The sequence below is a fragment of the Musa acuminata genome, chromosome BXJ1-3, assembly GCF_036884655.1.
Source record: "Musa acuminata AAA Group cultivar baxijiao chromosome BXJ1-3, Cavendish_Baxijiao_AAA, whole genome shotgun sequence".
Taxonomy (NCBI): Eukaryota; Viridiplantae; Streptophyta; class Magnoliopsida; order Zingiberales; family Musaceae; genus Musa; species Musa acuminata.
In genome coordinates, this window is record NC_088329.1 from 27179644 (window position 1) to 27323822 (window position 144179).

General features: G+C 40.0%; 1 protein-coding gene across 1 annotated transcript; it reads left to right on the forward strand.

Moving 5' to 3' along the window:
* The first annotated feature begins 60079 nt into the window (after window positions 1-60079).
* LOC135624253 (FT-interacting protein 3-like) lies at window positions 60080-63328 on the forward strand. The gene has a single exon (XM_065127681.1). The coding sequence runs from the start codon at window positions 60207-60209 to the stop codon at window positions 63147-63149; it is 2943 nt and encodes a 980-aa protein (XP_064983753.1). The 5' UTR covers window positions 60080-60206; the 3' UTR covers window positions 63150-63328.
* Window positions 63329-144179: the final 80851 nt, after the last annotated feature.

Here is a 144179-nt window from a genome sequence, read left to right on the forward strand (position 1 = left end):
CTGCCAGGCGGTTGAACCACCACAGCCAGGCGGTGGCACCACCTAGGCTCAGTCTCCGAGTGAGACTGGGCGGTGCAACCACCCCTGATAGGAGGTGGCACCGCCTGAGCTCGATCTTCGAGCTCTGGCAGGAGGTGCAACCGCCTCAGTCAAGCGGTGGCACCGCCTGAGCTCGATCTTCGAGCTCTGGCAGGAGGTGCAACTGCCCCTGACAGGAGGTGGCACCGCCCAGAGGCTCAGTCTTCGAGCTCTACTAGGCGGTACAACCGCCTCAGTCAGGAGGTGCAACCGCCAGATCCCGGAATTCTGGGAATTGACAGTTTTGAGCTCGAAATTCAAACTGGGTTGGGGCCTATAAATACCCCACCCTTTCAACATTGAAAGAGCACAAAACACACACCGAAATCTTGATCTTATTCTGTGATTTTTAGAGCTCAAAATTGTTGTAAAGGCCAAAAGTTCTTCTCCCTCTTTTCTTCCAAGTTCTGATCTTTAAAGAGAGGAGAGAAAATTCTATAAGGGTTATCTCCTAAGCCCGTCAAAAGGAGTGAAACTGTAAAAGGGTGGTTGGCCTTCGCCTATTGAAGGAAGGCCTCTAGTAGACGTCGGTGACCTCGTCGGTGGAGGAAGCCAAAAGTGGATGTAGGTCAAGATTAACCGAACCACTCTAAATCTCGGTTTGCATTTACTTTGAGCATCTTATCCTTACTGCAAACCTCCTCAATAGCTTACTGCCTTCTGCACATTTACGATCATGTTTGAAAGTTCAGTATTTTCCGAATCAGCGTTTAGACATAAATCAGTTTTATCGTACGAACATCATATTTCAGTTTGCGCTTACATTTTAACTTTCATCATAACTGCAAATTGCCTTCATAGATTTCCTTTAACTACATCTCGCTTGATTATAAGTTAAAGAGATTTACGAATCGGCTTTTCTACCGAAATCACTTTTATCGTACGAACACCTTTTTAATCGTCGAAAGTTTTCCGCTGCACTAATTCACCCCCCCCCCCTCTTAGTGCTCTTGATCCTAACAATTGGTCTCAGAGCAGGGTTAACTCTCAAACATATTAAAACCCAAGAGAGATGGCATACGCCAGAAACTAAGAGGGCCATTCTATTACACGTCCACCCATGTTCAATGGGACGGACTACACCTATTGGAAGACCCGAATGAGGATCTTTCTTATTTCTTTGGATTTTGAACTTTGGAATCTTGTCGAAAATGGATTTTTGAAGTCTTCTCTTCTAATGATCGATTGGAATGAATTGGAGAAGAAGGCTTTCGCTCTTAATGCAAAGGCTATGAATGCCTTATTTTGTGCGCTTGATAAAAACGAGTTCAACCGTGTTTCGGTTTGTGAAACCATATTTGATATTTGGCACACACTCGAAGTGACTCATGAAGGCACAAGTAGAGTGAAAGAGTCAAAAATCAATCTTTTGATACATTCTTTCGAACTTTTCCGGATGAAACCGAGTGAGACTATTGGCGACATGTTTACCCGCTTCACGGATGTCGTCAACGGTCTAAAAGGACTCGAAAAAAGTTTTTCAGATTTTGAGCTCGTAAATAAGATTCTAAGATCCTTTCCTAAGAGTTGGGATCCTAAAGTCACTGCTATTCAAGAGACGAAAGATCTAAACAACTTCCCTCTTGAAGAACTAATCGGGTCATTAATGACCTACGAGATGACTTGCAAAGCTTATGAAGAGCAAGAAGACATCCTTCCAAAGAACAAAAAAGATATGGCACTTAGAACTTCAGAAGACCACTTGAGAGAAAACTTAAGTTATGAGGACTGTGACGATGACTTGGCACTTCTAATAAGAAAAATTTAAAAAATTCATTAAAAGAAACAAGTTTAAGAATGAAACAAAAAATAAATTTGAACCCAAGAAGGACCAAGTTATTTGCTATAAGTGCAAAAAGTCGGGACACTACAAGAGTGATTATCCCCAAGTCAAAAATAGAACATCAAAGAAGAAGGCGCTCAAAGCAACGTGGGATAACTCGAGTGCGTCCAAATAAGAGGAGTCCAACACCGAGCAAGTTACTCATTACGCCTTAATGGCCCTCGGGGAGGAGGTAACGAATTTAATAGATGCAGATTTATCATTTGACGAATTATTAAATGCCTTCCATGACTTATTTGATGAATGCAAGATTATTAGTAGAAAATATAAATTGCTAAAAAAGGAGCATGATAGTCTTACTTGTAATTTTGATAAGTTAAAAACTGAATATCATGATAGTTTAGGTTCATGCATAAAATGCCATGATCTAGAAACTCTCCAAAAGGAAAACTTGCTACTTAAAGACACGTTGAAGAAATTCGAGGTTGGTAGCAAGTCTTTGAACATGATCGTTGCAAACAAGGGTCACGTTCCCAAAAGAAGTGGAATCAGATTTGTGAGAAGTCCTCACCAAAATCCAACCACCTTCATAAAAGGCCCCATCTTACATGTTCGACACCAAAGCAAATGCAACTTTTGTTGCAAACTTAAACATAAAACGCATTATTGTCCATTCAAGAAAATTAGTCCGAACAAATTAATTTGGGTTCCTAAAGGAACCATGATAAAGTCTATGCAACATGATAAATAATGTAGATCTATTTTTGAGGCACCCAAAAGCAAATGGGTACCTAAAAATCACCCTTTCTTGTAAAGACGTAAAACATCATAAGCTGTGAGCAAGAAATAATATCCTGCTCTTTGGATTCTCGATATTCATGACCCGATATCCAAAAAGAACACGTGATGCTCTCTAGCCTAAATAACAAAAAGAGGATTAGAAAATTAAAATTACAAATGCGATATGGATACAATCCCATTTGATCCCTCAGAATTAGAAACCCATGATTCTCCCTTCACATATCCTCTGGATTTTTGAACCCATCGATTTCATCCGTTCATAACTTTCAAATCCAACTATATCATGAACTGACTAAGTTTGTCATGAACTTGCAAGGCTTACCAACTTGAACAATCTGTCACAAACATGTGTACGACATTGAGAGTATGCACGTCAAAAGATCTATCTTGATCGTGCAAAAGTTCTTATCTTAAAATGAAAATTCTTACGTAATTACGTAAGTAAAGTTGATTGATCTACAAATAAAATTTATCTCAAAGTCAAAAACATTCAAATCAGACCACACAGTAGTCAGAACCATGCTCACTGCCTGCAGCGGTTGCACCGCCCCAGTTGGAGGTAGCACCTCCGGCTATCACGTATTGCAAGCGGTTGCACCGCCCCAGCCAGCGGTGCAATCGCCCGCAATCCTACCCCCTTTTAACCCGAGCTAGGGCCGGTGGTGGAACTGACCCCAACTCACTCCCTTCCCCTCTTTACTCTTCCAAAGCTTCTCCACCTTCATTTCTCCCCTCACAGCATCCCAAATACTCCTCATTTCGAAGCAAAAGATCAACAATCTCTCCTTCTCTTGAAGATCTCACTAAGGTATTCTCTAAGAAGCCCTTAAATTATGTTTTTGATTCATTTACTCTTGCTCATTACTATCCTCCTAAACAGTAGTAGTTATGAGGTCTAGAAGATCATCAAGGGACAAAGGGAAAAGGAGATTAGTGGAAGACTTTGATCTTACCCTTTTCGATTCAAAATATCATGCTGAAAAGTTTTCCTCTTTCGAATTTAGAAGTGTCAATAAGGGAAAACATGTAGATTTAGATGAACTAAGAGACTTAGAGACAATCCAATGGTTTGCAAACCTAGATCTACTCCCTATTTTATAAATTAATGAACTCATCTATCCAAGACTTATTAGATTGTTTTACAACAATATACAAGTAGATGAAGAAGAAAGAATGTCTACCTATCTCTTAGGACAACACATCTCCATTACGGATAAACTCATTTGCGACATGATAGACATTCCCATAAAAACTAGAGGACTTTACTTTAGAGGATCATGGGATGATGAAACTATTGGGACAACATATGTTGAAGCCTTAGGAACAATTTTCGCCAATCCCAATTTAGCGATTGTTCTTAAAAGTTGTGAACATCTATTACCACTAAACACTAAGGTACTTCATCATATCCTAACTAGCATCATTCTCCCTAAACAATACCATCATGATGAAGTAAGCCAAATAGAATTAAGAACTATGTATTGGATCATGAAAGGACATGACATCTGTCTTGGTTATCTTATCCAACAAAACATGTTAGAACTATCTAAGAAAGACATGATGCTTCCATATGGTGGTATAATCACTAGAATACTGAAAGCCTACGATATTCCAATACCATCCGACGAAGAAGTAATAAAAGTAGATAGGTTTAGCATAATAAATAAAAATCTAATTCACCGATTGAGATGTGTTTATAGAAACGATAACTGGGTTAGAATGCCTAGAAGAACCGATCCCCCTTAACCTGAACCAGAACCGGAAACACCAGTCTTTAGGGGTACTCAATCTCCTCCGATCTGTCCCTTTGAGGAAACACATTCATTTGAACAAGCTCCTGCATCATCTGTCGAAGATATTGGGATTCGGATGGACCGATTTGAACAAAGACAGGAACGGCTTGAACATCGACAAAATCAAATCCTATCTGAGCTGCAGCAAATTCATCGACAATTTGACTCTTTATTTAGGCATTTTAATTTTCCACCTCTTGAATGAGCTTATATGTGTATTGTAAACTCTTTATGTTACTCACTATAATCACAATGCCCTGTGCCTTGATCTTTGATATGGTTACCTGATGTATTTATTTGTGAGTAGAGTTACAAACATCACTCATTCTTTAATCTCGTTACTCACTATCGGATTTTACATTGAAACTAAATGTTTTTATAACCACCTTGAAAACCTTGTGCCTTGGTTTCCATGATAAATATGATTTGAGAAAATGATACACCAATGCAGTTGATGCATCATGTTATTATATTGCCATAATATTAAACATCAACTAGTTGATATTTTTAAAAAACCTCTACGTAAAGAACAATTTGATTTCATAAGAAGAGAATTAGGAATGTTGATGTGTCTGAATACATAAACTAGTTAAAATTATTTTTCGAACTTTATTGAATGATCAAATCACTTGATTGCCATTACATGCCTAAATAACATGTTGGAAATTATGTGTTGAATACAACAATTTCCATAACAATAAGTATATTTTGTCTTCATGATTGTATTTGAAAATCTATAGCATAGTCTTGTCCGACTACATGAAAGTGTTAATTTCATTTTCAGATTCGCTTAACAATTGGTATCATAACAATCGGATTTTCTAATACACTTATTATATGAAAAATATTTTTCTGAAATGGATTTGATGAAATGATTACTGCTTATAAATTCCATCTTGAAATATGGATGATAGTGTTTTTTATTGCGAAGATTTGTTTCACATACATATCTTGATCCTTGTAAAAATGAAGCATGAAATATGCTATGCCTTGTTTGTATCGTGTCAATATATCAAACAAAAAACTTGCATCGTAATTTTACGTATTGATATCTTACCATGTGATGAAATGCAATAATTGCTAAAACATTTGAAATGTGTGCATCATGTAATGATATCAAAATCTTACTTTGCAGTTTTACATGTTGACATCTTACAATATGATGAATTGCTACTATTACCATCATTCAAACTTGTAATGTAAAATTTGAAAATGAATGTCAAGCCTTGACATCATCTTCAGAGAGAAACATCATGATGGGAATCATGATGGGAGTATTGATAAGTTTAAATGATTTTAACTTATCAATATATCTCTTGAATTCAAAGGTTTTGAATTCAAGAATGACTTATCTCAAGTATGGCATATAGACAGGGGGAGTTAAGGTTAAATCCATTATCAATTGATTGTCATCATAAAAAAGGGGGAGATTGTTGAATCTCGGATTTTGATGATGAAGTTAATTGTCATTTGTTATCTAATCTATATGTTGAGATAAGTGTGTAGGATTAACTACGATGAAAGTAAGATATGTAGCAGGAGTTGCACCGAAATCAAGACAATGATCACGTTGGGAGTTCGAGAGTTCGACGAAAGTTCGGACAGTCGTCGGAGGTTTTGCGGGAACAAATCCGAGAAGTCCATGAGCTTGCCTAAGAAGCTCGTCGGAACTCGCCAAGTGGATCGTCGCAAGTCCAGGAGTTTGCCGGAACTCCGCAGGAGCATCACCGAGGGTTCATCGGATGATCGACGGAAGTTCGCCGGAAGCTCACCGGAAGAAGCGATTGACGCACCGGAGCAAGTTGCAGTAAATGTCTTAGGAAATATCATAGTTAGCACAATGATTAAGTTGAAAATGGGAGGTGATCCCATTAACTTAATCTTGGGGCAATTGGGCCAAATGGATCAACCTATTCGGACCCGGATTTCTGCCAGGCGGTTGAACCGCCCCAGCCAGGCGATGGCACTGCATGGGCTCAGTCTCCGAGCGAGACTGGGCGGTGCAACCGCCCCTGACAAGAGGTGGCACCGCCTAAGCTCGGTCTTCGAGCTCTAGCAGGAGGTGCAACCGCCTCAGTCAGGCGGTGGCACCGCTTGAGCTCGGTCTTCGAGCTCTGGTAGGAGGAGCAACCGCCCCTGACAGGAGGTGGCACCGCCCAGAGGCTCAGTCTTCGAGCTCTGCCAGTCGGTGCAATCGCCTCAGTCAGGAGGTGCAACCGCTAGATCTTAGAACTCCGGGAATTGACGGTTTTGAGCTCGAAATTCAAACTGGGTTGGGGCCTATAAATACCCCACCCTTTCAGCACTGAAAGAGCACCAAAAACACACCGAAATCCTGATCTTATTCTGTGATATTTAGAGCTAAAAATTGTTGTAAAGGCCAAAAGTTCTTCTCCCTCTTTTCTTCCAAGTTCTGATCTTTAAAGAGAGGAGAGAAAATTCTGTAAGGGTTGTCTCCTAAGCCCGTCAAAAGGAGTGAAACTGTAAAAGGGTGGTTGGCCTTCGCCTATTGAAGGAAGGCCTCTAGTAGACGTCGGTGACCTCGTCGGTGGAGGAAGCCAAAAGTGGATGTAGGTCAAGATTGACCGAACCACTCTAAATCTCGGTTTGCATTTACTTTGAGCATCTTATCCTTACTGCAAACCTCCTCAATAGCTTACTGCCTTTTGCACATTTATGATCATGTTTTAAAGTTCAGTATTTTCCGAATCGGCGTTTAGACGTAAATCAGTTTTATCGTACGAACATCATATTTCAGTTTGCGCTTACATTTTAACTTTCATTATAACTGCAAACTGCCTTCATAGATTTCCTTTAACTACATCTCGTTTGATTACAAGTTAAAGAGATTTACGAATCAGCTTTTCTACCGAAATCGCTTTTATCGTACAAACACCTTTTTAATCGTCGAAAGTTTTCCGCTGCACTAATTCACCCCCCCCCCCCCCCCCCCTCTTAGTGCTCTTGATCCTAACAGATACATCATGAGATAATTTATCATATTAATGAAAGATATCAATTGTTAAACATGATATAATAATAGTTTCAAATTTTTCAATTTGCGATACATGTGAGACATTGCGATACACTAAAAAATTTAATGCGATGCTTTTAAGGATATCAACCTATTTTTGATACAAAGCAAGGCAAGAGCAATTATATTGCAAGTTTTCTAAGTTTTGTATTTTTTGCTTCTTTCGAGATAGCAATTCTTTGCTTCTCTACAAGCTAGTAACTTTTACGATATGCAAGTTTTACTATATACAAGTGAGCAAATTTAAAGATGTGCAAGTTAGCATATTTGCTTTTCTTTGCAATGTGCATGATAGTATTTCTTTGTAATGTTCAAGATAGCAAATTGTACATCATGCTAGCTAGCAAATTAAAGATGTTCAAGAAAGCAAGCTCTTTCTTCTCTTTTGAGAAGTGTCATTTTTTCTTCCTTAGCAAAATACTAAACTAGCAAGGGACCATGTTTTACATGAGGCAAGCAAACAATTTGGCAAGTGTTACATTTGTATCTTTTCTTTAGATGTGCAAGAAAGTAAGTAAGTTTTTGCATTTTCTTGACTTGTGCAAGGTAGCTAATTTCTCTTTGAGATGACCCTTTACATCAATTCAAGATAGCACATTAGCAACTCTTTCTCTCCCTTTGTCATTGGCGAAAAGAAAGGAAGATTCAAGTCATGAATATCAAAATAATAATTTTATCATGAATATTTCATCATTGCGTGCATCATTATTGCATGCATAATACTAAATCATCATATATATTTTCAAAACATATAAACTCATCATTATTTGCATGATTCCAAATCATCATTCATATCATTTCAATCATTGTTTCAATCATCACTATAACTCATCATGCACAAAATGTAAAATCATCTAACATGATACAAACATTTATTTTCAAAATATTTATCACTATTTTCATGTATGATAATAAAGTATTCATGATACCGAATATTAAGTCAACAATGATTCATTTTATCAAATCTCTTCTTTTTATAAATAACAAAAATTGTAGGTGTACAAAGAAGAGATTGTGAAAAAAAAAAAATCTCAAATAGAAATCCAAGAAGTCAAGATCATAATTCGAATACAAACTCATTCAAATTCAAATTATCAAATTCATCAAAATCTCAACATTACTTTCAAGAGATTCAAAATGGTATACATAGATTTATCATAAAGCAAATTAATTTTCAATCATCACACAAGGCATTTAAAGAATTTTTGAAACATAGGAGAATGATTAATTTAAGCATGCAATGTTTCAATCAAATTCAAGTCATGAATACCAATACTTTCATATTGTGAGTATAAATTCATGAATACCAAAAGATATTATTTGTGATTCCAATTTTGCAAGATCAAGATTATGATTTAGATAAAACTCATTCAAATCAAATCATTAACTTGAAATTCATAATCAAGTCATCAAAATCAATTTCAAGATTCACAAAATATCATGAAATCATTAATCTCGATCAGATAGGAAAATCATTTTTTAAGGAATTTTTTTTCATCTAAGTATGCCTTAGTCATTATATGCGAAATCAAGATAAGCATGAAAGTTCAAGACGTAAAGACAAAATCTTATAAAACAACTCATTAAGCAAGATTTTAAACATCTATTTTCAAGCCAGAGTGAGTCAAGGATTCAATTATCTCATGTCATGAATTCCAACAAGCATCTCAAATTATCAACATCACATTAAAAAGATATTTCAAAAAGATATATCGATAAGTGATTCATTTGTATCATTTCATTTTCGGAAGATTCTCCTCTTTGGTAAATAAATCTAGGAGAAAAAATGAATTAAGGGAGATATAACATGATTGAAGAATTGAACATGATTCATATTTAAAATGTGTCTCATGTCATAAGTATGAATCAAGCATTTATGAAATCCAAAATCATCCTCAAAGTCACATTCAATAAATTCATACATGACAAGCATAGATTTATTGAAAAATCAATAAGATAGAGGGCATTTCGTTTTTATAAATTTCTATTCATGTGATTTGCTTCTTATAAGCATGCCTTTACCTTTACTAAAACAAGTGTCAACATTTAAGATGGAAAGGTAAATTTCGTAAAACAAATCATCAAGCATGATTCCATGAAAATATCCTTTTAATATCTTGATATTCATCATCAAGTATGATTTCAAAAAGTTTGTTCAAGAGAAATCATTAAGACCAAATGCATGAAACACTCATTTATTTTCAAAATATTCATCATGTTTATTTTCATGAGATTCACAAGATTGGTAAAATAAATTCATTAATCTCAATAGGATAGAAATTTCATTTCCATTTCATACAATTGATTTCATGTGAGGGTATTTAAATCTTTTGTGAAAACATATATCATCATTTAAAATCAAAACATAAGTTTCGTCATGAAGCCGTCAAGACCAAACACATCATGATATCATATCTATCATCAAAAGATTATCAAGAAATTCATACATAGATGTACATGCATTATGTCATCTTAATTCATCATAAAAACGATTAGACCAAAAATATGTTAATCTAAAATGAGAATTTCAAATCAACATTTACTTCAAAAACTCATGCATGACATAAAATCATCAAGATACACATGCATAGATTAATCCTAAGCATTATCACATATCATATAATTATCGTCCCTAATGTTGCATACATCATTCAACATTTCAAAACATAACATGCATGAAACCTTAACAATATACTTTTCATGATCAAATTTTTAATTTTTCAAAGATGCTAAAAAGAAAAACAATTTTTTATTTCCTATTCCTACTATCTAAATTAAGCACTCATGAAAAACTTTAAGTAATTTCAAAATAATTCAAGAGAGTTGAGGTACTTACCTTGTAGTCGAAGCCTGTTAAAGCCCAATTCACCGTTTCACCTTTGGAAGTTCTTGATACTGTCACGCCCCGCTGAATTTTTCTTTTTTTTGTATTATAATTCAACAACAATTCATTCCAGGATCCGTTCACACATTTGAGGATACTGAGAAAACATTCAGGTCATTCATATATATAATTTTCCAATTCAAAAAACCTGTGCAGTTTATAATCATACTATAATATCACTTAATGATTCACAAAATCCAAAGCCAACTCAACTAAACCATAACCACATCATAAATCCATAAGCGTAGCAATCTATACAATCACAAAACCAACATGTATTACATGTTTATATAATATTCCCAAAATCCCAACGCAAGAGGTACTTTCCAAATATTTACAAGATACATCAATTTAGATTTGTCGTTGATACACACAAAAGAACTTATACAATATCAACTTATTAATTACGAAAGATTTACCCCAAAACCTTCTAGCTTTCCACTGCCTCAACTCAATTCTAGCTTTTCAGTGCATAACAAGCTACCCTGAAAAATTTATATAGCAACGGGATGAGCATAAAGAGCTCAGCAAGCGACTAACATATCCATGGCGATAGGAGAAGTTCAAGCAGGCTTAGTATCAAGATAACAAAAGCAGAAATACAAGTGTTCATTTGAAGTCATCTCATTTGATATAAAATCATAAAGGTTTACCTCGTTCAAAAACAGGCATTAGACATAACAATAGGAGAAAGGAAATTGGAGCATATCATTGGCATAAGGAGCATATCGATGACATATGATAATTTCAAGGCATAACAAAGACTTAAGGAGCATTTTGGATATCTATGGCATATGAAACAGTTCGGAACATATCAATGGTGAATGAAATGCTTCAGAACGTATCAATGGCATATGGAAATATTTCGGAAGCATAAGAAGCATTTCAGAACATATTAAAGAATAAATATGAAATAGAAGCTCAAATGTCGTACTCTAGCATAGTGCATGTGAGGATTAACTCAGTGGTGGCTCCACGCCGTGATGAGTTCTCGACTCCATTCACGGGTAGCCCTTTCCTACTCGAGCCCTCTCACCCTACCCAAGTACTAGGTCGGCTCTGAATTTTATATCAAACAGATAGAAGGTGAAGTGGGATCATAACATAATATGGTCCATCCATTTCTGGATGACCACCAAGCATAAGTCTCCCACGTCTAGGAGCTCCATCCACCCACGTCTGAGTGAAGTCAATGGGGCCGGCAAAGCAATCGCGGGCTCTAAGCATAACTCCCTTTACCATTTTTGGCAAAGGTTCACAATATCCCACAAGACACCAGAGTACAAAAAGGGTAGTAAGAACAATAACATTGACATATATCAGAAGCACATGCGGAACAACGAAGATATGCATGTGCCTTTATCAAACTAGGAAATGCAAACAAAGCATTACATAATAAATTTCAGTTATACAATAATTTCAGGATGAACAATACAAGAACTTCAAAGGACTTATATAAAGCTCAATTGAAGAAGAATTTAGTAGAAATCATATTTCCAATAGGATGAAAATTGAATAGGCAAAACCCAACAAAGTTATCAATTCTGATAGAATTTGAATGGTACATTTCCTGAATTGTTTGAGTGACCAAGCATGCTCCAAATCACTAAAAATAGATGTCATTGGAAAGCTGTATCAATCTATTTTCGGATGAACTCAGATTTATAATTTTTTGAGTTCTTAACAGGAAGTTACAACAAATAGAGTAAAGGAAGGTCAGAATTGATCATCTCTGTTTTGCAGAATTGATAGAGTCAATTTAAACAGATGTTTTAGAAGGCAAACGTACTTCAAAATTACTAAATTATATGTCAAAAGAAAGATATCGAATCTAGTTTCAAAGAACCAAGCTTTGTATAATTCAGAATTTTCTCTAGAGAGTTATGAGCAATTTAGTAATAGAAGGTCAGATATTTCAGTCCCTATTTTGCAGAATCTGTAGGGTTAATTGAAACAGAAGTCTTAGTAGGCATTTAAACTCCAAATCATTCAATCTTAGTGTCAAAATAAAGATATTTGAGTCTACTTTCAAATGGATTAGGTTTTGCTTAAATCAGAGTTTAGTGCTAAAAGTTAGATCCAAAACAATGTATAGAAGTCAGATTACCAAAAATTTTCAGATTCATGGCTTTGTATCAAAAGGAAAGAACGGTTTGGTACTAAGCTGAAATCGTTTGCATTATGAAGAATTAAAAGGAAAACAGAGATTAGGAATTCTGTAGGAAGAGGTTAGAACACTTGCCTTAAGCAAATTTGATTCCCAAATGGGGGGAGTTGATGTAAAACCTCAATCAAAGCTTCTTCTTCAATTCCTCTTCTTCTTCTTCTTCTTCCCTTCTCTTCTTAAACTCACGTTGGCTGCAGTATCTGAAGGTTACATTTAGTTTCTCCTTTAATCTCTTATTTAATTACTTTTGGTTAACACAAGGGTTGCAAAGTTGCAAGGTGGCAAGCATGCATGAAAAATGCTAGGTGTCATCCTTAGAGCAAATTTAGGTGGCACCATTAGGTTAGCTAGTGACACATGTCCACTATTTTTTTTTTTTTTAAACTTAAATCTGAATCTTAAAAAAATTATATCAAACTTCTAATATTTACTCTTAGGTCCCTAGCCATAAATATTTAATCATTTAATATAAAATAATTATTAAATAATCCTTATTTTTTATAAACAAACCTTTTACTAAATTTTCAAAAATGGGGGATGTTACAGATACATCCTTGGTTGCCTTCCTCTTCTTTGGTCTCTTCCTCTGTTCAAGTTCATTATTTATTTTAGATTTTTGTTTAATGAACTTATTAAGATTTAGTGTTCGAAGTTCAAGTTCATCGTTGTCCTCATCACTTGAGTCATTGCTCAAGTGGTATTCATTTGTCCAGAGTTCCAAATCCTTCCTGTTCTTTGGAAGGTGATTTTGTTCATCATGTTCATCATGTGCATTGTGCACCATTTCATATGTCATCAATGAACCAATTAGTTCTTCAAGTGGAAAAATATTTAAATCTTTTATTTCTTGTATTTGTTGAATCTCGTATTTTGATGATGAAACTACTTGATATATGTTTATGATTTAATCTGCGTTTTGAGTGACGCAGGGTGCTTCGATCAGGATGAGACAATTAAAGCAGGAACATCATGTTGTGCCGGAGGAACATGTCAGAAAATTGGACGTCGGGCCGGTGGATCGGTCGATGTATCGACAGAAGGCTTCGGGCAGTGGACTCGGGCATCGGGCCAAGAAGAGCGGTTATTGTGCCAAGGATATCGGAGTTGCGGAGTCAACTGGCCGATTGGGCAATAGGCCGCAGGAGAGGACGATGCGCCGAAGAATCAGACGAAGCGTCGAGGGACCAATGACATGCCGGACAACTTGGTTAATTGCTTAGGATTAATTGTCTCGATCGAAGTTTTGCTTTAAGTGTGCAGGATTAACTACGATGAAAGTTAGACAAGCAGCAGGAGTTGCGCCGGAGTCAAGTTCATGATCACGTTGGGAGTTCGAGAGTTCGACGGAAGTTCGGACGGTCGTCGGAGGTTCTGCGAGAACAGATCCGAGAAGTCCAGAAGCTTGCCAAGCGAAGCTCGTCGGAACTCACCAAGTGGATCGTCGCAAAGTCCAGGAGTTTGCCGGAAGTCCACAGGAGCATCACCGAGGGTTCATCGGATGATCGACGGAAGTTCGCCGGAAACTCGCCGGAAGAAGCGATTGACGCACCGAAGCAAAGCTGCAGAAATTGTCTTAGATCTTTTCGTAGTTAGCATGTTGATTAAGTTGGAAAATGGGAGGTGATCCCATTAGCTTAATCTTGGGGCAATTGGGCCCCTGAAAGACTGAAATTGGGCCGAATGGAGCTAACCATTCGGACCCTGATTGCACCAGGAGGTGCAACCGCCTAGGCCAGGAGGTGGCACCGCCTGGGCTAAGCCTCCCAGCGAGACTGGGCGGTGCAACCTCCCCAGCCAGGAGGTGGCACCGCCTGAGCTCAATCTTCGAGCAAGACTGGGCGGTGCAACCTCCATGACAGAGAGGTGGCACCGCCTGAGCTCAGTCTTCGAGCAAGACTGGGCGGTGCAACCTCCCTGATAGAGAGGTGGCACCGCCTGAGCTCGGTCTTCGAGCTCTGGCAGAGAGGTGCAACCGCCTCAGTCAAGAGGTGGCACCGCCTGGGCTCAGTCTTCGAGCTCTGCCAGGCGGTGCAACCTCTCCAGTCAAGAGGTACAACCGCCTGATCCCGGAATTCCGGGATTTGATCGTTTTGAGCTCCAAATTTGAACTGGGTTGGGGCCTATAAATACCCCACCCATTCAGCACTGAAAGCACATAACACACACTCGAAATCTTGCTATCTTTCTGTGTTTCTTAGAGCTCAAAACTGCTAGTTCTCCTCTTTCTATTCTTCAAGTTTGAGTTGTAAAGAGAGGAGAGAAAACTTCTGTAAGGGTTGTCTCCTAAGCCCGTCAAAAGGAGTGAATCTGTAAGAGGGTAGTTGGCCTTCGCCTATTGAAGGAAGGCTTCTAGTTGACGTCGGTGACCTCGTCGGTGGAGGAAGCCAAAAGTGGAGTAGGTCAAGACTGACCGAACCACTCTAAATCTCTGGTTTGCGTTTATTTTGAGCACTTTATCATTACTGCAAACCTCCTACATAGCTACTGCTCTTTGTGCCTTTACGAACAAGTTTCTAAGTGCTGATCTTTCCGAATCTGCATTCAGACGTAAATCGGTGTTTTCATACATTACAGTTTACGTTTACGTTTTGATTCTGCAAAACTATCTTCTGCGCTTTTACGAACGAAGTTTCTAAGTTCAGATCCCTTTAAAACTGCGTTTAGACGTAAAACTATGTTTAGACGTAAAACTGCGTTTAGACGTAAAACTATATTTAGACGTAAAACTGCGTTTAGACGCAAACTGCACTACGCTTAGACGCAATCTGATCTTAGACGCAAACTGCGCTTAGACGCAAACTGCGCTTAGACGCAATCTTCATTTAGATGCAAACTGCGTTTAGACGCAAACTGCGTAAACTGCGCTTAGACGCAAACTGTGCTTAGACATAAACTGCACTTAATCATAAGTATTCTTAGAATCAGCTTTTGCATCAAAATAGTTTTTATCAAACGAACGCAGCTTTCGTTTTTTATCGCTGAAAGATTTCCGCTGCACTAATTCACCCCCCCCGCCCCCCCCCCCTCTTAGTGCTCTCGATCCTAACAATTGGTATCAGAGCGGGGTATTTCTCATTTCGGATTTACACCCGAGAGAAATGGCTCTTCAAGAGGGCTTTTCGGTCTTTCGTCCACCGTTCTTTAACGGATTGGACTACACTTATTGGAAAACTCGAATGAGAGTTTTCTTGATTTCTCTAAATCTGGATTTATGGAATATCGTTGAAAACGATTTTCAACTTCCCTCTAAACCGATGAACGAATGGTCGGATTTAGAGAAGAAGTATTTTTCTTTAAACGCAAAGGCTATGAATGCCTTATTTTGCGCTTTGGACAAAAATGAGTTCAATCGGGTTTCTTTGTGCGAAACGGCTTTCGATATTTGGCGCACTCTTGAAATCACGCACGAGGGAACTAGTAGAGTCAAAGACTCGAAATTTAATATTTTACTGCATGATTTCGAGTTTTTTCATATGAAACCAAGCGAAACCGTTGTTGACATGTACACCCGTTTTACGGATGTCGTCAATGGTTTAAAATCACTTGGTAAAAGCTTTTCGGATTTTGAACTCGTTAACAAAGTTTTGCGCTCACTTTCTAAAACTTGGGATTCAAAAGTAACTGCTATTCAAGAATCAAAAAACTTGAACCAATTTCCACTTGAAGAACTAATTGGTTCATTGATCACATATGAAATGACGTGCAATGCACGTGAAGAACTTGAGAACCACCTTCCAAAGAACAGGAAGGATTTGGGACATAGAACATTTGAAGACCACTCGAGCTTAAGCTCAAGTGATGGTGAACTTAAACTACAAATGAAACAAAAATTAAAAAGTAAAAAGAACGGAACTACTTGCTTTGAACGCAAGAAGAAGAACAAAAACTGGGATGAATCGAGCTCCTCCGAAAACGAGGAGAAAATCAAAGGCGAGGTGGCAAACTACGCCTTTACGCCTTTTGACGCTAAGGTAATCAAAATGCCTTTAATTTACTTCGAAATTACATGATGTTCTTCATTATGCATTTTTCTTTTTCTTTAAATTTTCTTAAAAATTACATTTTTAATAATTTAATAATGTAAATGCAAAAATATGAATTGATATGTTTGCTATCACTAATGGTTGCTATCACTGATGCTGATATGTTTGCTATCACTAATGATGATATGGTTGCTATTACTGATGTTGATATGTTTGCTATCACTGATGTTGATATGGTTGCTATCACTGATGCTGATATGTTTGCTATCACTAATGATGATATGGTTGCTATCACTGATGCTATGATTAGGCCATACTTGCATCACTAAGAAATATATGATTGCTATCATTGCTATGATTAGGCCATACTTGCATCACCATGTAATACATGATTGCTATCATTGCTTTATGCCCTGTATCAAGATATCAAACAAAAATTTGCATCGTACGAGCTGATATCTTACCATGTGATGCAATGCTACACTTAAATATTCGAAATGTGTACATCATGAAATGATATCAAAATCTTGCTTCACAGTTTTACATGTCGATATCATGCCATATGATGAAATACAAGTGATAAATTCATTTATGATATCTTGTAAATCACTTGAATTATGAATGAGTTTTTTTTGATGTGTTAAATGAATCACTTAAAAAGAAAATGCTTTTCCCATCTTATCGAGATTAATGATTTCATGATATTGTGTGAATCTCGAAATTGATTTTGATGAAATAGTAATAACGTTATTCATGTTATGAATCTTAAAAAAGATAATATGCTTCATGTAATAATATGAATACATGAAACACTTATGATATTCCGTGTATTCATAAAATATTTATCTCATCACCCAATTATTTCTTTTCAATATTCCTCAAGTGATGATATGAATGCATGAGATATTCATGAATTTATTTTGATGTATGCAAATGAGAAGTTTCGATCATGCATGGTAGGATGCAATGTGACAAATTAAGACCATGATGATTTGAAATATTGATGATTTGGAATCATGCATATAATAATGAGTTTATATGTTTTGAAAATGTGCATGTTTTAATTTGAAAATATAATGATGCACAAATGAGATTGATACTAACCTTTGTCATGATTTTAAAAAATTGATGTAAAGGGTTTTTCCCTTCATTTTGACAATGACAAAAGGGGAGATAGCTAGCTTGCACAATTCAAGAAGAAAGCAAAAATTGCACTTCTCAAAAAAGAAGAAATTGCTATCTTGAACATCACCAAGAAGTGCTATCTTGCAAATCTCGAGACACACAAATGCAATCATGCAAAATTTGTAATTTTGCACATCATTAAAATTTATGATGCTTTGGTGATTATGCATGTTCTACTAGCTTGCATGATGTAGAACTTAGCTATATTGAACATCACCAAGGAATGCTATCTTGCCTATCTCAAGAAACAAAAAGTTAACTTGCACATCTAGCAAAACTTATATTTCAAGAAGCAAGAGTTGCTTTCTTGAACATCTAACAATTGGATTTTCTTGATACATTATCCTCTTCCGAATTTAACAAGCATATGTCATATCAAGTTTAATTCACATCATTGATTTTTGACATATGGAATCATCTAGCAAATGCACTTATCATGTGAAAAATATTTTTCGAGAAACATATTTGATGATTCCCTCTTATAAAAGGAAGATATTTTTACATACAAGGATTTGACTCACTTACAAATCTTAATCCTTGCAAAAATGAAGTGTGCTTTAATATCTTATCAATTTGAACTTCATATATGGCTTTCCTCCTTCATGTAAAAAGATAACAAATAAAAAGGAAGAAGCAATAAAAGCTATCTCCATGTCATATTTTCCTCGAGAAGTTTGCATAATTGGTATCCTATCACTCACTGTTGGAAAATGACATGAACCAACTTATGGCATCGCACTTATATTTAAAATTTGCTTATATCGTTCTCCTTGTTGTTGATGACAAAGGGGGAGAAATATATAATTGATACTATGAGTGCCATATCATGAATGCCATATTATGATGAGATATCAAAAGCAGCATTCATATGAATAGGTGCTATGAATGTCATATCATGTTAAGATATCAAGAACTTGAATCGCAATTTTACATATTGACATCTTACCATTTAATAATAGCAAACTTGCATGATGATAACAATAGATATTATGTTTTTCATGCAATGAGTTAAACTAATATCACAAACACTTGATTGTGATACTTCTCCTTTTTGTTGATGACAAAGGGGGAGAAGTATGTTGATGAAAGTATGTTGATGACATGACATGTGATGCATAAGTTTATGCATATGTTCATGTTGACATGTTGCAAGTATTCATGATGAATATTGCAATGACTTGAATTCAGTTTGAATTCAAGGTTCTATCAATATGGCATATTGATAGGGGGAGTTTGTTTAAACTCTGGGAGTTAAGGTTAACTCCGTTTATGATGACATGTTGCTTAGATTTTTGAATCTAAGAGTTTCTATCAATATAGCATATTGATAGGGGGAGTTTGTTTAAACTCCGGGAGTTAAGTTTAACTCCGTCATCAAGTAGTTGTCATCATCAAAAAGGGAGAGATTGTTGAATCTCGTATTTTGATGATGAAACTACTTGATATATGTTTATGATTTAATCTGCGTTTTGAGTGACGCAGGGTGATTCGATTAGGATGAGACAATTAAAGCAGGAACATCATGTTGTGCCGGAGGACATGTCAGAAGATTGGACGTCGGGCCGGTGGATCGGTCGATGTATCGATAGAAGGCTTCGGGCAGTGGACTCGGGCATCGGGCCAAGAAGAGCGGTTATTGTGCCAAGGATATCGGAGTTGCGGAGTCAACTGGCCGATTGGGCAAAAGGTCGCAGGAGAGGACGATGCGCCGAAGAATCAGACGAAGCGTCGAGGGACCAATGACATGCCGGACAACTTGGTTAATTGCTTAGGATTAATTGTCTCGATCGAAGTTTTGCTTTAAGTGTGTAGGATTAACTACGATGAAAGTTAGACAAGCAGCAGGAGTTGCGCCGGAGTCAAGTTCATGATCACGTTGGGAGTTCGAGAGTTCGACGGAAGTTCGGACGGTCGTCGGAGGTTCTGCGAGAACAGATCCGAGAAGTCCAGAAGCTTGCCAAGCGAAGCTCGTCGGAACTCGCCAAGTGGATCGTCGCAAATTCCAGGAGTTTGCCGGAAGTCCGCAGGAGCATCACCGAGGGTTCATCGGATGATCGACGGAAGTTCGTCGGAAACTCGCCGGAAGAAGCGATTGACGCACCGAAGCAAAGCTGCAAAATTGTCTTAGATCTAATCGTAGTTAGCACGTTGATTAAGTTGGAAAATGGGAGGTGATCCCATTAGCTCAATCTTGGGGCAATTGGGCCCCTGAAAGACTGAAATTGGGCCGAATGGAGCTAACCATTCGGACCCTGATTGCACCAGGAGGTGCAACCGCCTAGGCCAGGAGGTGGCACCGCCTGGGCTAAGCCTCCCAGCGAGACTGGGCGGTGCAACCTCCCTAGCCAGGAGGTGGCACCGCCTGAGCTCAGTCTTCGAGCAAGACTGGGCGGTGCAACCTCCATGACAGAGAGGTGGCACCGCCTGAGCTCAGTCTTCGAGCAAGACTGGGCGGTGCAACCTCCCTGACAGAGAGGTGGCACCGCCTGAGCTCGGTCTTTGAGCTCTGGCAGAAAGGTGCAACCGCCTCAGTCAAGAGGTGGCACCGCCTGGGCTCTGTCTTCGAGCTCTGCCAGGCGATGCAACCTCTCCAGTCAGGAGGTACAACCGCCCGATTCCGGAATTCCAGGATTTGATCCTTTTGAGCTCCAAATTTGAACTGGGTTGGGGCCTATAAATACCCCACCCATTCAGCACTGAAAGCACATAACACACACTCGAAATCTTGCTATCTTTCTGTGTTTCTTAGAGCTCAAAACTGCTAGTTCTCCTCTTTCTATTCTTCAAGTTTGAGTTGTAAAGAGAGGAGAGAAAACTTCTGTAAGGGTTGTCTCCTAAGCCCGTCAAAAGGAGTGAATCTGTAAGAGGGTAGTTGGCCTTCGCCTATTGAAGGAAGGCTTCTAGTTGACGTCGGTGACCTCGTCGGTGGAGGAAGCCAAAAGTGGAGTAGGTCAAGACTGACCGAACCACTCTAAATCTCTGGTTTGCGTTTATTTTGAGCACTTTATCATTACTGCAAACCTCCTACATAGCTACTGCTCTTTGTGCCTTTACGAACAAGTTTCTAAGTGCTGATCTTTCCGAATCTGCATTCAGACGTAAATCGGTGTTTTCATACATTACAGTTTACGTTTACGTTTTGATTCTGCAAAACTATCTTCTGCGCTTTTACGAACGAAGTTTCTAAGTTCAGATCCCTTTAAAACTGCGTTTAGACGTAAAACTATGTTTAGACGTAAAACTGCGTTTAGACGTAAAACTATATTTAGACGTAAAACTGCGTTTAGACGCAAACTGCACTACGCTTAGACGCAATCTGATCTTAGACGCAAACTGCGCTTAGACGCAAACTGCGCTTAGACGCAATCTTCATTTAGATGCAAACTGCGTTTAGACGCAAACTGCGTAAACTGCGCTTAGACGCAAACTGTGCTTAGACATAAACTGCACTTAATCATAAGTATTCTTAGAATCAGCTTTTGCATCAAAATAGTTTTTATCAAACGAACGCAGCTTTCGTTTTTTATCGCTGAAAGATTTCCGCTGCACTAATTCACCCCCCCCCCCCCCCCCCTCTTAGTGCTCTCGATCCTAACAATTGGTATCAGAGCGGGGTATTTCTCATTTCGGATTTACACCCGAGAGAAATGGCTCTTCAAGAGGGCTTTTCGGTCTTTCGTCCACCGTTCTTTAACGGATTGGACTACACTTATTGGAAAACTCGAATGAGAGTTTTCTTGATTTCTCTAAATCTGGATTTATGGAATATCGTTGAAAACGATTTTCAACTTCCCTCTAAACCGATGAACGAATGGTCGGATTTAGAGAAGAAGTATTTTTCTTTAAACACAAAGGCTATGAATGCCTTATTTTGCGCTTTGGACAAAAATGAGTTCAATCGGGTTTCTTTGTGCGAAACGGCTTTCGATATTTGGCGCACTCTTGAAATCACGCACGAGGGAACTAGTAGAGTCAAAGACTCGAAATTTAATATTTTACTGCATGATTTCGAGTTTTTTCATATGAAACCAAGCGAAACCGTTGTTGACATGTACACCCGTTTTACGGATGTCGTCAATGGTTTAAAATCACTTGGTAAAAGCTTTTCGGATTTTGAACTCGTTAACAAAGTTTTGCGCTCACTTTCTAAAACTTGGGATTCAAAAGTAACTGCTATTCAAGAATCAAAAAACTTGAACCAATTTCCACTTGAAGAACTAATTGGTTCATTGATCACATATGAAATGACGTGCAATGCACGTGAAGAACTTGAGAACCACCTTCCAAAGAACAGGAAGGATTTGGGACATAGAACATTTGAAGACCACTCGAGCTTAAGCTCAAGTGATGGTGAACTTAAACTACAAATGAAACAAAAATTAAAAAGTAAAAAGAACGGAACTACTTGCTTTGAACGCAAGAAGAAGAACAAAAACTGGGATGAATCGAGCTCCTCCGAAAACGAGGAGAAAATCAAAGGCGAGGTGGCAAACTACGCCTTTACGCCTTTTGACGCTAAGGTAATCAAAATGCCTTTAATTTACTTCGAAATTACATGATGTTCTTCATTATGCATTTTTCTTTTTCTTTAAATTTTCTTAAAAATTACATTTTTAATAATTTAATAATGTAAATGCAAAAATATGAATTGATATGTTTGCTATCACTAATGGTTGCTATCACTGATGCTGATATGTTTGCTATCACTAATGATGATATGGTTGCTATTACTGATGTTGATATGTTTGCTATCACTGATGTTGATATGGTTGCTATCACTGATGCTGATATGTTTGCTATCACTAATGATGATATGGTTGCTATCACTGATGCTATGATTAGGCCATACTTGCATCACTAAGAAATATATGATTGCTATCATTGCTATGATTAGGCCATACTTGCATCACCATGTAATACATGATTGCTATCATTGCTTTATGCCCTGTATCAAGATATCAAACAAAAATTTGCATCGTACGAGCTGATATCTTACCATGTGATGCAATGCTACACTTAAATATTCGAAATGTGTACATCATGAAATGATATCAAAATCTTGCTTCACAGTTTTACATGTCGATATCATGCCATATGATGAAATACAAGTGATAAATTCATTTATGATATCTTGTAAATCACTTGAATTATGAATGAGTTTTTTTTGATGTGTTAAATGAATCACTTAAAAAGAAAATGCTTTTCCCATCTTATCGAGATTAATGATTTCATGATATTGTGTGAATCTCGAAATTGATTTTGATGAAATAGTAATAACGTTATTCATGTTATGAATCTTAAAAAAGATAATATGCTTCATGTAATAATATGAATACATGAAACACTTATGATATTCCGTGTATTCATAAAATATTTATCTCATCACCCAATTATTTCTTTTCAATATTCCTCAAGTGATGATATGAATGCATGAGATATTCATGAATTTATTTTGATGTATGCAAATGAGAAGTTTCGATCATGCATGGTAGGATGCAATGTGACAAATTAAGACCATGATGATTTGAAATATTGATGATTTGGAATCATGCATATAATAATGAGTTTATATGTTTTGAAAATGTGCATGTTTTAATTTGAAAATATAATGATGCACAAATGAGATTGATACTAACCTTTGTCATGATTTTAAAAAATTGATGTAAAGGGTTTTTCCCTTCATTTTGACAATGACAAAAGGGGAGATAGCTAGCTTGCACAATTCAAGAAGAAAGCAAAAATTGCACTTCTCAAAAAAGAAGAAATTGCTATCTTGAACATCACCAAGAAGTGCTATCTTGCAAATCTCGAGACACACAAATGCAATCATGCAAAATTTGTAATTTTGCACATCATTAAAATTTATGATGCTTTGGTGATTATGCATGTTCTACTAGCTTGCATGATGTAGAACTTAGCTATATTGAACATCACCAAGGAATGCTATCTTGCCTATCTCAAGAAACAAAAAGTTAACTTGCACATCTAGCAAAACTTATATTTCAAGAAGCAAGAGTTGCTTTCTTGAACATCTAACAATTGGATTTTCTTGATACATTATCCTCTTCCGAATTTAACAAGCATATGTCATATCAAGTTTAATTCACATCATTGATTTTTGACATATGGAATCATCTAGCAAATGCACTTATCATGTGAAAAATATTTTTCGAGAAACATATTTGATGATTCCCTCTTATAAAAGGAAGATATTTTTACATACAAGGATTTGACTCACTTACAAATCTTAATCCTTGCAAAAATGAAGTGTGCTTTAATATCTTATCAATTTGAACTTCATATATGGCTTTCCTCCTTCATGTAAAAAGATAACAAATAAAAAGGAAGAAGCAATAAAAGCTATCTCCATGTCATATTTTCCTCGAGAAGTTTGCATAATTGGTATCCTATCACTCACTGTTGGAAAATGACATGAACCAACTTATGGCATCGCACTTATATTTAAAATTTGCTTATATCGTTCTCCTTGTTGTTGATGACAAAGGGGGAGAAATATATAATTGATACTATGAGTGCCATATCATGAATGCCATATTATGATGAGATATCAAAAGCAGCATTCATATGAATAGGTGCTATGAATGTCATATCATGTTAAGATATCAAGAACTTGAATCGCAATTTTACATATTGACATCTTACCATTTAATAATAGCAAACTTGCATGATGATAACAATAGATATTATGTTTTTCATGCAACGAGTTAAACTAATATCACAAACACTTGATTGTGATACTTCTCCTTTTTGTTGATGACAAAGGGGGAGAAGTATGTTGATGAAAGTATGTTGATGACATGACATGTGATGCATAAGTTTATGCATATGTTCATGTTGACATGTTGCAAGTATTCATGATGAATATTGCAATGACTTGAATTCAGTTTGAATTCAAGGTTCTATCAATATGGCATATTGATAGGGGGAGTTTGTTTAAACTCTGGGAGTTAAGGTTAACTCCGTTTATGATGACATGTTGCTTAGATTTTTGAATCTAAGAGTTTCTATCAATATAGCATATTGATAGGGGGAGTTTGTTTAAACTCCGGGAGTTAAGTTTAACTCCGTCATCAAGTAGTTGTCATCATCAAAAAGGGAGAGATTGTTGAATCTCGTATTTTGATGATGAAACTACTTGATATATGTTTATGATTTAATCTGCGTTTTGAGTGACGCAGGGTGATTCGATTAGGATGAGACAATTAAAGCAGGAACATCATGTTGTGCCGGAGGACATGTCAGAAGATTGGACGTCGGGCCGGTGGATCGGTCGATGTATCGATAGAAGGCTTCGGGCAGTGGACTCGGGCATCGGGCCAAGAAGAGCGGTTATTGTGCCAAGGATATCGGAGTTGCGGAGTCAACTGGCCGATTGGGCAAAAGGTCGCAGGAGAGGACGATGCGCCGAAGAATCAGACGAAGCGTCGAGGGACCAATGACATGCCGGACAACTTGGTTAATTGCTTAGGATTAATTGTCTCGATCGAAGTTTTGCTTTAAGTGTGTAGGATTAACTACGATGAAAGTTAGACAAGCAGCAGGAGTTGCGCCGGAGTCAAGTTCATGATCACGTTGGGAGTTCGAGAGTTCGACGGAAGTTCGGACGGTCGTCGGAGGTTCTGCGAGAACAGATCCGAGAAGTCCAGAAGCTTGCCAAGCGAAGCTCGTCGGAACTCGCCAAGTGGATCGTCGCAAATTCCAGGAGTTTGCCGGAAGTCCGCAGGAGCATCACCGAGGGTTCATCGGATGATCGACGGAAGTTCGTCGGAAACTCGCCGGAAGAAGCGATTGACGCACCGAAGCAAAGCTGCAAAATTGTCTTAGATCTAATCGTAGTTAGCACGTTGATTAAGTTGGAAAATGGGAGGTGATCCCATTAGCTCAATCTTGGGGCAATTGGGCCCCTGAAAGACTGAAATTGGGCCGAATGGAGCTAACCATTCGGACCCTGATTGCACCAGGAGGTGCAACCGCCTAGGCCAGGAGGTGGCACCGCCTGGGCTAAGCCTCCCAGCGAGACTGGGCGGTGCAACCTCCCTAGCCAGGAGGTGGCACCGCCTGAGCTCAGTCTTCGAGCAAGACTGGGCGGTGCAACCTCCATGACAGAGAGGTGGCACCGCCTGAGCTCAGTCTTCGAGCAAGACTGGGCGGTGCAACCTCCCTGACAGAGAGGTGGCACCGCCTGAGCTCAGTCTTTGAGCTCTGGCAGAAAGGTGCAACCGCCTCAGTCAAGAGGTGGCACCGCCTGGGCTCTGTCTTCGAGCTCTGCCAGGCGATGCAACCTCTCCAGTCAGGAGGTACAACCGCCCGATTCCGGAATTCCAGGATTTGATCCTTTTGAGCTCCAAATTTGAACTGGGTTGGGGCCTATAAATACCCCACCCATTCAGCACTGAAAGCACATAACACACACTCGAAATCTTGCTATCTTTCTGTGTTTCTTAGAGCTCAAAACTGCTAGTTCTCCTCTTTCTATTCTTCAAGTTTGAGTTGTAAAGAGAGGAGAGAAAACTTCTGTAAGGGTTGTCTCCTAAGCCCGTCAAAAGGAGTGAATCTGTAAGAGGGTAGTTGGCCTTCGCCTATTGAAGGAAGGCTTCTAGTTGACGTCGGTGACCTCGTCGGTGGAGGAAGCCAAAAGTGGAGTAGGTCAAGACTGACCGAACCACTCTAAATCTCTGGTTTGCGTTTATTTTGAGCACTTTATCATTACTGCAAACCTCCTACATAGCTACTGCTCTTTGTGCCTTTACGAACAAGTTTCTAAGTGCTGATCTTTCCGAATCTGCATTCAGACGTAAATCGGTGTTTTCATACATTACAGTTTACGTTTACGTTTTGATTCTGCAAAACTATCTTCTGCGCTTTTACGAACGAAGTTTCTAAGTTCAGATCCCTTTAAAACTGCGTTTAGACGTAAAACTATGTTTAGACGTAAAACTGCGTTTAGACGTAAAACTATATTTAGACGTAAAACTGCGTTTAGACGCAAACTGCACTACGCTTAGACGCAATCTGATCTTAGACGCAAACTGCGCTTAGACGCAAACTGCGCTTAGACGCAATCTTCATTTAGATGCAAACTGCGTTTAGACGCAAACTGCGTAAACTGCGCTTAGACGCAAACTGTGCTTAGACATAAACTGCACTTAATCATAAGTATTCTTAGAATCAGCTTTTGCATCAAAATAGTTTTTATCAAACGAACGCAGCTTTCGTTTTTTATCGCTGAAAGATTTCCGCTGCACTAATTCACCCCCCCCCCCCCCCCCCTCTTAGTGCTCTCGATCCTAACAATTGGTATCAGAGCGGGGTATTTCTCATTTCGGATTTACACCCGAGAGAAATGGCTCTTCAAGAGGGCTTTTCGGTCTTTCGTCCACCGTTCTTTAACGGATTGGACTACACTTATTGGAAAACTCGAATGAGAGTTTTCTTGATTTCTCTAAATCTGGATTTATGGAATATCGTTGAAAACGATTTTCAACTTCCCTCTAAACCGATGAACGAATGGTCGGATTTAGAGAAGAAGTATTTTTCTTTAAACACAAAGGCTATGAATGCCTTATTTTGCGCTTTGGACAAAAATGAGTTCAATCGGGTTTCTTTGTGCGAAACGGCTTTCGATATTTGGCGCACTCTTGAAATCACGCACGAGGGAACTAGTAGAGTCAAAGACTCGAAATTTAATATTTTACTGCATGATTTCGAGTTTTTTCATATGAAACCAAGCGAAACCGTTGTTGACATGTACACCCGTTTTACGGATGTCGTCAATGGTTTAAAATCACTTGGTAAAAGCTTTTCGGATTTTGAACTCGTTAACAAAGTTTTGCGCTCACTTTCTAAAACTTGGGATTCAAAAGTAACTGCTATTCAAGAATCAAAAAACTTGAACCAATTTCCACTTGAAGAACTAATTGGTTCATTGATCACATATGAAATGACGTGCAATGCACGTGAAGAACTTGAGAACCACCTTCCAAAGAACAGGAAGGATTTGGGACATAGAACATTTGAAGACCACTCGAGCTTAAGCTCAAGTGATGGTGAACTTAAACTACAAATGAAACAAAAATTAAAAAGTAAAAAGAACGGAACTACTTGCTTTGAACGCAAGAAGAAGAACAAAAACTGGGATGAATCGAGCTCCTCCGAAAACGAGGAGAAAATCAAAGGCGAGGTGGCAAACTACGCCTTTACGCCTTTTGACGCTAAGGTAATCAAAATGCCTTTAATTTACTTCGAAATTACATGATGTTCTTCATTATGCATTTTTCTTTTTCTTTAAATTTTCTTAAAAATTACATTTTTAATAATTTAATAATGTAAATGCAAAAATATGAATTGATATGTTTGCTATCACTAATGGTTGCTATCACTGATGCTGATATGTTTGCTATCACTAATGATGATATGGTTGCTATTACTGATGTTGATATGTTTGCTATCACTGATGTTGATATGGTTGCTATCACTGATGCTGATATGTTTGCTATCACTAATGATGATATGGTTGCTATCACTGATGCTATGATTAGGCCATACTTGCATCACTAAGAAATATATGATTGCTATCATTGCTATGATTAGGCCATACTTGCATCACCATGTAATACATGATTGCTATCATTGCTTTATGCCCTGTATCAAGATATCAAACAAAAATTTGCATCGTACGAGCTGATATCTTACCATGTGATGCAATGCTACACTTAAATATTCGAAATGTGTACATCATGAAATGATATCAAAATCTTGCTTCACAGTTTTACATGTCGATATCATGCCATATGATGAAATACAAGTGATAAATTCATTTATGATATCTTGTAAATCACTTGAATTATGAATGAGTTTTTTTTGATGTGTTAAATGAATCACTTAAAAAGAAAATGCTTTTCCCATCTTATCGAGATTAATGATTTCATGATATTGTGTGAATCTCGAAATTGATTTTGATGAAATAGTAATAACGTTATTCATGTTATGAATCTTAAAAAAGATAATATGCTTCATGTAATAATATGAATACATGAAACACTTATGATATTCCGTGTATTCATAAAATATTTATCTCATCACCCAATTATTTCTTTTCAATATTCCTCAAGTGATGATATGAATGCATGAGATATTCATGAATTTATTTTGATGTATGCAAATGAGAAGTTTCGATCATGCATGGTAGGATGCAATGTGACAAATTAAGACCATGATGATTTGAAATATTGATGATTTGGAATCATGCATATAATAATGAGTTTATATGTTTTGAAAATGTGCATGTTTTAATTTGAAAATATAATGATGCACAAATGAGATTGATACTAACCTTTGTCATGATTTTAAAAAATTGATGTAAAGGGTTTTTCCCTTCATTTTGACAATGACAAAAGGGGAGATAGCTAGCTTGCACAATTCAAGAAGAAAGCAAAAATTGCACTTCTCAAAAAAGAAGAAATTGCTATCTTGAACATCACCAAGAAGTGCTATCTTGCAAATCTCGAGACACACAAATGCAATCATGCAAAATTTGTAATTTTGCACATCATTAAAATTTATGATGCTTTGGTGATTATGCATGTTCTACTAGCTTGCATGATGTAGAACTTAGCTATATTGAACATCACCAAGGAATGCTATCTTGCCTATCTCAAGAAACAAAAAGTTAACTTGCACATCTAGCAAAACTTATATTTCAAGAAGCAAGAGTTGCTTTCTTGAACATCTAACAATTGGATTTTCTTGATACATTATCCTCTTCCGAATTTAACAAGCATATGTCATATCAAGTTTAATTCACATCATTGATTTTTGACATATGGAATCATCTAGCAAATGCACTTATCATGTGAAAAATATTTTTCGAGAAACATATTTGATGATTCCCTCTTATAAAAGGAAGATATTTTTACATACAAGGATTTGACTCACTTACAAATCTTAATCCTTGCAAAAATGAAGTGTGCTTTAATATCTTATCAATTTGAACTTCATATATGGCTTTCCTCCTTCATGTAAAAAGATAACAAATAAAAAGGAAGAAGCAATAAAAGCTATCTCCATGTCATATTTTCCTCGAGAAGTTTGCATAATTGGTATCCTATCACTCACTGTTGGAAAATGACATGAACCAACTTATGGCATCGCACTTATATTTAAAATTTGCTTATATCGTTCTCCTTGTTGTTGATGACAAAGGGGGAGAAATATATAATTGATACTATGAGTGCCATATCATGAATGCCATATTATGATGAGATATCAAAAGCAGCATTCATATGAATAGGTGCTATGAATGTCATATCATGTTAAGATATCAAGAACTTGAATCGCAATTTTACATATTGACATCTTACCATTTAATAATAGCAAACTTGCATGATGATAACAATAGATATTATGTTTTTCATGCAACGAGTTAAACTAATATCACAAACACTTGATTGTGATACTTCTCCTTTTTGTTGATGACAAAGGGGGAGAAGTATGTTGATGAAAGTATGTTGATGACATGACATGTGATGCATAAGTTTATGCATATGTTCATGTTGACATGTTGCAAGTATTCATGATGAATATTGCAATGACTTGAATTCAGTTTGAATTCAAGGTTCTATCAATATGGCATATTGATAGGGGGAGTTTGTTTAAACTCTGGGAGTTAAGGTTAACTCCGTTTATGATGACATGTTGCTTAGATTTTTGAATCTAAGAGTTTCTATCAATATAGCATATTGATAGGGGGAGTTTGTTTAAACTCCGGGAGTTAAGTTTAACTCCGTCATCAAGTAGTTGTCATCATCAAAAAGGGAGAGATTGTTGAATCTCGTATTTTGATGATGAAACTACTTGATATATGTTTATGATTTAATCTGCGTTTTGAGTGACGCAGGGTGATTCGATTAGGATGAGACAATTAAAGCAGGAACATCATGTTGTGCCGGAGGACATGTCAGAAGATTGGACGTCGGGCCGGTGGATCGGTCGATGTATCGATAGAAGGCTTCGGGCAGTGGACTCGGGCATCGGGCCAAGAAGAGCGGTTATTGTGCCAAGGATATCGGAGTTGCGGAGTCAACTGGCCGATTGGGCAAAAGGTCGCAGGAGAGGACGATGCGCCGAAGAATCAGACGAAGCGTCGAGGGACCAATGACATGCCGGACAACTTGGTTAATTGCTTAGGATTAATTGTCTCGATCGAAGTTTTGCTTTAAGTGTGTAGGATTAACTACGATGAAAGTTAGACAAGCAGCAGGAGTTGCGCCGGAGTCAAGTTCATGATCACGTTGGGAGTTCGAGAGTTCGACGGAAGTTCGGACGGTCGTCGGAGGTTCTGCGAGAACAGATCCGAGAAGTCCAGAAGCTTGCCAAGCGAAGCTCGTCGGAACTCGCCAAGTGGATCGTCGCAAATTCCAGGAGTTTGCCGGAAGTCCGCAGGAGCATCACCGAGGGTTCATCGGATGATCGACGGAAGTTCGTCGGAAACTCGCCGGAAGAAGCGATTGACGCACCGAAGCAAAGCTGCAAAATTGTCTTAGATCTAATCGTAGTTAGCACGTTGATTAAGTTGGAAAATGGGAGGTGATCCCATTAGCTCAATCTTGGGGCAATTGGGCCCCTAAAAGACTGAAATTGGGCCGAATGGAGCTAACCATTCGGACCCTGATTGCACCAGGAGGTGCAACCGCCTAGGCCAGGAGGTGGCACCGCCTGGGCTAAGCCTCCCAGCGAGACTGGGCGGTGCAACCTCCCTAGCCAGGAGGTGGCACCGCCTGAGCTCAGTCTTCGAGCAAGACTGGGCGGTGCAACCTCCATGACAGAGAGGTGGCACCGCCTGAGCTCAGTCTTCGAGCAAGACTGGGCGGTGCAACCTCCCTGACAGAGAGGTGGCACCGCCTGAGCTCGGTCTTTGAGCTCTGGCAGAAAGGTGCAACCGCCTCAGTCAAGAGGTGGCACCGCCTGGGCTCTGTCTTCGAGCTCTGCCAGGCGATGCAACCTCTCCAGTCAGGAGGTACAACCGCCCGATTCCGGAATTCCAGGATTTGATCCTTTTGAGCTCCAAATTTGAACTGGGTTGGGGCCTATAAATACCCCACCCATTCAGCACTGAAAGCACATAACACACACTCGAAATCTTGCTATCTTTCTGTGTTTCTTAGAGCTCAAAACTGCTAGTTCTCCTCTTTCTATTCTTCAAGTTTGAGTTGTAAAGAGAGGAGAGAAAACTTCTGTAAGGGTTGTCTCCTAAGCCCGTCAAAAGGAGTGAATCTGTAAGAGGGTAGTTGGCCTTCGCCTATTGAAGGAAGGCTTCTAGTTGACGTCGGTGACCTCGTCGGTGGAGGAAGCCAAAAGTGGAGTAGGTCAAGACTGACCGAACCACTCTTAATCTCTGGTTTGCGTTTATTTTGAGCACTTTATCATTACTGCAAACCTCCTACATAGCTACTGCTCTCTGCGCTTTTACGAACGAGTTTTGCGCAGTTTACGTTCACGTCTTAATTCCATTTACAAACTGCAAACTGCTCTCTACGCTTTTACGAACGAATTCTGTGCAGTTTACGTTTACGTCTTGATTTCACTTACAACTGCAAACTGTCTTCTGCGCTTTTTTACGAACAAGGTTCTGTGCAAACTATCATTACTGCAAACCTCCTACATAGCTACTGCTCTTTGTGCCTTTACGAACAAGTTTCTAAGTGCTGATCTTTCCGAATCTGCATTCAGACGTAAATCGGTGTTTTCATACATTACAGTTTACGTTTACGTTTTGATTATGCAAAACTATCTTCTGCGCTTTTACGAACGAAGTTTCTAAGTTCAGATCCCTTTAAAACTGTGTTTAGACGTAAAACTACGTTTAGACGTAAAACTGCGTTTAGACGTAAAACTATGTTTAGACGTAAAACTGCGTTTAGACGCAAACTGCACTACGCTTAGACGCAATCTGATCTTAGACGCAAACTGCGCTTAGATGCAAACTGCGCTTAGATGCAATCTGCATTTACACGCAAACTGCATTTAGACACAAACTGCGTAAACTGCGCTTAGACGCAAACTGTGTTTAGACATAAACTGCACTTAATCATAAGTATTCTTAGAATCAGCTTTTGCATCAAAATAGTTTTTATCAAACGAACGCAGCTTTCGTTTTTAATCGCTGAAAGATTTCCGCTGCACTAATTCACCCCCCCCCCCCCCCCCCTCTTAGTGCTCTCAATCCTAACAGTATTGCGGTTATTTTAGGATCCCACCTTTTTGGAAGGGATCTTAAGATCTTGTTTATGAGATCAAAATTCGAAAAAGATTTACCAAGAACTCTTAGATTATTGACGACATCCGTTTAACGGGTGTACATGTCGCCTATAGTCTCGCTTGGTTGCATTCGAAAAGGCTCAAAATCATACAATAAAATGTTAACTTTCGAGTCTTTGACTCTACTAGTTCCCTCATGCGTGATTTCAAGTGTTCGCCAAATATCAAAAGTCGTTTCACACGTAGAAATCCGATTGAACTCATTTTTGTCCAAAGCGCAAAATAAGACATTCATAGCCTTTGCGTTTCAAGAAAAATACTTCTTCTCCAAATCCGACCATTCATTCATCGGTTTAGAGGGAAGTTGAAAAGTGTTTTCAACGATATTCCATAAATCCAAATTCATAGAAATCAAGAAAACTCTCATTCGAGTTTTCTAATAAGTGTAGTCCAATCCGTTAAACAACGGTGGATGAACAACCGATAAGCCCTCTTGAAAGCCATGAAGAGCCATTTCTCTCAGGTGTAAATCTGAAATGAGAAATACCGGGCTCTAATACCAATTGTTAGGATCGGAGCGGCACTAAGAGGGGGGGGTGAATTAGTGCAGCGGATTAAAACTCGTAAGTTTGAAAACAGATTCGTAAATACAAGGAGATTTCATTTTGATAGTAACTTGAGTAAAATGAGAAAATGAAATCCGAAAGCTAGTAGTAGTGTAGATGACAATTTTAGGAAGGTAAATACTCACACATTCAAGGAACGCACCAATTTAAAATGGTTCGGTCAAAATGACCTACATCCACTTGCGAAGCCTTCTTCAATGAGGCTCCCAAATTCCACTAGTAAATCACTTTGAAAGGGAAGGACAAATACCCTTCTTACAACCTTTTTACAAATGGTTCACACTCTTACAAATCTTCAATGAAAATGAAGGAGGTGAACACTCAAGAAATTGAAAACAAGGCTTGCCAAAAACATTACAAAGGCTTTTGTCTTAATCTAATGCTTCTCAAAGGTTGTAATCTCAACTGAGAATTGAGGGGTATTTATAGGCTCCAAGAGGATTCAAATTTGGGCTCCAAATTTTGAATTCTCTTAGGTTCCCGAGGCTGGCGGTGCCACCGCCCGACCTCTCGGGTGCTGGGCGGTGCCACCGCTCAGTCCAGCGGTGCCACCACTCAGTTCTCGGGTTCTAGGTGGTGCCACCACCTAATCTGGCGGTGCCACTGCTTACACTATTTCAACTCACTAGTTGGGCTCTAAACTTGGCCCAAACCAGTCCAAACTTGGGCCCAATTGGCCCCTACTTGGGTTATAGGTTTAACACCTAATCCTAACCCTAATTAACGTGCTCACTATGAATTTAAAGACATTTCCTAAGCTATTACAAAGTCCGCAAGTCAAGACTTCTTCCGGCGAGCTTCCGGCGAACTTTCGGTGGTCTTCCGATAAACTCTCGGAAACCATTCTGCGGACTCCCGGCAAGCTCCTAAACTTCACAATTTGATCTTAGCGAGTTCTAACGAGCTTCTTTGGCAAGCTCCGATCTTTCTCGGCGATCTCTACGAACTTCCAACGAACCTTCCAACGAGCTTCCGAAAAACCCTTCGGCAAGCTCCCTACTCATTCTCGGCTAGTTCCGGCAGCATTCCCGATGAACCTTCGGACTTCCGTCGAACTCGCAACAAATTCTTCGCGCTTGACTCCAACATTTTGTTTCGCTTTATGTCTTCGTCGTTATCGTAGTTAATCCTGCACACACAAGCCAAAACTCTACTCCTATCTAGACAATTATTACAATGCGAATTGACATTCTATTGCTCGGCATGTCATTGGTTGGCGCTTCGTCCGATTCTTCAGCGCTTCGTCCTCTCTTGCGGCTTGTTGCCCAATCGGCGGTTGACCTCGGCAATCCCGATATCCTTGGCGTAATTCCGCTCTTCGCCCGATGCCCGACGTCCGAAGCCTTCTGCCATCAAATATCCTAACGTGATCTCCTCCGATGCAATGTCAATTCCTCCTGCGTTAACTGTCTAATCCTGATCGAGTAGACCTGCATCACTCAAAATGCAGTTAAACATATAAATACAATCAATTAGTTTCATCATCAAAATCCAAGATTCAACAGTATATACATATATATATATGTATATGTATATATATGTATATGTATATATATATATGTATATGTATATATATATGTATATACATATGTATATACATATGTATATATATACATATATATATATGTATATAAATATATATATACATATATGTATATACATATATATATATATATATATAAATATATATATATACATATAAATAAACATATATATATATACATATATACATATATATGTATATATGTATATATATGTATGTATATGTATATATGTATATATGTATATATGTATATATATGTATGTATATGTATATATATATATATACATATATATATATGCAACAAGTTATATAAAGTGATAAATGTCAAAATATAATAAGCAAAAAGATTACGTGTCAAGTCAAACGTGTCATCACTCAAAATATATATATGTATATATATATATATACATATACATATATATACATATGTATACATATATATATACATATATATATATATATATGTAACAAGTTATATAAAGTGATAAATGTCAAAATATAATAAGCAAAAAGACTACGTGTCAAGTCAAACGTGCCATCACTCACGCGATTGGTTTACAGGGCACATATTATTAGCAATCTCCCACTTGACCTAAAGTCAATCACCTATGTGTCTGATCCTCATCAGACCCTTGTGACGCTCAAAGATACTTTGAGATAATGACTTTATTAGTGGATTAGCATTGTTATCTTCGAATTGAACTCTTTCTACTGCTATATCTCCTCAGGTCACGATCTCTCTAACAAGTTGGAACCTCCTCAGAACACTTCTGATGAGACCCAGGTTCCCTCATTTGAGCAATCGCCCTGTAGTTATCGCAATATAAGGAAATCAACTGCTCGATTTCTGGCATAACTCCCAGATCTATAATGAACTTATTCGTAAAGACTCCCTATTTTATTGTCTCTACTCTAGTAATGTACTCTGCCTTTGTGATCTAGTCAGCATTAGTATCTTGCTTAGAACTCTTCCAGTATATTGCTCCTCTATTTAGGATGTACACATACCCCGAATTCGACTTCTTATCATCAACATCGGACTGAAAACTCGAGTTCATATAGCCTTCAACCTTGAGGCTACTACCTCTATATACTTGTAAAAGATCCTTAGTCTTTCTCAAGTACTTAAGGATACACTTTTATTGCTTTCTAGTACTCCAAGCCAAGATCCGCTTGATACATGCTCGTGACACTCAAAGCATGCACTATATTAGGCCTGGTACATAGCATGGCATACATGATAGACCCTATTACTAAGGCATAGGATATCCTATCCATGTTCACCATTTTTTCAAGAGTCTTTGGGGACATACTCCTAGAAAGTGATATCCCATGTCTCATCGGTATAAGATCTCTCTTGGATTTTTCATGTCAAACCTTTTGACAATGATGTCTATGTGTTAGGATCAAGAGCGGCACTAAGAGGGGGGGTGAATTAGTGCAGCGGAAAACTTTCGCAATTTCAGAAAAATATTCATTTCATTTAAAACTGATTCTGACAAAAATGGTTTCGATTCAATTTATTTTGGAGAGAAGTTGAACTTGAAAGCTTTCGTATTCCTCCTCCGATGAGGTCACCGACGTCCACCAAAGGTCTTCCTTCAATAGGTGAAGACCGAACACCTCTTTACAGTACTTTCTCCTTTTCTCGAGTTTAGGAGACAACCCTTACAAGTCTCACTCCTCTTTCTTCGATGGTTACAAGGCTAAGAGATGAAAGAGGCGAACTCTAACTTTTACAACACTTTTATGACTCAAGACTTCAAGATTAAGCCAATACTTTTGTGTCCTTTCATGCAGAAAAGGGTAGGGTTTTTATAGGCCCCAATGGCTTCAAAATTGGAGCCAAATGTTCGGATCAAGAGCACTAAGAGGGGGGGGGGGGGTGAATTATTGCAACGGAAAACTTTCAACGATTAAAACTGCGTTCGTTCGATAAGAGTGATTTCGGTAGAAATGTCAATTCGTAAATCACTTTAACTTGTGATCAAGCAAGATGCAGTTAAAGCGACTCTATAAAGGCAGTTTGCAGTTATGATGGAAATCAGAATGTAAGCACAAACTGAAATATGATGTTCGTATGATAAAACTGATTTACGTCTAAACACCGATTTAGAAAATACTGAACTTTGAAACACGATAGTAAAAGCGCAGAAGGCAGTAAGCTATTGAGGAGGTTAGCAGTAAAGATAATATGCTCAAAGTAAATGCAAACCAGAGAGCACTGCGATTTTAAAGTGGTTCGGTCAATCTTGACCTACATCCACTTCTGGCTTCCTCCACCAACGAGGTCACCGACGTCCACTAGAGGCCTTCCTTCAATAGGCGAAGGCCAACCACCCTTTTATAGTTTCACTCCTTTTGATGGGCTTAGGAGACAACCCTAACAGAATTTTCTCTCCTCTCTTGAAAGATCAGAACTTAGAAAAAAAGAGGAGGAGAACTTCTAACTCATACAACACTTTTGAGCTCTAAAAATCACAAAGTAAGATCAGGGTTTCGGTGGTTTTTGGTTCCTCTATCATTGTTGAAAGGGTGGGGTATTTATAGGCCCTAACCCAGTTTGAATTCCAAGCTCAAAACTATCAATTCCCAAAATTTCGGGGTCTGACGGTTGCACCGCCTGGCAGAGCTCGAAGACTAAGCCTCTAGGCGGTGCCACCTCCTGTCAGGGGCGGTTGCACCTCCTGCCAGAGCTTGAAGACCGAGCTCAGGCGGTGCCACTGCCTGACTGGGGCAGTTGCACCGCCCAGCCAAAGCTCGGAGACCGAGCTCAAGCGGTTGCACCTCTGTTAGAGGCGGTTGCACTACCCAGCCAGAGCTCGGAGACTAAGCCCTGGGCGGTGCCACCACCGACCCAGGCGGTGCCACCACCGACCCAGGCGGTGCCACCTTTGGCCAAGAAATCTGGGTCCGAATGGGCTGATCCATTCGGCCCAATTTGGGTCTGTCAAGGGCCCAATTGCCCCAAGATTAAGTTAATGGGATCACCTCCCATTTCTAACTTAATCATCGTGCCAACTACGAATTTCTTAAGACATTTACTATAGCTTGCTTCCGGTGCGTCAATCGCTTCTTCCAGCGAGCTTCCGGCGAACTTCCATCGATCATCCAATGAACCCTCGGTGATGCTCCTGCGGACTTCCGGCAAACTCCTGGACTTACGACGATCCACTTGGTGAGTTCCGATGAGCTTCTTTTGGCAAACTCCTGGACTTCTCAGATTTGTTCCCGTAAAACCTCCGACGACCGTCCGGACTTCCGTCGAACTGTCGAACTCCCAACGTGATCATAGTCTTGACTCCGACACAACTCCTGCTGCATGTCTTACTTCCATTGTAGTTAATCCTACACATGTAAAACAAAACTTCGATCGAGACAATTAATCCTAAGCAATTAACCAAGTTGTCCGGCATGTCATTGGTCCCTCGACGCTTCGTCTGATTCTTCGGCGCATCGTCCTCTCCTGCGGCCTATTGCCCAATCGGCCAGTTGACTCCACAACTCCGATATCCTTGGCACAATACCTACTCTTCTTGGCCCGATGCCCGAGTCCATGACCCGAAGCCTTCTGTCGATACGTCGACCAATCCACTGGCCCGACGTCCAATCTTCTGACATGTTCCTCCAGCACAACATGATTTTTCCTGCTTTAATTATCTCATCCTAATCGGAGCATCTTGCGTCACTCAAAACGCAGATTAAAACATAAACACATATCAAGTGGTTTCATCATCAAAATACGAGATTCAACACCAAAAAGTGTCACATCCCTAGAATCCGAGGTACTAGCGATACCATCGTCATTACTGGGCAGTACTACCATCGTTGATCTAACACAAGGAGGTATCATTGCTGAACAGGGGTGGTACCACCGCTCAGAAATCCAAGGGCACCGCCTTCCCGGCGATGCCATCACCGGCCATGTTTTCAGGGGCTGAATTGGGTGCTCAATTCGGCCCAATTCAACCCTATTAAGGGCCTAGTTGGCCCCTAATTAAGTTAGTGGGATCACCTCTCAATCCTAACTTAATTTACACTCTAATTATGATAATTAAGACATATTTTACAGTGCTTCTTGTTCTGGTGCGTCAATTGCTCTTCGGCGAGCTTCCGGTGTACTTCCGGTGAACATCCGACGAACTCTTGGCAATGTTCCGGCGGACTCCCGGCAAGCTCCTAGACTTTATAATGATCTTCTTGGCATCTTCCGACGAGCTTCTTTGGCAAGCTCCTGGACTTCTCGGTTGGTTCCGGCAAAACTTCCGATGAACATCGGAACTTCCGTCGAACTCTAGAACTCCTAATGAGACCTCGATCTTGACTCTGGCACAATACCTGCTTTATGTCTTACTGCTATCGTAGTTAATCCTACACACTTTTCTCAATGTATAGATTAGATCAAACAAATTATAATTGACTTCATCATCAAAATCCGAGATTCAACACTATGTACCTGGACTCGGACAGGCCAAGCATCCTCTTGGATCTATCTCTGTAGATCTGAATCCCCAATATATAGGATACTTCCCCTAAGTCTTTCATGGAGATGTGTCTAGATAATCAAGACTTTACTATAGATAGCATTCCTACATCATTCTCAATCATCAGGATGCCATCCACATATAACACCAAGAAGGTGATAGCACTCCCACTTACCTTCCTGTACACGCAAGGCGCATCTTCATTCTTAACGAAGTCATAAGATCTAATTGCCTCATCAAATCTTATGTTCTAACTTCGAGAAGCTTACTTTAGTCCATAAATGGATCTAAGCAACCTACACATCTTATCTAGGCAGTTCTTGGATATGAATCCCTCGGGCTGTATCATATACACCTCCTCCTCAAGGTTACCATTGAGGAATGTGGTTTTCATGTCCATCTATCAGATCTCATAATCATAGCGTGCTACAATAGCCAATAGAATTTATATGGATTTTAGCATGGCTACGGGTGAGAAGGTTTCGTCATAGTCAACACCTTGCCTTTAATGAAAATCCTTAGCCATTAGCCTTGCTTTATAGGTCTCTACCGTTCCATATACTCCGATCTTTTTTTTAAAGATCCACTTGCAACCGATGGGTACAATACCATCAGGCGCATCAACTAAGTTTCAAACCCTATTGGAGTACATGGAATCCATCTCAGAATTTATGACTTCTTACCACTTCCCGGAGTCGATACTCATAATAGCCTCCTTGTAGGTCTGAGGATCAATATCCTTAACATTCTCTTCTCCAATATGTCTCACATATCTCTTAGAAGGATGGAATACTCTACTGGACCTACATAAATTTAGAACTTATGTGTTAGGTATCTGAACAGACTCGGGCTGTAGAGTGGTGCTTAAGCTAGATTCTCCAACCTCGCTCAACTCTATCGTACTCCTACTATCTCCACCAAGAATGTGTTCCTTCTCAAAGACCTTTTTATCCTTGAGATGATAGAAATAATACCCACAAGTTTCCTTGGGGTATCCCATAAACTTATACTGCTGTGTCCTTGATTCTAACTTATCGAGGTTATGTCTTTTAACGTGGTCAAGGCAACCCCAAATCATAACAACCTTAAGATCGGGCTTCTTTGCTTTTCATATCTCATATGGTGTAGATACTACCGACTTAGTTGGAACTATGTTCAGAAGGTAAGCTGTGGTCTCTATGGTATATCCCCAGAATGAGATGGGTAGGTCAGCGAAACTCATCATGGATCATATCATGTCTAACAGCATATGATTCCTCCTTTCAGATAAACCATTGAGTTGAGATGTATAAGGAAGTGTCAATTATAATAGAATCTCATGGTCCTTGAGGAATTGGGTAAACTCTGTACTTAAGTACTCATCTCCTCGATTTGATCGAAGAGTCTTGATACTCTTTCCAATCTGGTTCTCCACTTCATTTTTATACTCTCTAAATTTCTCAAAGGCCTCGGACTTGTACTTTATTAAGTACACATTTCCATATCTTGAGAAATCATCAGAAAAGGTAATGAAGTAGGAGTAACCACCAATGGTATGAGTTGACATAGGTCCACATATATCACTATGTATGAGTTACAATAGTTCAGTGGCTCTTTCTCCAGTTCCACTAAATGGAGAGTTAGTCAGTTTTCCATAAAGGTAAGTCTCGCAGGTGGCATATGACTCATAGTCGAATGGATCTAGATATCCATCTTTTAGCAACTTATGAATCCTTCTCTCATGGATGTGACATAGCCTACAATGCCACAAGTATGCACTGTTCACTTTATCTCGTTTCATCTTAGACACACTTACATTCATGATATATGGAGTGGTGTATAGCATAAATAAATCATTATGCAATGTTCCTCTCATGATGATCTTATCATCTAATAATATTAAATAATCATTATTCTCAAAAACTAATTTATATCCACTAACTGTCAAACATGAAATTGAAATAATATTTTTGATAATAGAAGGAACAAAATAATATGTATTCAATGCAATAACAGCTCCACCAGGTAGATGTAGGGTGATCTCGCTAACAGCTACTATAGTAACTTTTGCTCCATTGCCCATCTTGAGGTTCATCTCGCCTCTCTCCAGTCTCCTAGGCTTTGCCCGAACCTGTAATGAATTGTAAATATGATAAGCACTATCAGTATCCAATACCTATGTATTATCATAAGAGTCTAACAAATGGAGACTGATCATGAATGTACCTAAAGCTTCTCCTAGCTTCTGTTTCACCCTCTCTGCAAGGTATTCTTTATAGTTCCTCTTCCAATACCCATCTTTTCCACAGTGGAAGCACTAGCCTTTATCCTTTGCCGAGTCTTTCTTAGCAATCTTTGCTTTACCTGGTCTGCCCTTGCCTTTGCCCTTCTTAAGGGATTTTTCTACTTTCCTTTTCTTTCTGATCTCACTAGTGTAGAGAACTGGCTTCTCTTTCTTGATAGTGCTTTCTATCTCCCTCAACATATTGATGAGCTCTAGGAGAGTCACCTCAAGCTTGTTCATATTAAAATTCATTATGAACTATGAAAAGGAATTTGGTATGGACTGAAGCATAAGATCCACACACAAGTTATCCTCTAAGACCATTCCTAGAAATGTGAGTTTCTCTATCCACTTAATCATCTTTAGGACATGGTTCTGAACCAGTGTCCCCTCAGTCATCTTAGCATGGAAGAGGCTCTTGGATATCTCATATCACTAAGTCCTTCCCTGTTCTTCAAACAGTTTGTGGATATGTAGGAGAATGAATCTAGCATCCATCTTTTTATGCTGTCTCTACATCTTAGGAGTTATGAAGCCCAATATGTAACACTGAGCAAGAGTGGAGTCATCAATGTACTTCATGTAAAGAGTGATCTCATCCTCGCTTGCCCCTTCCTCGGGCGTAGGCGTCATTGTATCAAGGACGTACACGATTTTCTCCACCATGAGAACAATTCTCAAGTTGCGGAGCCAATCCGTACAATTTGGACTAGTGAGGCAGTTGACATCAACTATGCCACGTAAGGGATTTGAAAGCAACATTTTCTAAAAATAAAGATGCAACAGAAATAAATAACATGCAGATTTTACAAAAATAAACAATCAAGATATGGATTCTATCTTAATATGCTCCCATTATTTTACTGGCAAGTCACGTGACACCCTCAGCACATGAAATGGAAGTCTCCGGCAGACTTCTAGTAATGATCGAGATCCAATCAGCGTCTTAGTGTAACCTTGAGGGACTTGACTAATCACACTAAGCCCGAAAGGTAGGTAACTCTTGCCGATCACAACTCCTTATGATTTCGGTCATGTTCGGCCTCCAAATCATCATGGTTTCGATGGACTCGACCAACCATGATATTTAATTAAGTTAACATCATCGTTACAAGATGAGTTTGATTCGATGATATACCCTCGAGAGACTTGACCCAGCATACCCTGTCCTTAGGTCATTGGTGACATCTCTATGTCATAGGCAAGATAGCGAATCACGATATAGGTAAGCCTCGAAGGACTCAACCAACTCAACCTACATCGAGAATCGGTCCCTACCTATAATGATGGAAGGCCATGTGGGTCAATCTTGTTAGGATCGAGTCGACACTAAGAGGGGGGGGGAGGGAAGAATTAGTGCAGTGGATAAAAATATCGGTTTTGAAAATCTTTCATTCGATTAAAATTGATTTCAACGAAAACCATTTCAGAGAGATGTTAACTTGAAAGCATTTTCGTAAGGTAGTGAGAGTAGTAAGCAAGTAAGGTAGTTTGCAGTAAGGGAAAATAGCAAGAACATAAATGCAAATAAAGTTTTATAATGGCTCGGTCGTTGTGACCTACATTCACTCCCAATTCCTCTTTCGTCGAGGCCATTGGCATCCATAAACAATCTTCCTTCAATGGGCAAAGATCAACTACCCTTACAACTCAATTCTCCTTTTGACAAGTTCAGGAGAGAACCTTTACAACCCCTTTTTACAAAGCTTCCCTCACACTCTCCCTTAGAATGGTCTCTAAACTTTAGGAGGGGAGACTCTACACTTTACAAGGGTTTTCAACCTTAGAAACATAGAGTTTTTTATCACCTTTCTTACTACTCCATGCAGGAATAGCTAGGGTATTTATAGACTCCAAATGGCTTCAAAACTTGGAGCCAAAATTCAAATCCTCGAAATTTCGGGGTACGGGTGGTACCACCGCCTGCAGCCTGATACTAGGTGGTACCACCACCCAAACTGACGGTACCACTGCTTGACACAGTCTCGGAGACTATGCCATGTCAGTTCCACCTATTGGGTCACTATTTGGGCCTTTTCACTTAGCCTAAAACTACCCAAACTTGGACCAATTGGCCCCTAATTGAGTTGGCCCAATTCTAACTCAATTATGTGCCAACTATGAATTTTAAAACATTTACTAAGCTAAATAAGTCCGTGAGTCTAGGTTTCTTTCGGCGAGCTTCCGACGATCTTCCGATGAACTTCTAATGATTTCTCGACAATGTTCTAGTGGACTCCCAGCAAGCTCTTGGACTTCATGATGATCTTCTTAGTGAGTTTTGACGAGCTTCTCTAGCAAGCTCTTGGAGTTCTCGGTCAATTCGAACAGAACTTCCGATGAATGTCTGAACTTCCAACGAACTCTTGAACTCCCAACGAAGTCTCATTCTTGAATCCGGGACTTCATTTTGCTTTATGCCTTACAATCTTAGTTAATCTTGCACGCTTAAAACCTACAACGATTTAGACAATTATTATAAGGCTTAAATCAAATATTGTCCGGCATGTCATTGATTCATTGACGCTTTATCCGATTCTTCGGCGTATCATCCTATCTTGCGGCCTATTGCCCAATCGCCTAGTTGACCTCCGCAACTCTGATTTCCTTAGTGCAATTTCCACTCTTCTTGGTCCGATGCCCGAACCCATGGCCTGAGGCCTTCTATTGATATATCGATCGATCCTTTGGCTCGACATCCAATCTTCTGACATGTTTCTCTCCGACCCAACATGATTCTTCCTGCTTTAATTGTCTCTCCCTGATCGAAACTTCTTGCGTCACTCAAAACGCAAATCAAATCATAAATACTATTAATTAGTTTTATCATCAAAATATGAGATTCAACAATCTCCCCTTCTTTTATGATGACAACCAATTGATGACGGAGTTAACCTTAATCCCCCTATTAATATGCCATATTGATAGAACCTTGAATTCAAATTGAATTCAAGTCAAAGCAATATTTCATCATGAATATTTGCAGCATACGATCACAAAATCATGCATAATCAAATTTTTAATACATCATTCCATGCATGATCATTAACATAACTTCTCCCCCTTTGTCATCAATGAAAAGAAGTGTAACTAGCAAGTTTTAGAGATATACAAGTTTTGTAACATACAAGCTAGCAAATTGTTTATCACTTTACAACATCCCTAATCACCAAATCATCATTAATTTTAAAGATGTTCAAGATTGTAAAGTTTGTACTTTTGCTTCTTAATATAGGCAAGTTAACAATTTTTGGTGATGTTCAAAATAGCAAGCTCTTTCCTCTCTTTTGAGAAGTGCAAGCTAGCAATTTTGCTTTTACTTGGGATGTGCAAGCTAGTAATTCTTGCTTCTCTTTTGAGTTGGGCAAGCTAACAAGTTTTAGATATGTAAGCTAGTAAGATAGCAAGTTTTACATCAAGCAAGCTAAGAAATTTTGCACCATGCAAGCTAGCAAATTTTACATCATTTTAGAATATGCAAGCTAGTTCTTTCTCCCCCTTTGTCATTGTCAAAAAGAAGGGAAGTAAATAATTTTGTAATTATTTTTTTCTTTATAATAATTTTTAAATTATGACAAAGGTAAAGTATCAATCTTATTAAGGTAAATTTATGCATCATTATAGTTTCAAATTAAAATATGCACAATTTCAAAACCATACATTTCATCCTTACTTCATGCATGATACCAAATTTAAATCATCACTACGGGCATATCATACATGATACTCAAGCATTCATGATGCATCATTTTAGCAACAAATCATAGTATTGCATGTATCATTCCAAATCATAAATAATTCAAATCATGATGGTATCAAAATGTCAAATTATATTACATCCTACCATGCATGATCATAATTTCTCATTTGTATGCAACAACATAAATTCATGAGTATTTCATACATAATTTCATATCATCAAATAAAGAATATCAAGAGAATTTTAGTGTTGAGATATACTTCATGAATATAAGGAATTATAAAAATCGTATCATGAAAGATAAGATCATGTGAATACCAAAAGATATGATTCATATAGAAAATTTTCTCTTAAAAAAAATGTAAATATCATATGAAAATAAAGAGTAAGAAGTCTTGATTCATAAAAGAAAATCTCAAGTTAAGAAATCAATAGGAGGTTCATGATTTGATTGGAAAAATCTTATTTAGATTCAAATCATCAAATCATCAAAATTATAAGAGATTCAAAATGACATTAATTGATTTATCAATCTCTTGAGATGCTAGCGAGTTTCTTTCCCCCTTTCATCATTGTAAACAAGAATGAAGAAGGAAATAAATGCATAACAAAACTCAAGTCATAAATTCTCAAGATGTCAAGTAGCATATCATGGTTTGTTAGGATAAGTCTCTCTTTTTTTTTTGTGAATAGCAAAAAGAAACAAGAAGAAATGATCTTAATTCACAGAAAAATTTTTAGTATCAAATATCAAGAAATCAAGATCATGAATTGGATTATTTTCCTCTTTAGTAAATAGCAAAGAGAAACATAAGAGATCAAATAAGATATCTTGATTCATAAAAGATTTCATGTTATAAATCTCAAGAAATTATGATTTTGATAAAACTCATTCAAATTCATTTTCATAGTCCAAGAGATTCACAAAAGCATAATATACATAGATTCATAAATCTTTTATCGAAAAATCAATAAGATAGAGATGTTTCATTTTAAGTGATTTGATTTTATATAAGCATGCCTTTGTCTTTTTTTGCCAAACAAAAATATGTATCATTGTTTAAAAGCAAAGTTCATCATGACAAGATCAATAAGCCATACATCATAAAAATCATCATGCATAATTTTGAAATATAAACTCATTAAGCATGACTTCAAATCATTATTACTTTAAATCATCATGCATAATTAAATCATTAAATCATCAAGCATGATTTCATTAATCATAAAGTATTTTTTATCAAAATTATTTTAAAAATCATTTTTGACATAAAGTAAAATGATTTATAAATTCAAATCATACAAATTGATCATTTTCAATTAAGTGAATTGAACTCGTCATGCAATTGTCATGCTTTAATTTTTTTTAACTGTAAATAAGCATGATATTTTTTACATTTATTTATTTATTTCTAAATTTAAAAATAACTAATGAAATGCATCATGTAATTTCAAAATAAAATAGAGGGATTTTGGTTACCTCGTCGTCGAAAGTCGTTAAGGCATAGTTTGCCATCTCGCCTTTATTGGTTTTTTCTTTATCTTCGGATAAACTCGATTCGTCCCAAGCCACCTTGAGTGTTTTCTTCTTCTTTTGTAGCTTCTTCTTTTTAAGTTTATTTTTCTTCTTTGATTCTTGTTTTAAGAAGTTTTTAAGCTTTATAGTTAAGAGTTCAAAGTCCTCATCACTTGAGCTTTCACTCGAGTGGTCTTCATTTATTCTGAGTGTCAAATCCTTCTTGTTCTTTGGAAGGTTGTGTTAAATCTCGGATTTTGATGATAAAACTAATTAATAGTGTTTATGATTTGATTTACATTTTTAGTGACGCAGGATGCTTCGATCAGGGAGAGATAATTAAAGTAGGAAGAATCATGTTGGGCTAAAGAAAAACATGTTAGAAGATTGGACGTTGAGCCGAAGGATCGGTCGACGTATCGACAGAAGGCTTCGGACCATGAGTTCAGGCATCGAGCCACGAAGAGTGGATATTGCACTAAGAAAATCGGAGTTGCGGAAGTCAACTGGCCGATTGGGAAATAGGCCGCAAGAGAGGACGATGCGCCAATTAATCGGACGAAGCGTCGATGAACCAATGACATGCCGGACAATATTTGATTAGCTTAGTATTAATTCTCTAGATCGAAGTAGATTTTATGTGTAGGAATAACTATGATAGCGATCAAGGCATAAAGCAAAATGAAGTCCCGGAGTCAAGAACATAATTTCATTGGGAGTTCGAGAGTTCGTCGGAAGTCCAAACATTCATCGGAAGTTCTGTCAGAAGTTTTGTCGGAATTGACCAAGAATACTAGGAGGTTGCTGAAGAAGCCCCTTGGAACTCGCCAAGAAGATCGTCGTGAAGTCTAGGAGCTTACCGAGAGTCTATTGGAACATTGCCGAGAGATCGTCGGAAGATCGCTGGAAGAAACCTAGACTTACGAACTTGTTTAGCTTAGTAAATATCTTAAATTTCATAGTTAGCATATAATTGGGATTGAAATTGGGCCAACCCAATTAGGAGCCAATTGGGCCCATGTATGGACTATGTTAGGCCCAATGAAAGGCCCAAACAGTGACCCATTAAGTAGCACCGTCGTGGCACAGTCTTTGAGACTGTGTCGGGCAGTGGTACCACCAGTTTGGGTGGTCGTACCACCTAGTGGTAGTGTTAAGCGATGGTACCGTCCAGTGATAGTGCTGCAGGCGGTGGTATTGCCCAGCACAGGCAGTGATACCGTCAGGATCCGGGAAACCCAGGATGAGACAATTTTAGGCTCCAAGTTTGAATCAACTTGAGGTCTATAAATACTCTCTCATCCCTAGTTAACACACATAAGCACAGAGAGCTTAAAAGTGGGAAAATGTTGTTGCAATCACTTAAGAGATCCCCTCCTCTAGTTTAAGTTTAGAATTCTATTAAGGTGGAGTGAGTGCTTGTAAAGGTTATCTCCTAAACCTGTGAAAAGGAGAAGAGGGGTGTAAAAGGTGGTTGGTCTTTGCCTATTGAAGGAAGACCGACAGTGGATGCCCGTGGCCTCAACGAACGAGGAATCAGAGTGGATGTAGGTCACGACGACCGAACCACCATAAATCAGTTTGCATTCTTGTTCTGCTTTTAATTCTCATATTGCAAACTAATTTACTTACTTTGCTCATTACATTCTTGCAAATGTTTTAAAGTTAAACACCTTCTGAGATCGATTTTAATCATATGAAGATTTTATGAAACCGATGTTTTTACCGCTGCACTAATTCACCCACCCCCCCCCCCCGAACTCGTTCCTAACAGTTGGTATCAGAGCCACGTTTTTCTCGTTTGGTTTAATACTTATAGAGAAATGACTCTTTTTAGCTTTCAAGAGGGTCACTCTCTCATTCATCCTCCCATGTTCAATAGGATGGACTACACATATTAGAAAACTCGAATGAGAGTTTTCTTACTTTCGTTGAATCTCGATTTATGAAATTTAGTCGAATTTGATTTTTAAAAGTCTTCTCTTCCAATGAACGATTGGAATGAGTTGGAGAAGAAGACTTTCTCTTTAAATGCCAAGGTTATGAATGCCTTATTTTGTGCCTTAGACAAAAATGAATTCAATCGAATTTCTATGTGCGAAATGACTTTCAATATTTGGCACACTCTTGAAATTACACACGAAGGCACGAATAGAGTTAAAGAGTCTAAAGTCAATCTTTTAATGCATAATTTTAAACTTTTTTGAATAAAGCTAAGCGAAACCGTTATTGACATGTATACCCATTTTACGGATGTCGTCAATGGTTTAAAAGCTCTTGGTAAAAGTTTTTTGAACCTTAAACTTGTGAACAAAATTTTACGATCTCTTTTTAAAAATTAGGATTCTAAAGTAACGGTCATTCAAGAGGCCAAGGATTAAAACAACTTTCCTCTTGAAGAACTTATCGATTCATTATTAACAAATGAAATGACTTGTAATGCTCATGAAAAGCTTGAGAACAACCTTCCAAAAAATAAAAAGGATTTGGTACTTCGAACAATAGAATACCACTTGAGTGATGACTCAAGTGATGATGATGATGACCTTGAACTCTTAAAGTTCTAAAAGTTCATGAAACAAGAATTAAAGAACAAAAATAAACTTAAAAAGAATGCACCTACTTACTATGAACGCAAGAAGAAGGAAGTACCTTAGGATGAATCGAGCTCATCCAATGACAAGGAGCAGACCGATGAAAATGAAACGACGAACTTCGCTTTGATAACTCTCGACAATAAGGTAAACAACTCAAACGAAACTCCTTTGCTTTATTTCGAAATTACATGATGCATTTCATGAGTTGTTCTTAAATTAGTTTAGAAAAATTATTTATAATTTTTTTTTAGTTGCATGATAAAAATAAAAATAAAAAGGAATCATGCTTATCCTTCTAGTAATTTTGAAAATGTTAATTCTACGTATGTTTTAAGAAGCAATAATGTATATCTTAATGATTTTTATATTACCTTCCGATTATAAATAATGATGCATAGCTTTTGTTTGAAAAACTAAGCATAAAAGGTTAGATTCACCTAAAAAGAAAAATGCATAACTACAACAAACAAAATGATTTTGATGAAAAATGCTTTATGTTTGATGAAATTAATTTTGATGATTTAATGATGCATAATGATGTAATTATGTAATTAAAATATTAAAAGTTTTTGCTTGGTGATTTTATACTATGCATGAGATTTAGAAATGATGTATGATGATTTTTATGATTTATGCCTTATTGATCTTTGTCGTAACAAATCTTGCACTTTCGGTTTTAAACGTTGATGCATGTTTTTATTGGGCATGCTTGTAAGAAATCAAATTACTTAAATTGAAACAACTAAAAATAGAAAAAAATATTTTTCTTAAAAATTCTTTTTCTCTATTGTTTTTGATGAATCTATTTGATCATTTTTATGAATCTCTTAAAATTGACTTTGGTGATTTGACAAGTTGAATAAGTTGAAAATAAATGATGATTTTTCTCTTAATTATAACTTGTGATTTTTTTTTTATATAAATCATCATCTTGATTTTGAACTCCTATGTTTCGTCTTACCATTTATCTAAAAAGGAGAGATTAATGAATCTATCTATGTCCTTTCCTTTATGAATCTCTTGAAAATAATTTTGATTTGATGATTTAAATTTGAATGAGGTTTATCTTGATTTTTTGAAATTTATAACTTGAGATTTTTTTGCATGAATCAAGATATTATATCATGAATGCTTTAAATGATGAATGTTTGGTATCATGATCAAAATATTGATCAATGCTTAAAAATTTTAATGTCTTGAGTATCATATATGATATGCCCATAGTGATGATTTATTTTTTGTATCATGCATAAAGTAAGGATGAAATGTAAGATTTTCAAATTGTGCATGTTTTAATTTGAAACTATAAGGATGCACAAATATATTGAAATAAGATTGATACTTTATCTTTGTTATAAATTAAAAATTATTGTAAAAAAAAGAATTATAAAATTGTATTATTCTCTTCATCTTGACAATGACAAAGGGGGAGAAAATTTGATAGCTTGCACTTCTCAAAAGAGATAAAGAATATGCTATCTTGAACATCACCAAAAATTGCTAGTTTGCCTATCTTAAGAAGCAAAAATGTAAACTTATAAAATTTATAAATTTGCACATCTTTAAAATTAATGATGATTTGGTGATTATGCATGTTGTAGGTTAGTGAACAAATTTGCTAGCTTGCATGATGATAAAACTGGAGATTATATTTATTTTGTAATGATTTGAACTTGTATGTCTAAAAACTTAATAGTTGCACTTCTCTTTGTTGTTGATGACAAAGGGGGAGAAGTATAATGATGTTATGCATAAGTTTATAATAACATATTACTTAGATTTTTTAATCCAAGAATTCTATTAATATGGTATATTGATAGGGGGAGTTAAAGTTAACTCCGTCATCAATTGGTTATCATCATCAAAAATAGGGAGATTGTTGAATCTCAAATTTTGATGATGAAACCAATTAATAGTGTTTATGATTTGATTTGTATTTTGAGTGACGCAGGATGCTTCTATTAGAGAGAGACAATTAAAGTAAAAAGAATCTATATCGCATGTAAATATATATATACATATCTAGTAGGTGTATAAACAATCACACATCACATGAGCAATTATATCAAATGATCATGGACCACAGTCTAATGTGATTAGGCTCGAGCCAGTAGGCCTAATCAGTCATATCAAGATCTATGTGTGCAACGGTGTATCTCCAAGCCCTGTGATCATCCATCTCATCATCGTCAGTTCCGTCGGCATATCGACTCATCTCCATTCATCGCGATCGTCCGTCTTGTGGGTCCTACTATCGCTGCCATGCTCCCGCTATACCTCCTCGTGTGATTGCAACTTAATCATAGGTATGCAGGCCCGACAATAAACGAGAAATAAAATGGAGGCTTGTATACCCTAATAATAATAATCATAAGTACACACATCACACGGTCCATGATAATTCGTCCACATATCATACATCACATATATAAATCATCATCATGTAGAACTACTAGATAATAATAATAAATAATAATCAATTAAACCTTTTAATTAATTAGTATTTTTCTGAAATCAGGGACATAGAGGAATTTTTTTGAATTCTAAGGGGTATTTTTATAATTTGGGTAAAAGATAAAATCTGGAATTTCTGAAATTACGAGGGGCAAAACTATCGTTTGCCTAGAAAACTCTAAGCCCCTTTCTCCCTCTTGCATACTGCAGCCACCACCACCTTGTTGGCGGCAGCCTATGCTGTGTGGGGGCACGGGGGCGCCGACCCTGCTCATGGGCGGGCACCCCTACGGGCGTCGTCGCCTCCGCGGGGCACCACCCGCAAGTGGTGCTGCCCCGCTGTGTCATGGACAAAATTGTAAATGGGGTGTTCGACATAATGCTGATGTATGTCCATGTCTTTTGGTTTGTTCATGTTTTGCACAATATGTAGAGGGACGGTCGAAGGCTTAACAACCCTAATTTAATTGGGTCTGGTGGTCATTTTAGGCTTTTAAATAAAGGAGGGTGTCATGTGGACACTTGTGGGAGATTTCGGTCTGTAGTGGACCATTTTGGATCCTTTATTGTGCGATCATTTAGAGCTTGTGAAGTTTATTTGTAATTTGCATTGGTTATGAAGTATTTTATGAAATATTTGCTTATAGATCTTGAGTGAAGTGCTTTCTCTAACCTATTTTCTCTTTTGTAGGTCCTAAGGAACCCTAGGAGGTTTCAGGGAGGCTGACCTTTGCGGACGGACAGCAAGGGTGTCGCACGACTTAAGCACCAACTAAGTCCATGATAGCCGGGTGATTCTATTTATGGGCACAGCGCCTGCAAGTGCCGCTGCCCTGCGGCGCCTAACACCACGGGCGTAACGGCCTAAGCGCCGCTGTCCCGCGATGCTGCTGCACCCGGGCTCAATGGCCATTAGCATCGCTGCCCAGCAACGCCTCTGCACACTGGCTGCCAATGGCAGCGCCAACAGGCCACCGACAGGGGCCGGCAGCAAGCTTGCTACACGCAGATGGCAGCGAGGGTAGCAATAGTTGCTACCCTTTCTCGCTTTTGTGTCAACGATTTTGACATCAAAAGCTTCTCTAAAACACAACACACATAATTCAAAACTAATTTTTCCACAAATAACCTAGCTTTGATGCCACTGTTGGATAATCTTGGGGGCGATATTACTGACGCAGCGGAAGAATAGAAAACAAAATCTCCAATTTCCAAAGTTATGTTCATAGCCGTGCGAAGATTGGTGCACAAAATCCGCGAAATAAAAAACCATGTGTGAGATAGATTGTGTTACCTAGGAAGATCGTATATCCCTGAATCCATGCAAATCACTAGGAGAGGGTTTAAGAGGTTAAGCGCCCACCTTTTTAGCGGTGATTCACACAGCAGGGCTGCGATGACACTCCTCAAAACTCTAGGCCTACTCTGAGGTGGAGAGGGGGAGGAGAATAGGAGAGGAAGCAAAAAACTCTAGCCTATAAACTATTAAAACCCTCCTATTTATAGAGGTTCTTTGTTAACTTAACCCTAATAGATCCTCCCCTATTGGGTATTAGATCTTCATTCAACTATACAAGCCTCTTAGATTAGTGGATCTCTATCCAATAATCTCTCACGGGCTCTTATTGCATCTCATCCAGAGGATCCAATAATTCAAGGGCTTAATAGATATCCAATAAGATATGGGCTCCGACGGATATCTCATATCCGAACCTATACTCATCGAAATGCCTATCATATGTGTGTGATCCTCTAGGCCCAATATCGAGCTGACTGTGAGTCATACCTGTCAGAACTCCTTCTAACTTAGTGAATTATTATCTCCATAATAATTCACTCGACTCATCAATTGCGGACGTACTAGGCCACTACGCCACAATCCCCAAACGATATAGGGGAATCCAATCCATTAGACATGTCTATCCTCAGTTACCATGTACCTATAGTCCCTTATCCATTTAATGCCCCATAGACCGTATATCGGGTATGGTGTTGTCAGACCTAAACAGTTTCTAATCGAGTCTCGCTATAATCAGATTCTTCCGGAGAACTCTTTCTCTCTCAATCAGAGTGACCCTAGCCAGGGATTTGTTTGAGCAAGAACACATGGGACATTCCTCTCATGATATCGAGAGTGGATGATCCTCTATTGAAAACTCAATAACCCTCGTAAAGTTGACTACCACTCCTGATGACCGGTTGTGTTATATCTGGGACATCCAAACATATAAGTCTGGTATCAAAGAGTGCAGCACTCATATAGGACATCCTTGGTGTCTCAAGTCTAAGGATCAGATAGACCACTAGGACTACGAAATTTTTGTCTAACAATAAGGCATCATCAGCCATTCAGCATTCCGTAAGTGGATCAATCAGTGAACTCATTTCCCCAATGAGCACTTGTATTGTATCTCTAGTGTCCTCACACGAGTAGCTATAAGACCAGCTGCATCCATCGTATGGAAGGGTATACAACACACCAGTCTGTCCGGTTATCTCGATGTCCCTCTCGAGTAACATATGACCAGGATTATTTAGGATTTGTGTTTAAAAGCGAATCGGTCTCATTATCATGATCTCATCATGATTGATTCTCATTGCACAAATCCAAGGATATCATAATATATATATATATATATATATATATATATATATATATATATATAAAGTGATAAATGTCAAAATATAATAAGTAAAAAAACTGCATGTCAAGTCACACGTGCCATCACTCACGTGATTGGCTTGCATGACACGTATGACTAGCAGTGTCAGGCGGGGTACCGTCAGACTATGTGGTGGTCTCGCCTAGTGTCAAGCGATGGTACCGCTAGTCTAGGAGGTGGTATCACCCAGACACAATCTCTCAAACGATGATACCGCCCAGTGTTAGTGTTGTAGGCATTAATATCGCCTAGTGTTAGTGTTGCAGGCGATAATATCATCCAATACAGGCAGTGGTACCACTAGGACCCAGGATGAGACCTTTTTTTGCTCCAATTTTGAAGTCATTTGGGGTCTATAAATACCTCAGCTGTTCCTACATGGAAAGCAAGAATTGAACACAAAATTGAGTCGAAAAAAGGGGAAAGAATACTTTAAAAAATTGGGAAACTCTCCTAGGATTTAGGATCACTTCTTCCTAGTATTTAGAAGTTTGTCTAAAGGAAGAAATGAGGTCTAAGAGAGAGAGGCTTGTAAGGGTTGTCTCCTAAACCCGTGAAAAGGAGAAAGAGTGTAAAAGGGTAGTTGATCTTCACCCATCGAGGGAAGATCGTTAGTGGATGTTGGTGGCCCCGATAGAAGAGGAATCAGGAGTAGATATAGGTCATGACGATCGAACCACTATAAAAATCTGGTTTGCATTTACTTCTTGTAATTTAGCTTTATTGCAAACTGAATTCTTACTTTCACTACACTTCTGTACGCTTTCAAGTTAAACTCACATTTCTGATATGAGTTTCTATTGAACGAAAGATTTTCGAACCGATGTCGCTTTTATCCACTACACTAATTCACCCCTCCCCCCTCCCCCCTCTCTTAGTGTCGACTTGATCATAACATAGTCTGTCCCATTGAACATAGGAGGAGGAATGATATAATGACCCTCTTGAAATATGAAAATGACTATTTCTCTTGGGTGTTAAACTAAATAAAAAAAAAAACGTGGCTTTGATACCAAATGTTAGGATCGAGTTGGCACTAAGAGGGGGGTGCAATTAGTGGTTACGATAAAAACATCGATTTTGAAACTTCGTACGTTCGATGAAAATCGTTATCGAAAAGATGTCAACTTGACACACATTCGTAAGCATACTGATAGTAAGAAATCAGTTTGAAATTAAAATAAAAAGCTTAAAGTAAATGCAAACCAGATTTTTATAGTGATTCGGTCGTCGTGACCTACATCCACTCTCGATTCCTCTTCACTCGAGGCCACCGGCTTCTACTACCGGTCTTCCTTCAATGATCGAAGACCAACTACCCTCTTACAACCCTTTCTCCTTTTTACGGGTTTAGGAGACAACCCTTACAAGCCTCACACCTCTCTTAGACTAAGCCTGAAACTTAAAGAGGAGGACACTTAGCACTATTTCAACTTAGTATAGCAACCCCTCTCTGCTCAAATTCTTGTTGTGCCATGCAAGAATAGCTAGGGTATTTATAGACCCCAAATGACTTCAAAATTCGAGAAAAAAAAAGTCTCATCTTGGGTTTCTCGGGTCCTGGCGGTACCACCGCTTGCAGCACTAACACTAGGCGGTACCACCACCCAGTTCGACGGTACCATCGCTTGACATAATTTGGGAGACTATGTCTCGGTGGTACTTGCCTAGTCTAGTGGTACCATTGCCTAACACTAGGCAGTACCACCACCCAGTCTGGTGGTACTACCGCCTGACACGGTCTTGGAGATTGTGTCACGGAGACTAAGCCACTAGCGGTGCCACTGTTTGACGTGGCTTCGAGTCATTGAATAGGCCTTTCTCTTGGCCTAAAACAACCCCACTTTGGGCCTAGTTGGCCCATAATTGAGTCGGCTTAATTACATTCTAAACCAACCCAATTACAACTAAAACTACTTCGATCTAGATAATTATTACAAAGTCTTAATCATATGTTGTCCAGCATGTCATTGGTTCATCGACGCTTCATCCAATCCTTCGACGCATCATCCTCTTTTGCGACCTTTTGCCCAATCGGCATGTTGACCTTCGTAACTTTGATCTCCTTCGTGCAATGTATGCTCTTCTAGGCCAGATGCCCAAACTCATGGCATGAAGCCTTCTGCTGACACATTAACTGATCCTCCGGCTCAACGTCCAATCTTTTGACATGTTCTACTCCGACCCAACATTGATTCTTCCTGCTTTAATTATCTATCCATGATCGAAGCTAGTCCTGCATCACTTAAACACAAATTAGATCATTAACGCTATCAATTGGTTTCATCACAAAAATCTAAGATTTAACACCTAGGTCTTATCAGAAGTCTAAGCACATTTTGAGAAGGTTCCACCTGATTAAAGATATCATGGCCCGAAGAAATGTAGCCGTGGAAAGAGTTCTATCCGAAGATAAAATCACAGATCCACTAACAAAGCCTTTATCTCATATTATCTTTGAGCATCATAGGGATCTGATGAGGATCAAACACATAGGTGATTAACTTTACGTTAAGCAGGAGATTACTAGTCATATGTGCCCTATAAGCCAATCACGTGAGTGATGACACGTGTGACATGATACACACTCTTTTTGCTTATTATTTATTTGGCATTTTTTTCACTTTATATTACCTATTACATATATTGTGATGTCAATGGATCTGTATAATCGGCATTGAATCATGATAGAATCACGATAATAAGACCAATTCGCCTTTAAACACACCCTAAATAATATTGGTCATAAGTCACTCGAAAGGGACATCGAGATGATCAGATAGACTGGTGTGTTATATACTCATCTATATGATGGAGGCGGCTGGTCTCATAGCTACTCGTATGGGGACACTATGGATACCACACAAGTGCTCATTGGAGAATGAGTTTATTGATTAATCCACTCATGGAATGTTGGATGGTTGATGATACCTCATTGTTAGATAATGATTCCATCATCCTAGTGATATATCTAGTCCTTAGACTTGAAATACCAAAGATGTCCTATATGAGTACTCCACTCTTTGATACCGAACTTATAGACTTAGAAGTTCCAAATCTAGCACAATAGATCATCAAGAGTGGTAGCCAATTTACGAGGGCTATTGAGTGTCGATGAGTCAAGTGAATTATTATGGAGATAATAATTCACTGAGTCAGAATGAGTTCTGACATGTATGACTCATGACTAGCTCGATATTGGGCCTAGAGGATCACACACATATGGTAGGTGTTGCGATAAGTAGATGTTCAGATTTGAGATATCTGTTAGAGTCCCTATCTTATTGGATATCCAATAAGCCCCTGAATTATTGGATCATATGGATGAGATCCAATAAGAGCCAATGAGATATTATTGGGTAGACACCCACTAATCTAGAAGGCTTAAGTAGTTGGATGGAGATGTAGTACCCAATAAGGTAAGATTTATTAGGGTTAAGATGATAGGGGGCCTCGATAATAACTCTATAATAAGAGGGAACTAAAGAGTCATAGGCTAGACCCCTTTTGGTTGCTATCTCCTATTCTCCTCTCCCCCTCTCCTCTTCAGTCAACAGCCCCTATTTAGAGTGTGTGGACAACAAGAAGGGTCGACCCCTTCTTGATTATGTGGTGCGCGTAGCGAGAAAATTTGAGTAGCGATTTGAGAAGCATCTTTGTAGCCCCTACTGTGTGGATCACCACTAGAGAAGAGGATAGTTGACCTCCTTCATTCTCTCACACAGATTTGTAAGTTTCAGGGATATATAATCTCCGTAAGTAACACACATCCCTTCACACACGTAGTTTTTTAATTTTACGATTTTTTATGTACTAATCTTTGCATGACGATGAAACCTTTTTTTCTGCAGGAAATTCTGCGAATTTTATTTTCTATTCTTCCGCTGTGCATGTGATGTCACCCTAGATTTTTCATAGTTAATAATGTAAATGAGAGAGTGAAGAGCTCTTGCCCGCTTGCCTCAGCTTGGTCCGAGGCTTGGCTTTTATACTTAGGCATTGAGTGGTCTGGATGTTTGTTCGCTAAGGCCCCCCTTATCTTGTACGACGGAGGCATTAGTGAGGGTGGCTTACTGACGTATGTCCCCTAGTGCTTACGGTAGATTGTTGGGGGTACGCTTTTGGGTTGACTTCGTTGTCACTTTGGGTTAGGCAAGGAGTGATCTTTTGTTGGTCAAGGAAAAAGGAAAATCAATGAAATTAGATCATATAGTCACATATTAATTTAGAGGTATGACTTCTACTTATATATCACTCGGGAGTGGATGATATAGGCCCATTCCTAAAAGTCTACAGATAACATGATCACTACAGATAACATGACCACTTGTGGGCGATCAAAAGATTTTTAAACTTTTACTTATATATTACGTTAAAAGAATTGAGTCATCAGATTATTCCTATCATTTAAAGATATATATTTTAATCATATCAGACATCTTCCATGATTGTCGTCAACCCGACAGCCACAATGCCGGATTGCATTTCCTCCGTGGGGTTTTTTTTTTTTAATTCTCGGTTTTTTTTTTAATTTTCGTTCGTCTTTGCTTGCGTGTCTCGCAAAATGCAACCTCAATATCGCTCTCGTAATTGATTAACCATTAAATATCTTCACATACATTCCGCCCGAGGCGACGCGCGCACACCCGAAAACGACTTCGGACCATTCTTTGGTTTCTCTTAATTCTTTCCGCAATCGTCTCCGTTTGCTTCCACGGAACACGGTCAAATCCGTGTCGCGGCCCCGACAAAGGACGCCTGTCCCCGTACGCAGCCATCTCCGTTCCCATAGCCATCCGCCACCCTTCTAAGAACGCATGATCGGAGAGAACATCACCCGAAGTAACGCATTCTTCCAACCAATCACAAAGAAGACGCGGCACGCCTCCATATTTCCGGCGGCACAACAGAAGATGAACCATATTCTATTGGCTCATCGAATTCGTGGAACGTGTGCAGGTTCGGCACGCGCGCGACCACTTTTAATGCTGAACACAGGAATGGCACAGACATCGGGTTGACACGTGTTCCTGCACTCGGCTTTTTTCCCGGTTTTAGCACTTCGGCACTTGCCCCTGCGCCCCGCGACCGTCCTGTCGCCTCTTCGCGGCCCCCGAGACGAAGTCTTACCCCGCCATTTACCCGTCTTCTCCTCGTATCCCCTCTCCCTCTCTCTCTCTCTCTCTCTCTCTCTCTCTCTTATTTCCGCTTTACACCCTTGCCTTAAAAGACTTCCCAATTCTAATCTCTCGTTCCTCTTATACCCCTCTCCCGCTCGCTCTCCTCGCAGTCAATTTCGAAGGCAAAGACATCCGTAGCAGCGATGCGCCCGTGAGCAGCCTCCGCTAAGCACCGACAAAAGTTACGAGTAGTCTTATGGGAAAGGAGAAGCTGGTGGTGGAGGTGGTGGCAGCCCGCAATCTGATGCCCAAGGACGGGCAGGGCTCGTCGTCGCCGTACGTGGAGGTCGAGTTCGAGCATCAGCGACGGCGGACACGCCCCAAGCACAAGAACCTCAACCCCGTCTGGAACGAGCACCTCCTATTTGATGTCTCCGACCCTGACGACCTTCCCTACCGTGCCATCGACGTCGGCGTGTACAACGACCGCGGCGCCGAAGGACGCGGCGTAGGCGGCCGGAACTTCCTCGGTAAGGTCCGCATCCCTGCTTCTGGAGTCCCCGCCCCTGGCGAGGAAGCTGTTCCCCAGCTCTTCCCCCTCGAGAGGCGCAGCCTCTTCTCCCACATCCGCGGCGAGGTCAGCCTGAAGATCTACCGGACCGCCATCGACTCTGAACGAGCACTTACCAAGGCTGACGGCGGTGGGGGCAACAAGCAGCAGCATGCTGTTGCTCCTCCGACAACCAAGCAGATCCCCTCGGCGGTGGTCACGCCTCCGCCTCCAGGGAAGCAGACGCTGCTGCCAGCCCGGCTGCAGGATCCCGCCCCGACCGACGTTAAGTCGGTAGTCCTCGCGGCCCCTGAGGAGGCGTACCCGATGCCTGCCTCATTTGGCTGCGGCAGAGGCGGTAGAACCCAGGACTTCACTCTGAAGGAGACCCGCCCCCTGCTGGGAGGCGACGGCGCCGACCGCGACAAGGCAAGCTCCACCTACGACCTGGTGGAGCATATGCAATACCTGTACGTGCGCGTGGTCCGCGCGCGGGACCTCCAGACCGGCGGCTGCGAGGCGCATGCGGAGGTCAAGCTGGGCAACTACCGAGGGGTGACTCGATCCTCCACAGCCGCCGGGGCGCCGCTCTGGCACTGGGACCAGGTGTTCGCCTTCTCCAAAGACAGCATTCATTCGTCGGTGGTGGAGGTGCTCGTGAGGGACGGCGGCGGGCCCACCACCAAGGACGACTTCATCGGACGGCTGTCGTTCGACCTCGGCGAGCTACCGCGGCGAGTCCCGCCCGACAGCACGCTGGCCCCGCAGTGGTACCGGATGGAGGGCAAGGCCGGGGAGCGAGCCAAGGGGGAGTTGATGGTCTCGGTTTGGTTCGGGACCCAGGCGGACGAGGCCTTCGCGGAGGCTTGGCACTCGCGGGCTGCCGGTGTCCACGGGGACGGCCTGGGCTCTATCAAGTCCAAGGTATACGTGGCACCGAAGTTATGGTACCTCCGCGTGTCCGTCGTTGAGGCACAGGACCTTGTCGTCCCCTGCGCCGTGCCCGGCCGCTTTCCGGAGATCTTCGCCAAAGGCCAGGTGGGTAGGCAGGTGGTCCGAACCCGGTTTGCTGCCTTACTGCCGAACCGAGCCCCCTCCAACCCAACTTGGAACGAAGACCTCATGTTCGTGATGGCTGAGCCGTTTGACGACCTGGTGTTGGTGTCCGTGGAGGACCGGGTGAGTCCCGGCCGCGACGAGGTGCTCGGCCGGGTGGCCGTCCCTCTCTCGGCCATCGAGCGACGGCTCGATGACAAGCCGGTGGCCTCTCGGTGGATCGCGCTCGACCGAGGCCAGGGGTCGAGCCGGTTCGGCAGCCGGGTTCACCTGCGGCTCAGCCTGGACGGCGGGTACCATGTTCTGGACGAGGCGGCAGCGCACAGCAGCGACCTCCGGTCCACGGCGAGGCAGCTTTGGATTCCCCGCGTGGGTATCCTGGAACTGGGCATCCTTGGCGCGTCCGGCCTGGCGCTGTCAAAGGCCAGCGGTACCGCCGACGCCTTCTGCGTTGCCAAATACGGTCCCAAGTGGGTCCGGACCCGCACGGTGGTCGATTCGGTTTGCCCGCAGTGGAACGAACAGTACACCTGGGAGGTGTTCGACCCCTGCACCACCATCACCATCGGCGTCTTCGACAATGGCCGCCTAGGCTGCGGGACTCCCCGCGTGGATGCTTGCATCGGGAAAGTCCGGATCCGCCTCTCAACCCTGGAGACGGATCGGGTGTACACGCACGCGCACCCCTTGCTGGTGCTGCACCTTTCGGGGGCGCGGAAGGCCGGGGAGCTCCACCTTGCCGTCCGCTTCTCGTGTGCCGATGCGGCGAGCATGCTCCACGCCTATGCCCGTCCGTTGCTTCCCAAAATGCACTACGTAGATCCGCTGCTCGTCGGCCAGGTGGAGCGGCTCCGTTTCCAGGCGGTGGAAACGGTGGCGGCTCGGCTGTGCCGGGCAGAGCCGCCGCTGGGCCGGGAGGTCGTGGAGTACATGCTGGATCACGGGTCCCACCTCTGGAGCATGCGGCGGAGCAAGGCCAACTTCTTCCGGCTTGTCTCGCTGCTATCTGGACTTGTCGCCGTTGGGCGATCGATCGAGCTCCTCCGCAGCTGGCGCCGCCCTGTGCACTCCGTCATCTTCATCATCGCCTATTTGTTGTTCATCTTGCTGCCTGAGCTGATCCTGCCCACCAGTTTCTTGACAATGGCAGTAATTGGGTTGTGGCGTTACCGCCTTCGGCCGCGTCACCCACCGCACATGGACACTCGTCTGTCTTACGCTGATGCGGCGTTTGTTGATGAATTGGATGAAGAATTCGATACGTTCCCCACAAGCAGGGGCCCGGAAGTGGTGAGGATGCGGTATGACAGGCTGAGGAGCGTAGGCGGGAGAGTGCAGACGGTGGTGGGGGACATGGCGACGCAGGGGGAGCGGGTGCAGGCGCTGTTGAGCTGGAGGGATCCGCGGGCGACGTTCTTGTTCCTGATGTTTTGCTTGATGGCTGCGGTGCTGTTCTACGCGGTGCCTATGAAGGTGCTTGCGGGGGCATGGGGGTTGTATGTGCTGCGGCCGCCAAGTTTCAAGAATCGACTACCCTCGCCACTGATGTCCTTCTTCAGGAGGTTACCCACCAAAGCTGATAGTTTGCTCTGAAGAGACAATTGAAGGAGAAGATTGACCTTGTTTTTTCTCTTTTTCCCATTTTGTGATGGTCGTCGGATAGAATCTGAGCTGGGTCTTAGTGTCAGCAGTCTGAGGTCATGTCTTGACTTTTGGATGCGAGCTTTGCACCTGTTACGTGGAACGACGCTGTACTGATTGCTACCGTGCTATTTTGGGATACGGCGTTGTATCGACTCGTTTTATTATATATATATATATGGATATATATATAAAATTTTGCATGCATACAAGATTCTAGGAGGTGCTTAGGAGGTTCCTGTGTATTATACTTAATCATACAAGATTCTCTCAGCATCAGCTCGGCTTTTTCTGTTCTTTTCTGAGGCATATTCCTCGAATTTTTCGTTCTTTTCTGAGGCTTAGAAAGTAGTTCAATATCAAAACTTAATATCAGGGATTGGATAGTAAATTATGATATAGGATAATACGAAGAGATATGATTGGGTGGATAATTGATACCGGGGTAACATAGTATGAATTTTGAAAGAAAACTAAAAGTATAGTTGTAATTACTAGAATAAGTTATTCAGATTGAATAAGAATAAATTTATGATAATATTTAAATAAAATTAAAAAATAATTTATCATCGAGATTAAAATCATAAAAGGATATAGAAAGATCATCATTCTAAGGATAATAAATAAGGATTTAAAACTGAAAACAAAAGATTTATCACTTAATGAAGTATTCAGGAGATATAGAGTTAGAGAACTCTAAGAGAATTTCTATTAATATTATTTTTAAATTTTTTTTAACCCTAAAACATCAAAATAAGTACTAGTGCATAAGGAATTACGAAATTAAGTGCTTTACAGTTGGTAATTAACATCTTTAATGCATTTCTTGGTCATGAAAAAAATCATCTTGAAACAATTTTAACTTTGTCTAAAGAATATGCTAATGAGTTGTCATGTTTGAGTAGGCTAAGCTAAAGGCTATGAGATAACATTGTGGATTGTAGAGAATACCATAAGACATGTTCTCAAGTTAGGCAATTTAGGCATCCCTATGTCAATCTCTCATAGTTGAAAAAGATTTATCCTTAAGTCTTTATTTGTTCCATCAACATGATTATGATAAAGACTTAAATCAACTGTTGAATCTCATATTTTGATGATGAAACTACTTGATATATGTTTATGATTTAATCTGCGTTTTGAGTGACGCAGGATGCTTCGATCAGGATGAGACAATTAAAGCAGGAAAATCATGTTGTGCCGGAGGAACATGTTAGGAGATTGGACGTCGGGCCGGTGGATCGGTCGATGTATCGACAGAAGGCTTCGGGCCGTGGACTCGGGCATCGGGCCAAGAAGAGCGGGTATTGTGCAAGGATATCGGAGTTGCGGAGTCAACTGGCCGATTGGGCAATAGGTTGTAGGAGAGGACGATGCGCCGAAGAATCGGACGAAGCGTCGAGGGACCAATGACATGCCGGACAACTTGGTTAATTGCTTAGGATTAATTGTCTCGATCGAAGTTTTATTTTAAGAGTGCAAGATTAACTACGATGAAAGTAAGACATGCAGCAGGAGTTGCGTCGGAGTCAGAACAATGATCATGTTGGGAGTTCGAGAGTTCGACGGAAGTTCGGACAATCGTCGGAAGTTCTGCGGGAACAAATCCGAGAAGTCCATGAGCTTACCAAAGAAGCTCATTGGAACTCGCCAAGTGGATCGTCGCAAGTTCAGGAGTTTGCCGGAAGTCCGCAGGAGCATCACCGAGGGTTCATCGGATGATCGACGGAAGTTCGCTGGAAGCTCGCCGGAAGAAGCGATTGACGCACCGGAGCAAGTTGCAGTAAATGTCTTAGGGAATATCATAGTTAGCACAATGATTAAGTTGGAAATGGGAGGTGATCCCATTAACTTAATCTTGGGGCAATTGGACCTCTGAAAAACCCAAATTGGGCCGAATGGATCAACCCATTCGGGCCCTGATTTCTGCCAAGCGGTTGAACCGCCCAAGCCAGGAGGTGGCACCGCCTGGGCTGAGTCTCCGAGGGAGACTGGGCGGTGCAACCGCCCCAGCCAGGAGGTGGCACCGCCTGGGCTCAGTCTCCGAGCGAGACTAGGCGGTGCAACCTCCCTTGACAAGAGGTGGCACCGCTTGGGCTCGGTCTCCGAGCTCTGGCTGAGCGGTGCAACCGCCTCAGTCAGGAGGTGGCACCGCCTGAGCTCAGTCTTCGAGCTCTGGCAAGAGGTGCAACCGCCCCTGACAGGAGGTGGCACCGCCCAGAGGCTCAGTCTTCGAGCTCTGCCAGGCGGTGCAACCGCTCCAGTCAGGAGGTGCAACCGCCTGATCCCGGAATTCCGGGAATTGACAGTTTTGAGCTCCAAATTTGAACTGGGTTGGGGCCTATAAATACCCCACCCATTCAGCACTGAAAGAGCAATGAACATACATCGAAATCTTGATCTTGTTCTGTGATTTTTAGAGCTCAAAATTGTTGTAAAGGCCAAAAGTTCTTCTCCCTCTTTTCTTCCAAGTTCTGAGCTTTAAAGAGAGGAGAGAAAATTCTGTAAGGGTTGTCTCCTAAGCCCGTCAAAAGGAGTGAAACTGTAAAAGGGTGGTTGGCCTTCGCCTATTGAAGGAAGGCCTCTAGTTGACGTCGGTGACCTCGTCGGTGGAGGAAGCCAAAAGTGGAGTAGGTCAAGATTGACCGAACCACTCTAAATCTCGGTTTGCATTTACTTTGAGAATTTTATCTTTACTGCAAACCTCCTCAATAGCTTACTGCCTTCTGTGTTTTTACGAACGTGTTTCAAAGTTCAGTGCTTTCCGAATCGGCGTTTAGACGCAAATCAGTTTTATCGTACGAACATCATATTTCAGTTTGCGCTTACGTTCTGATTTCCATCATAACTGCAAACTGCCTTTATATCTTTGCTTTAACTGCATCTCACTTCATCTCAAGTTAAAGTGGTTTACGAATCGGCTTTTATACTGAAATCGCTTTTGTCGTTCGAACGTTTTTTATCGTGAAAGATTTCCGCTGCACTAATTCACCCCTCCCCCCTCTTAGTGCTCTTGATCCTAACATCAACCACATTGAATGTTTGGGATACTCCATAATCTTCAGATAGCTCGATCTCATAAGTATTTTTACTAATTCTTTTAAGCACCTTGAATGAACCATCAGCATTTGGTTTCAATTTTTCAAATTTACTTGGTGGAAACCTCTCATCCCTTAGTTGAATCTAGACCAAATCACCTATATTAAACTCTATGTATTTTCTATGTTTGTTGCAGCTTGTATATACCTCTTATTTTGCTTCTCGGTTGCTTTAACACTCTTATGCAGCTTCTTTATCTGTTTAGTTGTAGAATGTGGGATAGTCCAAAGGACCAGTAGGATTAGCACATTAAACAACCTCAAAAGGATTCTTACCAATGTTATGATGCATGGAATGATTATAGGCAAACTCAATTTATGGAAGAATGAGATTCCATTGCTTAATGTTCTTGCCAACAAAGCTTCTAAGTAAGTTTCCCAAGCTTTTGTTCGTTACCTTAGTTTGCCCATCGGTTTGTGGATGATATGAGTTGTTAAAATTCAAAGAATTATCTAGCTTCCTTCAAAAAATTCTTCAAAAATAACTACGAAATTTTGAATGTCGATCAGACATCATAGTTCTTGGAATACTATGCAATCTGACAATCTCAATGAAATACAAATCAGCAATATAAGATGCATCATTTGATTTGTCGTAGGGAACAAAGTGAGATATTTTTGAAAATCTGTCAATAAAAATCATGATAGAATCCTTATTCCTTTGAGTTCTTAGTAGTCTTAAAACGAAATCAAGACTTACTTCCTCCCATGGAGCATTAGGCACTGATAATGGAGTGTACAAACCAGAGTTTTGACTTCTTATTTTTACCAAATAATACAGTCGGTATTGTTTAGCAAGTCTCTCCATATCTTTGAACATCTTAGGCCAATAAAAATTTAATTGAACAAGAGCTAGAGTTTTGTCCCTACCAAAATTCCTCCTAAAACACTACCATGAGCTTTAGCTAGAATTACTTGTCTCAAAGAACAAGATAGAAAATTACTGAAAAGAATCTAATTTATAATTTTGCCATATTGAGCTGAAATCTACATCATTCTCGTATAGATCTTTGAATGTTCCAAATCCAACCACTTTGACTTTCATAGTTGATAATAAAGAACGATTTCTACTTAATAATACGTTAGCAACTACGTTTTGAACACCAGATTTATGCTTGATAGTAAAGTTATAAGATTGCAAGAACTCTACCCAAGTTACATGCCTCTAATTTAGCTTATATTGGAGATTAATGAACCTCAATGCCTCATGATCAGAATATATGACAAATGGTTTAGCAAGAAGATATGGACTCCAACGAGATAATGCTTTATAAATGGTATATAATTCTTTGTCAAAGTAGAATATCTTTTTCTTATATCATTTAACTTCTCACTAAAAAAGGTAATGTGCTTTCTTCTGGGCTCAAAACAACACCAATACCCACATTAGAGACATCACATTTAACCTCAAATGCCATAACAAAATTAAGCAAAACTAAGATAAGAGCTTCTATCACTTTTCTTTTTAATAGTTCAAAAGCATAATTAGCGTCACTAGTTGATAGAACCCTTGCAGATTCTAAGCTTGGGGTTGATCTCTTTAGGGGATCGGCCTCATTGGAACTCTATAGGAGTTCCTTCCTCCAAATTACTGCTCAAAGATTGCAGAAAAGATTCATCTATTGCTTATTAAAAGATGATGAATACAAGGCTATTTATAGGGCTTCTAAACCCTAACTCTTAATAGGACTCATACTTAAGACTCTTATTCCTTTACAACTCCTAATGCTTCTCTAAGAAATAACATCCTAACCTTAGCCGACCTCTTCACATCTTTAATAGGGTCGACTAAGTAGGTTAACATGAATGCCCTTCTAACTTAGGACTCTCGTAGCTAGAGCCCTAATAGACCTGTCCTCTTCAAATCAGCCTTGTCCTCGAGGCTGGGATTCTATGAATTCAGGGAATCGGGTCTTTAGCTCCTCATATGATTCCCATGTGGCGTCTTCAGGTGGTAAATTATTTTAATGCACTAGTACTTCAGTAGAGGGACGTCGGCGACGCATCACGATCCTACGGTAGAGGATGGCTTGTGGTTGGGCTTGAATAACTCCATCCTCAGTGGTGTTTGGCAGTTGGATCTAGGGTGACTCGTGTTCTCCCAACATGGGCTTCAAGCATGACACATGGAGGACAAGGTGAATTTTGGCATCCTCAAGCAATTTAAGTCTGTACGCCATGGCTCCAATATACTCTGTGATCTGATAAGGCCCAGAAAAACATGAGGATAACTTCATGGAGGCTCGAGTGTTGATGGAGAGTTGCTTATATGGCTGTAGGCGAAGATAAACCTAATCTCCCATTGAAAATTCTTTTTCGCTTTGTCGTGTGTCGGCTTGCTGCTTCATTCTAGCTTGAGTGGTAGAGAGATTATACTTTAACAGTTGTAGGAGTTTGTCCCTATCAATCAATTCTTGGTCAACTTAATCTACCTTGGCCGAGCCAATTACATACTTTAGAATCACAGGGGCCGGCCGACTATACAGTGCTTCATAAGGGGCACATTTGGTAGATGAATGATATATAGTATTATTTCACCATTCGGCCTAAGGAAGCCATTTTGCCCACTCATTTGGTCGGTCGCTGGCGAAACACCGAAGGTACGTCTCTAAACACCTGTTTACCACATCTGTTTGGCCGTCAGTTTGTGGATGATACATTGTGCTCATCTTGAGTTTGGTGCCTTGTAACTGAAATAACTCGGTTCAACATTTACTAGTGAAGATCCTGTCATGATTACTTACAATGGACCTTGGCATCCCATGCAGTTTAACAATATTTTCTATAAAAATCTAGGCAAGACTAGTAGTAGTGTAGGGATTTCGTACAGCACAAAAATGAGTATATTTCGTAAGTCGATCAACCACCACGAGAATTGTGCTTTTACCTTTAGAAGGTGGCAGCCCTTTGATGAAGTCCATGGAGATATCAGTCTACACCGAGTTCGATATGGGTAGTGATTATAGCTTCCCTGGACTTGCCACTGTTTCACCCTTGTACTGTTGACATACATCACATTGTGCCACATATTCAACAATAATTTTTTTCATCCCTATCCAATAAAAATTTTGCTTCACTGTTTTGTAGGTTCTCAAGAATCCAGAGTGCCCTACTGAAGGTGTGGAGTGCATTTCATGTAGGATAATTTTGATGCAAGGGGAGACAGGTATAAGCACAATGTGACCTTGTGACCTTTGTAGCGTAGATCCCTCGAATCCCAAGTGTAGTGGGCTATTGCACTTGGATCCTCCTCCAATTTTTTTATGATGTTGCTGATTTTTGGATCATTCTTCCATTCTTCCCTAATGTCCTCGAGGAAGCTGGTGGTAGGAAGGGAGATGGCTGAAAACTTAGCTTGCTCAGGAAGTCGTGAGAGTGCATCTGCAACAATGTTTTCTTTCCCCTTTTTGTAAATAATTTCATAACCAAATCCAAGAAGTTTGGTTACCCATTTTTGCTGCTCAGGGGATGATATCTTTTGCTTCAAAAAGTACTTGAGGCTTCTATGGTCGGTTTTAATTTGAAATCGTCGATCGATCAAGTAGGGTCTTCACCTCGTTACTGCGTGCACAATGATGAGCCAACTCCTTATCACAATGAGTGATCGACCATCTTGCATGAGAATGGCTCCAATTTCGACTCCAGATGCGTTGGCCTCAATGATGAAGGGTCGGTTGAAATTTGGTAGCGCTAGCACTAGCGTCGTCGTCATGGCTGCCTTAAGTTTGTCGAAAGTAGTAGAGGCTTTCTTTGACTATTGGAAGACATCTTTTTTCAGTAAAGAAGTGGGGTGCATTGATCTTGCCATAGTCCTTAACAAATTTTTGGTAGTAGCCCATTAGTCCAAGGAACCCGCGCAGTAATTTCATGTTTGTAGGTTTCAGCTAGCCTTACATTGCTTCAATTTTTGTTGGGTCTACTTGTTGAATCTCATATTTTGATGATGAAATCAATTGATAGTATTTATGATTTGATTTGCGTTTTGAGTAACGTAAGATGCTTTGATCAGGGAGAGACAATTAAAGCAGAAAGAATCATATTGGGCCGAAGGAAAACATGTCAGAAGATTGGATGTTGGGTCAGAGGATCGGTCAACGTATTGACAAAAGACTTCGGGCCATGGATTTAGGCATCGAGCCCAGAAGAGCGGATATTGCACCAAGGAAATCGGAGTTGTGGAGGTCAACTGGCCGATTGGGTAATAGGTCGTAAGTTCGGACGATGCGCCGAAGAATCGGACGAAGCGTCGATGGACCAATGACATGCCGGACAACATGATTCATGCTTAGTAATAATTGTCTAGATCGAAGTGTGTTTCTGTGTGTGCAGGATTAACTACGATAGCAAGGCATAAAGTAAAATGAAGTTCCGGAGTCAAGAATGTAATTTTGTTGGGAGTTCGAGAGTTCGTCGGAAGTCCGAACGTTCGTCGGAAGTTCTGCCGGAACCAACCGAGAAGTCCAGGAGCTTGTTAAAGAAGCTCGTCGGAACTCGCCAAGATGATCATCGTGAAGTCTAGGAGCTTGCTAGGAGACCGTCAGAACATTGTCGAGAGATCGTCGGAAGTTCGTCAGAAGATCGCTGGAAGAAACCGGACTTATCTTGCTTAGACTATGTCTTAGGAATCGTAGTTAACACATAATTAAAGTTAATATTGGGAGGTAATCCCATCAACTTTGTTAGGGGCCAACTGGGCCCGAAGTTGGATTGGTTTGGGCCGGATTCAAGGCCAAACCAGGGTGCTGAAACCTTGGCCGATGGTGGCACCGCTTGGGGAACAGCACCCCAGGAAACTTGGGCGGTGGTACCGCCGGCAGTAATGCTGCCAGCGGTGGTACCATCGGTAGTAATGCTGCCAACGATGGTACCGCCCCTGTTCGATGGTGGTACCGCCTAGAGTCAGATCCTGCAGTGGTAGTACCACCCAGGAACAGCGGTGGTACCACCACTACCCAGGAAACTTGGGATGAGACCTTTTTAGGCTTCGAGTTTGAATCAACTTGAAGCCTATAAATACCCCTCTCATCCCTGGTTAATACACACAAGCACAGAGAGTTTTAAAGTGAGAAAACGCTGTAGAAATCATTTGAGAAATCCCTCCTCTAGATCTAACTTTAGAATTCTATTTAGAGAGGAGTATGTGTGCTTGTAAAGATTGATTCCTAAACCTGTGAAAAGGAGAAGAGGGGTGTAAGAAGGAGGTTGATATTCGCCTATTAAAGGAAGATCGATAGTGGATGCCGGTGGCCTCGACGGAAGAGGAATCGACGAAGTGGATGTAGGTCATGACGACCGAACCACTCTAAAATCTAGTTTGCATTTCATCTTGAGCAATTTACTTACTACAAACCATTTTACCTACTTACTACCTTCAATATATTTACAAATATGCTTTCAAGTTGAGCGAGTTTCCGAAATCGATTTTATCGAAACGAAAGAAATTTTCAGAACCGATGTGATTTTACCGCTGCACTAATTCACCCCCCCCCCTCTTAGTGTCAACTCGTTCCTAACAGTTGGTATCAGAGCCTCGTATTTCTCATTTGATTTAACACCCTAGAGAAATGGCTCTTTTCGGCTTTCAAGAGTGTCACTCTCTCATTTGTCCTCCCTTTTTCAATGGGATGGACTGCATATATTGAAAAACTCGAATGAGAGTTTTATTGTTTTCTTTGGATTTGAACTTATGGAATATAGTTGAAAATAGTTTTCGAAGGTCTTATCTTTCAATGAACCATTGGAATGATTTAGAGAAGAAGACATTTTTTTTAAATGCTAGAGCTATGAACGCCCTATTTTGTGCTTTAGATAAAAATGAGTTTAATTGGATTTCTACTTGTGAAACAGCTTTCGATATATGGCATACTCTCGAAATCACACATGAAGGCACTAATAGAGTAAAAGACTCTAAAATAAATCTTTTAATGCATGGTTTTGAACTATTTCGAATAAAGCCAAGTAAAAGCATTGGAGACATGTACATCCATTTTTCGAACGTTGTCAATGGTTTAAAAGCTCTTGGCAAATGCTTTTCTAATTTTGAACTCGTTAACAAGATTTTACGATCACTTTCTAAGAATTGGGATTCAAAAATAACAGCTATTTAAGAATTAAAAAATTTGAATACTTTTTTGATCGAAGAACTTATCGGGTCTCTAATGACCTATGAAATGACATGCAATGCATGTGAAGAACTTGAGAACCACCTTCCAAAGAACAGGAAAGATTTCAGACTAAGAACATTTGAAGACCACTCGAGTATAAGCTCAAGTGATGGTGAACTTGAACTCATCACTATGAAATTTAAAAAGTTCATGAAATAAAAATTAAAGAACAAAAAGAATGCAACTACTTGCTATGAACGCAAGAAGAGGGAAGAACTTTGGGATGAATCGAGCTCCTTCGAAGATGAGGAGAAAATCAACAAAAGCGAGGTGGCAAACTACGCCTTAACGACTTTTGATGACGAGGTAAATGAAACTCCCTTAATTTATTTCGAAATTACATGATGCTTTTAATGAGTTATTTTTAATTTAGTTTAATTATTTTTCTTGAAAATTGTATGGTTAATAATATAATGAAAATGCTAAAAAAATTAGGATCATGCTTATCATTCTAGTAATTTTAAAAATGATCATGAAAATTACATGTTTTATGATAAATGAACAAAAATGTTAGACTTAAATCTAATACTTAAGATAAATCCTATGTAGGTTTTAAAAAGTAATAATGTATATCTTGATGATTTTTAATTTTGTTTGAAAATCCTATGTAGGTTTTAAAAAGTAATAATGTATATCTTGATGATTTTTAATTTTGTTTGAAAATACCTTATGCTCAGTGAAACCATAATTGATGAATATGCTTTATGTTTAATAATTTCTTTGGCCTATATGCCTTATAATGATGAATATTTTGAAAATAAATATTTGTATCATACTTGATGATTTTTATGCATAAGGACTTGAAGTAATGATTTGAAATCATATGTTTTGAAATTATGTGTTACACATTTTGATCTTGATGATTTTTTGATTTTTCTGTTTTAAACGTTGATGCATGGTTTGTGACATAAGAACAAATATTTGGGCATTCTAATATAGTGTCAATCACACAAATTGAAACTAAAAAGGTTTAGATATCTTTAAAAATCATTCAACATTATGTTTAACGAAACCATGCTTGATGTCTTAATAAAAATGCAATGATGATTTGAAAGTATGTTTAACGAGTTTATATTTTGAACTTATGTATGATAATTTTGACGATCTTTTGAAAGTTCTTTTTTGGTGTTAATGAATGATGCATGAATTTAGCATAAAAGAAAAGAACATACATATATGAAATCAATCAATAAGTTAAAACAAAAAGAGGAAAGTATTTTTTTTGAAAACTTCTTAATCCCTACCTTATCGATTTTTCAATAAGAGATCAATAAAATTATTTATGCCATTTTGAATCTCTTGAAAGAAATGTTGAGATTTTGATGATTTTGACGATCTGAGTTTGAAAAAGTTTTATTAAAATCATGATCTTGGTTTATTGGAATTACTTGGGATATTTTTTTTAATCAATATGTCTTCTCTATACTCCTACGATTTTTCTTGGTATTTTACTAAAGAAGAGATCTTCTGTGTGAATCATAATATTTTATATGCATGAATTGAGGTCTTGTTCTCCTATAAGATTAAATAAATTTTATCTATATCATGATCTCCTAAGAGTTCTTTCATTAATTATTTAAGAGGAGATTTGTTAAAATGGATCATGGTTTCTCTTGATTTCTTGAATTTTAGATTTGATCTTTCATTTTTGATGATTGAAATAATGATTGAAACATTGATGTTATGAATGCATGAAATACTCATAATATTATTTTGATGCTCTAAAATGATATAAATTTGCTAGCTTATGAGTATCATGTATGATATGATAATTGATTTATTTTTAGTATCATGCATAGAGTAAGGATGATATGTAATGTTTTAAAATTATGTATGCCGTAAATTGAAACTGTAATGATGCACAAACATATTAAAATAATGATTGAAATATTGATGTAATTATAAATGATGTTTTGGTATTATGCATGTAATACTTTAACTTATGATAATGATACATGCAATGATGAAATAATGTAAAATTTTGCTAGCTTGCACTTTGCAAAGAAAGCAAAAATGACACTTCTCAAAAGAGAAGAAAGAGCTTGCTATCTTGAACATCACTATCTTGCCAATCTCAAGAAGCAAAACTTGCAACTTGCACATTGCAATAGGAAGCAAGAATCGCTAACTTACACACTTCAACAAGAAAGCTATCTTGCATTTGCTTTCGAAATTTTTGCTAGCTTGTATGTTGTAAACCTGCTATCTTACTACCTTGCATATCTAAAACTTGATAGCTTGTAAGATGTAACATTTGCTATATTTTCTAGCTTACAAATTACATGATAATAAAACTTGATATTATATTTTTCATGCAATGATTTGAACTTATATCTCAAACACTTGATAGTTGGAACTTCTCCTTTTTGTTGATGACAAAGGGGGAGAAGTATGATCATGTTATGATGTGTTGCAAATATTCATGATAAAATTTGTAATGACTTGAATTCAATTTGAATTCAAGGTTCTATCAATATGACATTGATAGGGGGAGTTTGTTTAAACTCCGGGAGTTAAGATTAACTCTGTCATCAATTGGTTGTCATCATAAAAAAGGGGGAGATTGTTGAATCTCAGATTTTGATGATGAAACCAATTGATAGTATTTATGATTTGATCTGCATTTTGAGTGATGTAGGATGCTTCGATCAGGGAGAGACAATTAAAGCAAGAAGAATAATGTTGGGCCGAAGGAAAACGTGTCAGAAGATTGGACATCGAGCCGGAGGATTGGTCGACGTATCGACAGAAGGCTTCGAGCCATGGATTCGGGCATCGGGCCAAGAAGAGTGGATATTGCACCAAGGATATCGGAGTTGCGGAGGTCAACTAGCCGATTGGGCAATAGGCCGTAAGATCGGACGATGCGTCGAAGAATCAGACGAAGCGTCGATGGACCAATAATATGCCAGACAACATGATTTATGCTTAGTAATAATTGTCTAGATCAAAGTGTGTTTTTATGCATGCAGGATTAACTATGATAGCAAGACATAAAGCAAAATGAAATCCGGGAGTCAAGAACGCGATTTCATTGGGAGTTCGAGAGTTCATTAGAAGTCCGGACGTTCGTCAGAAGTTCTGCCGGAACCAACCGAGAAGTCCAGGAGCTTGCCAAAGAAGCTCATCGAAACTCGGCAAGAAGATCATCGTGAAGTCCAGGAGCTTATCGGGAGACCGTCGGAACATTGTCGAGAGATCGTTGGAAGTTCGTCGAAAGATTATCGGAAGCTCGCCGGAAGAAACCAGACTTATCTTGCTTAGATTATGTCTTAGGAATCGTAGTTAGCACATAATTGGAGTTGGGATTGGAAGGTAATCCCATCAACTCTGTTAGGGGCCAACTAGGCTCGAAGTTGGACTGGTTTGGGTCGGATTTAAGGCCCAACCAGGGTGTTGAAACCCAGGCCGGTGGTGGCATCGCCTGGGGAAGAGCACCCCAGGAAACCTGGGCAGTGGTATCACCAACAGTAATGCTGCCAACGGTGGTACCACCCCTTTTCGGCGGTGGTGCCGCCCAGAGTCAGATCCTGTGGCGGTAGTGTAACATCCCGTTAGTCCCACATCGGAAGTGGGCAATGTGTATGATTAGCTTATAAGGGCCTGATGAGTGTACTACGTTAACTCTCGCTTAAGCATTTTGGTCCACGGTCGAAGGACCAAAATGAAGTTATTGGCCAGTTGGCTCATCAGACTTGGGTCGTGACATTTGGTATTAGAGCCGACCTAGCATTTGGGCAGGGTGAGAGGGCTCGAGTAGGAAAGGGCTACCCGTGGATGGAGTCGAGAACTCATCACGGCGTGGAGCCACCATTGAGTTAAACCTCACATGCACTATGCTAGGGTTCGATCTGGGTTATGTTGGGCCTTGACGAGGATGTCAAGCTAATTGAGTTGGGGATAATGTAACATCCCATTAGTCCCACATCGAAAGTGGGCAATGTGTATGATTAGCTTATAAGGGCCTGATGAGTGTACTATGTTAACTCCCGCTTAAGCATTTTGGTCCGCGGTTGAAGGACCAAAATGGAGTTATTGGCCTCATCAGACTCGGGTCGTGACAAGTAGTACCGCCCAGGAATAACGGTGGTACCGCCAGTACCCAGGAAACCTAGGATGAGACCTTTTTAGGCCTACAAATACCCCTCTTATCCCTGGTTAATACACACAAGCACAGAGAGTTTTAAAGTGAGAAAACGCTGTAAAAATCACTTGAGAAATCCCTCATATTTAGCGAAGTGGATGTAGGTCATGATGACCGAACCACTCTAAAATTTGGTTTGAATTTCATCTTGAGCAATTTACTTTACTACAAACCATTTTACTTGCTTACTGCCTTCAATACATTTACAAACACGCTTTTAAGTTGAGCAAGTTTCCAAATCGGTTTTATCGAAACGAAAGAAATTTTCAGAATCGACGTGATTTTACCATTGCACTAATTCACCCCCCTAGTGCCGAATCGTTCCTAACACTACTGCCACTCCTTCTTCTGATATTATGTGCCCAAGGTACTCTACTTTTTGCTGGAGAAAACTGTACTTTGGTTGCTTAACAAAAAGAGTATTCTCCCGAAGGATCGTAAAATAACCTATAAATACTAAAAGTGAGTCTCAAGAGAAGGACTGTAAATGAGAATATCATCAAAAAATACCAGCACAAATTTACGAAGAAAACTCTAAAAAATATTGTTCATGAGACTTTGGCAGGTTGAAGGAGCATTAGTGAGTCCAAAAAGCATTACCATGAATTCATAATGGTCATTATGTGTGCGGAATACAGTTTTTGGAATGTCGTCATCACATACCCGAATTTGGTGGTAACCGGATTGGAGGTCCAACTTCGTGAAGACTCGAGCTCCTTTTAACTCATAAAGAAGTTCATCCACCACTGGTATTGGGTACTTGTCCTTGACGACGATGTCATTTAAAGCTCGGTAGTCGATGTATATCCGCCAAGTTCCATCCTTATTGCGTACAAGTAGCACTGGTGAGGAATAGGGGCTACAACTTGGCCGAATCACTCTTGTTTCAAGCATCTTCTATACGATATTTTCAATTTCATCCTTCTAGAGGTGAGGATATCGGTACGGCCAAGTGTTCGCTGGTGGCGTGCCCAGAAGGATTGGAATCCGATGGTCATGTTGCCGAGTAGGAGGAAGATTGCGTGGCTCAGCAAAAATGTTGGCAAATTCAGCAAGCAATTGGATGAGATTTTGATCTTCAATTTCTATTTTAGTCCCCTCTGGTTGCTGCTAGAGATGCATCAAAAAGCCACCATTTACCTTGTGCAAAACTTTCTCCATTCGTTGAGTCGAAATGATGGTTACGTTATTTTCGCGCTTCCCGCATAGGATGATTTAGTTGCCTTTGTAGTAGAATTTCATAATTAATTTGGAGAAGTTCCAAAAGACATCACCTAGTGTCGTCAGCCATTGCATACTAAGCACGACCTCATAGTCATCAATTGGTAGGTGGAAGAAGTCAGTGATAATTTCTTAGTCTTGCAGTAATAGTTTCACCTGCAGACATCTTTGGTCGCACTTTAGGATTCTTCCGTCGACGACCTTTACGTCGAACTTGCTCCAACCTTTGATATGGAGCATCATCCAAGCAGCATCCTTACTATTTAGGAAGTTATTAGTGCTGCCCGTGTCGGTGAGAACAGTGATTGGTTGTTGTTTGAGAAGGCCTCCAACTTTCATCGTTTGTAGGTTTGAGTAGCTGGCTAGTGCATGTACCGTAAAGTCGGTCGGTTGTGGCTCTTCTTCGGCATCTTCTTCTTTATGTTCAAGGCTCTCTTCTGGATGTTCATTGACCTCTTCTTCTAGTGGTTCAATCACAAGAAGTCTCACTTTTTTACAGTGATACTCGTGGCTCCATGGATCGTCGCAGTGCCAACATAACCCCTTTATAGATCACTCTCGAAGCTATTCTCTTGTGACCAAAAAGCTCGGTTGATAGTAGGGGGGGCTGAGGGCTTCAATATTGCTGGTCGGGGAGTGACTCTAGTCCTCTGGGCTTCATGGTTCAATCGCTTCTCTTAAAGTCATGCGAAAGGGATGGCTGCCATAAGCGTGTACAGTTGTCGTGCTTTAACTTCTCCCCGGATCAATGGCTTCAAGCCCTCAATGAAGGTCCCTAATAGTTATTTTTCAGACCAATCACAAGTTTGATTAGATATCTTTTCAAACATAGTTTGATACTCCTGAATGGTGGAGGTTTGTCAGATATTTGCTAGTTGTCCATCAATGTTCTCGTAATCGGTTGGTCCGAAGCATATCAGCAGTCCTTATTTGAATTGTCGCTATGAGAGGACTCCATGAGTGTGTTCAAACTAGTCAAACTACTGTATGGCATCCCCTTCAAGATGTATAGCCGTAATTTCCACCATAGATGCATCCGCGATTTTGTGGTACCGAAAATATCGCTCCGTGCGTGAGATCCAACCAATCAGGTCTCCTTCTTCCCATCTAGGGAAGTCCACCCTCATGCGTGGATAGTTGGGATCGGTCATAGAGCCTCCCCTCTCTTGGCAGTCATCTCTTCGGGCTTGGTGTGATTGGTCAGAGCTCTCTCCTTGATGTGATTTCTTCGAGCTCGGTGGTCGACCCAAATTGAGTTCGGTAAAGAGAGTCTGAATCTTATCCTCCATTCGCACCTTGAAAGCTTCGAATTTAGCATTGATTGCCTCCTCAGATACCATAGTATATTCCTCCAAATCTGTAATGTTAAGATCTCTCTTTTGTTGTCGGGTTAAAGGCATGTATAGGTTGAGAGATGTGGTGGTCGAAAGGGTTGGTGGATTGATGGATGTAGGCTGCGGTTTAGGCTTGTTTTGTGGCTGTTTTGGATACAGTTTGAGGGTGTGGTTTGGTAGAGTTTTAAGGCTGTGATGGTAGTGGCTGAAGGGTAGGAAAAAGTTTTAAATCTGTGATAGATGATAGCAAAGGTTTGATAGAAATCAGTGGAAGTTGCTGTAGATATGTTTTGTCTTGTAAGAGCAGAATTATTGTCGAAGAAACAATGGTTTCTCGACGAAATTTCTAAAAAAAACTGAGAGATTTGAGGAGAAAATTTGTTAGCAAAATCTCAGTTTATATAATAGCAAAGATGACTAATTTAATTAAGAAAATTTCGGTAGTATAACATTAAGGAAATTGGTGCAAGTTGCGATAGCAAAATTCTCGTCGAAAAATTTTAGCGGTTTGTGACAAAAATTTGCAGTAACACAAGAACATTTTTAGAGACAAATTCCTTAATAAATCAATCTTAGATGGAAGCCAAGATGATCTATGAAGTGTATAAGAAATTTCGTTCAAAAAGGATTGCAAATAGATCGGTTAAGGCAATAATATGCGGTTGAAATTTTCTGCTGCAATCCTTCGTTCGCAAAGATGATAACTTTTACGACGAAAGAAATTCACAAGAATATAGGAACAATTTTTTTTGGATTTTTGAATAAGGATAACTAAATTGCAGCAGCAGTAATGTAGAAAACTAGAACATGTTACAATTCACAAGGAGATCAAAGGATGATCCACGGTGGTGGAGATGACGGTAGAATTCGGCGATGATCTTTTAACCAATTGTGGGAATTGCTTTGGGCAACTATGGAGGACTGATGGGATGGCTATGGAAGGGTAGCGAGATGCCAAGAATGCTACTTTGATACTAGATGATAGAACCCTTGCCGATTCTAAGCTTGGGGTTGATCTCTTTAGGGGATCGGTCTCCTTGGAACTCTATAGGGGTTCCTTCCTTCAAATTGCTACTCAAAGGCTGCAGAAAAGATTCATCTATTGCTTGTTTAAAGAGGATGAATATATGACTATTTATAGGACTTCTAAAGCCTAAATCCTAATAGGACTCCTACTTAAGACTCCTATTCCTTTACAACTCCTAATGCTTCTCTAAGAAATAACCTCCTAACCCTAGCTGACCTCTTCACCTCTTTAATAGGGGTCGGCTAGGTAGGTTAACATGAATACCCTTCTTAATTAGGACTCTCCTAGCTAGAGTCCTAACACTAGTCCACTTGAATTTATCATCTTTTAGGCATTCGTTGATTAGAGCAACAATATAGTTGAAACCCTTAATGAATCTTCTATAAGAGGAAGTTAACCATAGAAACTCCTCACATCATGCAATGAAGCAGGTATTGACTAATTAAGAATAACGTCTACCTTATTTTGATCCATCATGGTCTCATCTTTTGAAATAACATACCTCAAAAATACCATACTAAGAGTAAAGAAATCACACTTCCTTAGATTAGTATAAAGCTTTTGCTGTCTCAAAATAAGAAAGATCTATTTAAGATCATTCATATGCTCCTCCTTACTCTTGTTGTACACCAATATGTCATCAAAGTAAACCACAATAAAAGTCCTAATGCATGTCTTAAGTATATTATTTATATATCTCATGAAAGTGCTAGGAGTATTAGATAACCCAAATGGTATAACCAACCATTCATATAAGACACCCCTAGTTTTAAATGTTGTTTTCCACTCATCTCCAAGCCTCATTCTAATTTGGTGATAGCCACTCCTCAAATCAATTTTAAAGAAAATAGAAGCACCACATAATTGATCAAGTAAATCATCTAATCTTGGAATGAAAAAATGATAATCAATTATGATTTTGTTGATGGCACGATTGTCCACACATATTATCCAAAAACCATCCTTCTTAGGCACCAACAAAGTTGAAACTACACAAGGACTCATGATCTCTCGAATCAACCTCTTTTCCACAAACTCATTCACTTACCTTTGAAGTTCTTTATGCTTCTTGGGACATTTTGTAGGCTACCTTGTTATGCAAGACAATCCCCGAAATAAGATCAACGTGATGTTGGATATATCTCAAAGGTGGAAGTGTTGAATCTCAAATTTTGATGATGAAATCAATTGATGAAGTTATGATCTAATCAGCGTTTAAGTGACGCATGACTAACTTTGATCATAGAAAGACAATTCGATTGAAACAAGAAGAATCAAACATTGGGCCGGAGTGGATCATGTCAGAAGATTGGATGTTGGGCAGGAGGACTAGTCGACGTGCTGGAAGGACTTCATGCCATGAGTTCGAGCATCGGGCCAGAAGGATCAGACATTACGCCAAGAAGATCAGATATTGTAGGAGGTCAACATGCTGATAGATCAAGTAATACGCCGAAGGAGAGGATGATGCGTCGAAGGATCAGACGAAGCACCGGATAAACTAATGACATGCTGGACAACATAGGATTCATGTTTTTAATTGATTATATTTAGATCGAAGTAGTTTGGGTCTAATTAAGTTAGTTTCAGATATAACCATGCTAACTCAATTAGGGGCCCATTGGGCTTGATCTGGGGCTGAGTTGGGCTATTGGGAGGCCTATTTAGTGACCCAAAGTTGGGTCAGGCGGTAGCACCCACCGCTTGTGAGCTGGAAAGTAAGAAACATACTTCTTCCGAAAGGCCTGACGATGGTACTGCCAATGTCAAGCGGTGCTACTGCCCATACATAGTCTCCCAAACTATGTCAAGTGATGGTACTACCCAATATTAGTGCTACAAGCAATGGTACCGCCCAGCACATGTGATGGTACAATCAGTACCCCGAAAACTCAAGAATTTAAATTTTGGCTCCAATTTTTGAAATCATTTGGGGTCTATAAATATCCCACTAATTCCTACTTGGGTAAGTAAGAATAAGAGTAGAAAGGGGAAATAATACTTGAGAAAAAAGAGTTATAATCTCTCTTGAGTTAGCGAGTCTTATCCTCCTAGAGTTAGAAATTTTCTAAGGGAGGAGTGAGGTCTATTATAAAAGAGAGGTGTGAAGGTTCTCTCCTAAACTTATAAAAAGGAGAAAGAGTTGTAAAGAGGGTAGTTGATCTTCGCCTATTGAAAGAAGATCGGTAGTGAAAGCCGATGACCTTGAGTGAAGAGAAATCGGGAGTGGATATAGGTCAGGACGACCGAACCACTATAAAATCGATTTAAATTTCATTATAAACTGATTTACTTACTCACTACACTTACAAACATTTTTAAGTTAAACATCTTTCCTATACGGGTTTGATTGAATGAAAATTTTGAATCGTCGTAATTTTTACGAAAGCACTAATCCACCCCTCCCTCTTTGTGCCATTTTCGGTCCTAACAGTTGGTATCAGAGCCAAGATTTTCTCAATTGGTTTAACTCCCAAGAGAGTTTAAATAGTTTTTTTCAGTAATATAGAGGGATACTCTATCACTCATCCTCCTATATTCAATGAGACGGACTATACGTATTGAAAAAAATGAATGAGAGTTTTATTGCTTTCTATAGATTTCTACTTATGGAATGTCATTGAACTTGGTTTTCAAACACCTTCTAAACCTATAAATGAATAGAATGATTTTGAAAACAAATCGTTTTCATTAAATGCTAAAGCTATGAATGCTTTATTTTGTGCTTTGGATAAAAATGAGTTTAATGGTATTTCGACTTGTGAAACTGCACACGATATTTGGCACACACTTGAAATTACTAAAGATGGCACAAGTAGAGCAAAAGAATCTAAGATAAATCTCTTGATGCACAGTTTTGAATTGTTTCGAATGAAACCAAGCGAAACTATTAGTAACACTTGAAATTACTCAAGATGACACAAGTAGAGCAAAAGAATCTAAGATAAATCTCTTGATGCACAGTTTTGAATTATTTCGAAGGAAACCAAGTGATACTATTGGTGACATGTACACCCGTTTCATAGATGCTGCTAAAGGTTTGAAAGCACTTGGTAGAAGTTTTTTTAACCTTGAAGTTATTAGTAAAATTTTATGATCTCTTCCTAAAAATTAGGATCCAAAAGTAACTACTACTGAAAAAGCAAAGGACTTAAACTGTTTTCATCTTGAAGAACTTATAGAGTCATCAATGACCTATAAAATGATTTGTATGACACATGACAAACATGAGAATAATCTTCTAAAGAACAAGAAGAATTTGATACTTAGAATAAAAGAAGACCACTCGAGCGAATGCTCAAGTGATGATGATAACTTTGAACTTCTCATAAGAAAACTTAAAAAATTCATAAAACAAGAAACTAAGAACAAAAACAAACTTAGAAAGGACATAATAACGTGCTATGAATGCAAAAGGCCAGGGTACTTCAAAGGCGAATGTCCACAATTGAAGAAAAAGATGCTCGCACAAAAGAAGAAGAAGACACTCAAGGTGACTTGGGTCGAATCAAGTGCCTCGAAAGATGAAGAACAAACCAATGAAGGCGAAGTGACAAACTACGCTTTGGTGGCTTTCAACGATAGGACATGTGACTCACCCGAAATGTCATTACCTTACAATGAATTACTTGATGCATTCAATGATTTTTATGATAAATTTAAGTTAGTTGGTTAAAAAATATAAATTACTAAAAATGGATTATACTTCTCTCTCTAATGAATTTAAAAATTAAAAAATAAGCATGATAATTGTATGTTAACCTCTTGTACTTAATGTGAAGAGTTAGACATAGTCAAAAAGGAAAATGTGGTTCTACAACAAACATTAGAAAATTTTAAAATTAGTAGCCAATTATTAAGCATAATTCTTGCTAATAAATATCATGTATGTAGAAAGAAAGGAATCGAACTTACCAAAAAAAAGAAAAAAAGAAAAAAAAGAAAGGAATCGACTTTGCGAGTATTATAGAGAGGGGGGATTTTGATTTGATCTCCTAATATGACATGTCACACACATACATATTTAATATATATTTACATCGCATTCAAATATATATATATATATATATATATATAAATAAATAAAAAATTAAATAAATAAAAAAATAAAAAAATAAATAAATAAATAAATAAATAAATAAATAAATAAATAAATAAATATATATATATATATATATATATATATATATATATATATATATATATATATATATATATATATATATATATATATATATATATATATATATATATATAGTAGGTGCATAAGCAATCACACATCACATGAGCAATCACACTAGATGATCAGGCCCAAGCCAGTAGCCTAATTACTCACATCAAGATCTATGTGTGCAATGACACATCTCTATGCCCTATGATCGTCCATCTCGTCCTCATCGATTCCGTCGATGTCTTAACGTATCTCCATGTATCATGATCATCCATCTCGGTCTCATGGGTCCCGCTATCGCTTTCACGCTCCCGCTGCGCCTCATCGTGTGATTACAACTTAATCATGGGTGCGCAGGCCCGATAATAAACAAGAAATAAAGTGGTGGCTTGCAGGCCCCAATAATAATAATAATCACATCACATGTACACACATCACATGGTCAATGATCATCCGTCCACATCATACATCACATGTATATATCATCATCATGTAGGACTACTAGATAATAATAATAGTTAATTAAACTATTTAATTAACTAATATTAGTTTTGAAATTAGGGACATATAGGGGATTTTTTAAATTAAGAGGGAAATTTTTATAATTTGGACAAAAGGATAGAACATAGAATTTTTTAAATTTCGGGGGGCAAAATTATCCTTTTCCTAAAATGCCCTAACCCATCCCTGCTGTTGCGTTGTGGCCATCGCCGACAAGCTGTCACGGACAAACTATGAAACAGGGTGTTTGATGTAATGCTTATGTATGTCCGTGTCTTTTGGCATGTTCATGCCTTGTACAGAATGTAAAGGAGCGGCCGAAGGCTTAATAGTCCAATTTTAGTTGGGTTGGTGGCCTCTTTAGGCTTGTAAATAAAGGTTGTGTCATGTGGACACGTGCGAGAGCTTTTCGGTCTGTAATGGACCATTTTACCCTTTGTTGTGCCACTGTTTAGAGCTTGTAAAGTCTGTTTGTATTTTGCATTGTCTATGAAGTGTTTTTCGGACATGTTTGCTTGTGGATCCCGATTGAGGCGTTTTCTTTAACCCGTTCTCTCTTTTGTTGGTCCTAAGGGACAATGGGAGGCTTCGGGGAGGCTGACCTTTGCGGACGGACGCACGAGGGTGCCGCACGCCTTAGGCAATTCCAGCTAAAGTCCGTGTCATATGGTATCAGAGCGGGACAAGCACTCATAGAAACACTTAGCATGCAAACGTGGGGGACCTAGCGGGGCTGCGTTGAGGGCAGTCAGCACACGCGCGACCGTTTGGGGGAAAACGGGCATGGAGATGTAGGGAAAAGGAGTCGCTCAGAGGAGCGGGCATCTGAGTTTGGCATTCAGAGGAATGGCCAACCCTTCGCGCAAGATGCACCACGAGAACATGCAAGCTTGGAAGAATTTGGAGCGCATAAAGGTTGGGATGGCTGAGTTTGAGCTACGGCTTAACATTGACAACTTTACTTGATGGTGCTCAAGGCAAGCGAGGCGCTTGGCAAAGGTCGAGACCATGCAAAGTGGAATGAGTTGCTCAGCGACCGAAAGAGTTGTGCAAAGCTCACAGAGGTGAGGGGAATTGCTAACTCGAAGAATTCGGTACTCATGCATGGGCTTGTATGCGGACGATGGAATGTTCGTGGTCATCCCAAGGCGGTCGAGACTCGGCGCCATGGAGCATTGAAACTTTCTCTTTGGCATGCGAAGGATACGTCCGGAGGAGGCTGAAGTGTGCAACGAGTTCAGCATGTTGCTAGGCCTTGAGGGGTGCAGCGGTGGCTGTATTGACGTGGAGGCGCAATCTAGCAAGTGCGTTTGCAAGAGGCAGAACAATGCACAGTTGTTCAGCAGATCGGAGTAGTCCAAGGGGATGGTGATCTCCGAAACGAAGAGAGATGTTGCTCCAACGGGACAGTTATCCAGGAGGGATAAGTCTCAGCTCTCCAGAGGGAGAATCATGTGAGATGGACTTCACATGTTGAGGAGGAGTACCTCACAAACAACAACTCCACGAAGCTCGATGTACTGAGCAAGCGGCGAGGAGTTGTCGCATGATCTCGCTCGAGAGAATGCATTGGTGGATGCATTGCGAGATCAAGTGGTGGAGCGACCTAAAGCAACTTAAATGGAGGCACACTTGGAGTCGATGTGGAGATCGGACTCAAGGGAGGGCTGACCCATGGAATGGTGGGCACGAGGGCCACCATCGACTCAATGCAAAAACGAGGAGCGGAGCAACTTGGGCGCAACTTGGCGAAGTACCCAAGCCGCATGAAGGGAGCCAGCATAGAAGTTGGAACATGGAGCAGAGGCACAGTGCTTCCCTAGACAGAGGTCAAGGACATGAACTCTTGCAGAGGCAGGAGTAGGATCATGTTGTTCCATGGGTCCTTCATTCTGATGGAGCGGACTCATCTTGCATGGTGCCAAAGACGAAGGGAGCTTCGAGGCACATGCACCTTATCTCGGAGAAGCATTTGAAGGAGGAACTAAGGTGACTCAATTTGCGGAGGCGAAGTTGGGTACAGAAGGCCTTAGCACGGGGCAAGAGGACGCAGAGGCGGGTACTCTTGAAGAATATGCCATAGTGTCGCCATTCGAGTTGCTATGAAGGAAGCGGTGCGCAGCGGAGATTGTGCTGGTAGGGGCAGAGGCCCAGGATCCAGATAATGGTGCACAAATTACAGTGAAGTCGGTGGACTTTGGGAGCTACTAGGCGACGGACTGTCCTAGAGCGGTGCTTCATCTAGGTGTGACCCAAGAGTGGGTGGATGAAGGTCGATTGCCAAAGGAGCGAACAAAATCGAAGGTGGAAGAGACCCTGCGATGTATTGGCAGAGGCCACACATGGAGGGTTCACAATTCGAGTTTATTCCACAAGGATCAGAATGCAATGGAGATGTCACCAGGAGGCGACATGGTGCAGCGGATCGTGGTGGGACAGTTCGTGGCAATGCGATACACACGACAGAGTCTTGGGAGGGACTGGATCATATGGAGGTATGATCGGGAGCTACTGGAAGCTCCACTTCGGTGAACAACACGACGGCAAGAAGGGCTATGGATTCAAGGAGTGAAGGCCATGGTACCGCAGAGGCGGGTCTTCCGGGCGTGCATCGAATTTTGCATCGGATGGAAACCTTGGTCATCAGCATATGGGGGCTGTGTTCCACTAAGGGAAAAGTTCGAATGTAAGTACCAGTGAGTCCCATGGGAGGGACTTGATCATGCAGAGGTATGATCGAAGCAGCTGGAGAGTTGGACTGCTCCAGAGCTCATATTCGCTTAATGGAGCCCGGCAAGTCAGAGGACAAGGCCGCGTAAGCGAACGTTGCTACCAAGGAAGCTAAGGAGAACAGAATTGGTGCAAACCCTGCAATGTGATGGCAGAGGCCATGCATGGGAGTTGCAGTCTGTCTTTCCATCGACCAAACGGACTGCTTGGAAAACACAGAGGTGTTGAAGCAGGGGGTCGAAAGGGGCGAGGAAGCGACGACGAGTCCAGAGGGACTTAGCTACCCAAAATCAAGGATCAGTTAGAATGGAGATGGACTCAGAGGAGTGCCACGGAGACATATCTACTGATCATGAAGAGAAGGGATGCAGATGCAAGGCAACGGATAGTAGGGCCATGGGCATGGCAGCGCCATGGTACCGCAGAGGCGGGACTTCCGTGAAAGTCATTGATCCCTTACTCTCATGGAGGGAGAGCGCTTGGTCGTGAAAGGGGCCGAGGAGGTGGAGCATGCAGAGGCAATCTCCAAGTACCGAGACAAGGCTGAAGGGTAGAGGCCAAGAAACTTCGTAAGACCGGTGTCAACAAGTTTCTTATCAAGATAGCCGTAAGTGAAGGACTTCGGGTCATGCAAGAGTGCACGACCAAGGAACGAAGCAGGCAGTACATGGTGCTGTATCTTTGCTACTCAGTGGAGTAGGCGGTAGGGTCGATGGAGAAGATGGTACAATCCCAGAGGCGACCTCATCTATCAGAGAATTACTCCAAGTTGGGGTGAAAACTTCCTGCATTCCAGAAGTTCAATGGCATTGAGAAGGTGAATCACAGTAGCTAACTCAACGCAAGGAGTGCAAACACTTCAAGTGCTTCAGAAGTGTGAGCAAAGAGCAGGCGAAGGCCAGTAACCAGCTCGATGCATGAAGTACAACCTCGAGGAGGCGGGCGAAGTCAAGTAACTTTTGCCTTCTCAACTCTTAAGAGAATGGGCGAAACCGAGTACCCTAGTTCTCTTATCTATCCAGCAGAGGAGCTCTGCACAAGTTCAAAGACCCTTCGAAGATAATGGAAGACAATAGTTGTCAAATCCTCACCAACGGTGATCAGTGCTACTGAGAGTAGATTGTCTGCTTCATTTCCCAACGAAATGCCAATCGAAAGCGGAAGTGATGCGAACCTACTTGGATGTGACAACTAACTGAAAGAAGAGTCAATGAGCAGATTTTGTGGAGGAAGGACCCAAAACTTCAGAAGTTTGCGAGGCGATGCTCGTTAAAGCTCCAACAAGCATCCACCCAGTTCAAGCAGCATGTGGAAATTTTGAGAAACTGGCGCAGTAAGAATGGTCTTTTCCTTCATTTGGTGGATCCGCAGGAATCAACGAGGATCAACACAACTCAACCAACCCCACACCAGAGTCAGAGTCATTGGCGAGTTGAAGCAGCATAGCGGATTAAAGGTTCGACTACTCAAAAACAACAGCGGAGAGCAGCTGGGAGCTAGGAGGCGCATTGCAGCTGGAGCAGAAGATTGAAGACTCAGCAAAGGCGAAGAGTTGCAGTGTTCACAAAGGCTTCGACGAGGACGTCGAAGGGATAAGTGGGGGAGAATGTTACGGACAAACTTTGAAACAGGGTGTTTGATGTAATGCTTATGTATGTCCGTGTCTTTTGGCATGTTCATGCCTTGTACAGAATGTAAAGGGGCGGCCGAAGGCTTAATAGTCCCATTTTAGTTGGGTTGGTGGCCTCTTTAGGCTTGTAAATAAAGGTTGTGTCATGTGGACACGTGCGAGAGCTTTTCGATCTATAATGGACCATTTTACCCTTTGTTGTGCCACTGTTCAGAGCTTGTAAAGTCTGTTTGTATTTTGCATTGTCTATGAAGTGTTTTTCGGACATGTTTGCTTGTGGATCCCGATTGAGGCGTTTTCTTTAACCCGTTCTCTCTTTTGTTGGTCCTAAAGGACAATGGGAGGCTTCGGGGAGGCTGACCTTTGCGGACGGACACGCGAGGGTGCCGCACGCCTTAGGCAATTCCAGCTAAGGTCGTGACAAAGCGGCCACGGCACTAAGGGGAGGGGACGTCGCCCCTACCCGCGGGCAGCTTGTTCGCGAGTAGTGTGCCCATGGGCGACGCCACTTGTGGGCACTACCGCACCCGCGGGCAGCTTTGCTCGTGGGCGTAGTGCCCATAGGCGCTGCTGCCCCGTGGGCACCTCTACCCGTGGGCACAGCACCCGCAGGCATCGTTGCCCCTGCGGCTGCTTGTGCTTGCGGGCGTAGCACTCGCAAGCAATGCTACCCCTACGATTTCCTATGCTCGCGATCGAAGTGCTCACAGGCACCGCTGCCCCTACGGTTGCCTTTGCTCGCGGCCATAGTTCCCATAGGCGCCTTTGCCCCCGTGGTTGCTTGCTTGCGGCACGCATGCGGCTGGCCGCAGGCCGCCGATTGTTGCCCGTCGGCACCTACACGCAGGTGGCCAGGCCTCAGCCAACGCTGCAAGCAACCATTGGCCAACCTCCCTCTCTCACCTTTTGCATCCCTCTCTCACCTTTTGCGTCAATGATTTTGACGAGAAAAGTCTTTCTAAAACACAACACACGCAGTTCAAAACTAATCTTTCGCACGAACAACCTGACTCTAATACCACTAAACTGATAAAATGCCAAATAATATAATAAGAAAAAAGAATGTGTATCATGTCATACATGTCATCACTCATGTGATTGGCTTGCAGAGCACCTTTGACTAGCAACATCGGCCCATCACAACACCAAGGCCACGAGGGATTGCTATAGTCAAGGGAGCCCTAAATGCCAAGAGGCTAGGAGGTAGTGGTGGAGGCATGACTGGGAGCAACGTCAATAAGGGCATGATCTACTTGCCCTTTCTCTATCGCTATGTGGAGGGATTACTACTGTCGAGGGCTGGGAGGCAGCGATGGTGGGTGTGAGGCTAGCATCCTAGTCGGGGGTGACGAGGGGGTGGTCAACGACTATGGCCCTTTCTCACTCGGCCACCAACGAGCAGGATGGGGGCACTTGACACCGGCTGCTACTTCGAGGATGAGCTCTATGATGGGTTCTTGGAGGAGGCAGTATAAGAGATTGGGTGCGAATTTGGGGTGGGCTTTAGGTCCGACTCTGCCGGGGGGATCGAGAACACTATGCAAGTGTTGTTGCAAGGCCTTGGGGAGGACCATGAGTGGGAGGGGCTCCATAAGCTATCGTCACTATTCGAGGTGCTCAGGAGGGTGACGCGAATGGGGCCGACGTGAAGCAATGGCGATTTGGAAGTTGATCCTGATTGGGCAAGCGACGTGGATGGGGAGCCATGATAGTGCCCGAGATTCATGTTCGGGAAGTCGATCTTGATTGGGTGCAAGGATCTGGGGCCGCGTAGTCATGAACGGTCGTGCATGCACCCACAATAACTTCCTTTGATGAACCGTTCATCACTTTTGCATACTTGTATAGATGCTTGATAGTATGTTTTGCCTTGGTTTTGTGTGCTTTTGCTTATAAAAATGTAAGCTCGAACAACTTGCAATGCTGTAGTGTGACCGCTCACCACATCGGGCAAAATTTTCCAAAATGGCTCCATTTTGGCATGCCATGGCCTATTTTTTGCAGACCACAGCTGCACATGAAACATCAGCCATCTCAACACCCTGGAATCCCTCAGGTGGCACTAGGGGGAATGGGGCTTTGGGGTAGTATCGAGCATTGAACAATCTTCATAAGTTTGCACGTTAACTTGACAGGAACTTACCTTCGTGCCTGATACCCGGTGAGCAGTTGTTTGTGGACTTGCAACTATTAATTCAACCTTCTAAAGTCCTTGTTTTGCTTCTTCCTCTCTTTTCTCTCTTGCACTCAAGGTGCTCATTGAATTGCTTGTAAAGCTTTCCCCTTCGTGAGACATCGGGACTTGTCTGTCGCTCGCTTTCAAACTAATCAACTAGCTATTTTATAGGTCCTTCGGGACCTGTATGAGGGTGCAACTAGGTAACCCTTTACAGACGTATATATCACAAGGACGTCTTATGGCTTAGACAATCTCAACTAAGTCCAAGAAGTTGGCATAAGGGTGCTTCATGACTTAGGCAACTCTAGCTAAGTCCGTGACAATTGCCGCAAGGGTGCCTCACAGCTTAGGCAATTCTAGATAAATCCATGACATTGTGGTATTAGAGCGGGCAAGAAATTTGAGTGAGCTGTGAAGAAACTTCGTAATCTTACTATGGCAAAGCATTGTAGCGAATCGAGCAAGATGGGGCAAGTCGAACCATTGCCCCAAGCAGTTGCAGTTGGGCTGCAAGTGCAAACTTGCTCTCTTACTGTTGGAGCCTCTCAAGAGAAGCATGACAATGAACATGATGAGCGAGAAGTTGGCTTCTCTCCATGAGCAGAGGAGGCACATTCTGGAGCGCTAGTCGGGAAAAAGAGCCATAAGGAGAGACTCACAACGGTGGAAACCTGCCTAGATATTCTTGAAGTGAGCTTGGAGGAACTCGACCAAGGCCAACGAAGGCTTCTTGGGGTAGGGAGCTTGCAAGAAGAAGCTAAATCTTGAATTAATAAGGTTGAGTCCCTAGTCGATCAATTGACGGAAGACACCAAAGACTCTATGCAACATCTGCATGAAGTCATGGTGGAACTCACTTCTAGAGTAACATTGATCACATGAACACTAAATGCAGGAGGGAGCAACACCCATGTTATGCCGCTACAAAAAATGAGAGCACTTGAGCCTCATTGCTACGAGAGTGCCAGGGACGCAAAGGAGCTTGAGAATTTCTTGTTTGACATGGAGCAGTATTTTTGAGCTGCAAGGCCCAATTCTAAAGATATCAAAGTTTCGATAGCAATCATGTATCTGAATGGGGATGCAAAACTTTGATAATGAACCCGTTGGGAGGAGATCTAATAAGGTTGGTGTCAAGTGGACACATGGGAGGACTTGAAGTAGGAGTTGAAAACTTAGTTCCTATCTGAGAATACAGAGTTTGTTGCAAGAAGGAAGTTGAGACAACTCTGCCAAAGCAATTCCATTTAGGACTATGTGAAGTAATTTTTCACACTGATGCTGGACATATAGGACATGTTTGAAAAGGTGTTTAGCTTTCTCGATGGCTTGAAGCCGTAAGCACAATAGGAATTGCATTGAAGGAATGTCGCCGATGTGATCGGGGCAATTACAGCTATAGAAAGGCTCACTGACTTTGTTTCCTCAGAGGACTCAAGGAAAAAGAAATAACCTTCAGGAAATTACCCATTGAAATATTTTCGAGGGAAGGAGTTCAGGGGAGAACATAGGAAAAAGAGTTTCCACAAAGGGCCAAGCTCAAATGGCAAGGCTCCAAAACCCGACGAATGCTTCTTGTGTGGAGGACTGCACATGGTGAGGGAGTGCCCACAAAAACAAGCACTCAACTTTATCATTGTCAACTTGGGCCATATCATCATCTAAAACCAAATGCTGGAGGAATATGTCGATCACCTTCGGACAATTTTCAAGTTCTTAGGCAGAACACTTTGTTTTTGAAAATGGAGAAGTGCTACTTTGCTCAAACGAAGATCTTATTCTCAGGGCATCGAATTGGTGATGGTTCTATTTGGATGGACAAATCAAAGGTGCAAGCTATTGTGGAATGACAAACTCCAAAGACGATATCAGAGCTGAGATCCTTCCTTGGTTTTCTCAACTACTATCAGCGCTTCATAGTTGGGTATTTAAAGCGCACAACTCCACTAATGGAGTTGCTGAGGAAGGAGTAGCCTTGGAGATGTTGAATCTCGAATTTTGATGATGAAGTCAATTGTAAATTGTTTGATCCAATCTATATGTTGAGAAAAGTGTGCAGGATTAACTACGATAATAATAAGAAATAAAGCAGGGTTTGTGCCGGAGTCAAGATCGAGGTCTTATTGGGAGTTCGAGAGTTCGATGGAAGTTCGAACGTTCGTCGGAAGTTCTGTCGGAACCAACCGAGAAGTCTAGGAGCTTGCCAAAGAAGCACATCGGAACTCGCCAAGAAGATTGTCGTAAAGTCCAGGAGCTTGCCAGGAGTCCACTAGAACATTGTTGAATGTTCGCCCGAAGTACGCCGGAAGCTCACTGGAAGAGCAATTGACGCACCGGAAGAAGCAGCACTATAATCATGTCTTAGTTATCGTAGTTAGAGCGTAAATTAAGTTAGGATTAGGAGGTGATCCCACTAACTTAGTTAGGGGCCAACTAGGCCCTTAATAGGGCTGAATTGGGCCGAATTGAGCACCCAATTCAGCCCCTGAATTCCTAGCCTACGGTGGCACTGCTTGGAAAGCTATGCCCCCTAGGATTTCTGGGCAGTCGTACCACCCAGACTGGGCGATGGTACTACTGGCAGTTATTGCTACCAACGGTGGTACTGCCCCTATTAGGTGGTGGTACTGCCAGAGCTCGGTCTCCGAGCTCTGTTAGGCGGTGGTACCGCCCAGTGTTAGGTGTCAAGTGGTGGTACTACCAGGACCCCGAAAATTCAGGATTAGACACTTTTTGGCTCCATTTTGAAGCCATTGAGGCTTATAAAAACCCCACTCTTTTCTGTATGAATGAGCATGAAAAGCATTGAGATAATCTTGAGTTGTTGGGGTATAAAAGTGTTGTAAACAAGTGCTAGAGTTCTCCTCCTCCCTTTCTAAGTTTTGAGATCATTCAAGAGAGGTGTGAGACTTGTAAGGGTTCTCTCCTAAACTCATGAAAAGAAGAAAGTGCTGTAAGAGGTGGTTGGTCTTTGCCTATTGAAGGAAGGCCTTTAGTGGACACCGGTAACCTCGACAAAGAAGGAATCCGAAAGTGGATGTAGGTCATAAAGACTGAACCATTCTAAATTCTTGTTTTCTTTTCAATTTGTGTAAGTTTCATTACTGCAAGCTACATTACCTTCTTACTGCCTTCTCTATACTCACATATGCTTTCAAGTTAAACTCCTTACGAAACGATTTTCGTCGGAATCAATTTTAATCGAAACGTAGACTTTTGAAATCGTGAAAGTTTTCTGCTACATTAATTCACCCCCCCCCCCCCTCTTAGTGCCGCTCTTGATCCTAACAATTGGTATCAGAGCAAGGTTCACTCTCGTTTGGTTTAAAACATAATAGAGATGACATTTACCAACAACCAAGAGGGTCATTCAATTACACGTCCGCCCATATTCAATAGGACATATTACATATATTGGAAGACTAGAATAAGGATCTTCCTAATTTCAATAGATTTTGAGCTTTGGAACGTTATGGAAAACGGTTTTCAAAAGTCTTTTCTTCCAATGAACGATTGGAATGAGTTGGAGAAGAAGACTTTCACTTTAAATACCAAGGCTATGAATGCCTTGTTTTGTGCATTAGATAAAAATGAGTTTAATCGAGTATCGATTTGTGAAATGACTTTTGATATTTGACACACACTCAAAGTGACTCATGAAGGTACTAGTAGAGTGAAGGAGTCTTGAATTTGAAATGAGTTTGATAGTGTTGATGATTTTATTTTCGGTTCTACGAATGAATTTGATATGTTGATGATTTTATTTTCGGTTCTACGAATGAATCTCTTTGTGAATCATTTGCTAAAAGTATGAGTCTTGAATTTGAAATGAGTTTGATGGGGGAATTAACTTTCTTTTTAGGCTTACAAATCAAACAACTAAGTAGTGGCATTTTTCTTAGTCAAACAAAATATGCTTTAGATTTGCTAAACAGGTTTAGTATGGATAGCTCAAAGGCGATCAATACTCCAATGAGTACCTCCACTAAGTTAGACATTGATGAAAGTGGAGAAAGCTTTGATCATAAAACTTATAGGGGTATGATAGGAAGTTTACTATATCTCACCATAACTAGACCGGATATCATGTTTAGTATAGGCCTTTGTGCTAGGTTTCAATCTAATCCTAAGATATCTCATCTTAAAGCAGTTAAGAGAATTCTTAGATATCTTAAATGTACCACTAATATAGGATTATGGTATCCAAAATCCAAGAACTTTGAACTAATTGCATATGCTGATGCGGAATTTGCTGGATGTAGATTTGATAGAAAGAGCATATCCGGAACATGTCAATTTTTAGGACACGCACTGGTTTCTTGGTCTTCCAAGAAATAAAACTCGGTTGCACTATCTATAACCAAAGCTGAGTACATTGCAGCTAGTGCATGTTGTGCACAAGTTGTGTGGATGAAAAACACTTTAGAGGATTATAAGATTTATCTTAAAAATATTTTCATAAAATGTGATAACACAAGTGCAATATGTTTAACAAAAAATCTCATTCAACACTCTAGAACTAAACATATTGATATTAGGCATCACTTTATACGAGATCATGTTAATAATCATGATGTTATCTTAGAGTTTATTGATACGAAACATCAATTAGCCGATATCTTTACAAAACCTTTAAGTGAAGAACAATATGATTTTATTAGAAGAGAGTTAGGAATGTTAATTTGTCCAAATGTATGAATTTGATGTATATCTTTTCCGGACTATCTTTTTGTATCTCATAAATGGAGCTTTCATAAACTTATTTCGTTTTTATCTTCCTTGGTATCAAGTTAACTTCATACCCTTGCTGTATCACTTAATGATTTTTGATACATTTAATTACTCCATGGATTTCATTGACAAATGTATCTCTCACGAATTTATCTCTTGTGAATTTTTAATAAGAAATGGATTTGATGTGATACTCCTCTCATTATGAAGGTTTATTCATGGAATTTCTTTTATCCTTAATATGATGATTCTTTCACACGAATTCTTTCTTAATGAAGGAAGAATTTTTATTTTTTTTATGAGATGAACACTTGCAAGAGTGAGGAGTTGATTTCATATGAATATCTTGATCCTTTTGAAAATTGAAGCATGATTTAATGAAACTATGTTATCGTTTTTGACTTGATTCAAATCATTTCACAAAATTGGTTCTTAATAGATTTCCTCCTTACTTTCCTTCTTCATGTAAAGTTTTGATGAAAAAAAAAGGGAGAAGTTGATGGAAGCTATCTCTTTAAATGTTTATAACTTTTAATGTGAGAACTTTTGAATGATAACATGTTATGAAAGCTTGAATATGATTGGTATAGTGATAAGACCCTAAAGTCTTATCGTAAAAGAAATGAAAGAAATGATAAGGCTCTGATACCAATTGAGAAGACCCTAAGGTCAAATGATAAAACCCTAAGGTCTTATCATGGAAGAAAGGGAAGAAAAGAGAATGATAATGATCGCTTCGAGGGGATCGGCCTCCTTGATCACTTCGAGGAGATCGGCCTCTTAGGGTTTGTCCACAGAGTGGAATAACATTTCATTGATTGCTTGATTGATTTAAAGAAAGGGTTACATCCTATTTATAGAGTTCTACTTTGAGTCCACCAAGACTTGGACTCTTAATAATAAATAAATATTAAATAAACCTCTACCCGAGTCTAACTGAACTAAATAGACTCAATAAACAACTAGAGTAAATAGACTCAATAAACATTATTCAAAAGCTGAGACAAAGGGTCCTAATATTTCCTCCCTGTTCAAATCAGCCTTGTCCTCAAGGCTGAGCAACATCAATCTCGGGGAGCTTCTCTTTCAGCACTTTAGTCATAGACTATCTGCAACGCATCACAACCCGTTGATCAAGTAAGTATAGTCTCCACTTTTTGATAGTATAAGCAACAGGTCAGTCTTTCAGTGTAGTAATCATTGCAAGAAACTTTTGGCCCTGTATAATCAATTTTATCTTTAAACCTTTGCTATCACAAGTGAAAATCCGTCCATCAATGATCTTTACTTCGAATCTGTCATAGTCTTCAATATGGTGGGCCAATCGGTCAACAGTCTCACTGTCCATAAAATTGTTAGTGCTACTAGTATCAATCAAAACTATAATAGGTTGATGCTCTAGAGTTCCGCCAACTTCCATATTTTGCAAGTTAGAGTAGTCGGCTAATGTATGCATTGTATGTATGGTAGGTTCAACATCTTCATTAGAATTTATACCTTCATGATCGGAGTCCACATTCTTAGCTTTCGGCTCCTCTCCAATTGGTTCAATCATTAGAAGTTGCCCTTATTTATATCAGTGCTCCATACTCTATTTTTCATCATAGTACAAATCCCTTGCTGATATTTTCTTGCTAATTTTTTTCTCATGTAGATGTGCAAATGAGATCGCAGCTATCATAGTGCGGGGTTGATGAGCCTTAACTTCACACCGGATCTTTGGAATAAGCCCTTCAATAAATGTATCTAGAAGTTGTCAGTCCGACCAATCTCTAGCTTGATTTGATAATCTTTCAAACCTACTCTGATATTCTAACACTGTAGAAGTCCAATGAATTTTGGTGAGCTAAGAATCAATATTCTCATATTTGGATGGGCCAAAGCGAACAAGAAGCCCTCTTTTGAACTGCTCCCACGAAGGAACTCTGTGGAAAGTTTTAGACTAATCGTACCACTGGATTGCATCTCCATCAAGCTAGATTGAGGCCACTTCTACCTTAGATTCTTCCGGGGTTCTGTGAAAATGAAAAAATTTTTCCGCCTTAGAGATCCAACTAGTCGGATCCCCATCTTCCTATCGTGAAAATTCTACCCTAATGCGTGAGTAGTGTGTGTCACCATCCGGGGCCCTTTTCCTGTACCTCTCAATCTGTTCAACGTAGAACTTAAGCTCCCATCTTGTTGAAATTTGTTGAGGCTCTCTAGTAGGCTCTTTTTGAAATCATTAAGTGTTTCTTGCGACCGGTTCTTAATTACGATTTCCCATGCTTCCATTTGTGCTTTCACTGAGTTAACGGTGGCTATTGCGCAAGACTGCAAATCTGGGTTCTCAACACCTGTTTTTGATGTCTGTCAAGGGCATCAGCACTGTCAATGCAAAGTTGCCGAGGAGGTGGATGTCGAGGGCAGTGCTGCTATTGCTGCGTTGGAGGAAGAGTTGCTGCCCTATTTTCGTCGCTACGTGGGGTGAGAGCGTTGGGGCTAGAAGGCGACTGCGTCGATGTGGCTGTAGCTGCTGCGACCCAAGGGGCGATCACCAAGCAGCGGGGTTGAGGCTATGGTGATGACAACCTGCGGTGATGGTGTGGCTAGGGTAGTGCTGCCAAGGGCTCACCACTGTGGTGGCTGCGACAACGCGGATGGAAGGCAGCATTGCTTTGTCTCTGTCGCATTACGGAAGGAGGTGCTGGTGATGCCGAGGGATCACGTTTGGTTGAGGAAACGGCGGTGGCTGCGACGGTCGTGGTTGCCTTGGTTTGATCGCCGCGAGTAGGGATGGTCGAGCAGCTAGAGCTACGACGCAAGGGAAGGCAACGATGGTGGCGCGGTTGGGGTAGCATCACCGATAGTAGAAGGGGTTGGCCCGCTAGCCGGGAAACAGCGGCCGCAGCCCTTCTCGCTCAAGCAGGGTGGAGCAGCAAGGAGGGATGGCTGCTGGTTGGGGAGCAGCGGCGATGATGGTCGCTGGCCAGAATGCAGCGGCTGCGGTGGGGCTGGTTGAAAGCGGGGGAGGCAAGGCCCCTTTCGACTAGATGGGCTTCAAAGGGGAGAGGATGTGGTTGTGGCGGGTACGGCACAACGAGGAGGGGAGGTTGCTGGCTGGGGAGCGGCGACAGCAGTGGAGAAGGAGGAGTCGGTGGTGTCACGGTTGGGAACAAGGGCAACCGGTGAGTTGCCTTATTTCTGTCACTATGGATGCAGAGCAAAGAGGATCGACAGCTGGGAGGCGTACGACAATTGTCGCACGGTGGCTGGCAGTGGTGGTGGCTCGGCAATGAAGGAGAGGGGTGGCGTTGAAGTGGCCGAGAAGCAGCGACAGCGGTAGAGGCAACCGGCACTTGCAGTAGTAGAGGGACCGATGGCTGCTCTGTTTCTATCGCACCACGGAAATAGCAATGTCGACAGATTATGTGGCCAAAGCTGCAATCGAGGGAAGGCAGTGATGGCAATGCGGCTAGGGCAGCGTCGCCGACGGTAGAACTGGCGATGGGTGATCCGTTGGCTGGGAAATGGCGATCGCGGCCCTTCTCGCTTGAGCGAGATGCGGGCAGCAAGGAGGCAAGGTCGCTGGCCGGGGGGGGGTGTGCAGCGGCGGTGGTGGTCCATCGGCCGGGAAGCAACGGCGGCGGGTGGGTTGGCCGGAAGCAGGGGTCCGGCAGGGGAAGCAGGGGTGGCTGCGACTTCTTCTTCCTCCCCACTCTTTTTTTTTTTTCCGAAGATGAAGATAGCTGCAGCAAGGGGTCAGCAGCGGTGGTGGCGGTGGTGGCTACTGGCTGGGCAACAGCAGTGGTAGTGGTGGTCCCTCAGTCGGGAAGCAACGACGGTGGGTGGGCTAGCCGAAAGCATGGGTCCGACAAGGGAAGTAGGGATGTAGCTGTGTTCGCTGCATAGGAGGCAACGATGCTTGCTATGGTCGTTATGTAGAGGGATCGCTACTGCTGAGGCCTGGGAGGCAGCGATGGTGGTGCGGCTGGGGGCAGCATCGCCAAGGGCCTGTCATTGCGAAAATACAAGAAAAGGGGAGAAAAGGGAAATGAAAGTCTTATCGTCGCTTTGATACCAAATGATAAGACCCTAAAGTCTTATCGTCGCTCTGATACCAAATAATAAGACCCTAAAGTCTTATCGTAAAAGAAATAAAAGAAATGATAAGGCTTTGATACCAATTGATAAGACCCTAAGGTCAAATGATAAAACCCTAAGGTCTTATCGTGGAAGAAAGGGGAGAAAAGGGAATGATAATGATCGCTTCGAGGGGATCGGCCTCCTTGATCACTTCGAGGGGATCAGCCTCCTAGGGTTTGTCCACAGAGTGGAATAACATTTCATTGATTGCTTGATTGATTTAAAGAAAGGGTTACATCACTATTTATAGAGTTCCACTTAGAGTCCACCAAGACTTGGACTCTTAATAATAAATAAATATTAAAGAAACCTCTACCTAACTCTAACTGAACTAAACAGACTCAATAAACAATTGAACTAAACATACTCAATAAATATTATTCAAAAGCTTAGAAAAAGGGTCATAACATATAGTCAAATACAAATTAAAATGTGGCATGAATTTTTACTATACTTCCATTGTTGAATCATTCTCCTTTTTGTTGATGACAAAGGGGGAGAAATAATACCAAAATGTGGTAAATTGACGACAAATGCATGAAATGTATTTCATCATATATATTTGAAATGTTTGCTTGATAAATTTCCTTTATTATGATAAGATATCTAGAGCTTCACTTGCTATTTTATAATTAATATCTTGCCATAGAATGATGAATTGCTATCTTTGTCATCTTTCATATTTGAAATATCATACTTGAAAATGGATGTCATGCCTTGACATCATTTTTGAGAATATTAGGTCATGATAGGAATCATGATGTGCATGTTGATAAGTTTAATGAACTTATCTTACTAGTTTGTTTCTTGAATTCAAAGGCCTTGAATTCAAGAACAACTTTCTCTAGTATGGCATATAGATAGGGGGAGTTAAGGTTAACTCCGTCATCAATTGATTGTTATCATAAAAAAAGGGGAGATTATTGAATCTCAGATTTTGATGATGAAGTCAATTGTAAATTGTTTGATCTAATCTATATGTTGAGAAAAGTGTGCAGGGTTAACTACGTTAGTAGTAAGACATTAAGCAGGATTTGTGCCGGAGTCAAGATCGAGGTCTTATTGGGAGTTCGAGAGTTTGACGGAAGTCCGGACGTTCGTTAGAAGTTCTATTGGAACCAACTGGGAAGTCCAAGAGCTTGCCAAAGAAGCTCGTCGGAACTCACCAAGAAGATCATCGTAAAGTCCAGTAGCTTGCCGGTAGTCCATCGGAATATTGCTGAATGTTCGTTGGAAGTACGTCGGAAGAGCAATTGACGCACCAGAAGAAGCAGCACTGTAATCATGTCTTATTTATTGTAGTTAGAGCGTAAATTAAGTTAGGATTGGGAGGTGATCCCACTAACTTAATTAGGGACCAACTGGGCCCTTAACAGGGCTGAATTGGGCTGAATTGAGCACCCAATTCAGCCCCTAAATTCCTGGCCGGCGGTGGCACCGTTAGGGCTAGCGGTGGCACCGCTTGGAAAGCGGTGCCCCCCAGGATTTTTGGGCAGTGGTACCTACCCAGACTGAGTGGTGGTACCATTGGCAGTTATTGTTGCCAACGGTGGTACCGCCCAGTGTCAGGTGTCAAGCGGTGGTAACTTCCAATAATGGTGGTGGTATTGCCAGGACCCCGAAAATCCGGGATTAGATACTTTTTGGCTCTATTTTTGAATCCATCAGGGTCTATAAAAACCTCACCCTTTTCTGCATGAAAGGGCACAAAAAGAATTGAGATAATATTAGGTTGTTGGGGTGTTAAAGTGTTGTAAATAAGTGTTAGAGTTCTCCTCCTCCCTTTCAAAGTTTTGAGATCATTCAAGAGAGGTGTGAGACTTGTAAGAGTTCTCTCCTAAACCCGTGAAAAGGAGAAAGCACTGTAAGAGGTGGTTGGTCTTTGCCTATTGAAGGAAGGCCTTTAGTGGACACTAGTGACCTCAACGGAGGAGGAATCCGAAAGTGGATGTAGGTCACAAAGACCAAACCACTCTAAATTCTGGTTTGCTTTTCAATTTGTGCAAGTTTCATTACTACAAGCTACATTACCTTCTTTCTGCCTTCTCTATACTCACATACGCTTTCAAGTTAAACTCCTTACGAAACAATTTTCATCAGAATCAATTTTAATCGAAACGTAGACTTTTGAAATCGTGAAAGTTTTTTGCTGCACTAATTCACCCCCCCCACTTAGTGCCGCTCTTGATCCTAACAGGAGATGGTTCGACAAATGTGAAGTGATATTCCAAGATCTAAAGGCTATTGTGTTGGAAGAACCAATAATTAAATTGCCAGACTATGGGAAGCCCTTCAAAGTCCATACAAATGCTTCATACTTTGCTATTGGGGGAGTACTCATGCAAGAGGGTCACCTAGTGGCCTACGAGAGCCACAAATTCAGTGAGATCTAGCGATGGTATCTGATGCACGAGAAGGAGATGATAGTAGTGGTCCACTATCTATGAGTTTGGCTGCACTACCTTCTTAGATCACAATTTATGTTGATGATGAACAATATCGCTTTGAGTTACTTCCAAACTTAAAAGAAACTCTCCCCAAGGCAAGCACGTTGGTAGAACTTCCTGGCTGAGTTTGATATGGTAATAGAATACAAGCCTAAAAGAGTAAATGTCATGACCGATGCATTGAGCTAAAAAGTGAAGTGGGTGAAGAATGCCAAGCAATTGGAGGGCAGGGGCCAAGTAAGTCAGTTGCACTCCAACTTCCTTTCCAAGATTAGGGATGGACTGTACAGTGATCCTCAAGTAGTAACCCAGATGCAACTAATTAAAGAAGGCAAGATACGATGATTTTGGGTATAGGAGGGACTTGTCTACATAAAAGGGAATAGGTTTTATGTTATTTGAGTGGACAATTTGAGGCGTGAACTCTTGAGAGAGTGTCATGATTTCCTTTAGGTTAGACATCTAGGCATTCATTGAATATTGGCTCTTATGGAGAGGGCTTTCTACTAGTCGAAGATGGGGAATGATGTGGAGGAATATGTTCGAACATGCCTTACTTGCCAATAAGATAAGGTGGAGCAGTGAAAGCCGGTAGGACTTTTGGAGCCATTGCTCATACCAAAAAGGTCATGGCAGAGCATTTCCTTAGACTTCATATTAAGGTTGCTCGTTGTAGGGGGACTCGGATTGATACTCGTAGTAGTCAATTGGTTTTCGAAGTATACAACATTCATTGCTGAACCCCTACACTATTCAGTAGAGGAGGCGGCCAAGTTGATGATGAAGAATATGATGAAGTATAAGGGAGTCCCGCACAATATCATTAATGATCGAGATGCTCGATTCTTGGGATGATTCTAGACTAAGCTATTTAAATTGCTAGGATCTAAGTTATACTTCTCCACAAGCCTCCACCCCTAGACGGATGACTAAATTAAAAATATAAACTTGCGCCTTGAGCAATATCTTCAGCACTACATGAGTGTTAACCAATGAGATTAAGTGAAGCTGTTGGACATAGCCCAATTCTCTTACAATTTGTAGTGGAGCTCTGCGTCCAACAAGAGCCCCTTCGAGATCATTACAAGACAACAGCCGTCGACTCTTCACACCTTGGCTATTGGTTATACTGGGAGTAGTTTGTTAGTATATCACTTTGTAAAATAGTGACATCGAAATGCAGATATTATGTGGGCAGACTTGGGAAGGCGACCGAAGGAGTTCAAAGTCGATGATTTGGTGTTGGTAGAGCTCTAACTAGCACTACTATAATTCTTTAGACACAAAGTGTACAAAGGATTGGTGCACAAGTATGAGGGCCCTTCTCAATTATCAGTAGGTTGGGCAATATCTTCTGCAAGTTGCAGCGGCCGGTGTGGCTCAAAATTCATAATATTTTTTACACCAGTAACTTAAAAGCCTACCACTTAGATATGTAAGATGCTTCCCGAAGTATTCCAACTTAGCTACCTCAAACCAGAGCCTCCTACGAGAAGCAAGTTGAAACCATTTTAGCGGATCGCAAGATAAAGCTACCCAACAGAGCTGAGCATATCGAGTACTTGGTGAAGTGGTGAAAGCTTCCCTGAACCGAAGCCAGTTGAGAGTCTGAAGATGCCGTACGACATAAAGAAGTAGCCATTAAAGCCTACCAGCAAGCATCAATGAGGGCATCAATAGTTTAAGTGAGAGAGAATGTGATAGAACTCTTATGAATTCTAAGCTTGGGGTTGATCTCTTTAGGGGATCGGCCTCCTTGGAACTCTACAGGGGTTCCTTCCTCTAGGTTGTTGCTCAAAAGCTGCTAAAAAGATTTATCTATTCAATGAGAAAAGAGGATGAATACATGACTATTTATAGGGCTTCCAAACCCCAACTCATAATAGGACTCATACTCAAGACTCCTACTTCTAACCAACTCATAATGCTTCTCTAAGAAGCAATCTCCAAACTAATCCTAACCCTAGCCGACCTCTTTACCTCTTTAATAGGGGTCGACTAGGTAGGTTTTATATGAATGCCCCTTTCAATGAAACTCAATTAGGACTCTCCTAACTAGAGTCCTAATAGAATGTCATAAATAGTTGTTGCACACCCGCAACAACTTCGTTTAAGGAACTATTCATCACTTTTACATCTTTGTATAGATGTTTGATAGCATGTTTTGTCTTGGTTTTGTGTGTTTTTGCTTGTAAAAATATAAGCTCGAATTGTTTGTAGTGCTGTAGTGCGACTGCTCGTCGCGTCGGGCAAAACTACCCCAAAATGGCCCCTTTTTTGTGTGCAATGATTTGGTTTTTGTACACCGTAGCTGCACCAAATGTTATCCATCTTAGCATAGCCAACTGGGGGGATAGGGCTTCAGGGTAGTGTCAGGCATTGAACAATCTTCATAAGTTCGCATATTAACTTAATGGGAACTTTCCTTCGCACCCGACACCCAATGAGCAGTTGTTTATAGACTTGCAACTATTTGGTCAACCTTCTAAAGTCCTTGTTTTCCTCTTTTCTCACTTTTCTCTCTTTCACTTAAGGTGCTCGTTGAATTACTTGTAGAGCTTCCCTCTTCGCGAGACGTTAGGACTTGTCCATCGCTCATTTTTAAACTAATCAATTTGCTATATGACAGTTCCTTCGGGACCTACACGAGGTTGCAATTAGACTAACCTTTTGCAGATGCATATATTGTAAGGGTGCCTTATGGCTTAGGCAATCCCAACTAAGTCCAAGAAGTTGGCATAAGGGTGCTTCATGACTTAGGAAACTCCAGCTAAGTTTGTGACAATTGCTATAAGGGTGCCTCAGGACTTAGGAAATTCCAATTAAGTTTCTGACAATGCGAGGTGGCTGGCGGCCCCATCTCCAGTGGAGGTACAGTTGAGGGCTATTGCGACAGGAGATGGGATGTGAGGAATTGCAGCAGGAACGCCGAGGATCGTTGCTCTAATACTAGATGGTAAGACCCCTAGGATTTTATCTTAGAAGAAGGGAAAGAAATGGATAAGGTCACTTCAAGGGGATTAGCCTCTTAGGGCTTGTCAAAGGCTGAAAAGTATTTCCTTGATAGCGAAAAGAATCAGATACATCCCTATTTATAGAGTTCCATCTCTTAGTCCACTAGGACTTGGACTCCTAATCCAAATAACAAATCTCAACTAGACCCTGTTAGGACTCTAGCTAGGAGAGTCCTAATTGAGAGGGACATTCATGTAAAACCTACTTAAGCTGACCCCTCTTAAAGAGGTGAAAAGGCCGGCTAGGTTTAGAAGGTTGTTTCCTAGAGAAGAATTAGGAGTTGAAAAGGAATAGGAGTCTTGAGTAGGAGTCCTATTAGGAGTTGGTTAGAAGTACGAGTCTTGAGTAGGAGTCCTATTAGGAGTTAGGGTTTAGAAGCCCTATAAATAGCCATGTATTCCTCCTCTTTTCATAAGCAATAGATAAATCTTTTTTGCAGCCTTTGAGCAGCAACTTGGAGGGAGGAACCCCTATAGAGTTCCAAGGAGGCCGATCCCCTAAAGAGATCAACCCCAAATTTAAAATCTGCAAGGGTTCTAACACCTGGTATTAGAGCAACGTTATTGGCATCTTTCTGCCCTTCCATAGCCATCCATCGACTCTCCATAGTCGCCCATGGCAATTCCCACAATTGCTTAAAAGATCATCGCCAAATTCCACCGTCATCTCCACCACCGCAGATCATCCTTTGATCTTCCTGTGAATTGCAACAGGTTCTGGTTTTATACCTTATTGCTGCTGCATTTTAGTTATCCTTATTTAAAAATCCCCAAAAAATTATTCCTATATTGCTGCATAAACTTTTCGTCATAAAGTTTTCATCTCTACGACGAAAGATATATTGCAGAATTCCAACCGTATAGCACCGTCTGTTTGATCTTGCTACTATTTTTTTTCTATCCAAATCTCTATAAAATTTTTATGACATCTTTGACACTTCCTAACAGCAGATTTTCTTTTAGTTTGATCAAAAAAGTCTTAATATAAACCATTGATATCTTACGTCTAATCTGCTATACTTGAAAATCTGCACTGTAAAATTTCAGCCTCATAGCACTATTTGTTTAATCTTGAAACTATGTTGTTTCTATCCAAATCTCTATGAAATTTTTATGATAGTTTTAAAACTTTCTAACAGTGGGTTTCCCTTTAGTTTCATCAAAAAATTCTCAATATAAACCATTGATCTTTTACGTTCAATCTGCTATACTTAAAAATCTGTGCTGCAGAAAATTTCAGCCGCATATTGTTGCCTTAACCCATCTATTTACAATCTTTTTTTAATGAAATTTCTTATACACTTCATAGATCATCTTGGCTTCCATCTAAGATTGATCTATTGAGGAATTCATCTCTAAAAACGATTTTGTGTTGCTGCAAATTTTCATCGTAGACCGCTGAAATTTTTCGACGAGAATTCTGCTATCACAACTTGCACCAATTTTGTTGCTATTATACTGCCAAAATTTTTTTGATTAAATTGAACATCCTTGCTGTCATATAAACTGAGATTTTATTATCAATTCCCTCCTCAAATTTTCAAGTTTTTGGTGGAAATTTTGTTGAGAAACCGCTGTTTCTTTGATGATAATTCTGCTCTTACAAGACAGCACATACTTGCAGCAACTTCTACTGATTTCTATCAAATCTTTGCTGCCATCTACCACAGATCCAAAACTTTCATCCATAGCCCTAAAACTCCATTAAACCACACTCTCAAACTACACCCAAAACAGCCACAAAACAAGCCCAAACTGCAACCTACATCCACCAATCCACCAACCCTTTTGACAATCACTTCTCTCAACCTATACATGCCTTTAACCCAACAAAAAAAGAGAGATCTTAACATCATAGATTTGGAGACATATACTATAGCATCTAAGGAGGCAATCTATGCTAAATTCGAAGCCTTAGAGGTGCGAATGGAGGATAAGATACCGATGCTCTTTAGCAAACTCAGATTAGGCCGACCACAAAGCCCGAAGAAATTATATCAAGGAGAGAGCTTTGCCCAATTGAACCAAGCCCGAAGAGATGACTTCCAAGGGAGGGGAGGCTCTATGACTGATCCCAACTATCCATGTATGAGGGTAAACTTCCCTAGATGGGAAGAAGGAGACCCGATTGGTTGGATCTCGCGCGCGGAGCGATATTTTCGGTACCACAAAACCGCGGACCCATCTATGGTGAAAATTACAGCTATGCATCTTGAAGGGGATGCCATACAGTGGTTTGACTGGTTTGAACACACTTATAGAGTCCTTTCATAGTAACAATTCAAAGAAAGACTACTGATCCGCTTCGGACCAACCGATTACGAGAACATTGATGGACAACTAGCAAAGATCCGATAAACCTCCACCATTCAAGTGTACCAAACCAGGTTTGAAAGGTTAGCTAATCAAACTCATGACTGGTCTAAAAAATCGCTATTGGGGACCTTCATTGAGGGCTTGAAGTCGGAGATCCGGGGAGAAGTTAAAGTACGATAACCGTACACCCCCATGGCAGCCATCTCTTTCGCACGACATCAAGAGGAGTGATTGAACCATGAAGCTCGGAGGACTAGGGTCACTCCTCAACCAGCAATATTGAAGCCTTCAGCCCCCCCTACTATTGACCGAGTCCCTACACCAAAGAGGTTAACAAGAGAAGAGCTTCGGGAACGATATGCGAAAGGGTTATGTTGGTATTGCGATGAGCCGTGGAGCCGTGAGCATCGCTGTAGTAAAAGGAGACTTCTTATGATTGAACCAATAGAAGAAGAGGTCATTGAACATCCAAAAGAGAGTTTTGAACATGAAGAAGAAGATGCAGAAGAAGAGCCTCAGCCGACCGAAGTTACAGTACATGTACTAGCCGGCTACTCAAACCCGCAAACGATGAAAGTTGGAGGCCTTATTAAACAAGAACCGATCACTATTTTCATCGACATTGGCAGTACTAATAACTTTCTAAACAGTAAGGTTACTGTTCAGATGGCCTTACCTATTGAGAATTGCTACAGGTTTGACGTTAAGGTCGCCGATGAATGGATTTTGAAGTATGATCGTAGGCGCCCGCAAGTGAAACTATTGCTGATCATGAGACCTTACCAAGAGATAATTGCATATTTCTTCCTTCTCCCTCTTGATGATCATGAGGCCATGCTTAGAATTAAATGGTTGATGACATTAGGTGATATTTCTTGAAATTTTATGCAACTAATTATGAAATTTTACAGTAAAGAGAAACATGTGATACTGAACGGGAAACGTGGGGGCGACGTAACGATGATTTGCACACAACAAATGAAGAAGGTTTTTCATAAAGCATGCAGCACCTTTTTGGTACAACTTGAGCAGCAAACTAAAGGAGAGCCAAAAGAATTTGAAGATCTAAACATACTTCCTTTGCTTGCTGAATTTTCAGATATATTTGATGAACCACACAACCTACCTCTTACCCATCGGTATGATCATTATATAACGATTCTTTCAGGCAAATCTCCAGCAAATACTCAGCCATATCAGCATCTATATCTCCAAAAGGATGAAATAGAAAGGATTGTAAAAGAGATACTCGAAACAGGAGTTATTTGGCCAAGTTGTAACCTCTACTCTTCACCGGTGTTACTTGTACACAAGGACGGAACATGGCGAATATGCATTGATTACCGAGCTCTTAATGGCATAATCATTAATGATAAATATCCTATTCTAGTAGTAGATGAATTGCTAGATGAAAGGGAGCATAAATCTTCATAAAGTTGGACCTTCGATCCGGGTATCATCAAATATGAGTGTACGAAGAAGTCATACCGAAAATCACCTTTCGAACACATAATGGCTACTACGAATTTTTGCTTTCTTTAACAAAAGGTAGAATATCTTGGGCATATCATATTAGAGGAAGGTGTGATGGTGGACCCCTTCAAAATTGGAGCAATGCAAAACTGGCCTACCCCGAGGAACATAAAATTGCTACATGGCTTTCTGGGTTTAACAAGCTACTATTGTAAGTTCGTGAAAAACTATGGAAAGATCAGTGCACCACTCACTTCTCTATTGAAAAATGATACCTTCCAATAGTCAGACAAAGCCTCTGTTGCCTTCGACAAACTTAAGGCAGCCATGACGACGATGCCGGTGCTAGCGCTACCAGATTTCAATCGACCCTTCATCATTGAGGTTGATGCATCTGGAGACAAAATGGGAGATGTTCTCATGCAAGATGATCGACCACTCACATACATTAGTAAGGCATTGTCTCCCCCCTATCAAAATATGTTAATATATGATAAGGAGATGCTCGCCATTGTGCATGTAGCAACGAGGTGGAGATCGTACTTGATCAGGCGATGCTTTCAAATCAAGACCGACCATAAAAGCCTAAAATATCTCTTGGAGCAGAAGATATCTTCCCTCGAGCAGCAAAAATGGGTAACAAAGGTTCTTGGATGTGATTATGAAATAACTTACAAAAAGAGGAAAGAGAATGTTGTTGCAGATGCGCTTTTATGGCTACTTAAGCAAGTTGAATTTTTGGCCATTTCACTTTCGACTAGTGACTTCCTTTAGGATATTAAGATGGAATGACAAGAAGATTCGGAGACCAGTAATATCATAAAAAAATTGGAGGAAGCACCAAGCTCTATGGCTCATTACAGTTGGGACTCAAAAGAATTACACTATACGGGACGTATTTTGCTTATGACAAATTCTACTTGCATCTTCATGAACAGATTTTGGACAAAGTTATTCTATATGTAAGGTACTAAATTAAAAAAGAATACGACATAGCACTCACAAACCGATGGCCAGACGAAAGTTATAAATAGGTGCTTGGAGATAGCCCAAAGCCACCCACCAAATATGACTACCCAAGGAGAACTCCAAACCCAGCCAAGTGCCATTATTGATCGACGGATCGTGACTCGATGATGACGACCCACTGCTGAAGTACTAATATAGTGGGCGAACCTATCAACAGAAGATGCCACTTGGGAGAACTATGACAACTTGAAGATCAAATTCCCAGAATTTATGAATCGTCAGCCTCGAGGACAAGGATGATTTGAAGAGGGCGGGTCTGTTAGGACTCTAGCTAGGAGAGTCCTAATTGAGAGGGACATTCATGTAAAACCTACTTAAGCTGACCCCTATTAAAGAGGTGAAAAGGCTGGCTTGGGTTAGGAGGTTGTTTCCTACAGAAGAATTAGGAGTTGTAAAGGAATAGGAGTCTTGAGTAGGAGTCTGTTAGGACTCTAGCTTGGAGAGTCCTAATTGAGAGGGACATTCATGTAAAACCTACCTAAGCCGACCCCTATTAAAGAGGTGAAGAGGCCGGCTAGGGTTAGGAGGTTATTTCTTAGAGAAGAATAAGGAGTTGTAAAGGAATAGAAGTCTTGAGTAGGAGTCATATTAGGAGTTGGTTAGAAGTAGGAGTCTTGAGTAGGAGTCCTATTAGGAGTTAGGGTTTAGAAACCCTATAAATAGTCATGTATTCCTCCTCTTTTCATAAGCAATAGATGAATCTTTTCTGCAGCCTTTGAGCAGCAATTTGGAGGGAGGAACCCCTATAGAGTTCCAAGGAGGTCGATCTCCTAAAGAGATCAACCCCAAGTTTAGAATCTATAAGGGTTCTAACACTTGGTATCAGAGCAGCATTCTTGGCATCTCTTTGCCCTTCCACAGCCATCCATCAACCCTCCACAACAACCCAAAGCAATTCCCACAATTGCTTAAAAGATCATCGCCAAATTCCGCCGTCATCTCCACCACCACGGATCATCCTTTGATCTCCCCGTGAATTGCAACAGGTTATGGTTTTCTACCTTACTACTGCTATAATTTAGTTATCCTTAATTGAAAATCCCAAAAAAATTATTCCTATATTGCTGCATAAAATTTTCGTTATAAAGTTTTCATCTCTACGACGAAAGATACTTTGCAGAATTCCAACCGTATAGCACCGTCTGTTTGATCTTGCTACTGTGTTTTTTCTATCCAAATCTCTACGAAATTTTTATGACATCTTTGACATTTCCTAACAGTAGATTTCCTTTTGTTTTATCAAAAAATTCTCAATATAAACCATTAATATTTTACATCTAATCTGCTATACTTGAAAATCTACACTATAAAATTTCAGCCGTATAGCACTGTTTATTTGATCTTGATACTATGTTGTTTCTATTCAAATCTCTACAAAATTTTTATGATAGCTTTGACACTTCCTAGCAGTTGATTTCCCTTTGGTTTCATCAAAAAATTCTCAATTGAAACTACTGATCTTTTACGTCCAATCTCCTATACTTAAAAATCTATGCTGCAGAAAATTTCAACCGCATATTGTTGCCTTAACGCATCTATTTGTAATCTTTTTGAATGAAATTTCTTATACACTTCATAGATCATCTTGGCTTCCATCTAAGATTGATCTATTAAGGAATTCATCTCTAAAAATGATTTTGTATTGCTGCAAATTTTCGTTGCAAACCGCTGAAATTTTTCGATGAGAATTCTGCAATTGCAACTTGCACCAATTTCCTTGTTGTTATACTGCCGAAATTTTCGTGATTAAATGAGACATCCTTGCTGTCATATAAACTGTGATTTTGGTATCAATTCCCTCCTCAATTCTCTCAATTTTTTGGTGGAAATTATGTTGAGAAACCGTTGTTTCTTTGACGACAATTCTACTCTTACAAGACAACACATACTTGCTGCAACTTCCACCGATTTCTATCAAACCTTTGCTGCCATCTACCACAGATCCAAAACCTTCATCCACAGCCCTAAAACTCCACCAAACCACACCCTCAAACTGCACCCAAAATAGTCACAAAATAAGCCTAAACCGTAGCCTACATCCACCAATCCACCAACCCTTTCGACCATCACCTCTCTCAACCAATACATGCCTTTAACCCGACAACAAAAGATAGATCTTAACATCACAGATTTGGCAGCATATACTAAAGCATATGAGGAGCTAATCAATGCTAAATTCAAAGCCTTCGAGGCGCGAATGGAGGATAAGATTCAGACGCTCTTTACCGATCTTAGATTGGGCCGACCACTAAGCCCGAAGAAATCACATCAAGGAGAGAGCTTTGCCCAATCGTACCAAGCCCGAAGATATGACTTCCAAGAGAGGGGAAGCTCTATGACCGACCCAACTATCCATGCATGAGAGTGGACTTCTCTAGATGGGAAGAAGGAGACCCGATTGATTGGATCTCACGCGCGGAGCGATATTTTCAGTACCACAAAACCGCGGATGCATCTATGGTGAAAATTGCAGCTATAAATCTTGTAGGGGATGCTATACAGTGGTTTGACTAGTTTAAACATACTTATGGAGTCCTTTCATGGCGACAATTCAAAGAAGGACTGTTGATCCGCTTTAGACCAACCGATTTCGAGAATATTGACGGACAACTAGCAAAGATCCGATAAACCTCCACCATTCAGGTGTACCAAACCAGGTTTGAAAGGTTATCTAATCAAACTCATGATTGGTCTCAAAAATAGCTATTGAGGACCTTCATTGAGGGCTTGAAGCCGGAGATCCAAGGAGAAGTTAAAGCGTGACAACCATATACGCTTATGGCAGCCATCTCTTTTGCACGACATCAAGAGGAGCAATTGAACCATGAAGCTCGGAGGACTAGGGTCGCTCCTTAAACAGTAATATTGAAGCCCTCAGCCCCCCTACAGTCGACCAAGTCCCTACACCAAAGAGGTTAACAAAAGAAGAGCTTTGGTAGAGATATGCGAAGGGGTTATGTTGGCATTGTGATGAGCCGTGGAGCCGTGAGCATCGCTGTAGTAAAGGGAGACTTCTTATGATTGAACCAATAGAAGAAGAGGTCATTGAACATCCAGGAGAGAGCCTTGAACATGAAGAAGAAGATGTAGAAGAAGAGCCACAACTGACCAAAGTTACGATACATGCACTAGCCGGCTACTCAAACCCACAAACGATGAAAGTTGGAGGCCTTCTTAAACAACAACCGATCATTGTTCTCATCGTCACGGGCAGTACTAATAACTTTCTAAATAGTAAGGTTACTCTCCAGATGGCCTTACCTATCGAGAATTGCAGCAGGTTTGACGTTAAGATCGCCGATGGATGGATTTTGAAGTATGATCGTAGGCGCCTGCAAGTGAAACTGTTGCTGATCATGAGGCCTTACCAAGAGATAATTGCATATTTCTTCCTTCTCCCTCTTGATGATCATGAGGCCATGCTCAGAATTAAATGGTTGACGACATTAGGTGATATTTCTTGGAATTTTATGCAACTAATTATGAAATTTTACAGTAAGGAGAAACAGGTGATACTGAACGGGAAACGTGGGGGCGACGTAACAATGATTTGCACACAACAAATGGAGAAGGTTTTGCATAAAGCATACAGCGGTTTTTTGGTACAACTTGAGCAGCAAACTAAGGGAGAGCCAATAGAATTTGAAGATCTAAACCTACTTCCTTTGCTTGCTGAATTTTCAGATATATTTGACGAACCGTACCACCTACCTCTTACTCGTCGGCATGATCATTATATAATGATTCTTTCAGGCAAACCTCCAGCAAATACTCAGCCATATCAATATCTACATCTCCAGAAGGATGAAATAGAAAGGATTGTAAAAGAGATGCTCGAAACGGGAGTTATTCGGCCAAGTTGCAACCTCTACTCTTCACCGGTGCTACTTGTACGCAAGAAGGATGAAACATGGCGAATATGCGTTGATTACCGAGCTCTCAATGGCATAACCATCAAGGATAAATACCCTATTCCAGTAGTAGATGAATTGCTAGATGAAAGGGAGCATAAATCTTTATAAAGCTGGACCTTCGATCTAGGTATTATCAAAATTGAGTGTACGAAGAAGTCATACTGAAAACCGCCTTTCGAACACACAACGACCACTACGAATTTTTACTTTCTTCAACAAAAGGTGGAATATCTTGGGCATATCATATCAGAGGAAGGTGTGACGGTGGACCCCTTCAAAATAGAAGCAATGCAAAACTGGCCTACCACGAGGAACATAAAATTGCTACATGGCTTTCTGGGTTTAACAGGCTACTACCGTAAGTTCGTGAAAAACTATGGAAAGATCAGTGCAACATTTACTTTCTTACTGGAAAAAGTTGTCTTCCAATGGTCGGATAGAGCCTCCACTGCCTTCGACAAATTTAAGGCAAACATAACGACGACGCCGGTGCTAGCGCTACCAGATTTCAACCGACCCTTAATCATTGAGGCCGATGCATCTAGAGACAGAATGGGAGACGTTCTCATGCAAGATGGTCGACCACTCACATACATTAGCAAGGCATTGTCTCCCCCCATCAAAACATGTTAACATATGATAAGGAGATGCTTGCCATTGTGCATGCAGCAACGAGGTAGAGATCGTACTTGATCAGGCGATGCTTTCAAATCAAGACCGACCATAAAAGTCTAAAATATCTTTTGGAGCAGAAGATATCTTCCCCCGAGCAGCAAAAATGGGTAACAAATTGTTAGGACTCTAGCTTGGAGAGTCCAAATTGAGAGGAACATTCATATAAAACCTACTTAAACTGACCCCTATTAAAGAGATGAAGAGGCCGGCTAGGGTTAGGAGATTGTTTCTTAGAGAAGAATTAGGAGTTGTAAAGGAATAGGAGTCTTGAGTAGGAGTCCTATTAGGAGTTGGTTAGAAGTAGGAGTCTTGAGTAGGAGTCCTATTAGGAGTTAGGGTTTAGAAGCCCTATAAATAGTCATGTATTTCTCCTCTTTTCATAAGCAATAGATGAATCTTTTTTGCAGCCTTTGAGCAACAACTTGGAGGGAAGAACCCCTATAGAGTTCCAAGGAGGCCGATCCCCTAAAGAGATCAACCCCAAGTTTAGAATCTACAAGGGTTCTAACACCTGATATCAGAGCAGCGTTCTTGGCGTCTCGCTGCCCTTCGACAGCCATCCATCAACCCTCCACAACTGTCCAAAGCAATTCCCACAATTGCTTAAAAGATCGTTGCCGAATTCCGCAATCATCTCCACCACCGCGGATCATCCTTTGATCTCCCCGTGAATTGCGACAGGTTCTGGTTTCCTACCTTACTGCTGCTGCAATTTAGTTATCCTTATTCGAAAATCTAAAAAGTAAAAATTGTTCCTATATTGCTGCATAAACTTTTCGTCACAAAGTTTTCACCTCTACGACGAAAGATACATTGCAGAATTCCAACCGCATAGCACTACCTTTTTGATCTTGCTACTATACTTTTTCTATCCAAATTTCTACGAAATTTTTATGACATCTTTGACACTTCCTATCAATGGATTTCCCTTTGGTTTCATCGAAAAATTCTCAATATAAACTACTGATCTTTTATGTCCAACCTGCTACACTTGAAAATCTATGCTGCAGAAAATTTCAGCCGCATATTGTTGCCTTAACCCATCTATTTGCAATCTTTTTTGAATAAAATTTCTTATACACTTTATAGATCATCTTGGCTTCTATTTAAGATTGATCTATTGAGAAATTCATCTCTAAAAACGATTTTGTGTTGCTGCAAATTTTCGTCGTAAACCGCTGAAATTTTTCGACGAGAATTCTGCTATCGCAACTTGCACCAATTTCCTTGCTGTTATACTGCCGAAATTCTCTTGATTAAATTAGATATTCTTGCTGTCATATAAACTATGATTTTGCTATCAATTCCCTCCTCAATTCTCTCAAGTTTTTGGAAGAAATTACATCTTGAAACCATTATTTCTTCGACGACAATTCTACTCTTCCAAGACAGCACATACTTGCTGTAACTTCCACTGATTTCTATCAAACCTTTGCTGCCATCTACCATAGATCCAAAACATTCATCTGTAGCCCTAAAACTCCACTAAACCACACCCTCAAACTGCACCCAAAATAGCCACAAAACAAGCCTAAATCGTAGCCTACATCCACCGATCCACCAACCGTTTCGACCATCACTTCTCTCAACCTATATATGCCTTTAACCTGACAACAAAAGAGAGATCTTAACATCATATATTTGGAGGCATATACTATGGCATCTAAGGAGGCAATCAATGCTAAATTCGAAGCCTTGGAGGAGCGAATGGAGGATAAGATTCAGACGCTCTTTGCCGAACTCAGATTGGGCCGACCACTAAGCCTGAAAAAATCATATCACGGAGAGAGCTTTGCCCAATCGCACCAGGCCCGAAGAGATGAGTTCCAAGGGAGGGAAGGCTCTATGACTGACCCCAACTATCCATGCATGAGAGTAGACTTTCCTAGATGGGAAGAAGGAGACCCGATTGGTTGGATCTCGCGCGCGGAGCGATATTTTCAGTACCATAAAACCGCGGATGCATCTATGGTGAAAATTGCAGCTATACATCTTAAAGGGGATGCTATACAGTGGTTTGACTGGTTTGAACATACTTATGGAGTCCTTTCATGGCAACAATTGAAAGAAGGACTGCTGATCTGCTTCAGACCAACCGATTACGAGAATATTGACAGACAACTAGCAAAGATCTGACAAACCTCCACCATTCAGGAGTACCAATCCAAGTTTGAAAGGTTATCTAATCAAACTCATGATTGGTCTCAAAAACAGCTATTGAGGACCTTCATCGAGGGCTTGAAGCCGGAGATCCGAGGAGAAGTTAAAGCGCGACAACCGTATACGCTTATGGCAGCCATCTCTTTTGCATGACATCAAGAGGAGCAATTGAACCATGAAGCTCGGAGGACTAGGGTCGCTCCTTAACCAGTAATATTGAAGCACTCAGCCCCCCCTACTATCAACCAAGTCCCTACACCAAAGAGGTTAACAAGAGAAGAGCTTCGGGAGCGATATGCGAAGGGGTTATGTTGGAATTGCGACGAGCCATGGAGCCGTGAGTATCGCTGTAGTAAAGGGAGACTTCTTATGATTGAACTAGTAGAAGAAGAGGTCATTGAACATCCAGAAGAGAGCCTTGAACATGAAGAAGAAGATGCAGAAGAAGAGCCACAACCGACCAAAGTTACGATACATGCACTAGCGGGTTACTCAAACCCGCAAATGATGAAAGTTGGAGGCATTCTCAAACAACAACCGATCACTGTTCTCATCGACACAGGCAGTATTAATAACTTCTTAAACAGTAAGGTTGTTGTCCAGATGAACTTAACTAATGAGAATTACAGCAGGTTTGTCGTTAAGGTCGCCAACGGACGGATTTTGAAGTGTGATCGTAGGTGCCCGTAAGTGAAACTGTTGCTGCAGGACCAAGAGACAATTGCATATTTCTTCCTCCTCCCTCTTGATGATCATGAGGCCATGCACAGAATTGAATTGTTAATGACATTAGATGATGTTTTTTGGAATTTTATGAAACTAATTATGAAATTTTATAGTAAGGGGAAACAGGTGATACTGCACCGGAAATGTGGGGTCGACATAACAACGATTTGCACACAACAAATGGAGAAGATTTTGCAAAAAGTATGCAGCGGCTTTTTGGTACAACTTGAGCAGCAAACTAAGGGAGAGCAAATGAAATTTGAAGATCCAAATCTACTTCCTTTGCTTGCTGAATTTTCAGATATATTTGATGAACTGCTCAACCTACCTCTTACTTGTCGGTTTGATCATTATATAACGATTCTTCCAGGCAAATGTCCAGCAAATGCTTAGCCATATCAGTATCCACATCTCTAGAAGAATGAAATAGAAAGGATTGTAAAAGAGATGCTCAAAACAAGAGTTATTTGGCCAAGTTGCAACCCCTACTCTTCACTAGTGCTCCTCATACGAAAGAAGGACGGAACATGGCGATTGTGTATTGATTACCGAGCTCTCAATGGCATAACCGTCAAGGACAAATACCCTATTCCAATAGTAGATGAATTGCTAGATGAAAGGGAGCACGAATCTTCACAAAGCTGGACCTTTGATCCGAGTATCATCAAATACGAGTGTGCGAAGAAGACATTCCGAAAGCCACATTTTGAACACACAACAACCACTACGAATTTTTGCTTTCTTCAACAGAAGGTGGAATGTCTTGGGCATATCATATCATAGGAAGGTGTAGCAGTGGACCCCTCCAAAATAGAAGCAATGCAGAACTGGCCGACCCCGAGGAACATAAAATTGCTGCATGGATTTCTGGGTTTAACAGGCTACTACCGCAAGTTCGTGAAAAACTATGGAAAGATCAGTGCACCACTTACTTCCTTACTGAAAAAAGATGTCTTCCAATGGTCGGACAGAGCCTCCGCTGCCTTCAACAAACTTAAGGTAGCCATGACGATGACGCCAGGGCTAGCACTACCAGATTTCAACCGACCCTTCATGCAAGATGGTCGACCACTCGCATATACTAGTAAGGCATTGTCTCCCTCCCATCAAAATATGTTAACATATGATAAGGAGATGCTCGCTATTGTGCACGCAGTAACGAGATGGAGACCCTACTTGATCAGTCGACAATTTCAAATTAAAATCAACCATAAAAGCCTCAAGTACTTTTTGGAGCAAAAGATATCATCCCTTGAGCAGCAAAAATGGGTAACAAAACTTCTTGGATTTGATTATGAAATAACTTACAAAAAGTGGAAAGAGAATGTTGTTGCAGATACGCTTTCGCAACTACCTGAGCAAGCTGAATTTTCGACCGTTTCACTTCCGACCAGCGACTTCCTTGAGGATATTAAGATGGAATGGCAGGAAGATTCGGAGACCAGTAAGATAAAAAAAAAAATTAGAGGAAGCACCAAGCTCCGTAGCTCATTACAATCGGGACTCAAAAGAATTATGCTATAAGGTACGTATTGTGCTTGTGACAAATTCTACTTGCATCTTCAAAAGCAGATTTTGGATAAAGTTATTCCATATGTAGGGTACTAAATTGAAAAGGAGTACGACATATCACCCACAAACCAACAGCCAGACGAAAGTTTTAAATAGGTGCTTGGAGACAGCCCAAAGCCACCCACTAAATATGACTACCCAAAGAGAACTTCAGACCCAGCCAAGTGCCATTATTGATCAACGGATCGTGACTCGACGATGACGACCCACTAATGAAGTGCTAATACAGTGGGCGAACCTACCAATAGAAGATGCCATTTGGGAGAACTATGATGACCTGAAGATCAAATTCCTAGAATTCATGAATCATCAGCCTCGAGGACAAGGCTGATTTGAAGAGGGCGGGTCTATTAGGACTCTAGCTTGGAGAGTCCTAATTGAGAGGGACATTCATGTAAAACCTACCTAAACCGACCCCTATTAAAGAGATGAAGAGGCCGGCTAGGGTTAGGAGGTTGTTTCTTAGAGAAGAATTAGGAGTTGTAAAGGAATAGGAGTCTTGAGTAGGAGTCCTATTAGGAGTTAGGGTTTAGAAGCCCTATAAATAGTCATGTATTCCTCCTCTTTTCATAAGCAATAGATGAATCTTTTCTGCAGCCTTTGAGCAACAACTTGGAGGGAGGAACCCCTATAGAGTTCCAAGGAGGCCGATCCCCTAAAGAGATCAACCCCAAGTTTAGAATCTGCAAGGGTTCTAACACAAAGGTTCTTGGATATGATTATGAAATAACTTACAAAAAGGAGAAAGAGAATATTGTTGTAGATACGCTTTTACGACTACCTAAGCAAGCTGAATTTTTGGCTATTTCATTTTCGACTAGTGACTTCCTTGAGGATATTAAGATGGAATGACAAGAAGATTCGGAGACCAGTAAGATCATAAAAAAATTGGAGGAAGCACCAAGCTCTATGGCTCATTACAATTGGGATTCAAAAGAATTATACTATAAGGGATGCATTATGCTTATGACAAATTCTATTTGCATCTTCATAAGTAGATTTTAGACAAAGTTATTCCATATGCAGGGTAATAAATTAAAAAAGAGTACGACATATCACCCACAAATCGATGGTCAGACGAAAGTTGTAAATAGGTGCTTGGAGATAGCCCAAAGCCACCCACCAAATAAGGCTACCCAAGGAGAACTCCAGACCTAGCCAAGTGCCATTATTGATCTACGGATCGTGACTCGACGACGATGACCCACTAATGAAGTGCTAATACAGCGGGCAAACCTACCAATAGAAGATGCCACTTGGGAGAACTATGACGACTTGAAGATCAAATTCCCAGAATTCATGAATCATCAGCCTCGAGGACAAGGCTAATTTGAAGAAGGCGAGTCTGTTAGGACTCTAGCTTGGAGAGTCCTAATTGAGAGGGACATTCATATAAAACCTACCTAAGCCGACCCCTATTAAAGAGGTGAAGAGGCCGGCTTGGGTAGGGAGGTTGTTTCTTAGAGAAGAATAAGGAGTTGTAAAGGAATAGGAGTCTTGAGTAGGAGTCCTATTTGGAGTTAGGATTTAGAAACCCTATAAATAGTCATGTATTCCTCCTCTTTTAATAAGCAATAGATGAATCTTTTCTGCAGCCTTTGAGCAGCAACTTGGAGGTAGGAACCTCTATAGAGTTCCAAGGAGGCTGATCCCCTAAAGAGATCAACCCCAAGTTTAGAATCTATAAGGGTTCTAACAGAGTCCTATTAGGAGTTGGTTAGAAGTACGAGTCTTGAGTAGGAGTCCTATTAGGAGTTAGGGTTTAGAAGCCCTATAAATAGCCATGTATTCTTTCTCTTTTCATAAGCAATAGATGAATCTTTTCTGCAGCCTTTGAGTAGCAACTTGGAGGGAGGAACCCCTATAGAGTTCCAAGGAGGCCGATACCCTAAAGATATCAACCCCAAGTTTAGAATCTGCAAGGGTTCTAACAGACTCTTAGTCAACTAGAAGGCCAAGTCGACTCCTATTGGGACTATAGAACCTAAGAGAATATGTTCTTTACATTAGTTTAAAACTTAGAGAATTCAAGGGATCCTAGTAAGAATCTCTTCTAGTACAACATCTTGAAACTCCTCCAAGATTGGTTTCATGATTACCGGTATCTTCTTATATTATTCATTCTCCTCTATTATTACTAGAGCCAAAATATGACCACCCCTTTCTAATTCACCCTTGTATTCACCATAGGACATAAAATTACTAACTTCCTTCTTTAGCACGTTGATTTTAGAATGTTGTAATAGAGCTAAAATAATCTTCTTTTCATTCACCTAAAAAGAATGAGTATGTCTATAGCCATCATACAACACCCTCCTATCATAATGCCAAGGTCTATCCAACGACAAATGATAATCATCTATAGGAGCAAACATTACACCATACTTTATCTTTATAATACTTATCAATAGAAAACAGAACTAAACATCTTTTAGTTACCTTGATAAAATTTCCTTTTTGTAGTCAGCATAATTGGTAAGGATGTGGATGAGGGATCTGCATAATCTCCAAAGACACCACATTCCCAAAGCTACCACTATCAATGAGAAGTGCATTTAGTGTGAAATACATTCTTTCTCATCCATCTTTCATCCTCAGCCACATAGGACACATTTAAGCTATATTGTAACATAATAGACAATCCATGATAAGCATAAGTTATCTCTTCCTCCTCATCATCATATTTTTGTTTATCGTTGACATCATCTTCTTCTCTATCACTATGATCTTTAACCAAGTAACAACCCTCCTATTTGAACAATCTAAAGCAATATGTCCAAAACATAATATTTGAAATATTTTCGACCACTTATGGTATAATAATTAGGTGTTTGTTTATTACTAGAAGATCCTTCACCTTTGCCCTTTGATACCACATTGCTTTGGAGAGTAGACTTGGAATTTTCTCCATTCGTATAGCATTCTTTTAACCCATATTGAGAACTGTTATCAAACTTTTGTTGCTTCTCAACTTTTAAAGCTAACTTGCTTACATCATCCAAAGACCAATATGGCTGGAGTTGAACCACTTTAGCAATATCATATTTCAGTCCTCCTAAGTATCTTACAATAGTTTGCTCTTTTGATTCCACAAGCTCTCCTTTTAACATCAGATTATCAAACTATGCTATATGCTCCTTTACACTAAGATCTGTTTACTAGTCATAGGTGCCCTGTAAGCCAATCATGTGAGTGATGCCACATATGACATGATCTGTACTCTTTTTTACTTATTATATTATAGTATTTTCTCACTTTATATTGCTTAATGAATATATATATATATATATATATTATGATATTCATGGATCTGTGCAATGAGAATCAGATCGTGATGAGATCATGATAATGAGACCGATTTGCCTTGAAACACAGACCCTAAAGAATCTCACTCATAGGTTACTCGAGAGGGACAATGAGATAACTAGATATACTGGTGTACTATATACCCATCCATGTAATGGAGGTGACTGATCATATAGCTGCTCATGTGAGGATACTAGGGATACAATACAAGTGCTCATTGGAGAATGAGTTTATTGATTGATCCACTCACGGAATGTTGGATGGTTGATGATACCTCATTGTTAGATAGCGATTCTATCATCCAAGTGGTGTATCTAGTTCTTAGATTAGAGACACCAAGGATGTCCTATATTAGTACTCCATGTTGAATCTCGGATTTTGATGATGAAATCAATTATAAATTGTTTGATCTAATCCATATGTTAAGAAAAGTGTGCAGAATTAACTACGATAGCAGTAAGACATAAAGCAGGTGTCAAGATCGAGATCTTGTTGGGAGTTCAAGAGTTCGTTGAAAATCCGGACGTTCATCAGAAGTTTTGCCGGAACCAACCGAGAAGTCCAGGAGCTTGCCAAAGAAGCTCGTCGGAACTCATCATGAAGATCATCGTAAAGTCCAGGAGCTTGTCGGGAGTCCGCTAGAGCACTATCGAGAGTTCATCATATGTTCGCCAGAAGTTCACCGGAAGCTCGTCGGAAGAGCAATTAACGCACCGGAACAAGAAGTGCTATGATTATATCTTAATTGTTGTAGTTAGATCATAAATTAAGTTAAGATTGATAGGTAATCCCATTAACTTAATTAGGGGCCAATTAGGCCGTTAATAGGGCTAAATTGGGCTGAATTGAGCAGCCCATTCAGCCCCTGAATTCTTAGCCGGCGGTGGCACCGCTTGGAAAGCAGTGCCCTAGGTTATTTAGGCAGTGGTACCACCGACAGTGAATGCTACTAGCGGTGGTACCACCCCTGTCAGGCGATGGTACCGTCCAGTGTCAAATCAACGATGGTAGTACCACCTAGTACGATGGTGGTACCGGCAGTACTCCGAAATCCAAGGATGTGATACTTTTTGGCTCTAATTTTGAAGCCATTGGGACCTATAAAGGATTATAAGATTCATCTTAAAAACATTCTCATAAAATGTGATAACAAAAGTATAATATGTTTAACAGAAAATCTCATTCAACACTCTAGAACCAAACATAATTATATTAGGCATCACTTTATACGAGATCATTCAATAATCATGATATAATCTTAGAGTTTATTGATATAAAACATCAATTAGCCGATATTTTACAAAGCCTTTAAGTAAAGAATAATTTGATTTTATTAGAAGAGAGTTAGGAATGTTAATTTGTGTGAATGCATGAATTTGCTAAATTTCATTTTTGGACTTTCTTGATTCTTTGGATCACTCACTTTAAATCATGATCTTATAGGATGAGCAATGAGCCATATGCATTTTCCCATATGAGTTTTATATGATGTTTGAGTACGAATCTTCTCCTCTTATGATGCGAATTTTACATGATGATGTAAATAAGGTTGTGTGCTTCACGACAATAAAATGCTTACTTCGATGTTATAACTCTTCCTTTGATGTCAAATCTCTATGCTAAAAATTTTATGATGTTGTGATCTCCTGATGCATTATCGGATTCTTAATATTGTGAGCTTTTGAATGCTACAATGCAATAATGATATTTCTTGCAAAGAGTGATGAAAGGCTATTTTGAAATATTTTATCATGCATAAAGTGATTGTGTATTTAAATATCTTGATTATGTATAAGTTTATGATAACACGTTGCTTGGATTTTTGAATCCAAGAGTTCTATCAATATGGCATATTGTTAGGGGGAGTCTGTTTAAACTCCGAGAGTTAAGGTTAACTCCGCCATCAATCTGTTGTCATCATAAAAAAGGGGGAGATTGTTGAATCTCAGATTTTGATGATGAAACCAATTAATAAGTATTTATGATTTGATCTACGTTTTGAGTGACGCAAGATGCTTCTATCAGGGAGAGACAATTAAAGAAGGAAGAATCATGTTGGGCCGGTGTTAGAAGATTGGACATCGGGTTGGAGGATCGATTGACGTATCGACAGAAGGCTTCAAGCCATGGATTCAGGCATTGGGCCAAGAAGAGCAGATATTGTGCTAAGGATATCGGAGTTGCGGATATCAACTAGCCGATTAGGTAATAGGCCGCAAGATTGGATGATGCACCGAAGAATCAGACGAAGCATCGATGGACCAATGACATACCGGATAACATGATTCATACTTAGTAAATATTGTCTAGATCGAAGTATGTTTTTTTGTGTGTAGGTTTAACTACGATAGCAAGGCATAAAGCAAAATGAAGTCCCGGAGTCAAGAACGCGATTTCGTTGGGAGTTCGAGAGTTCGTCGGAAGTCCGAACGTTCGTCGGAAGTTCTACCGGAACCAACTGAGAAGTCCAGGAGCTTGCCAAAGAAGCTCATCGAAACTCGCCAAGAAGATCGTCGTGAAGTCTAGGAGCTTGCCAGGAGACTACTGGAACATTGCCTAGAGATCTTCGAAACTTTGTCGGAAGATCGCCGGAAGAAATCAGCCTTATCTTGCTTAGATTATGTCTTAGGAATCATAGTTAGCACATAATTGGAGTTTGGATTGGGAGGTAATCTCATCAACTCTATTAGGGGTTAATTGGGCCTAAATTTGGGCTGGTTTGGGGCGGATTCAAGGCCCAACCAGGGTGTTAAAACCCTGGCTGGTGGTGGCATCGCTAGGGCCAATAGTGGCACCACTAGGGCCAGCGGTGGTACCGCTAGGGGAACAGCACCCCAGGTATTCTGGGTGGTGGTACTGCCCAGTCTGGGTAGTGGTACCACCAGTAGTAATGCTGCCAGCGGTGGTACTGCCCTTGTTAGGCGGTAGTATCACCTAGTGGCAGGTCCTACGATGGTAGTACTGCCTAGGGACGGTGGTGGTATCGCCAGTACCCAGGAAACCTGAGATGAGACCATTTTAAGCTCTAAGTTTGAATCAACTTGAAACTTATAAATACCCCTCTCATCCTTGGTTAAATAATACACATCTGAGAGCAAAAAAGAAAGAAAACCCTATTGCAATTGTGTGTGAAACTCCTCTCAAAGTTCTGAGTGTTAGAATAGTTTGAGAGAGGAGTAACTAGGGGTATAAGGGTTATCTCCTAAACCCGGTATAAGGATAATGAAGTTGTAAAAGGTGGTTGGTCTTCGCCTATTGAAGGAAGACCCATAGTGGATGCCGGTGGCCTTGATAGAATAGGAATCGACGGAGTAGATGTAGGTCATGACGATCGAACCACTATAAAACTCGGTTTGCATTTCTATTTGAGCAATTTATCTTTACTGCAAACTTTACTTACTTACTGCTTCCAATACATTTACAAACGTGTTTCAAGTTAAGATCTTCATGAAATAGTTTTCGTCGGAATTAGTTTTAACGTACGAAGATTTTTGAACTGACGTAATTTTTACCACTGTACTAATTCACCCCCCTCTCTTACTACAGACTCATTCCTAACATCTCCTTGATGTGATTTCTTCGGGCTTGGTGGTCGGCCCAAACTGAGTTCGGTAAAGAGAGTCAAAATCTTTTCCTCCATTTGTGCCTCGAAGGCTTCGAATTTAGCATTGATTGCCTCTACAGATGCCATAGTATATACTTACAATTCTGTAATATTAAGATCTCTCTTTTGTTGTCGGGTTATAGGCATGCATAGGTTGAGAGAAGTGGTGGTCGAAAGGGTTGGTGGATGTAGGCTGTAGTTTAGGCTTGTTTTGTGGCTGTTTTGGATGCAGTTTAAGGGTGTGGTTTGGTAGAGTTTTAGGGATGTGATGGTAGTGGATGAAGGTTATGCTTAAAAGTTTTAGATCTGTAGTAGATAGCAGCAAAGGTTTGATAGAAATCAGTGGAATTTGCTGCAGATATGTGCTGTCTTGTAAGTGCAGAATTGTCATCGAAGAAATAGTGGTTTCTCGATGAAATTTCCAGCAAAAACCAAGAGATTTGAGGAGAGAATTTGACAGAAAAATCTCAGTTTATATAACAGCAAAGATGACCAATTTAATCAAGAAAATTTTGGCAGTATAACAGCAAGGAAATTGGTGCAAGTTGCGATAGCAGAATTCTCATCGAAAAATTTCAACGGTTTACAATAAAAATTTGCAACAACACAAGAATATTTTTAGAGATGAATTCCTCAATAGATTAATCTTAGATAGAAGCCAAGATGATCTATGAAGTGTATAAGAAATTTTGTTCAAATAGGGTTGCTAATAGATCGGTTAAGGCAACAATATGTGGCTGAAATTTTCTATAACAATCTTTCGTTCGCAAAGATGGTAACTTTTGCGACAAAAGGAATTCGCAGGAATATAGGAACAATTTTTTTTGGATTTTTGAATAAGGATAAATAAATTACAGCAGCAGTACGGTAGGAAACCAGAACTTATTGCAATTCACGGGGAGATTAAAGGATGATCCGTGGCGGTGGAGATGACGACAGAATTTAGCGACAATCCGTTTAAGTAATTATGGGAATTGCTTTGGGCGGCTGTGGAGGGCTGATGGATGGCTATGGAAGTGCAGCGAGATGCCAAGAACGCTGCTCTGATACTTGATAGTAGAACCCTTGCAGATTCTATACATGGAGTTGATCTCTTTAGGGGATCGGCCTCCTTGGAAATTTATAGGGGTTCCTTCCTTGGATTTGCTGCTCAAAGGCTATAGAAAAGATTCATCTATTGCTTATTAGAAGAGGATAAATACATGGCCATTTATGGGGTATCTAAACTCTAACTCCTAGTAGAACTCCTACTCAAGACTCTTATTCATTTACAACTCCTAATACTTCTCTAAGAACAACTCTTAATATGACTCATACTCAAGACTCCTATTCCTTTACAACTCCTAATGCTTCTCTAAGAAATAATCTCCTAACCCTAGCTAGCCTCTTCATCTCTTTAATAGGAGTCGGCTAGGTAGGTTAACATAAATGCTCCTCTCAATTGGGACTCTCCAAGCTAGAGTCCTAACACTATTATACCCCTATAAGCTTTTTAATCAAAGCTTTCTCCACTTTCGTCAATGTCTAACATAGTGGAGATACTCATAGTTGTATTGATAGACTTTGAACTATCCATTTTAAATAGTTTTAGCAAGTCTAATGTATATTTTGTTTGACTAAGAAAAATACCATTACGAAGTTGTTTGATTTGTAAGCCTAAAAAGAAAGTTAGTTCACCCATTAAGCTCATTTCAAACTCTCGGCTCATACTTTTGGCAAACGATTCACATAGAGATTCATTTGTAGAACCAAAAATAATATCATCAACGTAAATTTGAACAACAAGAAAATTATTTTTAAAATTTTTTATAAATAATGTAGTACCGACCTTGCCTTAAAGAAATTATTTTATATGAGAAATGAGCTAAGTCTCTCATACCAAGCCCTTGAGGCTTATTTCAATCCATAGAGAGCTTTAGTCAATTTAAATATATGATTAGAAAGATTATCATTCTCAAATTCAGGAGGTTGTTTAACATAAACTTCTTTGAAAATAAAGCCATTAAGAAAAGCACTTTTGAAATCCATTTGAAATAACCTAAAATTATTACTACTAATATAGACAAGGAGCATCATTATGGCTTCTAATCATGCCATAGGAGCGAATGTTTCTTCATAATCAATACCTTCTTCTTGGTTGAAACCCTTGGCCACTAATCTAGCATTGTTTCTAACCATGATATCAAATTCATCTTGATTGTTTCTAAAGATCCATTTAGTACTAATAACTAAATGGTCATTTGGCCTCGGAATAAGCTTCCACACCTAATTTCTCTTAAATTGATTCCACTCTTCTTGTATTGTGATAACCCATGAACCATCTTTGAAGGCCTCGTCAATGCATTTTAGTTCAATTTTAGAAAGAAAAGCGGCGTTGGCACAAAATTTTTTAAGAGAAGAATGAGTTTAGACCCCTTTTGATGTGTCTCCTATGATTAGCTCCTTAGGATGAGTATCTATGTACTTCCATTCCTTGGGTAAAGATGTTTCGAAAGAAAATGCATCCAAATTACTTGTTGAAGGAGAAGGTTCTTTTAAATTCAAAGCATCAAAATTAAGATCATCATCAAACTCATTTTTCTTAAATTTGAAAACTTCATTAAAGACAACATGAATAGATTCCTCTATAACCAAAGTTCTTTGGTTAAAAATACAAAAGGCTTTATAACTATAAGAATAGCCAAAAAAATTCCTTGATCGGATTTTGCATCAAACTTTCCTAAGGCATCTTTTTCATTCAAGATACAACATTTACAACCGAAAGCTTTAAAATATAGAACATTAGGTTTTTTGTTATTCCATAATTCATAAGGAGTTTTCGAAAGTAATGATCTTACAAGAACCCTATTCATGACATAGCATGTCGTATTAACGGCTTCGGCCCAAAAATATTTGGGTAGGCTATGTTCGTTCAACATGGTTCTTGCAATTTATTATAAGTTTTTATTTTTTCTTTCTACTACTCCATTTTGCTGAGGATTTCTTGGAGTAGAAAAATTATGGTTGTATCCATTAGATTCATAAAAATGTTGGAAATCACGGTTTTGAAATTCACCACCGTGATCACTCCGAATTGATGAAATCATAAAGCCTTTTTCGTTTTGAACAAGTTTACAAAACTTAAAAAAATACCTAAAGCAATCACTTTTATATGCCAAGAAGTATGTCCAAGTGTATCTACTATAATCATGCACAATGACAAAGGCGTATTTGTTACCTCCTAGGCTTGATATATTAATTGGTCCAAACAAATCCATATGGATCAATTGCAATAGTTTAGATGTGCTTATTTGATTCTTTGATTTGAAACTACTTTTTATTTATTTTCCTAATTGATATGCATCACACACATTGTCTTTAACAAACTTAATGTCAGGAATAACTCTTATAAGTTCTTTAGATGAGATTTGAGAGATTAGTTTCACGCTAGTATGACCTAATCTCCTATGCCAAAGCCAAGCATCATCATTCAAAATCGAAAAACATATTTCATTACAAAGATCGTTAATATCGATAGTGTATATATTATTTTGTTTTAGGGCAATCATAGATATGTTTTTGTGTGCTTTTTCAATAATGCAAGCATTGGATTCAAATCTAATGATGTATCCTTTATCACACAATTGACTAATGCTCAAAACGTTATGCTTTAAGCTATCAACCAACAACACATCTTCAATCAAAAAGTTGGATTTCTTATCTATGGTTTCTTTACCAATGATTTTACCCTTATTATTGTCTCCGAAGGTGACATTGTTAGAACCCTTACAGATTCTAAACTTGGGGTTGATTTCTTTAGGGGATCGGCCTCCTTGGAACTCTATATGGGTTCCTCCCTCCAAGTTGCTGCTCAAAGGCTGCAAAAAAGATTCATCTATTGCTTAAGAAAAGAGAAGGAATACATGGCTATTTATAGGGCTTCTAAACCCTAACTCCTAATAGGACTCCTACTTAAGACTCTTACTTCTAACCAACTCCTAATAGGACTCCTACTCAAGACTCCTATTCCCTTACAACTCCTAATTCTTCTCTAAGAAAAAACCTCCTAACCCTAGCCGGCCTCTTCATCTCTTTAATAGGGGTCGGCTTAGGTAGGTTTTACATGAATGTCCCTCTCAATTAGGACTCTCCTAGCTATAGTCCTAACAGACCCACCCTCTTCAAATCAGCCTTGTCCTCAAGGATGAGATTCCATGAACTCAGGGAACCGGGTCTTCAGCTCCTCATATGGTTCCCATGTGACGTCTTCAAATGGTAAATTATTCCAATGCACTAGTACTTCAATAGAGGGACGTCGGCGACGCATCACGATCCTGCGATCGAGGATGGCTTGGGGTTGAGCTTGAATAACTCCATCCTTAGTGGTATTGGACAGTTGGATCTGGGGTGACTCGTGTTCTCTCAACTTGGGCTTCAGGCATGACACATGGAAGACAGGGTGAATTTTGGCATCCTCAGGTAATTTAAGTCTATATGCCACTGCTCCAATACGCTCTGTGATCTGATAGGGCCCAAAAAATTATGGAGATAGCTTCATGGAGGCTCGAGTGTTAATGGAGAGTTGCTTGTATGGTTGTAGGCGAAGATAAACCCAATCTCCTACTGAAAATTCTCTTTCGCTTCGTCGTGTGTCGGCTTGCTGCTTCATTCTGGCTTGAGCTATAGAGAGATTATCTTTTAACAGTTGTAGGAGTTTGTCCCTATTAATCAATTCTTATTCAACCTGATCTACCTTGGCCGAGCCAATTACATACTTTGGAATCACAGGGGCTAGTCGACCATACAATGCTTCATAAGGGGCACATTTTGTAGATGAATGATATGTAGTATTATACCACTATTCAGCCCAGGGAAGCCATTTTGCCCACTCTTTTGGTCGGTCGCTAGCGAAACACCGAAGGTACGTCTCTAAACACATGTTTACCACCTCTGTTTGGCCGTCAGTTTGTGGATGATACGCTATGCTCATCTTGAGTTTGGTGCCTTGTAACTAGAATAACTCGGTCCAAAATTTACTAGTGAAGATCCTATCACGATCACTTACAATGAACCTTGGCAACCAGTGCAGTTTAACAATATTTTCTATGAAAACTTGGGCAATACTAGCAGTAGTGTAGGGACTTCTCACAACACAAAAATGAACATATTTCGTAAGTCGATCAACCACCACGAGAATTGTGCTTTTACCTTTGGCAAGTGGCAGCCCATCAATGAAGTCCATGGAGATGTCAGTCACACCGAGTCCAGTATAGGTAGTGGTTGTAGTTTCCCTGGATTTGCCACAGTTTCACCCTTGTGTTGTTAACATACATCACATTGTGCCATATATTCAGCAATAATTTTTTTCATCCCTCTCCAATAAAAATTTTGCTTCACTCTTTTGTAGGTTCTTAGGAATCTAGAGTGTCTTGCTGAAGGTATAGAGTGCATTTCATGCAGGATGATTGTGATACAAGGGGAGTCAAGTATAAGCACAATACGACCTTTGTAGCGTAGATCCCTCGAATCCCAAGTGTAGTGGGCTATTGCACTTGGATCCTCCTCCAATTTTTTTATAATGTTGCTGATCTCTGGATCCTTCTTCCATTCTTACCTAATGTCCACGAGGAGACTAGTGGTAGGAAGGGAGATGGCTGAAACCTTAGCTTGCTCAGGTAGCCGTGAGAGTGCATCTGCAACAACGTTTTCTTTCCCCTTTTTGTAAATAATTTCATAATCAAATCCAAGAAGTTTGGTTACCCATTTTTGTTACTCAAGGGATGATATCTTTTGCTCCAAAAAATACTTGAGGCTTCTATGGTCGGTTTTAATTTGAAATCGCTGGCCGATCAGGTAGGGTCTCCACCTCATTACTGCATGTACAATGGCAAGCATCTCCTTATCATATACTGACATGTTTTGATGGGAGGGAGATAATTCTTTGCTAGTGTATGCGAGTGGTTGACCATCTTGCATGAGAACGACTCCAATTTCGACTCTAGATGCATCGGTCTCAATGATGAAGGGTCGGTTGAAATCTGGTAGCGCTAGCACCGGCGTCGTTGTCATGACTACCTTAAGTTTGTCGAAGGCAGCAGAAGCTTTGTCCGACCATTGGAAAGCATCTTTTTTTAGTAGAGAAGTGAGTGGTGCACTGATCTTCCCATAGTCCTTAACAAATTTTCGGTAGTAGCCTGTTAGTCCAAGGAACCCGCGTAGTAATTTCACGTTTGTAGGTTTCGGCCAGCCTTGCATTGTCTCAATTTTTGTTGGGTCTACCGCCACTCCTTCTTCTGATAATATGTGCCCAAGGCACTCTACTTTTTGCTGGAGAAAGCTACACTTTGGTTGCTTAACAAAAAGAGTATTCTCCCAAAGGATCGTCAGAACAATCCGTAAATGCTGAAAGTGAGTCTCAAGAGAAGGGCTGTAAATGATAATATCATCGAAAAATACTAGCACAAATTTGCAAAGAAAGCTCCAAAAAATATCGTTCATGAGACTTTGAAAGGTTGAAGGAGCATTAGTGAATCCAAAAGGCATTACCAAGAATTCATAATGACCATCATGTGTGCGGAATGCAGTTTTTGGAATGTCATCTTCACATATCCGAATTTGGTGGTAACCAGATCGGAGGTCCAACTTCGTGAAGACTCGAGCTCCTTTTAATTCATCAAGAAGTTCATCCACAACTGGTATTAGGTACTTGTCCTTGACAGTGATGTCATTTAAAGCTCGGTAGTCGATGCACATCCACCAAGTTCCGTCCTTCTTGCATACAAGTAGCACTAGTGAGGAATAAGGGCTGCAACTTGGCTGAATCACCCCTGTTTCAAGCATCTCCTTTACGATCTTTTTAATTTCATCTTTTTGGAGGTAAGGATATCAGTATGGTTGAGTGTTCGCTGGTGGCTTGCCCGGAAGGATTGGAATTCGATGGTCATGTTGTCGAGAAGGAGGAAGACCGCATGGTTCAGCAAAAATGTCGGCAAATTCAGTAAGCAGTTGGGCAAGATTTTGATCTTCAATTTCTATTCCTTCCCATCTGGTTGCTGCTAGAGGTGCATCAAAAAGCCACCATTTACCTTGTGTAAAACTTTCTCCATTCGTTGGGTCGAAACAGTGGTAACGTTGCTTCCGCCCTTCCCGCGTAGGATGATATGTTTGCCCTTACAGTAGAATTTCATAATTAATTTAGAAAAGTTCCAAGAGACATCACCTAGTGTAGTCAGCCATTCTATACCAAGCATTGCCTCATAGTCATCAAGTGGTTGGAGGAAGAAATCGGTGATAATTACTTGTTCTTGCAGTAATAGTTATACCTGCGGGCATCTTTGGTCGCACTTTAGGATTTTGCCGTCGGCTACCTTTACATCGAACTTGTTGCAACCTTCAATATGCAGTGCCATCTGAGCAGCAACCTTAGTATTCAAGAAGTTATTAGTGCTGCCCGTGTCGATGAGAATAGTAATCGACTGTTGTTTGAGAAGGCCTCCAACTTTCATCGTTTGCGGGTTTGAGTAGCCGGCTAGTGCATGTACCGTAATGTCGGTCGGTTGTGGCTCTTCTTCCATATCTTCTATTTCATATTCAAGGCTCTCTTCTGGATGTTCAATGACATCTTCTATTGGTTCAATCATAAGAAGTCTCCCATTTCTACAGCGATGCTCGTGGCTCCATAGCTCGTCGCAATGCCAACATAACCCCTTCACAGATTGCTCCCGAAGTTCTTCTCTTGTTAACCTTTTCGGTGCAGGGACTCGGTTGATATTAGGGGGGGCTGAGGGCTTTAGTATTGTAGGTCGAGGAGTGATCCTAGTCCTCCGGGCTTCATGGTTCAATCGCTCCTCTTGAAGTCGTGCGAAAGAGACGGTTGCCATAAGCGTATGTGGTTGTCGTGCCTTAACTTCTCCCCGGATCTCCGGCTTTAAGCCCTCAATAAAAGTCCCCAATAGCTGTTTTTTAGACCAATCATGAGTTTGATTAGATAACCTTTCAAACCTGGTTTGGTACTCCTGAATGGCAGAGGTTTGTCGGATCTTTGCTAGTTGTCCATCAATGTTCTCGTAATAAGTTGGTCCGAAGCGATTCAGCAGTCCTTTGAATTGTCGCCATGAAAGGATTCCATAAGTGTGTTCAAACCAGTCAAACCATTGTATGACATCCCCTTCAAGATGTATAGCTGCAATTTCCACCATGGATGCATCCGTAGTTTTATGGTACCGAAAATATCGCTCCGTGCACGAGATCTGACCAATTGGGTCTCCTTCTTCCCATCTAGGGAAGTCCACTCTCATGCGCGAATAGTTGGGGTCGGTCATAGAGCCTCCCCTCTCTTGGAAGTCATCTCTTTGGGCATGATGTGATTGGTTAGAGCTCTCTCCTTGATGTGATTTCTTCGGGCTTGGTGGTCGGCCCAAACTGAATTCGGTAAGAGAGTCCGAATCTTATCCTCCATTTGTGCCTCAAAGGCTTTAAATTTAGCATTGATTGTCTCCTAAAATGCCATAGTATATGACTCCAAATCTGTGATGTTAAGATCTCTCTTTTGTTGATGGGTTAAAGGCATGTATAGGTTGAGAGAAGTGATGGTTGAAAGGGTCAGTGGATTGGTAGATGTAGGCTGCGGTTTAGGTTTGTTTTGTGGCTTTTTTGGGTGCAGTTTGAGGGTGTGGTTTGGTGGAGTTTTGGGGCTGTGGATGAAAGTTTTCGATCTGTGGTGGATGGCAGCAAAGGTTTGATAGAAATCAATGAAAGTTTGCTATAGAATTGTGTTGTCTTGTAAGAGCAGAATTGTCATCGAAGAAACAACGGTTTCTCGACGAAATCTCCACAAAAAATTTGAGAGATTTAAGGAGGGAATTGATAGTAATATCTTAGTTTATATGATAGCAAGGATGTCCAATTTAATCAAGAAAATTTTGTAGAGGTTTGGATAGAGAAAATATAGTATCAAGATCAAACAAACAGTGCTATGCGGCTGAAATTCTGCAATATATCTTTCGTTGCAGAGATGAAAACTTTGTGACAAAAAGTTTATGCAGTAATATAGGAACAATTTTTTTTTTTTGATTTTCAGATAGGGATAACTAAATTGCAGCAGTAGTAAGGTAGGAAACCAGAACCTGTTGCAATTCACGGGGAGATCAAAGGATGATCCGCGGTGGTGGAGATGATGGCGGAATTTGGCGACGATCTTTTAAGCAATTGTGGGAATTGCTTTGGGCGGTTGTGGAGGGCTGATGAATGGCTATGGAAGGGCAGCGAGATGCCAAGAACGCTGCTATGATACCAGGTGTTAGAACCCTTGCAGATTCTAAACTTGGGGTTGATCTCTTTAGGGGATCAGCCTCCTTGGAACTCTATAAGGGTTCCTCCCTCCAAGTTGCTGCTTAAAGGCTACAAATAAGATTCATCTATTGCTTAAGAAAAGAGAAAGAATACATGGCTATTTATTGGGCTTCTAAACCCTAACTCCTAATAGGACTCCTACTTAAGACTCTTACTTCTAACCAACTCCTAATAGGACTCCTACTCAAGACTCATATTCCCTTACAACTCCTAATTCTTCTCTAAGAAAAAATCTCCTAACCCTAGCCGGCCTCTTCATCTCTTTAATAGGGGTCGGCTTAGGTAGGTTTTACATGAATGTCCCTCTCAATTAGGACTCTCCTAGCTAGAGTCCTAACAGACATACCTATCATCTAGGATAGTGAGCTTAGAGAATTGAGATGGATCTCCAGTCATATGCCTTGAGCATCCACTATCAAGGTACCATCTCTTGCTCCTAGCTTGCGATGGTAAACATTTCTACAAAAGAGGGTGTTTTTAGGTAGCCATTTGACCTTGGGTACCTCAAAAATCGATATACTCAACTTATCATTTTGCATAGAGTTCTTTATGGTTCCTTTAGGAACACAAATCAATTTGTGTGGACTATATATCTTAAGTGGACATTTATAGGCAATATGTCCAAGTTTACAATGAAAGTTGCATTCGGTGTGGAGTGATATGTGCAAGGTAGGGCCTTTAACAAAGGTCATTGGATTTTAGTGAGAGCTACTCATAAATCCAATTCCGCGTCTTCTATGAACTTGACCCTTATTGGTAAGGATCATGTTCAAGGACTTGCTACCAATCTCAAACTTTTCTAAGGTTTCTTTAAGTAGCAAGTTTTCCTTCTTAAGTACTTTTAAGTGTTCACACTTAGTACATGTAGGCAAAGAAGGATTATCATGCTTAACTTTTTCAAATTCAACATTTAAAATGGCATAATCCTTTTTCAAAGAGTTATACTTTTTACTCAAAGATCTGGATTCATCAAACAATTCATAAAAAGCACTTAAAAGCTCATCGAAAGATAAATTTATATTTAATAAATTACTTACCTCATCTCCGATAGCCATTAGTGTGTAGTGAGCAACTTGCTCTGTGTTGGTTGGCTCCTCTTTTTCGGATGCACTTGAGTCTTCCCAAGTTGCTTTAAGAGCCTTCTTCTTCTTTGATTGCTTCTTCTTTGCTTGGGGACATTCGCTTTTGAAATGTCCTGGCTTCTTACATTTGTAGCATATAACTTGTTCTTTCTTGGGTTCAAATTTATTTTTAAAGTCATTTTTAAATTTATTCATTTTTATGATTTTTTAAACTTTCTTGTCAAGAGTGCCAAGTCATCATCACAGTCCTCATCACTTGAATTTCCTTTCAAGTGATATTCTTGAGTTCTTAGTGTCATATCCTTCCTGTTCTTTGGAAGGTTATTCTCAAGCTCTTCATGAGCATTGCAAGTCATCTCATAGGTCATTAGTGACCCAATAAGTTCTTCGGGAGAAAAGTTATTTAAATTCTTGGCCTCTTTAATGGTCATTACTTTAGGGTCCCAACTCTTTGGAAGGTATCTCAAGATTTTATGAATAAGTTTAAAGTTCAAAAAACAATTGCCAAGAGCATTTAAACTATTGACGATATCCTTAAAATAGGTTTACATGTCAATAACAGTCTCGCTTGGCTCCATCCGAAATAATTCATAAGTATAAACTAAAAGATTTATCTTCGACTCCTTTACTCTACTAGTGCCTTCGTGAGTGTTTTCGAGTGTGTGCCAAATATCAAAAGTCATTTCATAAATAGACACTCGATTGAACTCATTTTTATTTAAAGCGCAAAATAAGGCATTCATAGCCTTAGCATTTAAAGCGAACGTCTTCTTCTCCAACTCATTTTAATCGCTCATTGGAAGAGAAGACTTTTAAAAGTTATTTTCTACAAGATTCCATAATTCAAAATCTATTGGAATTAGAAAAATTCTCATTCTAGTCTTCTAATATGTGTAATCCATCCCATTGAAGATGGGTGGACATGTAATTGAATTACCCACTTGGTTGCTAGCAAATGTCATCTCTCTTGGGTTTCAAACTAAACAAGAGTGACCTTGCTCTGATACCAATTGTTAGGATGAAGAGCGGCACTAAGAGGAGGGGTGAATTAGTGCAGCAGAAAAATTACGTCAATTTGAAAGTATTAGGAACGAGTCGGCACTAAGAGGGGGGGTGGGGGGTGAATAAGTACAGCGGATAAAAACCGTTGGTTCAAAAAAAATTTCGTACATTGAAAACTGATCTTGGAAGATGTTAACTTGGAAGCATAAGGAAGTGTAGTGAAAGCAATAAGAAGGTAGTTTGTAGTTAAATTAACTTGCTCAAAAGAAATGCAAACCAGATTTTATAGTGGTTCGATCGTCGTGACCTATATCCACTCTACCAATTCCTCTTCTATCGAGGCCACCGACATCCACTATCGGTCTTCCTTCAATAGGCGCAAACCAACCACCTTTTATAGCCCTTTCTCTTTTTATCGAGTTTAGGAGATAACCTTTACACCCCTACTTACTCTTCTCTCAAACTATTCTAACACTTAGAAGAAGGAGAGGAGTTCACACAAGATTACAGCAGTGTTTCTTTCTTTTTTTCACTCCCAATACTTGTGTAGTTTAACTAGGGATGAGAGGGGTATTTATAAGCATCAAGTTGATTCAAACTTAGAGCCTAAAATTGTCTTATCCCTAGTTTTCGGGGTCCTCGTGGTACTACCGCCTATGTTGGACGGTACCACCACCCAGTTTGGCAGTACCACCACCTGACACCCTGCACTAGGCGGTACCATTGGCCAGACTGGTAGTACCACTGCCTGACAGCCTATCGAAGATTGTATATGGGCAGTACCACCACCCAGACCGGCGGTACCACCACCTAACATAGTCTTAAAGACTGTGCCATAATAGTGCCACCTATTGGGTCACTGTTTGGGCCTTTTATTGGTCCCAACATAGTCCATACATGGGCCCAACTAGCCCCTAATTGGGTTGGCCCAATTCCAATCCTAATAATATACTAACTACGAAATCCAAGACATTTACTAAGCTAAACAAGTCTATAAGTCTAGGTTTCTTCCGGCAATCTTCCGATGAACATCCAATGATCTCTCGGCAATGTTCCAACGAACTCCCGGCGAGCTCCTAGACTTCACGACGATCTTCTTGGTGAGTTCTAATGAGCTTCTTTGGCAAGCTCCTGGACTTCTCGATCAATTCCGTCAGAACTTCCGACGGATGTCCGGACTTCTGATGAACTCTCGAACTCCCAACGAAATAACGTTCTTGACTCCGGGACTTCATTTTGCTTTATACCTTACTATCATAGTTAATCCTGCACACATAAAAATCTACTTCGATCTAGATAATTAATAATAAGCTAATCAGATGTTGTCCGGCATGTCATTGGTTCATCGATGCCTCATCCGATTGTTTGGCGCATCGTCCTCTCTTGCGGCCTTTTGCCTTATCGGCCAGTTGACCTCTGCAACTCCGATTTCCTTAGCGCAATATCTGCCCTTCTTGGCCCAATGCTTGAACTCATGGCCCGAAGCCTTTTATTGATTTGTCGACCGATCCTTCGGCTCGACGTCCAATCTTCTGATATATTTTTCTCTGGCCCAACATGATTCATCCTGCTTTAACTGTTTCTCCTTGATCGAAGCATCCTACATCACTCAAAATGCAGATTAAATCATAAACACTATCAATTGGTTTCATCATCAAAATCCAAGATTCAACAATCTCTCCCTTTTTTATGATGACAACCAATTGATGATGGAGTTAACCTTAACTCCCCCTATCAATATGTCATACTGATAGAATCTTGGATTCAAAAATCCAAGCAACATGTTATTATAAAATTACGCATAACATCATCATACTTCTCCCCTTTTGTTATTGACAAAAATGAGAAGTTCAATTAATAAGTGTTTGAGACATATTATAGTTTAAATCATTGCAATATAATCTTCAGTTTTATCATCATGCAAGCTCGCAAAAATTTGAGTTTTGCAAGTTTGTAAATTTTGCTATGTGTGCATGTTAGCATTTTGTGCTTCTTGAGATAGGCAAGATAGCACTATTGCTTCTCTTAATATTACAAGCTAGCAAGTCTTGGTGATGTTCAAGATAGCAAGTTCTACATCATGCAAGCTAGCAAATTTTTACATCATTTTTAAAGAATGTAAGCTAGCTATATTTAAGACCTTCAAGAAAGCAACTTTTGCTTCTTGAAATATGCAAGTTAACAATCTTTGCTTCTCTTTTGAGATGTGTAAGCTAGTAATTCTTACTTCTCTTTTGAGTTGGGCAATCTAGCAATTTTTGGATATGCAAGCTAGTAAGATAGCAAGTTTTACATTAAGCAAGCTAACACATTTTGCACCATGCAAGCTAGCAAATTTTACATAATTTTAGAATAAGCATAGCTAGTTCTTTCTCCCCCTTTGTCATTGTCAAAAAGAAGGGAAGAAATACGATTTTGTAATTCTTTTCTCTTTACAACAATTTTCAAATCATGACAAAGGATAAAGAACAAAGATGAAAAATCAAGTCATGAATGTCAAAATAATTTTTCATCATGAATATTTCATCATTGCATGCATCATTATCATAAGTTGAAGTATTGCATACATAATATCAAATTATCATTCATAATTATATCAATATTTCAATCATTATTTCAATCATCAAAAATGAAAGATCAAGTCTAAAATTCGAGAAATCAAGAGAAACCATGATTTATTTTAACAAATCTCCTCTTAAATAATTAACGAAAAGAATTCTTAGGAGATCATGATATAGATAAATTTCATTTAATCTTGTAAGAGAACAAGATCTCAATTCATGCATATAAAATCTCTCAATTGATTATAAATCATAAAAAATTTAGAGTATCAAGTGAAGGAGTCATGATTCGTGTGATAAAAAAAATTGTCGATTCATGCATTCAAACCATTATTACTTCAACTCATCATGCATAGTTTAAAAAAGGTAAAATCATCAAATATGATACAAACATTTATTTTCAAAATGTATTCCCTTTTAGTTGTTTCATTTTAAGTTATTTGTTTCATAGAAGCATGCCTTTTTCATTTATGCCAAATTGAAGCATATATCATCATTTAAACCAAAAAACAAATTTTCTCATCGTGACCAAAAACATAACACACATAAGGCTTCTTTAAACAAGTGATTTGGTTTATTATTTTTATTCCAATGATAATACAATTTTCTTTTTATGTGTTTCATTTTGTGTGATTCATTTTATATTAGGATGCTCAAGTTTTTCGTATGAAAACCATACATCAAAGTTTAAAATCGAAAGAGCAAGAAAAATCATAGAAATTATCAAGATCAATAAAATCATTTTGATACACATTCATGCTTCTTAAACACATACATAAGATTAATCTTACTAGGTGTACAAGCATTAGATTAACATTTTGTTGTATTTTCATAAAACATGCAATTGTCACGATCATTTTTCAAAATAGCTAGAAAAAGAAAGCATGATCCCCTTTTATTTATTTATTTATTTGTTTATTTATTATACTAATTTAAAAATAATATATGAAATGCATCAAGAATTTCAAAATAATGCAGAGGGGTTTTGGTTATCTCATTGCCCAAAGTTGTTAAGGCATAGTTTGCCACGTTGCCGTTGTTGGTTTGTTCTTCATCTTCGGATGAACTTGATCCGTCCCAAGCCACTTTGAGTATTTTTTTCCTTTTTGGTAACTTTTTCTTTTTAAGTTCATTTTTTTCTTTATTTCTTGTTTTAAGAATTTTTTAAGCTTTAATGATAAGAATTCGAAGTCATCATCACTTGATCTTTCACTCGAGTGGTCTTTATTTGTTCTAAATGCCAAATCCTTCCTATTCTTTGGAAGGTTATTTTCATGTTCGTCAAGTGCATCATGAGTTATTTCATAGGCCATCAAGGACTTGATAAGTTCTTCAAGTGAAAATTTATTTAAATCCTTTGTCTCTTGTATTGCCGTTACTTTTGGTTCCCAATTTTTAGAAAGAGATCTTAAGATCTTGTTAATGAGTTCAAAATTAGAAAAACATTTGTCAAGAGCTTTTAAACCATTGACGACATTCGTAAAATTGGTGTATATGTCAACAACGATTTCGCTTGGCTTTATTCGTAAATGTTCAAAATCATGCATTGAAAGATTGACTGTAGACTCTTTAACTCTATTCATGCCTTCATGTGTGATTTCGAGAGTGTGCCAAATATCGAAAGCTATTTCGCAAGTAGAAACCTGATTGAATTTATTTTTGTCTAAGGTGCAAAATAAGACATTCATAGCCTTTGTATTTAAAGAGAAAGTCTTCTTCTTCAACTCATTCCAATAGTTCATTGGAAGAGAAGACTTTTGAAAACCAAATTCGACTATATTCCATAAATCTAAATTCAACGAAAGTAAAAAAACTCTCATTTGAGTTTTCTAATATGTGTAGTCTGTCTCATTGAACATGAGAAGATGAATGAGAGAGTGACCCTTTTGAAAGCCGAAAAGAGCCATTTCTCTTTGGATGTTAAACCAAATGAGAAAAACGTGGCTATAATACCAACTGTTAGGAACGAGTTAGCATTAAGAGGGGGGGAGGGGGTGAATTAGTGCAGCGGATAAAAGTTGGTTCGAAAAATCTTTCGTATGTTGAAAATCGATCTTGGAAGATATTAACTAAGTAGCATAAGGAAATGTAGTGAAAACAATAAGAAGGCAGTTTGCAATTAAAGGAAATTACTCAAAAGAAATACAAACCAGATTTTATAGTGGTTTGGTCATCGTGACCTACATCCACTCCATCGATTCCTCTTCCGTCGAGGCCACCTGCATCCACTATCGGTCTTCCTTCAATAGGCGAAGACCTACAACCTTTTACAGCCCATTTTCCTTTTACCAGGTTTAGGAGATAACCCTTACACCCCCACTTACTCCTCTATCAAACTATTCTAATACTTAGAAGGAGAGGAGTTCACACAAGATTGCAGTAGTGTTTCTTTCTTTTTTTCACTCTCAATACTTGTGTAGTTTAACCAGGGATGAGAGGGGTATTTATAGGCCTTAAGTTGATTTAAACTTAGAGCCTAAAAATATCTTATCCCTAGTTTTTGGGGTGTTGGGCGGTACCGCCGCCTGGAGCACTAACACTGGGCGGTACCATCACCAAGTCTAGTGGTATCACTGCCTGACACCCTACAATGGGCGGTACCACTACACAAATTGGCGGTACCACTGCTTGACAACCTCTCGGAGACTATGTCTGGGCAGGACCACCACCTAACATATTCTTGGAGATTGTGCCACGATGGTGCCACCTATTGGGTCACTATTTGGGCTTTTCATTGGGCCCAACATAGTCCATGCTCAACTGGCCCTTAATTGGGTTGGCCCAATTTCAATCCCAATTATGTGCTAACTATGAAATCTAAGACATTTACTAAGCTAAACAAGTCCGTAAGTCTAGGTTTCTTTCGACAGGCTTCCGGCGATCTTCCGGTGGACTTCCGATGATATCTAGGCAATGTTCTAGTAGACTCCTAGCAAGCTCCTAGACTTCACGATGATCTTCTTTGCAAGTTCCGACAAGCTTCTTTGGCAAGCTCCTAGACTTCTCGATCAATTCTAGTAGAACTTCCGACGAATGTCCGAACTTCCGACGAACTCTCGAACTCCCAATGAAATTGCATTCTTGACTCCAGGACTTTATTTTGCTTTATGCCTTGCTATTGTAGTTAATCCTGCACACCTAAAAATATACTTCAATCTAGACAATTAATACTAAGCTAATCAGATGTTGTCCGGCATGTCATTGGTTCATCGATGCCTCGTTCGATTGTTCGGCGCATCGTCCTCTCATACGACCTATTACCCAATCGGCCAGTTGACCTCCACAACTCCAATTTTCTTGGTGCAATATCCGCTCTTCTTGGCCCGATGCCCGAACTCATGCCCTAAGCCTTCTGTCGATATATCGACCGATCCTTCGGCTCGACATCCAATCTTCTGACATGTTTTTCTCCGACCCAATATGATTCTTCCTACTTTAATTGTCTCTCCCTGATCGAAGTATCCTGCGTCACTCAAAACGTAGATTAAATCATAAACTCTCAATTGGTTTTATCATCAAAATCCGTGATTCAATAGAAAGACTTCGTATGATAAAAATCGATTTCAACTCAAATCATTTGTTTCACTTTGAATAAGTAGAGAAGAAATGGTTGGGCAGTTTACAATGTAGTAAAGTTGAATGCAGTAAAGAGAATTTATAGTAAGGAAAGAACACATCAAAATTTATAATGGTTCGGTCAGTGTGACATACATCCA

What these genes read in the sequence shown, in the direction of transcription:
- LOC135624253 (XM_065127681.1), top strand. Translation starts at nt 60,207, where the DNA reads ATGGGAAAGGAGAAGCTGGTGGTGGAGGTGGTGGCAGCCCGCAATCTG.